At 36.0% G+C, this 136,383-nt stretch overlaps 2 protein-coding genes, 1 long non-coding RNA gene and 1 pseudogene across 17 annotated transcripts; all 4 read right to left on the reverse strand.

Moving 5' to 3' along the window:
* Nucleotides 1–45,107: 45,107 nt before the first annotated feature.
* Nucleotides 45,108–46,426, reverse strand: LOC148954361 (uncharacterized). The gene is made up of 3 exons (XR_016141575.1): nucleotides 46,343–46,426; nucleotides 45,517–45,602; nucleotides 45,108–45,222 (listed from the first exon to the last, which is right to left on the reverse strand). It is a non-coding gene; the product is annotated as an uncharacterized LOC148954361 (long non-coding RNA).
* A 7,153-nt stretch (nucleotides 46,427–53,579) lies between these two features.
* Nucleotides 53,580–74,653, reverse strand: LOC148954362 (uncharacterized). 10 transcript variants are annotated; one of them, XM_089087059.1, is made up of 4 exons: nucleotides 68,110–68,224; nucleotides 64,112–64,177; nucleotides 59,560–59,640; nucleotides 53,580–56,844 (listed from the first exon to the last, which is right to left on the reverse strand). In XM_089087059.1, exons 2-4 carry the CDS (start codon nucleotides 64,122–64,124, stop codon nucleotides 55,661–55,663), a joined length of 1,278 nt encoding a protein of 425 aa, XP_088943185.1. In that variant the 5' UTR covers nucleotides 64,125–64,177; nucleotides 68,110–68,224; the 3' UTR covers nucleotides 53,580–55,660. The 10 variants fall into 10 exon arrangements, with proteins under 10 accessions (XP_088943185.1, XP_088943189.1, XP_088943187.1 ...); XM_089087063.1 differs by lacking the exons at nucleotides 59,560–59,640; nucleotides 68,110–68,224 and adding an exon at nucleotides 74,627–74,648; XM_089087061.1 differs by lacking the exons at nucleotides 59,560–59,640; nucleotides 68,110–68,224 and adding an exon at nucleotides 74,578–74,646.
* A 9,488-nt stretch (nucleotides 74,654–84,141) lies between these two features.
* Nucleotides 84,142–110,827, reverse strand: LOC148954363 (uncharacterized). Of its 6 annotated transcripts, XM_089086319.1 has the most exons (4): nucleotides 110,698–110,827; nucleotides 91,585–91,721; nucleotides 88,115–88,331; nucleotides 84,142–86,435 (listed from the first exon to the last, which is right to left on the reverse strand). In XM_089086319.1, the coding sequence occupies exon 4, from the start codon at nucleotides 86,332–86,334 to the stop codon at nucleotides 85,228–85,230; it is 1,107 nt and encodes a 368-aa protein (XP_088942445.1). In that variant the 5' UTR covers nucleotides 86,335–86,435; nucleotides 88,115–88,331; nucleotides 91,585–91,721; nucleotides 110,698–110,827; the 3' UTR covers nucleotides 84,142–85,227. The 6 variants fall into 6 exon arrangements, with proteins under 6 accessions (XP_088942445.1, XP_088942443.1, XP_088942444.1 ...); XM_089086317.1 differs by lacking the exon at nucleotides 88,115–88,331; XM_089086318.1 differs by lacking the exons at nucleotides 88,115–88,331; nucleotides 110,698–110,827 and adding an exon at nucleotides 110,495–110,687.
* A 1,824-nt stretch (nucleotides 110,828–112,651) lies between these two features.
* Nucleotides 112,652–114,064, reverse strand: LOC148954364 (uncharacterized; annotated as a pseudogene).
* Nucleotides 114,065–136,383: the final 22,319 nt, after the last annotated feature.

Consider the following 136,383-nt stretch of genomic DNA (forward strand, 5'->3'; position numbering starts at 1 on the left):
GTTCTTTAATGTGGTCAATGTGGGCAACGAAGAACCGTTTGCTCCCTCTCCCCATCTTCACCATGATTTAGTGTAAATGAAATGTTTTCTTCAGTTCGACCGTGAAGGGGGATTTTAACCCCTCCCCCCCCTTCCTAAAGCATGTGTTATGTTCGGATGTTAATTACTCTTTTTGTTTTGTAAACCTAACAACTGGGGTCATTTAAAAGCGTTATGCGACGTGTTTACTCCGAACTAGATTCACATCCCTCAAACAATACAAGTTCTTATGGTTGGTTTAATTTTGCTCCTATGATTTTCTAAAATATTCAAATTCTTCAGAATACTTTATTGAACTCGCAGAAAAACTTGGAAATTAAAGATTTTGGTATCGGAATGATTTTTGCTGCATTTTGTATACCTAAAAATTCAGGTATACTGCCAACTGTTAAAGCAACTGGAATATATTTTTCGGACTTTTCTACTATCCTGTGAAATGTTCGTTGTGGAACATATTGTTTTTATAATTGCCACAGTCCATTTTTTGTTCTGTCACTTTTTCTAATAGTTGGGCTAATATTGCTAATTGCTTTGTTATTACTTGGTTACTATGATGTTTTTACTTGTGTTTGCCATGAAGTGTTCTATTGTTTCATTTTTGTCTATTGTTAATCCTCGCGCCTCTTTAAAAGCCTCAAAACTCTTTAAAGCCTCATTTACAATGATATTTAGCAATTCCTCAGATTATAGCCAACGTTCTCTCCATTTATAATAAGGTTAAGCTTATTTATTAAGCTGAATGTTGAAATCAGCTTAAATAAACCGATTTAGGCTCAATCCTAATAAACGTTTTCTTTACAGCTTAGGATTGAATTTCTCTAGGGCTCACTTTGGTTGTTGGGGCCGGGGGAACAGGTATGCAGTTAACATGCAGCTCTGGCTGGCTGCCCTTTGCTAAATTCCAAAGGAATGGTTGTAGCTAGCCCTGGAATTTCGCTAAATTTTATTATGAATGGATTTGGTAAAACAACGTATTCTGAGTCATATTTTTTAAGTAAATTATTTCTGAAGCTATTAATCAATTCTTATTTAAAATTTTACTTCAGTTCAATTTCGTCTCAATCGTAAAATCTGGTTATTGTTAAAATAAAAGAGTAAGCAAGAATTTGTAGTGTCGGAGATAAAAAAAAATTAAAAAAATGTGGTGCCATTTAGCACCTTTGCCGAAGAAAAATATGAGTGTATTAAAATCAAAAATTCTTCAACTCTTGAAAAAAACAATATGACATTAAAAACTGTAAAGTAGAAATAATATTCTATAAAAAAAAATATAAAAACTATTTTCTCAACATAAGACAAATAATGGGACATGAAAGTCAAACCAATTTTGTTTGAGGAAAATCTTCAACGGTCTTGTTGAATTTTTTTTTTTTTTTTTTTTTTTTTTTTTTTAATAGAACTGTCAGCGTTACCACTACTTAATTAGTGGTAATTAGTGTTATCACTAATTAGTTTCATTAGTGGTAAGAGGCACTGAAGCTAAATTCGTTTTACTATAACGAGACAGAATGATTCCCATCTTCTGTTTATCTACGGCTCATGTAACACAACAGACCTTTACTAAATCCTTATAAACTTATCTAAACATAAATAAACCAAAAATTTGACTTTTTCCGCCGGGTGATGTAAAATTGGCCACTGAAGCGAAATTTGACTACTGAAGGAATATTTACTTTGTTCAAAGCAGTAGAAGATGAATCACTATTATACTAGCAACTAGATCAAAATACAGAAAGTGGAAAGTAATTTCATAGCCGCCTGAGGATATTTTAGAAAGGCTATTTCTATTTTTTTTTTTTTTATTGAATAGATTTTTCGCATCTGATCTTGACAAAAACAGTTCTTCTGATCCTGGAAAAAACTGTTAATTCTAGTTTTTGGAAATAGTGGATTATTCTGCTCGTATCAGGATTTCTAATTATAACTGTGCCTTTGTTTAAGCCTTACTTTGCTTAATCATCCACAATTTTGCATAAAATGTATATAGACATATTAATTCAGTTTAGCAATAGTCTATGTTTGGGGTGGTGTGCTCTTTGTTGTAGATAGACTGGTCGATTAGCTTTAGTAGAGTGCCATCTTTTTTTTTCATTTTTTAAAACAGATTTCTGTTTTGTCATGCTATATTGAGATAAGAGGGATAAAAAACGAACCGAAATGAGCCCATTGCCAAAGTAAGCTCATGGATCTCTGGGTTTATCCCTCGCCATCCAGATTTACTCCCTTCCTGGGCATTCTCCCCTCCCCCTCCCCCAAAAAATACAAACTCCTTTCTTCATATAGTATGTAAGATATTTTCTCGATAGTTGAAGCCTCCTTTCGAATAGATGGATAACCCTCTCCCAAATAGTATACTAATATGGTTCCAAGTAAAGAAATTATCATATGTTTTTTTTAATTTAATAATCTTTCATGTAACTGATCTTATAATCTGAAAAAAAATGTTCAAAAATGAAATATGAATATAGATTTAATATTGTTGATAAATACGACAAATGAATGATTCAAACGAACGGAACTTAAAAAAAAATACTTGTCCTTTTGTGACTACATGAAAGCGATGCAAATGTTAGGATATATATATATGTATATATATATATATATATATATATATATATATATATATATATATATATATATATATATATATATATATATATATATATATATATATATATATATATATATATATATATATATATATATATATATATATATATATATATATATAATATATATGTGTTTAATAAATATATCAAGGATTTTTGTTTTTATAGGAACAAATTGCTGCTTATTGAGCTTTGATGCACAATATGCAAGTACATAACTACAATAGGTTTCAATTAGTGTTTTTGAACGCCACTCAAAATTGTAGTTGTCTATTAAACGTTAAAAATTTCTAAGTCAGATTTGTTTTTTGAAGATTTACATCCTGCGTTCAAAACCAACCTTACAATTCACCTGATTTTGCTACTTTTTCTTGGCGGTTTTAAAGAATTAGAAGTGGCATGTTGATCCCATTTTTGATTCAAAACCTTGGTTGTTGTTTTTTTTTTTTCGCTTGCGAGCCTATACCTTTTTTTTAATCTTGCGTTGATGAACTCTTAATGTCGACGCTCAATGTAACACAGTAACAACGCATCAACCCCACCTCCCCCCTTTGCATATGCGTCAACACTGTTGCCACGCATATAAAATTTGAGAGCAGTAAACTTATGCTGCTAGAATATATGTTACTTAATAACCCCAGATAGTTTTGGTGTCGCAAGGTAATCCACCAGCACGATACGAGCCAAGCTAAAAAAAAAAGTCCAGTTCCCAACATTTCTAACACTAAGGCAGCAATAATATTACCTTTTCAGATAGTCTGGGGACAAGAACTACGTAAAACGCTATTACTATAAAGTTTAATACCTATTAGGCGATACTCCCAAATTATATAATCCCTTTTTATATGCGAAGAAGTATAGACAAGATGCTATATTAACCAAAATAGCAAATGCTGGCACACGCACGACGTATTTACGGACAAATCAACATTGTTATTACTATAACAATCACAGGCAAATTTGAAGTACATGAAGTTACTCTCGTCAAGCTAAAGAAGATTAGTCCAAGATTTAGACTATAAAATAAATATTTTCTGAATTGGAGAAATTTGTTTAATGCAATCCGGTAGGTTCTTTTTTTTAGTCACCCCAAGCAACGCAGTTACGACACGTGTGTCGTAAGGAAAGGAACCAGAAGGTTCTCCTTTGGGGAAGTTTCTGGGAAGGTGTAAAGAGGGAGGCTTTAAATAGATTAGGATGGAGGAGGAGCGTGCGCAACTGTGTCGGCCTCAGGTGGCTCAGTGCTGCGATAAGTTGTTAGTCGTAGTAGTAATAAGTAATACAGCTTTAACGGACTCGTGCATAACGCCTCTCAACAAATTTTCTCCAATGTTGTTAGAACAAAAATTGATTAACGCGTGATTAGCGCATTGTTTGAGTTTACGGCTATTACGGCAATTTATTTAAAAAATATTATTTGGAAGGTAGGCTGCTCAGTGACCCAAAATTGAACGGAACGAAAGGTTTAAATTTATGGTCCATTCAAAAGCATGGGACAACTGATAAGAAAAACCGATCGGTACGAGGGAAAAGTGTTTGAAGGATAAGTACAAAATTTTTCCTAAAAAGCACAGATAACATGCCCTTGTACGCGGCAAGTCTCTAAGCCAAGTGTATTTCTTGCTAAGCATCTTCCTCTTTCGTGTTAGTTTTATACAGTGTTATTTGGGTTAAATAAAAACTGAAGGTTCTGGATAAGCACCACCGAATCTCGAATTTTCGAGTGCTTAATAGTTGACCTTAATAGTTGACATTTTTCATCTTTCAAAAATGATTGCTCATCTTTACTCGACGACATATGAAAAACCGATCGGTACCACAGGGAAACTACAAAAAAATTCTAGCCCCTAAGCCGATCGGTACTATGGGAAAAACCCATCGGATTTCCCATAGTACTGATCGGTTTTTGAGCGTTGCCCCATGCCTCTGGACGGTCTATTAATCTAAATTCTTTAGAAAGAAACGTTTATTCTCAGTCATTTTGCGTTAAAATCAGACTTTCATTGTTCGATAAAAAAAAGGTATCCACAAGTAACTTGGCTCATTGTTTGCCTCTCAGTGCTAGATAGGTATTTGTATTGTATCCATTAATGTCTCAGTGGTAGATTTTCTACCTCAAAAATAATTATTCTGACTACAAAATGAATAGAATGGCAAGTCACTTGACCCTTTGATTGATAAAATAAGTTTTAAATGCGCGGAACCACTTTATTTATCACCTTGCATACCAAGCCATCAATGGTGTAATTCACAAAAATTTAGGGTGGAAGGGGGGGTCAAATTTTTAAAATAAAAATACGAAAAAAGGAAATTTTTAATGAAAATATCCCCAAAGAAATATTTTCTTAAATTTAAGGGGGGGGGGGTCACAGATCCAGTGAAGGAACCTGACCCACTCAGCTGACATTACTGTCGGCCATAGAGCCTTGTGGGGGATATAAAATAGTGCATTGGGTTTTATTTTTTAAATTTATTGTTGGATTAGTCAGTCTATTAATTTATTCAATATTTGTAAGCTCCTTCGTAATGCTAAGTTGATCCTCCCATTTATAGGGTAAGAACCTCAAATTCACTAAATTATCTGGGTTTGGATAGTACAACCAACCTACCATTTTAAATGGATTAATAGTTTATCTGTTTTCGTAAAACAAATCAGAGTAAAAGCCATTGATTCATTCTATCGTTTTGTATTTTCAAAGTAATTTCACCTGAACATATGTGTAACTCGAAAAAATAAATAAATGCGCGTAAACTTTTTGTGGGAGGGGTTATTTGGACTATTATCCAGGTTGGTTCCTCCTCACCACCCCAGTTTTAATGTACCCTAATTTTACTCTCAGGCTTCTTTTTAACTTCTGTGGGATTTCTATCTTCTTTGGAAAGGTGAAGATACATAATAAATCAAGATGTCTGTGTTGTTGGCGGTTATTAAAGCAGTTATTTTATTTTGTTATTATCTGTATTCTATTTTTATATCTTTTGTCACAAAATTTATCTAACAAAAATATAAAACTGATATTTGTAATACCAGCAGTGTGCTTTTTGTTAAAAATATGTGTATTGAAATAAATTTTTTAAAATTGATTGAAGGCATAAGATTTTTGTAGTACTTTTTTCTAAAGCGTCATTTGTTTGTATGTTTAGGCACGTGGCTGCGCGCAACTTCTATGTTTAACCATGTGTCTGGCCAGACAGTTTCTCGGCAGCTCCCTTTTCAGAGTACTTCACTTACATTGAATTCACAACGGATGAAAATTAACAACCTGGACTAATAAAGTTATAGGTCCAATAACAAAAAAAACGAAGTTTTACAAAGGCTGTAATTCTAATTCAAGGTCATTTATTTAAATTTTTAAGGGGTTAATGAATGAAAATGAAGCACAGATAAATGTGATTAGAAAACTAGTGAAAGGGAGAATCGCAACAGCTAAAGAAAAATACATGAAACAAATGACAGCGAGAATTACATTGAATTTTAAACGAAATTTTGAACAGTGATCAGTGGTTGGAAACCGGAAAAGACGTATTTGTTATCTATAATGCCTTAAGAAATTAAATGTGATTATGTATGAATCTAAACTACTAAAGCAAAGGCGTGGAAAAAGCTTTCTGAGGTAAAGATGAACAAAAATGGACAATAAAATCTACGGTTGGAAAATAAGGAACAGCAATGACTGGCCACAAAAACGAAATAAATAGGTCAGGACTTTGAGAAAGAATTCATATTTTTCACAGGGTGGCTGTATCGAACCTGTGGTGACGTCATGACAAGGCTCAAATCGTCTGCGATTAAAAGACCAGCGACAATCAGAATCCATAAATAGAAGCCTGCCGCGTACCAGGGCCCTGCGGCGAAGCCACTTGGCTCTATATATATATATATATATATATATATATATATATATATATATATATATATATATTTCTCCTAATGTAACAAACACTGCGAAAAAATTTATGAAATTAGTATTATTAACTTTATTCATACTTCTGTTTGTACAAATTTAGCTGAAAGCTGTCGCCGATTTCCTTTCAAAGAGTCATATCAATGTGGTATATTTGAAAGCCCTGAAGAAGGGGAGATCCTTTTCCTAGCCCTTAAAGTAGAAGAGGACTGAAGATTGAGAGGACTGAAGTAGAAGAGGACTTGAAGATTCAAGAGTTTCATGTTTCTTTTACTAGCAACGCTTCATATATAGAATACATGGATCATTTTTATATCGATTTTAAACGCTGATATTTCATTTACTATGGCAAAGATGATCAAATAATTTTTACAGTTGGAAAGGGGAGAAAGTGACCGCCATTTATGCTCTACTGAATTGACTTCCCTTGGAAAAAATATTGTCCATGGCAAGAGAGCTACCTATGGAATAAATATAAAAGATCATCCGAAAGAGGACTTAAGAATTTAAATTGTAACAAGAGCAGAGGTGAGTATTGAAGAGCTTCTTGAATGTTATGAAAGGTAGGGAGATGTTGTGGATCAGCTTGAACTTAGACAGAATTTACTGATAGCACCAAAAGTGTGTTTGAACTACCTTGCCCATCTTCCACGTCAGGTCTAAAAGTCAGGGACGCAATAATTGTACTAAGCAAGCTGAGTCCAACAAATGGAAGTTAAAGTAAACAAAGAAAATCTTTGATGCCTCCCAGACATATTTCTCTTTGAAAGTTGGAGCCAATTTTTTCCAAATCAAGTGAAATTAGCAGTGAAAACTTAAAAATGATCCATATATTACATAGGCAAAGATATACAAAAAAAAAACCGACCTGTTTCCCTGAATACTTGAATTATGCAGGCTTATCTTAGTTTTCGCAAGATTTTTTGCTCAATCCGCTCACTCCGATCACTCCTTCCCTGTTTTCCAAAAAACAAATATAGCCACTTAATGTTTATCAAGTTATTTTTTTTTATCAGCCACGCCTACAGGCCACTGTTGGCAACGGATCCGGGTGAATGAGGATTCATTCGAAGCGGAATTCGACCTGTTAGGGCTGTTTGATATTTTCAGACCGAAAAAATTATCCCCCGAATGTGCATTTACGAAAAACCTCGTTTTTCAAGGAGGAAAGTGGGCCGGAAGTTTCGACCCTCCCACCACAGCCCCCCTTTAACGTTGTCCGATCGGGCTGAAAATTAGAGGATAAGCTTTCCTAGGGCCTGGGAGCTTATCATCAAAATTTCAGCTCAATCCGATTACTCCTTCCCTGTTTTCCAAAAACCAAAATAGCCACTTAAAGTTCATCGAGTTATTTTTTTTATCAGCCAAGCCTACAGGCCACAGTTGGCAACGGATCCGGGTGAATGAGGACTCATTCAAAGCGGACTTCGACCTGTTAGGGCCTTTTGATATTTTCAGACCGAAAAAATTATCCCCCGAATTTACATTTACGAAAAACCTCGTTTTTCAAGGAGGAAAGTGGGCCGGAAGTTTCGACCCTCCCACTACAGCCCTCTTTTAACGTTGTTTTAATGTTCATCAAGTTTTTTTTATCAGCCACGCCTACAGGCCACAGTTGGCAATGGATCCGGATGAATGAGGACTCATTAGAAGCGGAATTTGACCTGTTAGGGCCTTTTGATATTTTCGGACCGAAAAAATTATCCCCCGAATTTATATTTACGAAAAACCTCGTTTTCCCATAAGAGCCTATGTTAATATAAGAGCCAATAAAGATAACTAAATAAGTCTCTGATAGTACAGTGGTCACTATTCCTGTCTGTAATGAGGAAGACCCGGGTTCGATTCTCCGTCAGAGTAAATTTTTTATATATTGAATTTAAAGTATTATCTCTTAAATTTAAAGTTTAAAAAAGAAACTCAGTTTCTTTTTTAAATCCAATCTATTAAATCCTTCGGCTCAACAGGCATCTCCAGAAGAATATCACAGTCGGCCTTCAGCTTACAGGTAAGTCTCCACTGCTTTGATAACATGCCGCATACCCGCATGCTCGAAGAAAAGTTGAAAAGAGAAAATATTACTGTACATTTGATTTGAGTATTCAGGAATTAAAAGCCTTAACACAAGACTCTTCAAAAGCGGGGGGTTTGGAGGGCGGCAGCCCCCCAACTTTAACTCCTGGCACGATCAGCTAACAGTTAGTCAAGCAGTAATAAGTAATAAAATGTACAAAAACGTGCAGAAATTATTTGAAAAAAACTACGTTTTCTAAAGAGTTAAAGAGGCTGAGTCAAAAGTTCGAACCTTAAAATGTACAGGGATTAGGAGGTACAGTTGGGGGGCTGCCGGCCCACAAACCCCCCGCTTTCCCAGCCTCTTTTGTTAAGATTTTTTAAGTCCTGTAGCCTGCAATCAGTTGGTCGTACCAACACGAATGAAACTGTTTCAATGGCATTTTTTTTAAATCTTCAGAGAATTTGGCAATGACAACTCAGTCTGTTACAGTTATAACTACAAACTTGTCTCTCTGCCAAGTATAGTTATGTATTCAGTGTGATTATGTATGATGGAAAAATAGATGAACCTGAACCTACCTGAACCTAAACTGCTTGTTTATGCTGAGCCCTTCTTCTGTTCCCTGTTTTTTTCTGTTCAAAATTGTTAAGTTCATCACATTATAGCTTTTTATCGGTTAGGGAAAATCTCCTGTAAAAAATCCAGCAAACAGGCTCAGTGCTGTTTCTAATCAAAGAGATGCGATAGGATGTTCTTACGGTAAAAAAATTCAAGCAGACTTCGTTCGTGTTGCAAAGCATTTCTTTGCAAGGGAAAAAGCGGGGATTGAGGGGGGCGGCAGACCCCCAAAATAAAAATATTAACAAAAGAGGCTGCAAATGTGGGGGGTTTTGGGGGCGGCAGCCCCCCAACTGTGCCTCCCAATCCCTGCACGTTTTAAAGTTCGAAATTGTGACTCAGCCTCTTTAACTCTTTAGAAAACGTAGTTTTTTTTCAAATAATCTGGAATGGGATGAAGTATATGCAAGATATGTGTTATCTTTGAGTAAATTTAAAATAGAGGATCAGTTATGCTTCGCTGCAAAAGTTGATATAGCACATGTGAATAGACAGTACTTTAAATGCAATTGTGAAGCATATAGATGACAATAAGTTATATCGCTAATTGTACATGGGTAATATATATTATTGTTGTAATTATAAATTAAAATTGTTTTGAAATCGAAAAGGTCACCCCTTTCTTTATGTTAAACTAACGAATATTCATAAAGTAAAACGAATAATTGTTATTCTAGGGTTAGTAGTGAGAGTGCTGGGATTGGAAAATGGATAAATTTGAGAAAGAGAGAATTAGGTCGAATCTTGTGATTATGGACAAACAATTGATTCTGGATGACAATTTTCTCGAGTTATCCCTTCAACGGAAGATATTCTCACAGGGGACACTTGACAATATAATGAAAACTGATTCTCCCTCATTGGACTATTGTATGAAGCTTTTATGACGTGACTCAAATGCTTTTACTCAATTTATTGAAATATTAATTGAAACAAAGCAGAATAATATCGTGGATATACTTTTGAAAATATTGCCATAGATTCAATGTAGATGGCTCCCACTTCGAAAGCGGTAACGTCACAGGGTTACTCCTCTCCCATTCCCCTCTGAATTTATCGAACGAGAATCAGTTTCTTTTTAGCTGTGAGAGAGTTGGCATCGGAAACCAAAAATGTTCTATACATGTCCACTATGCATTTACACTCTTGGCGGTTGGTCATCATGTGAGAATTGCACAATTATTGATGACTATAATGAAAAGTGCAAATTATGCAATCTTGTAAATTACATAGAGGATATGCAGTAAAAATTAAAGGATGTAATTCATGTCTCGAAGAGATTTGTGACTCTCACCCTAGAAGACAGCTATGCTCCAATTGCCACTATGACAAATGTGATCAGTGGGAGAATACTTACCCAGGTATGATTGGAAAGAACCCCAAACGTGATTTTAGTTTATTTCTACGAGATTGGTATCTTCGTGGATTTAAATTTTTTTGGGAGGAAGAATCAGGTATACGATTCAACTGTTGGGGTAACAAGATATTTTGTTTTCTACGCCATCGTTGTGACAACACTGCCTGTTACGACTATAAACCTAGTGATTTTTATTTGGCAATTACCGAATGTGATTCATCATTTGAAAACACTGTATGTGATATTGCTTCAAATAGACAGATTGAAACACATGAATTTCACAATATGAATGCAAATAGTATCATTCACTATACAAAGAGATATGACAAGAGTGAAGTTACATTATACTGTAGAAAATGTGACCCTGACTTTGCAGCCAATCAAGATCAATATACAGTGAATTCGAATGATCTACCAGCATTAGTGGTTCTCGACAGTTGCCTATATACCCAAGAAGAAATCTAAAGTGAAGAATAAAGACATTGTTGTATACATTTTTTCTTTATTAATAAACAAATTCACATACATTTTTTAAGCACTTCACTCGTAGGGCACTAAAATCAATATTATACAGGACTGAGAGGATATTTTCCACCATAAAGTCGTTCAGACGTGGATTGTCTACATAAATGTTGATATACTGCTTGTAAGTATAACCGCGATATCTGAAAACGATATGTAGTAGCACAAAGAAACCACAGCTTTTAGTTTTCAGATCCTGCACTCTCTTACGATTTTGAATAATAGTTTTCCCACTGCTCATAATATAGTTGCTGATATGTGAAGTGTAGAATGTATAGGGTACGTCGAGAGGATCAAAAATTCAATCGTCTTCATTGTTTGAAAGATGCACAACCACTGGCCCGTATTCACAGTCAACGGACTGCTATTAACAATAATTAGGGTATTGTTGGCACTTTGAATTTTTTCAAGATAGTCCAAGGGCACACAATAGGATCTGTATTTGGACATGTAGGGGTCCATATTAAATACACTGATTATTTGACTGGTGTTGGTGGTGCGAGGTCTAGTAGAACACTGCCTTCGGGAGTGATTTCCAAATAGGTTTCAAATTGATTTAGCGAGATTAGTGCAATACTCTCAGCTAATGGGTCGAAAAATGTACACTCTAAACGCACACTCCCTGTTCGTACTATACTCATATGTGCCAGACAAATCCAATTCAATAATACCATGTGTTTTAGCAAACATTTCTTCGGTTATACCATTTTCAAATAGTTGTGAATCATGATTTAGGGTATGCATGGTCAACTCAAACAATGTCCTATAGGATTTATCAAAAGATAGATTGTAAAGTTGGATTCCATTTACTTTGCAGACGAGAGATGAAAGCCCAAACATTTCAAATTTATGTGGGCATCCAGTCCACGATCCTATTGCACTAGCGCTTTTTACGAATGCCAATGCTAATTTTGATGGACTTTCGCCATTGATAAAGGATGAGTCCGTGAAGGTGCGTGAGTCCGTGGCAATATGACGTTGATTGGTGATTGTATGAGGAACAAGTATTTAATATTATTTCCACTAGCTCTCAGTTTTTCCACTTCCAAAGCAACAGAACTCATAACCTGCTGTTTGCGTACATGTAGTGTTGCCGAGGTGAGGGAAAGAGTTACATCAGGATTGGCAGCAAGTTCTTTTCATAAAATGAAATTGGATAGAGCAAGCGTCAATTTTATATCCACTTTAATATTTGATGGTAGCCATTGAGGTATACTAAATATTTCATGATATATTTTTCCAACTAGATGTAATTCACTAGTTGTAGCATTTTTAAGTGCAACTATACTATCAGTATTAGTAATATATTCATATCCATTGTAGGTGCCTCTTAATTCCTTGTATGACTTGGGTGTCATCAGCATGAATTGCATATAGCTTGTATAATTTGAGAGATCGTTGCTTGTGCTCACCAAAGTGCCATTTATGTAGACACTGATTTGGTGAAATATATTATGTAATACACGATTTTTATGGAATATTCCATCGGCGTGAATTGGTAATACTTCATCAGATTATTAGACTCTCATTTATATATCCATAAATGTTGACGATCTGTTCGTAAAGTAGTCCGCAGTAGACTAAATTTGAAAGTAGATATTGTTTTAGAGAGGTTACTTTGAGTAAAATTATTCATTTTATCCATGTTTTACTCTCACATCAGCATTTTCTGCATTGAATGGATTTAAAGATGAGAAGATTGAAGGTTGAAAATCTTTATGCGGTAGATATTGCCATCTATGAAAAGAAATCCAGTTTCGATCTAACAGTTCTTTTCCTGGGGCTTTTTTTTCTACTGTTTAATGTGCGTGTCGTCTTTTTCCTTCTTTTCTTTGACAAAAGTGATGTGTTTCATTTCTGACCTGAGTAGAGACTGATGAGTGGTGCACTGTTTCTCGACCTTTTTAAACCTTTTCCATTTTGATGAGATTTCAATTGTTCGCCAAGGGTTCGCGCACTAGACCTAAGATTTTCCGAAGCACTTTTTTTAAAATCCTTACCGGAGCGCCAATCATATAGTGTAGAGAATGCAAAATCTGCCGCAGCCGGTACAATATATTTTCTAGCCAGAGGTAGTGCAGAGCGAAACAGCTTAGCAAACCAACTGCCAAGACCATAGCCAGACACTGACGAACGGTCTTTGTATAATAGTCCATTCCATTGCCCAGTTGTCTTGGGCCAAGAGTGTTAACATAGCAGTCAATCTCAGGACACATGAATACCACTTTTCTATTAGACATCTTGTTGTTGAAAGGGTCAAAAATGGCATGTAATCACAACCAAACCTTTTGTTATTGTTAGGGGATCACCTAATTCAGTTCTTAGTGTTAACTGACAGAGTTCCAAATAGGAAGTGTTTATGGGGGTATACTGAAGATGCTTTATATTGTAGTGGTGAATATGTTCTTGATTGGTTTTTTGTTCAAGAACTCGTAGGAGGGGGACATTGCTATTGCCCACTCTGGATGTTTCAACAGATGAAGCGTAGAAAAATATACAAGTGTCCGTGGAGAAGGCAGGCGGGTAGTCAGCAAAAATAAAATTAGTGTTTCCAGCGCTTTTACCATTGATTATATTGAGTTTGATGCCAAGAATATCTTTTAGATTATCATTGAGAACAAACTTTTCACCAGCAATGGGTGAACAAATTCAGGTCTTGCCCTCTTCGTTTGAATAATTGAAATGAAAGGCTTCTTTTTTATGAGCAGAAATTATTTTGTTGACAGAACGATATAAATCATTCATACAGGTTAGTTCTTTATAGGGTAATTCAATATATGGATAATTCATCCAATTGATCTTTTGAATTTGTTCTTGATCACCTGGGGGTGGTGGCCAATCATAGGGTCTAATTTTCATATCATATTTGCGATCTTTTCTCAGGATGTCATATGTATTTTGGAGAATACAGTCGACAAGAGCCACTTCATACGCGCCGTCGAATTTGATGGTTGGAGAGAGTTTCGTCCAAAAATCACTTGTTCTATTCAAATCATTGTAGTGAGGATCGGAATCATTGGACATGAATGTCCCATGGAAATCATTGGGCATTGTTCATGTCTTCAACGGCAACCCAAGAATCAAAATCAGAGTTGTATCCTAGCCAGCGAACAAGCAACTGTCTCTTACCCCTGCGAGTACGGCTCTTTAATATCTTTTGAATTTGATAAATTTCACTAGTGTTTCTAACTTTTTGTAGTTCGTATTCATAAAAACCGCAGATAATCTCATTATCTCTGGTGTCTCGCAATCGATAGATCGTGGACTCAGTGTCTAGGATTTTGAACATTTTAAAAAGCTCAGTGCTCCATTAATAATTCCCCTTTTGAAAAACCTTGGTGGTTCTATTAATTCGAACAGTATCGCCAACATTGAATTTCTTCTTCACAATTTTTTCTTTTTCACTGAATATTGCTTTAGAAAAGCATCAAATGTATTTTCACTGTAATGAACTTCCTGAGGAATAACATTCGACAGGGATCGATGTGGTCGTTGGTTATATATTTGCATGATTTTATCTAAATCATGAATAAAAGCAGCAGTATTTTTCAGCGTAAAATATCTTGAAATTAATATACAAATCGTTACTATCAATCGTTCAGTCAAGGCAGACGTTATCGGGCTGTGAGGATGGTAGAGCGTTGTATTATATTTCAATAGAACCTTTTGCACATGAGGATTAACAAATTCGCTACCGCGATCCGACTGAATTTTTCTATAGCAATCCTGTTCAAGAATACTTTCTAAAGCCTGAGCAACTTCAACACATCTTTGATAGCAATGGAATCGCATAGGCATAGCAACTAAAAACAATGATTGCCACTAGAATATGATTTTAGGGTGTATCGTGGCGCTGTAGAATCACGTCTGGAGTTAAAGGACCAGTTTGTATTATAGGCAGAGGGAAAAAGGCTTTAAGTTGCCGATATTGTTTGCCACAAAACCTGCGATTCCGATGCAATGTGTAACTTTGTTAATTTTCTAGATACTCTTTTGCATTTGCATTTTTTAATGTGCTGCCATTTATGTCAGAGGCAACTTTAGAAGGCGTTGTGGGGGAACTTAGACTTCCCACTTCACCAATATTTTCTTAGACATGTTTTAAAATTTCATGTTGAATTAAAATCTTCTTCTTCTTCTTTTTTAAATGGTGATGTTAGATGACTATATTCTCCTAATTTCTTTAGAATTTGCTTATTGCCAATTAGACTTTTGGGGAAGTTTGATGCATTTAGAAAGGTGCATAGATTATTGTCAAATGATACAAGTCCTTTACGATTCGTCACCATATCGCAAATTAAATCAACAAGATTATAACTTTATCCCTGAATTATAATTCTTTTTCCTGTGCTATCGACTTGAACTTGATAATCATCACCACCACTTTCCAACATGAGATATGTTAATACTCTTCTACTCTGTTCTCGATAGGTCACTGGCAATAGGTTACCAATTGATGTCACTATGGAATTCGATTCCTTTTCCTTTGATTGTGCAGAATCTTGAGGAGATGTTTCCTGTTTAGGGGGATCTGTGACGGCAACGGATCGCTCACGATAAGGCCTGTTTGTCCACACGTCAAAACGCATCTTGAAGTAAAACTAGCTTTTTATCATCGGCAATATTTTCGTCATTGATGAATTTGCTTAGATTGTCTTCAAAATATTCCACGGGTGAGAGGAAAAGTTCTATTGGAGTCAATTTATAGGGTTTAGCAATCTAGAGAAAACTGTTTACAAGTCCTGCAATTATTGGTAGAAAAGTGTAAAAAGATTCGCCTGCTTGAATGAGGTGTTTTATTTTAAAAACAATTCCTTTGTTTTTGAAAGCTAAGGCACGTACAGTGGAAAAATGTTGCTTTGTCTGTTGTTTAACACCTTCTGTCAAGTGTACATTGCCCTCGGTTAAATTTAAATAAGGTTCAGGCATTAAATCAATTAAATCATTGCCACTATCATGTTTGAGAATGACCTTTCTGAGTGGTGATTTGAAAGTGCCTAAAATGGAAAATAAATGTCTATTTTCGTGTAGTTTCTTCAATGTCATAATGGCAACTAATAGCCTTTGCTACTGTTCACAGTAAGGTATACAGTAATTTCTTTGTCAAAAATATTTGTGACAACACGTAGATACTTGGGTGTATTCTGATTAAGATCTAGCAAAATGTACCCATAAGGTTTATTTGTCGCCTGACTGTACGCTGACAGCAGATATTTTGGAGCGCCTGGATATATTTGCTTGTTGAGAGTTATTAGCGAGCTAGAATCACGAACAACTCGGTAGATAACATAGATGGTGCAATTGAAAGCAAGGGTTCTCACACATTTGCTCCGATGAAACAGATTGTGTAGAACTAGGGTTATGGAAATGTGGTTATGATGAGAGCGAACGGTAAACAGTTGTAGCATTTCCTGTGAAAACTGTTCAACTGATTCAGCCAGATCATCAATAATCAGCCATTACTTTGGTTCAATACTATTGAAAACATCAAATCCCCGTATGAATTGTATTGGCGTGGATGTGGCAGTGGCAATAGATTTTATTTGATCGTAGGACTCCTGCCAAACACTATAGCAATAGTAAATTTTCTTTGGTTTTTCCAAAAACATTTTATTAAAATTTTTCATTATTTTAGCTAAAAGTGTCGTTTTCCCTGACATTGATGGGCCAAACAGAAAAAACCTGAATGGCGTTATAAATTTATAGATACTGCTACTGTTGTCAACAGTCGGACTACAACTAACTGTAAACCATACTTGTCTAATGAATAAATAATAATTTTCCAATAGATCTATCTAGTACGTTAACAAGAACAACAAAAACATATTTTTTTTCCTTTATTAACATCAACAACTTAAAATACAGCAAAAATAGTACACACTATTTGTTCAACAAAAATAGCAACAACATTTTTCATTTATTAAGAACAACAATTTTTGTACAACAATAGCAACAACAACATCAACAACAATATTTTTCATTTATTGTCATAAAAACAACTTAAAATACAACACGAATAGCAGCACAGTTGAACAAATTTCTAGACTATTTACAACATTTAAAAGATGAGAATCCCTCCAAGGGCCCCCACCCCCCGGGGCTGACGGCCGGGCCAAGAGCCGAAGGCCGGCCGCGGGCGAGACCCCCTCATACCACGGGGACCGCGCGGAGGGCGGAAAGTGGGAAAAACAAACTCTGTATACGATAGCCGCTGCTGCTGCAGTTAATTGATGGCACTATTTGAATTTAAGTTAACTTATCTAGACCTAGTTGATTTCGATAGTCTTAACATTAAACTGGGTCTGAAATTTAATAGTGGCCGAGGGGGAGTACTCTTACACCATTCTTGAGTACATCCACCTTGTCGGATTTACACGACATGGCATTTTTCTCTACTCTAAGAGTATAGTTTCTATACTGCAGAGAGCGAATTGTTAGCACTTTTGCTCTTGGCACTAGACAACTATCTACACAGTTTGTGTAGACACTCATGTCGAAATTATTTTTTACAAAGTGTGTAGGCACCCCTTTGCACGCCTGCTTTACATCCTTGCCGTGTGTTTCTACACAATAAAATTTAGGACCGGGGAACACCCCTTTGGATATTAAATCACTCCCCGTCTCTGATTTTAACATTAATAGTTGATTGGGGGCTTGACGTTTCACCAACTCGGGGTAGATGCTCGCATTCCAGTTCGTGAAATCCATCGTGAGCTGATGTGCAACCCATTTTCCAAATCATTTAATAAATCCCCGGTTTTAACTTTTAACAGCAGAAAATCTGTGTCCCCATAATAAACTTGAACCTCCCCCTCCCTTGGCCATTGTACCTAGCACACATTGTAAAATAACGACAACATAAGTTTTTTTGAAATTTTAAGTACTTAACTGTCCCCCACTTAAGTCTTGTTCAGAACAATATTTCTCTTTTTTCTATGTAGACAAAACCATGTTCCGATCTTTGCACGTGAATGTTGTAAAATTGGAGACGGCAATAATTTGTGCACATTCTTGGGGGCATGTTACGACGTCACAACGTGATATGTTTCGTACGCTTTCACAAATTTTTCCGAAAGCTGAATTTAAAATAAGTTTGTATATTTCTATTTCGACTTTACTTTTTGCCATTGAGCGTTTACTGACAAAGGTGTCAATAAACGTCTTCAAGTAGGGTTTTTGATTGACTTGCAGGGCCCTGTGTATTTTTGTGACCTTGAAACCATTGTTCACCCTCCTTCGCAAAAGTATATACTTAACAACAATATTCTGTTTCGGGTCCAGATCTGCAATGAATTTCTGCTTGGAGGGGTTTCAGTGTATACCCATATCCTCAAATAAAGACCGATTTTGTGGGCTCAATAAGTTCTTGGTCACGGGCTTCTTGAAACACGGAAATACAAAATCGTATAATGCGTCGTGAAGTTTCAATGGTACGTCTCCGTCAGTTTAGAATAACCATTCTCGTTGACCATTGTCCTCAACAGTTTAACTGTTGGAGATTTCACAAGGATTTTCAAACCATTTGTAATTGCCACATGGTTAACAATAGTGAGACATAGCCGAGGGATACAATGAATTTATGTCACGAAAAACTGTATTAGACTTTACACTCGTGTCCTGTCCAATTGGATCCGTTTTTAGAACGCGATCCTCATTAAAAACATACCCCCACATCGATCTTTCTACAAAAAGGTGTTGATCCACATCAGTGATCAACCCTATTTCCTCCCTACTAATTTTTAGAATCAAGTCCATCACCAAGTTAGGAGTGGAGAAATAGTCACCAATATTTAGTCCAAACTCTTAATAGATTTTAAATGTGTTTTTACAGACAAAATCCAAAAGAGTGAACACGTCACTGGCCAAGTACATTCTACAATAATCCCACGCATTTTTAAAATTACCCTTATCCCATACCCTCTTAGCAAATTCATATTCTTCGGCAGTGAATTCACTATTGGTAATTGAATTATAGAATGCTTCAATTGGGGGTAGTTTCTCCTTGCTTAACCGTGCGCCAGAGCAGTAATAGTCATATGCATATATGCCTTTACAGGTCAGTAAGTCATACATTTCACTGTCTGGAAAGCGCTGTTTAAGCAGAGGAAAACTATCAAAATTGTCACTTTTCTGCACTTGAATCAGTTGACTCAAAGCCTTGGGGAAGAAACTATATGAATCTAAAAACAGGATTTTATTCCAGCACATATGCCCATTATTCACTACCTACCATTTCAACTCTAAAAGCACCAGCTTCTCAGCAGATCTGGGATAATAATGTAGGTAAATGAGTTGTTTACTCATGGAATATCTACTCCCCCTCCCTCCCTGTGCATACGTGCCAAAGCTGGTAAAATTGATTTTAAATCATTATTTTGAATTGTGAATGAAAACCGGTATAAAAAACTGTTGGCTTACATTCACATTGCACGATTGACGTGCCCCACCTCGAAAAATACTACCCCTGACGATATTTCTTGCCACAAGTGATTATGATCCCTGACTTTCCCCTTCCCCCTCTTTTCCCCCTTGTCCCTTTCCCCTTAGTCCCCTCTTCAAATTCCCCCTTATAAACCCAACATATTTTTTATTTTTAATCGCAAGACGATACTCCGCTGACAAGAACATCGGGTAGTGATTATTTCTCAAACGGGAAATAGCTCCATTTGCAGTGACAATTGCTCCATTTGCAGAGTCAATGCCTTGATCCTGAACTCATCCTCGTCCAATGTTTCGACTATTTCTAACAGCTACATAATGTTAGAATTGTATATTTGTGAGTTAGCATATGAAACCCATATGGCTTGATATTCCTTGATTCGATTCGGACGTCATGTTCAGCTCCCATTCACTAGCCTAGCTTCACAACACAAACTTATTTTATCGCTTTGCAGAAGAGTATTCAGAAAATTTTAAATCTCAAGATGGCCCTGTCACCCGAAACTGTTTCCACTGATTGTTAGCCATGACGCCTGCAATGCTTCCTGTGATTTTGTAGCTTTAAATCACTACGAAATTGGGACAGGCATTTGGACAGTAGTGTATCGTGAGTAACATGTGACATATTTAAAATACAAAGATTCTTTCCTTCTAAACATAAATCCGAATTCCCCTAATTAAGTTTAAATCCCGTTTCCAAGAGTCTAAATTCTTAATCAGCAAAAAGAAAAACTGCCTTTTAGTTTCAGCCAAACCTCGGCGCTAATCACGGGAGAGGGTTTTGAATTTCGCCGAGAAGATTGGTAATAAAAAAAAATCACTAAATACAATGTTTCTCAGGAAGCTAAAGTTATAACATTTAATCATCAGAAATATTAAAAAAAATCATTGGATAGATAGTTCGCATTATGTAGTGAGTTTGCGAACATAATTACAAAATAGCGGCCCCCTCCACAGACTTGGGCCAATCGTGAAAAAGCTGGTAAAGAGCAGAAGTTATATTTTGTTATATAGTGAAAAAAACTGTTTTTCGTTTGAGTTATGGTTTGTCCCTATTGCCACCATTAGTATTTTTGAGAGCCAATTTAATCCTTGCCTTTGTCGTTGTCAGTTAGAAGTGAAGCACTGATATACACCTAATGTAAGTCTCAAATAAAACTATTGCTTTTCTATTCGTGTTATTTTATTTATAAGTCTGTATCTAATCACACAGCAGGTAACCAGTTCTTATGTCTCCATTGGTAGCGCTCCCAGGACTCTAATTTCTACATAACATTAGAGGTAATTAACAAGAAGATAACTCGAAGAAGCGAGGTTACGCTCCCGGATTGATAGTTGGAGAATTTCTAACCTACTATAATTACGTATTTTATTTTCTCGCGTTCAGCGAGTGGCGCGGTCACCCATTTATCTATCCCCCCATTACAGCCGGTGCAGCCCTCAACGGCACGAGATAAGCTATAGCGGCTCAGATGATGCGATCGGAAAATTCCCCGGCGGAAACTTTTGCTTTTCTCATTATTTTTTTATAGCTTGCTTAGCCTATCACTTGACCTAAGAAAAATTCACCCGCCAGAACTGGCACTTCTCGTATTCACCCGGCGGCACTCAGCATTATTCACCCGGCGGAAATGGCGCGGTCATGAACTTGGAGGAAAACTTGTGAACTAGTTATGCTACAAAATTCGTAATTTAAATATATATCGTTGGAGAGATACAGACCTATAAGAAAAAGTAATTAGGCCTTTAATTGCTAAGCTATTACAGGAAACCCTTTAAAATATCTCATAGGAGATAATAGCCTCCCCCAAAATAGGTTAAGTGAAAAAAAATTATTTTGAGTTAATCCAAAACCAAAAAAGTCAGAAGAATTAAGCGAACTATTAATGGCACAAAAATTGGTCGCGAAAAATGTAGAAATAGCAAAATCTATTCCACAATACGATGGACAATCAGATATCGACGAATTTAATATCCGATTGGACCAGTTTGTAGAATTAACAAAAACAGAGCTAGAAACGTTAGTCGGCATGCTCCTATTAAGATTAAAAGGGCAAGCCTTAATCTTCCTGAAGCAAATTGAAAATACTATAGGTGATGATACCAGCTTGCCAATAAATACGGTGGACAAATTGTTAACGGCATTTAAAGATAGATTTATCGAAACCAGTTCCACAAATAAATTAGAACACGGAATGGTATGCTTTGACCATTCACAAAACGTAAGAGAATATCTTGATAATATACGGATTTCAGTAGAAATACGGAAAAGGTTCAGGAGAACTGTATGAAAAAGTCATACTAAATACCTTTTTGCAAGGGTTACCCCCAAAACTATATAGAATGGTAATATCCAAGAATATTCAGACGTTAGATCTTGCAGTTCAGGAGGTAGGGCGATTAATCAAAGTTGATACGATGGTGGCAAATCACAGTAAAGCAAAAATAAATAGCCTAGGCGAATGAAACGCAAACATGACCTTCAAGGGCGATCAAGTGTCTCCCAATTTCTTTTCAAAGGATAACTCCCCAGTGTCACAAAGAAATAACACGCGAAAACCCGCTAGGCAGAAAACAGTACGTTTTCAGCCCGTCAAACAATTTAGTTATGAAAATAACCCGATAATAATAAGATGCTATATTTGTAATCGACCTAGGCATATTGCGAGAGAGTGCCGTTATGTCCCCAATCACACGCCAAGAATTGCTGTTGGTAGTACGCAAAATTATGGCAACCATTTGTTCGGAAGAACACTTTTTAGCGCCAGTGGTGCACTAGGCTCTAGCCAGGGAAGATTGTGGCAATCAGTATCTCACAACGTGTAACAACCAAATATGTGCAATCCTCCCTCCAATAGACAAACCGATTACCTATTTGAATACTCAAATACTCGCCAAACACAATATAACGCGAGAATGGTATATAGAAATCCCGAAAATTTGCCGACGGGAAATGAAAATTTTTCAAGCCGACGGCAAATAGTTAATTGGCCGACGGGAAATGAAAATTTTTCAAGCCAACGGCATTTGCAGTCAGCGCCAGCACCCAGCACTGGCGCAAGAAATCTTAACTATCATAATAATACATGGCAAAATCGACAAACAAATGTAAATCAATTAGATATGCCTACGGAATCTCATATGTATGAATCTCTAATGCAGACACAGACGTATGAAATAAATCCACGGGGAAACGAATCAGGCCCCTCAGAAATATAAAGTGGACCCAGAAGGCGCCTAGAATGTTTTATAGGTCCAAACCGATAATAGTACCGTCTTGTAGTGATAGTAATAATAAGTTACCTATATTTAATGATTTTATTGTGGCAAATATTTAGTTTAGGGCTTTAATTGACTCTGGTGCTACCGCGAACATCATAAACTCATGCGTATTTAATATTTTACCTCCGTATATTAGGCAACAAAGAAATTTTAATAATCCCAATTTAACTAGCGTGACAGGGCATAAATTGGATGCAAAAGGTTCAATTCAGCTAGACGTAAAAAGGGATAATAGAATCTTTCCGACAAATTTTATAATATGCGATAAAAAGGCCATATGAAGCCATTATCGGCGCAAATTTTTTAAGGTCTAATAGGGTACTATTAGACGTAGCAAACGAAAGGCTTGTCTACCCAGCTAAGGTAGGAGAAGGAAGTTCTACCTTAAAAAATTGTAACAAAGGTTACGAAGACAACGTAATAGTAAATACAATGTCTGGCAGTATAATGTTGAAATCTTTTGAACCTCATGTCTCGCAAGGAGGACATGGCAGAATCAGAAATTTGTTCAATTATTCTGAGAGACATTGTAGAAATGAAGTAAATTTAAATAATAAGTGTATTGAATCCGTAAAAATAAAAATAGGAGATATGCGACAGTATAGGCCAAACGAAATCAAGAAAATAGCAGAATTATAGAAAAACATAGTAAAACCCAATGTGATGCCGCAAGATGCCGCAATGACGCAGCATAGCGCCAGTATGAATCTAATAGACAAAGAAAATAAAGAGAAATTGTACGGGTTCGCGATACGGAAAACAAAGATCCCTCCCAAAACAATGCAAAGAATTCAAATATCACAGATGGTTGAACCAGTAGATAGCAAATCTTAAATATGGTTTGCGATCCCGTCAAATGAAATTCCTGAAAATCTGTTATGCGAAGAACAGATTATATCTTACGAGAAAGGAGAAGGTTTGATTTGGATAACTAATAACCACGAAAATGACATAATTGCAATAAAAAAGGGGACGTGTTTAGTGCAAATCCAAGTTATCTCGGAAAATGATTAACATAGATGGGAAAATTCCAAAAGAAACCTAGTAAATGGCATTAAAACCTCAATTAACAAATACCCTCTAACTAAATCGCAATTCTTAAACAAATTTAATATGGATCATATTACGGACTTAGAACTTAAGAAAACATTATGCAAATTATTATGGAATTCTAAAGACGTATTTTCCGCATATTAAGTGGACATCGGACTGATACAAGACTTTGAGATCCCGATTTTAATAAATGGTATCGTTGCCCCGATACAACCATGTTACTTGCCGTATAAGCACGAGGAGCCGTTAAAAAATAAGATCTATAAGTAAGAAGAATTTGAAATTAAATACCTAAGTATAAGTCCGTATTCTGCACCAGTGGTCTTGGTACCAAAAAAGAATGGTGATCTTAGACTTTTTGTAGATTATAGAGCCCTTAACAAACAAGTAGTTAGTGATAAATATACTTTGCCAAGAATAGATGAAATTCTTGACTCTTTCTCGAGCAAAAACAAAATTTTTACTTCTTTGGACCTCACCCAACGCTACCACCAAGTGAAAATAGCCGAAAAAGATGTCTATAAAACTGCGTTTTGTACGACCGAATGTGGTTCATATGAATACTTAAAAATACCTTTTGGACTTAAAACAAGTTCAAGCGCGCTATGTAGACCCATATTGCATCTATTAAGAGGATTAAAGAATATCATTCATTTTGTTGATGATGTCATATGCGTGGGAGAAGACGCGGAACAACACTTAGCAACATTAGCTAAGGTGTTTGAGAAATTCAGAGAAGGCAATTTAAAATGCCGGCCTGAAAAAGTAAATTTATTTCAACCTAAAATTGAATTTTTAGGAGTAGTGGTGACGCAAGGAGAGATATCCCCAGACCCAGATAAAATAAAATGTGTTGAAAACCTCAAACCCCCTAGAACTATGAAAGAATTAAGAGGAATTTTAGGTCTTACTGGCTACTTTAGAAAATTCGAGCGCAATTACGCCCAAATTGCGAAACCCCTCACGGAATTAACTAAAGGGAACTCCCAAAATGTTACCTGGTCCCAGGAAACTCAAACTTACCTTGACCGTCTCAAAAAAGCACTCACTTCTGAACCGATATTATCGCTGCCTGATTTCGAAAACGGACAGTTTTTGGTCACAACCGATGCTAGTTCAAAGGGCATTGGCGCTATTCTTTCGCAAATAATCCCGGTAGAAAACCCTAATCATCTAGAGGGAACGCCTAAACAAAAAAATATAGAAAAAGTTATATTCTATTCTAGTAGAACCTTATCAAAAAGCGAAAGTAGTTATTCCGCCACAAACTTAGAATTATTATCTATAATCCACCACTTGGACATATTTAGACACTATTTAATCGGTAGAAAATTTATTCTACGATCAGACCATAAAAGCTTGCAGTACCTGCGCACATTTAAAAACCCCACGGGCATTCTAGCAAGATGGATTATGAAAATTCAAGACCTAGATTACGAATTTGAATATTTAAAAGGTAAACAAAATGCAGCTTGTGACTTTTTGAGTAGATACCCAGCAAATATAAAAGTTCTAATGTGGAATAATCGGAAACCAGTTCCGAAGAGTCAGACGGCGAATTAGACCATATGGTAGTTAAAGAAAAAGGGAAATCAAAACCTACTTCAGCGGCCGCGCACTCTAAAGAAACAAAATTAAAAGGGCAATAAATTTTGAAAAAACAATATAAGAAATTCGATCTTATATCCCTGGAAAAACCAAAAAAGAAAAACTGTACGAAACAGAAGAAAAATTAACGACACAGTCAGGCCGAACGGTTAAAAAACCTGACAGATGAAAATACCCTTAAAAATACAAAGACAAAGATTTTTATGGATAGGCGTCATAAAGGAATAATAATTTAAAAAACTTCTAGCTCACAAGTAAAAATCATACAATTATAGAAAATACTGTAGAAAAATTTTTTTCAACATATATCATGGCTTCGCATGAATCAAAACCATCTGATACCGTCTGTTCAACATATATAAGTTCCCGAAAACACATTCTAATTAAATACTAACATTGCATATAATTAATTTGAATATTTTCCTTTAATATAAAAAAGTGCACACGTACTATTACGGGACGAGGTATCCAATACAACTGGAAGAAGCCGTGATCAAAAGTAATAAATGAGAAACATTCATGAACCTAACAAATTATCTTAGGTTATTTTCTGTTTGAAGAGAAACTGTTGGAACTATGTCTTGTTATAATAATACTGAAAAAATAGACACAAGTTACAAAACAGAATTACTATTACAAAATGTGGGTACGATAACCATAAAACAAGGATGTCGACTCGTAACTAAAGAGTCAACTGTTCGAAAGCCGTTAATTACCACGAGCGCAAATATAATAAGTCCCAAAATAACCAATTTTAAGGCAATTAACCTGTCGTACACTATTCCCAATACAGAGAGTGAGGAAATGAAAACCTCGATATGGTCCAAAGTAGAAAAGAATAAAGGGACACTAAGGCTTACAAAAATAAGAGAAGCATTAGATTCCCAGATTCCCCTATTTACAAATGAAAACCAAAGATAAACGTATGTGGATAATAGATACGGATTATTCTCAACCAATTTTTGGTGGAACATACTACTGACCGTATGTTTCGTATTCACGATTTCCCTGACCATGAGAATCTTACTGACTTTTAATTATGGAAAAATCCTGAGATTAAAAAGGCAAAACCCAAAGGAAGAACACGGGGAAACGGCTGAAATGTAGAAGTTAAACCCGGATCCCCATGAGAACGTCTAAGCCAAAAAAAGAGAAGACATTAGAAAACGAGTGGGTATACAGGTCTCCACTCGTCCTGGCTATGTCTTGTTCCCTCATTGTAAGTGTCGTTTACGTAAAACCGTGTGGTTATGACGCTGCAAAATGCGTTTCTTAAACAGCACGGACGTGCGTGAACAATGCAGGCATGAAATATGTTGTAAAATTAGACCTCAAACTTAATAATGTAGCGTAACTTATGTTTAAAGGATTGTTTTAAATCTAAGGGAGAATTAAATAAGTGTTGAAGAATTAATTAAGCCCTGTATCGTCGTTTCATTTCTCAAAAAAAAATAGAAGAAATCACTGTTTTAGATTTCCCAATGGGAATTATATGTATCTGAAACCAACATGATAATAATGTCGTTTTATTAAAACCATTGTTTATTTAATAATATTAGTGTATCTTTTTATATTGTCTTGTAGTGTAATATTCACCCTAAAATGCACCTAATCCTATTGTTTATTACGTATTAAGACTACGTGATTTTAAAGAACGTGTGATTCTGCCTCGTTATTTTTATTACAGGAAGTGGATCGACATATTGGAAATCGATCATTACAATGCATAATCCAGTTCAGATACAACCTAGTAGCATCTATTTTCATCATACCTCAACCAACAAAGAGTACTCACCATAGACTCCAGGCAATTTTAATCCCAGCTTCGTTTACAAAAATTATAGTTACTTTTGATCGTTGTTTCCTCAACCACGAACCATATTGTGTATCAGGTAGCACTATATTTGAATCTCGATATCCAGTGCATTATCGAACTATATAATAACATAAATCCTAGGAGCTCCAATGACCAGTACAAGGTATAAATACATAAATATCCCCCTTGATAATCATTATGGAGCCATGTACCATACGACTGTATAGTTATGACATTTGATGACCCCAAAAATCATTTATGTGTCGCAGATTCACGCGTCGAATCCCTTTCGACCATTTCTCAGTATCCATCCTGTCACCTCTAGCAAATGCGAAAAGTCAATATCTCGGTTATCCCATAAATGTTAAGAGATAATTTCTAGCAAATGAACCTGGAAACCAAGCATTGAATTACAGAAACCAAAATTAACCCCAGTGATTAACCCCTCAGTGACAATATACCCATCCCACGAGTTAAAGACAATATGTTGAAGGAGTCACTAAAGTTTGATGTCGACCCATTCCAAATCCAAACGTCAATTCCCCTGTGATTAACCAAGGAATCACCGCAAAAGTTAATAGACGCAAGCCAGGCACGAACAATTTTATAAGAGAACTGTAATCTCTAAAAATGACGAATGAACAATTTTATGCGAGAATTACATTCTCTATGTGCTTTAAAATATCTCAAGAATTATATGCTGAGAAGAAAATGAACGCAGTCCCAGTGTTCAACCCCTTAATTATAAGGCACCCTATGAACTATCCAAAAACAGCAGGTGAGAATGAACTCTGATATCAAAATTCCACACACCTGTATCTGGGAGTATCATTTTTGACAATTAGAGAAGGCGTTACGTCCGAGATGAACTTAATCATGCTAGAACTGTTCTGTGAAGAAACTATGTCGTAAATGTTTTAAAAATTTTTCCAAGACAAAAGGAGTGAAGGACCATAATTTACAACAGAAGGATTGAGTACGCTAAGAGAAACGAAGGTGATGAAATAGGTGTGAATTTACAGATGTTACATTTTAATAACTTCGATAACTTATAAATTCCAATATCCTATCATTAATATTACATAGCAAACATTCCCAGTGAAAGTGTTCTAATATTTATCAGTGGACGTGACAAACATAATATTGTGTGTTTTAAATCGTCCTTATATGTAATATTAGATGTTCAGATAGAATTATGTGTAGCGTTGTCGTACTAGTCATTTAATATAGTGTAGATAAGAAGCAGTGTGCCCTATAGTTAGCAAAATAAAAATAAAAAACTTGTAAAAGGTGAATTCTCAAAAAAAAAATCTTATGTAAAGGTAGAATAGCCCCAACCTTGTTGGAAATGTAAAAGCCATCAGTGTTAGATGTAGAAAAAGAAAAAAAAATCTTTAGTATAGTAGCTAGGCTAGAACCATAAATCTTAGTCCGGTAGATGAATTTTGGATAAGGATGTATAATAAAATAAGAAAAGTAATAGAGAAAATTTTTAACGTTTCTGATTAAGCTTATGTAAAAGTATAAAATAATACAACGTCAATTAAAATTACGTAGGACCAATAATAAATAAATCGCGAATATTTCAAAAACCCAAGGGCAAGCAAGTCCTAATGACGGGACGTCATTAAATAATGGGAAGGGTAATATGTACCGTGAGTAACATGTGACATATTTAAATACAAAGATTCTTTCCTTCTAAAGATAATTCCGAATTCCCCTAATTAAGTTTAAATCCCGTTTCCAAGAGTCAAAATTCTTAATCACCAGAAAGACCTCGTAATCACCTTTAATAAAAATAATCACTAAATACAATGTTTCTCAGGAAGCTAAAGTTATAACGCTTAATCATCAGAAATATTTAAAACAAATCATTGGATAGATAGTTCGCATAATGTAGTGAGTTTGCGAACATAATTACAAAATAGCGGCCCCCTCCACAGGACTTAAGCCAATCGTGAAAAAGCTAGTAAACCGAAGAAGTTATATTTTTGTGATATAGTGAAAAAAAAACTGTTTTTCGTTTCAATTATTGATTGTCACTATTGCCATCATCATTATTTTTGAGAGCCAATTTAATCCTTGCCTCTGTCGTTGTCAGTTTGAAATGAAGCACTGTTATATACCTAAATCTAAGTCTCAATAAAACTATTGCTTTTCTATTTGTGTTATTTTATTTATAAGTCTGTATCTAATCGCACAGCAGGTAACCAGTTCGTATGTCTCCATTGGTAGCGCTCCCAGGAATCTGATTTCTACATAACATTAGAGGTAATTAACAAGAAGAAAACTCGAGGAAGCGAGGTTACGCTCCCGGATTGATAGTTGAAGAATTTCTAACCTACTATAATTACGTATTTTATTTTCTCGCGTTCAGCGAGTGGCGCGGTCACCCATTTATCTATCGCCCCCCCATTACAGCCGGTGCAGCCCTCAACGGCACGAGATAAGCTATAGCGGCTCAGAAGATGCGATCGTAAAATTCCCCGGCGGAACCTTTTACTTTTTTCATTATTTTTTTTTAGCTTGCTTAGCCTACCACTTGACCTAAGAAAAATTCACCCGGCGGAGTAGAAACGTACCCCTAGATCCTTACCGCTCCTAGAACTCTACTGACATCCGTAATAGGATTGAAATAGCCAATTGCATTGGGTTCACTAGGCCGTGTATATAACAACCAAACCCAGTGTTTCACCAATTCAATCGACGGACCCCTTACTGGGAATATCATCTCCTTTTTATTAGAACGAATGCCCTCTTGAAATTCTGTTTTATATTGCAGCACAGTAACACCGATATTTAAATGAGCGTTGGCCCATTCAAAAATATCAATTGACCTGAGCGTTACTGGAAATTTTCCCGTTAAACAAGAGAAATCTACAGGGGGAAAATCAGACCCCTATTTCCAATGCACAGCCCTTTAGTCCAAATTTTGCTTTGAAGCGTCATGTGCTAGAGGTTCAAAAGGCGATATGAAGAAAGCATCCATGAAACATTTTTTGGCCTGATTCGGAACCGATTCGTTGAACACCGTGTCTTTCTTGTAAACCAGGATTATATTTTTAAACTACAGACCTTGGCCCACCAGCCCCCCTCTTAAAATAAAATCTTATTTAAATTTGCATAAATTCACACTAGAATTTTCAATAAATAAATCCACAGACCCGCTCGCGTTCTCATTATAATTTTCGATTTGTGTGATAATAGTGTCGATACATTGCATAAGAACTGTCTCATAATTCTCCAAATGAGAGTGCAACACCAACATCTCGGTGTGTACATAATGGTCGTACATCTCACTTTTTCCTTCATTCAGATAAAATATTTTTAAAACAATTGAATCCTTAATAGAGTCCCTACCCCCCACACCTGAATCTGGTTTTCTAAAAGTGCACGAAATTTTTCTACATATTCATGAAAAATATAAATGGGTTCAGTTATAAAATTTCCCCCAGTAAGTGAATTAAACGGATCCCCAAAAGTTGCAGTATAAACGACTATTGTATTCAATATCGAATTTGTTTTTTGAAATTCTGGTAGTGTTGTGAATTGTATATCATTACCCTCCCCCCTTGTACATTATCATCCCCTCCCCCAATTTGTTCCAGAATATGGCTGGTCCGTGCATTAAAATCTCCCAGTTCAATTAGCATACCCTCGAGTGTATCTGGGCAGTGAGAATAAGCCCAATTCATTTCATTTTCAATAAAATTTGTTTGAACTGGGACTATATTTATTAAATCAGTGGGGGGAGAGGTTCTCATTTAACTCTCTGGTAAAATTATTTAAAATTTGTATTGTATTCGGGCTTAGCCATGGTAAGTCGCCCTCTGAACTAGCTGCAATGCTTTGCTCAACTGTACTATCGACTATATTGAAATAATTACTCAATGAATTGTCAATATCAGAAGGTATTTCGTCTAAGTTAACATTACCACTCCATTCTTTATCGTCGATAGCTGGTATTTCAGTGTCCTGATTGTCACGAAATTCCATTGCCCCTTCAATGAGTTCATATATTTCGTGACTTGTTTCTTCAGTTGATGGGGGGGACAGCGCATATGGAACCAATGCAATCTATAAAAGAAAATAGCTTATTTTCAAAGTGTCTAAATCACCCTATTTTTAAAATTGGATTTTTATTTTCATATGATTTAAAACATGTGCTTAAAAACACGCTTAGTAGTAGTCGTAATACTAACGGAAGCAATATGCATATAATACCGTTTGGTAGGTTCACTGTTCCTCGCTCTATATATCCTGAAATTTCCAATTTCCAACTTAATAATTATAACATATTTACAATCTAAACAAGACATAGTAGGTTTTGATTTTGTTGAAACAACTCCCCCAAAAAATTCATATTAATACTCTTGATCTGCTTTGGAAAAAAACGGTGTCTAATTCATTCATGTCATCTCCTAAAAATAGCCTATTTTCAATGTGTAGTCTGTTATTTTCAAGATTTGCCAGAGCAAATGATAAAATAAAGACCGTTAAGTCTCCTATCTCTTATCGAAGCCTTTATTACGCAAATTAGAATCTGGAATTATGTCTAACGGTACAATTCTCAGTCCTTCAAATTGACTTGGGGGAAAAATCATTAGTGAGAATTAAAATTTGAAAACTTACATTTAGATTTGCGGCTTGTATGTTCAGGGCTGTAGGGGCCACATTCTCACCTTGTATGGAGGGCGTTGGTCTTGAAGGCACACCATTCTTGCCATAAACGATGACTGTTGCTATTGAACGGGCGGCGACTTCACCGTCTTGCGTGTTGAACATAGATGGGCATGGAAGAACCAGCCAACTCCAACCGCTGCATGGCAGCTAGCATTAACCCTAGCCCTCTTTGATGGAGGGAATCATTGCTCATAATTGTCCTTAAAAAGAAGAGAAAATTTAGTTTAAAATGACGACTCCCCTTTTACAGAAGAAAAATTAGTGCCCCCTTTTAGAGAAAAATTAGTACCCCCTTCTAAAGAAGAAAAACAGAATTTATTGGAAGGTATAATTTTGTTTAGAAAGCATCTGCCATTGCCCAAAGAATCCCCCCCCCCTTTTCAGCAAAGCAAAAAGTAAAATTTGCGAGAAATATACCGCGACAGTCAGTAGCTCTATGGTAGAAATGCTCCTATTTTTACCATTTAGAAAAAAAAAATTAAATACATGCCTAGAGATACAACGCATTTACAGCAAAATGAGCTCTATTTTAAAACTTAAAAACTATCATTATTCCTCTAGGGCCAAAAGATGTATCAATTTAGATCGTTTAAATGGACCCGCGCTTCAATAAACCTTCACATGGGAGGTTTGTATCTATTTCTTAACCCCCTCCCCCCTATATAAACACTGACTACTCAAAATGGAAGCAATTACATTTAGTGTATGAAAATATTTATCATAACCAACACCTGACCCCTCTTGCAGTTCATAGGATTTACTCTAGACAATTTGACCGAAAAAAAACATCTTTTTTGTGGAACGTCTGTAATGCTTAAGCGCAAATTTATAAGATTTAGCAGGCCGGATGTGCATTTAAGGGTGCGCGATAATTAAATTTTTAACCTGTTTACTGGGCTGATTAAGCCACCCTGAAATATTAGCGGCTTAGCGTCATAGGAGAGCGATATACTTAAGCCAAAGAGTTGACGGATGTTAGTTGACCCTTTTAGCTAGAATATAAGAAACATAAAAATTGCACATATAATCAGCGAATGGGAATCATTTCCAATGAAAGAATTGTCAACAGTTGGGTTTTTTAAACAGTAAAAAGACCTTATTTACGCTTTCGACCTAATATAACCAACGCGTATTGGAGATTTTTTTTTGGGGGGGGGGGTGTAACCTGTAATTGAATTTGTTGGGGTGGGCGACTACAAAGAATGATTTTATTTGGAAAATCGAAAGAAAAATGCTACCCGGGTTACATCTAATATATTTTATGCTTTACCCAACCCCCTCATAATGTGCAAATATATCCTTACCTTATAGGCCTAAAATTTACACTGAGTAACATTTCACTGCGAACAAGTCCAAATAAATCAATACAATCAAAGAAAAATTGCTACCCAGCTTACATTTAATATATGTTATGCTTTACCCTCCCGCCCCCACAATGTGGGAATATATATACCCCTAATTTGTTTCTAAACTATTATTCATCCATTTTCATTTTATTAACTAAACTTGACTTTTTAAGAAGTCTCCGTATAATGCAACAGTACCGAAATATCTCAATTAATTATTTATAAAATAAACTTACAGCATATAATTTGTTAACAATATCGTCAAGATTTTCCATGTGGCTTATTGTTCAAGAGCTTAAAATGAACTGTTACAATATCACAGGTATACAATGCACTTATACTAATGTTTCCAGAGAAGCCATATTTAAAAATAGAAATGTCTAACTTGATTTTCATCATAACCTATTACATAAAACCAGGCTAGAATTTCTTAGAAACAATAGGTCGTACCGTTAGTGGATCAATACCATTGTCCCGGTAGTATTCAGGGCGCATGTGCATTTTCACATCAGTATTTCCAAGTTCCCTGATTGGTCTAGAAAGAACACTTTTACCTAGGAAATTAAATCTCTACCCGACTTTTTACCAAGGACATTAAATCTCTTCCCGACTTTTTACCAAGGACATTAAATCTCTTCCCGACTTTTTACCAAGGACATTAAATTTCTTCCCGGCTTTTACAAAGGACATTATATCTCTTCTCGACTTTTTACCAAGGACATTAAATCTCTTCCCGACTTTTTACCAAGGACATTAAATATCTTCCCGGCTTTTACCAATGACATTAAATCTCTTCCCGCGCTGGCACTGTCATCCCTGCTCACGAGAACCAGCAGGTGTTTGTACGTCATAGGGAATGTTTACCTTTGGTTGTTACGTAACTGGAGTTGAGGGTGACGCAATCTTGCGTGATATAGCTTCAGTATTATTTTTTCATCGGAAGGATAAACACCTACGTGTTATTTTAAGAAAATGAAGATGAAATATTCCAAGAAGACGTGCGTACATGATAAAGTTGTAGTAGCATTGAATGCTGAGAAAGAGAAATATTTGAATTATGAAACAAGTACTAATGGCAATCTTATTGGATATGTATAGGTGCGTTGTCCTGACAGTTAGGAGTTAAATTCCCTTGGACTACCAAGAAAATTTAAGTGTTATAGAGGTGGATATGCGAGAGTAGTATCTCCAGAGAAGTTAGTGTTGAAGGAGAACGCAAACCTAAAACTTTTTGTTGATGAAGAAGGTCAATTTCTTGCTGATGGTAAAACGCTACCCGTTGATAGATTTTATCACCATCCTCCTACTATAATTCAAGGAAAGGTAAAATGAAGACAAATGTACCCCCACAACCACATGCAACCTATCTTGCCTAGATGCCAAAACTGTTACCTATGTAAAAATAATGTAATACACAGAGAAATCGCAACTAAAATAAAAAGCCACTATCGGAGATTATCTGCAAGGAAATTAAAAGTGAATTGAAGAAAAACAACCCCCATACAAGCACCAATGATAGTTTACCTAGGGACACATTCATTGAACCATGAATCAATATATAAAAAGGGAGTAAGTTTGTTATTAGTGAGATCTATTGTTAGTCTATAATCGGTAATGAGAGTGTCAAGATTAAAAATGACTGGATTTGAGAAACAAGAAATCATACGAGATCCAGTAAAACTGGAAAATGCTTGATTCTAAATGATGATTTTCTAGAGATATCTCTTAAACGGAAAATATTTTTTTCGAAGAATCCTTAACGATATAATGAGAAACGAGTCCATCTTTGAACTATTGGATAAACTTTTACGTCGTGGCCGAGATGAATTACACAATTTATTGATATATTAATTGAAACAAAACAAAATAATATTGTGATTTTGGTTTTAACCACTACCTTGACTGCTATTTTGCAAGGAAACAAGAAATACCTCGAACATGTTTCGTGACGTCATTCCTCATCCTAGAAGATATTCATTTAATTGATCACAAGTCAGTGTCTTTTGGAAGTGAGATAGTCAACATTGAAAAATGTTTTACACACGTCCATTATGTTTGTCTACATTGGGCAGCTGGTCATCCGGTGAGAATTGTACTTTTGTTGACGACTGCAATGAAAAGTGTAGATTATGCAATCCAGGTAAATTGCACAGAGGATACGAAGTGCAAATTAAAGACTGTAATTCCTGTCTTGAAGAGATTTTTTATTCTTATAATAGAGGTTTCCTATGCTCCAATTGTCACTATGATAAATGTGGTCAATGGGAAAATACTTACCCTGGCATGATCGAAAAAAAAACCTAAACGTTTTTTTAGTTTATTTTTAAGAGACTGGTATCACCGTGGTTTTAAATTGTTTTGGGAAGAAGAGCCTGGTCTACGCTTCAATTGCTAGCTTAATAAAAGAGTCTAGTTTTTACGACATCGCTGTGAAGATGCATGCTACTATGATTATAAATCTACTGACTTTTATTTGGCTGTTACAGAAAGTGATACTTCATGAAAGTTTTGTGTGTTACATTGCTTCAAATAAGAAAATTGAAACACGTGAATTTTATAATATGAATCAAAATAGTATCATTGACTTTACGAAGAGATATAATAAACACGAAGTTACATTATATTGTAGAAAATGTGGTCCTGACTGCATGCCAAGATGAATACAAGTTGAATCTTGACGAGCTGCTGCCACTTAGCGTTCCTAATGATTAACTATACTTGTATGAAGAAATCTAAAGGACACAGTTTTTATACATACAAGTTTTATTAATAAACGAATTTACAAACATTTTTAAAGCATTTCACTCTTGGGTACCAAAATTTATATTATACAGGTATGAAAGAGTATTTTCAACTAGAAGGTCGTTCAATCGAGGATTGTCGCGATAAATGTTAAGAAATTCGCTTTAAGTATGTACACGACGTCGGAAAACAAAATATAATGATGCATGATAATCACAGCTTTTGGTTGATAAATTTTGTACTTGCTTTCGATTTTGAATAATTGCACTTTGCTCAAGAAAGTTTATAATGTGAGGCGTGTAGAACGTATACGGCAGGCCATGAGGATAAAAAAAATACAATATTCTTTGATGTTTGAAAAATGCACAGCCAATGCTTCGTCTTTACAGATGATGTGCTACTATTAACAATGATAAGGGTATAGTTAGCCCTTTGAATATGCTCGAGGAAATCCGAGGATATACAATAGGATTTGTATTTGGACATGTAAAGATCCAAATTGGTTACAGTGATTAATTGATTTGTGTTCATGGTGCCAAGTCTAATAGAACACTGCCATCAGGGATAATTTCCCAATAGGTTTCAAATTGATTTAGAAAAATTAGTGCAATACTCTTCTCCAATGGTTCGGCAAAGGTACACTCTAAGCGTACTGTTCCCGTTCGACCAATAGTCATATCTTGAGTACCGGAGAATCCAATACATGATACCATGAGTTTTCTCAAACATTTCTTCGGTTATACAATTTTCAAATAATTGTGAATCTCGATCTAGGGAATGTATTGTCGATTCATATAAGGTCCTGTAGGATTTATCAATGGATAAATTGCAGAGTGAGAGCGGGATTCCATTTACTTTATATACAAGAGAGTCCAAACGTTTCAAATTTATGTGGAGAATTTGTCCATGATCCAGACACTAGCACTTTTTACAAAAGCCAAAGCAAGTTTTGAAGGGATTTCACCATTGATAAATAATGAATCGGTGTAGGTTCGTGTACCCGTAGCAATATATCGCTGATTCGCGACTGTATGAGGAACGAGAAGTTTTATATTATTGCCACTATCTCTTAGTTTTTCAATTGCCAAAGGAACGGAACTCATAAATTGTTGTTTTCGTGCATGAAGTATTGCCGAGGTGAGAAAGACTGTTACATCGGGTGCAGTACCAACAACTTTTCACAAAATAAAATTGGACGGAGCAAGTTGGTACTTTATATCAATCTTTAAATTGGGAGGCAACCATTGAGGTATATTAAATTTCTCATGGTTTATTTTCCAAACCAAGTATAAATCTTTAGTTGCCACATCTCTAAGTATATTGCTAGTGTCAGTTTCCGTTTTATATTCATATTCAATAGCTAGACCTCTCAATAGCTTATAGGACATTGGAGTCATCAACATGAATTGTATATAACGTGCATTATTTGAAAGATTGTTGCTTGTGCTCACCACTGTTCCATTTATGTAGACACTGATTTGCCCAAATTTTGTAGTACACTCGGCTGCACTTCGTTTTTCATTGTTAGATTTTTGACAATGTCATGCAAATTTATAAATGTAGAAGTCAGATCCATCAAATAATCTTCACTGGAATAAATCCGATAATGTATGGTTTCAGAAAGCAGTTGTTGCGGATAAAATTGTTCATAGTAACCATGTTTTACTCTCAAATCAACATATTCTGCATTGAATAGATTTAAAGATGAGTTGACTGAAGGATAAGATTCTTTATGTGGTAGATATGCCATTTCTAGGAAAATAAATCCTTTTTCGATCTAAAAATTTTTACTTTCTTTTCGTCTTTGACAAGAGCGATGTTTTCCGCATCCGGGCTGAGTTGAGACTGATGAGTGATGAGGTGTCTCTTGCCTTTTTTAACTTTTTCCTATTTGTCGTGATTTCAATCGCTCGCAAAGGGATCGCGCATTGGACTTGAGAAGCACTTCCTTTGTAAAACACTTTCCTTAAAATCCTTCCCAGAGCCCCAATCATGTAGTGTAGAGGATGCAAAATCCGCGGCAACCGGTGCAATATATTTTTTAGCCAAGGGTAATGCAGAGCGAAACACCTTAGCAAACCAGTTACCGAGACTGTAACTGGACATGGATGAACGACCCCTGTGATAGTTCATTCCATAACCCAATTGTCGTTGTCCAAGAGTAGCAACATAACAATCAATATAAGGACAAACAAAAGTATTTTTTCTATTAGCCATTTCACTGAATGGTTCAAAAATGACATTTAATTACGGCAAACCTGTTTGTTATCTCTAAAGATTCGCTCAATTCAATTTTTAATGCTAACTGACACAGTTTCAAATACGAAGTGTTTACAGGAATGTATCGTTCAAGAATATGTAGAAGGGGGACATTGGTATTACCGACTCTCGATGTCTCGACAAAGGATGCGTAAAGAAATATACAATCGTCTGATGAGAAGCCGGGTGCATAGTCTGTATAGATAACATTATCCTTGTTACTGAAATTTTTATTTTAATGAATCGATCTTTAAAACTGAGAACCTCACGTATATCCTCATTGAGGAAAATTCTTTCATTCTCAGATGGATTGATAATGTAAGTTCTCCTCTGTTCTGTTGAATATGAAGCCACCCTTTTTTCGACTAACAATTTTTGTGTTGATAACTCGACACAGCTCATGCATATAGTTGTATTCCTCATAGAGCATAACAGCAAAGGGGTAATCATCAGAGTGAAAATTTGCCACTAAATCCTCGTCAGAGAAGTCAAAGGGTCTTACTTTGATCTCATATGTACGATCCGTTCTCAGGATATCACATGTATTTTTAAGGATACAATGACCAAGAGCAACTTCTTATTCCCCCCTCAAATTTGATGGCAGGGAAGAGTTTTGTCCAAGAATTACTTGTTTTATTTAAATCGTCATAGAGTGGGTCAGAGACAATGGACATGAATGTCACATAAAAATCATTATACATTGTGAATGTCTTCAGCGGCAATCCAAGAATCAAAATCAGAGTTGTATCCTAGCCAGCGAACAAGCAACTGTGTCTTACCCTTGCGAGTTCTGAGTCTTTAACACTTTTTCAATTTGATACACCCAAGTGGTTTTAACTTTTTGCAATTCACAATCGTAAGAACCACCATAATTTTAGTTATCTCTCATATCACGGAGACGATACATTACAGGTTTAGTGTCTAAGACCTTTGACACTTTAAGAAGTTGAGTGAACTACAAGTACTTTCCTTTTTCAAAAATATTACTTGTTCGACTGATTCGAACAGAATAACAAACATTAGATTTTGTCTTCACAAACCTTTTCACTGGAATATTGTTTAAGAAAAATGTTAAGTGTATTGTTATTGTGATGAACTTCAAGAGGGCTAATGTTGAACAGAGATCGATGAGGACGTAGATTATTAATTAACATGATTTTATGTAAATCTTGAATAAAAGCAGCCGTATTTTTCAATGCACAATATCTTGAGACTAAGATTCGAATGGTTCTAATCAATCGTTCAGCCAATGCTGCCTTTATCGGACTATGACTATGATAGAGTATTGTATTGTATTTCAATGAAACTCTTTTTACATGCGAATTGACAAATTCACTTTCACAATCCGTTTGAACTTTTCTATACTAATCTTGTTCAAAGATAGATTCAAGGGCTCTAGCAACTTCATCACCTCTCTTTGAACGCAATGGAACGGCATATGATTGCAATTACTCACTATGATTACAAGTAAAATATACTTGTATTGTTTATTGTGACGTCTTTGAATCTCATCTAGAGTTTTTTCGATAATGCTTTAGCTTTTCGATAATGACTACCGCGAACTCTATGATTTCGATGAAGAGCGTAGCTGGGTTCATTCTGTAAATACTCTCTCGCCAACTTCCTTACTTAAACTTCCCACTTCATCAATATTCCCATAAACTCGCTTCAAAACTTGATCTATTTTGAACGTAAACGTGGTGTGAAGCGTCCACTACCCTTTTGCATACTAAATGCGGTGAAAAGACACTTTCGTTTAATACTCTTTAAATCATCAAGCCCATATGGTGTGCTATCAGAAAACGATATATCTTCTGATATTTCTCCGAATTCCCTTAATCGTTATAAAACATGTTTATTCCCAATAAGACTTACTGGAAAATTTGATGACTTTGAAATTTTATACAAATGACTCAAAGGATTCAAGTCTTTTATAATTTGTAATCAAATCTGACGCCAAATCAATTAAATTGTAGGGTTTGCCCAGGATTATAACTTTATTCTTTTCCTCGTCAATTTTTACATGCTCATTTTCAGTTTAAGTTTTAACAACATTTGTTAAAACTTAAGATAACTATTCTCCTTGTTTTGGTGTTATCAAAGCTTCAGAACTTACAGCAGTTGGAGAATGATCAACGACATTTACTTTGAGCGATCTTTCACGATAAGGTTTATGCCTATCGACACATAGAAGGACATTTTGAAGTAAGATTAATTTTTCATCGTCGTCAATTGTTTCATTGTTAATGGATTTATCAAGATTATATTCAAAGTGCTCCTTTGGTGAAAGAGCGAGTTCAATTGGCGTCAATTTTTAAGGTTTCTAGAGAATAGTGTTTACAAGTCCTGCGATTATCGGCAATAACTATGAAAAGAAACTACCGCCCGCTTGAACAAGCTGTTTTCTTTTAAAATCTATTCCTTTGTTTTTGCAAGGAAGAGCACGTACACATGAACGATGATGCTTTGTCTGTTGCCTAACACCTTCTGACAGTTGAACATTACCTACAATTAAATTTAAACAAAGCTCAGATAGGAGATGAATGATTTCATTGTCAATATCGTGTTTGAGTACAGCTTTCCTAAGCCGTGATTTGGAATTACCTAGGACGGAAAATAAATGTCTGTTTTCATATAGCTTCTTTAATGTCGTGATGGCGACTAATGACTTTTTCTACTATTTACGGGTAGTAATTTCATTATAAAAGATATCCGTGACTACGTGTAACTCCTTGGGCGTGTTTTGATTGAGATCCAATAGAATGCATCCATAAGGTTTAATAGTAGCTTGATTGTATGCCAAGATTAAAAATTCCAGTTCGCCGGGATATATTTGCTTGTTTAAACTTATAAGAGAACTTGAATCGCAAACAACCCTGTAGATGATATAATAAGTACAATTCAAAGCAAGTGTTCTCATGCATTTACTCTGATAAAAAAGATTATGGTGAATAACAGTTACGGAAACTTTTTCATGATAAGACCGAACCGTGAATAACTGTAACATCTCCCGAGACCATTCTTTAATGAATTCAGCTAAATCATCAATAATCAACATCGAGTTTGGTTCAACAATATTAAACACGTCAAGTCCTCGTATGAATTTTATGTCTGGCGCAACAATCTTTATTTTATCATAGGACTTTTGCCACACACTATAACAATAATATATGTTTTTTGTATATTCTAAAAACATTTTATCACGATTTTGAATTATGCTCGTTAAAAGTGTCGTTTTACCACACATTGATGACCCGCAAAAAAATGATCTGAATGGAGGTTTACATTGATACATGTTACACCTCTCGTTTTCAACATACAACTAACCGAGCCTAACCTCAATCTGATGAATAAATACTAAAAAACAGAATGCATGGTTTCTTTAATATAAATAAATGCACTACAATTTAAAAAAACATAAAATAATCACTTGAACATATATTTACATAAAATGGACACTTGAATATAATTAAGTTAAAGGGCACTTAGAAATGGGTTCCACCCGGAGGGCCGGACGCGAACAGACTCCTCCGGAGGACGCAGCGGCTAGAACGGTGACCGCAAGACGCCACAGTGGTGGCGCAGTAGCATCATTGGTAAATTCATAGTATAATATAAAGCACTTTTTAAAACAATTCCGCTTTGCACAAAAAAAATAAATCAGAACATGTAAAAACACAACATACAAAAAACACTTGAAAACGACTAGAAAAAAAAGACTAGAAAAAAAACACGACTAGAACACACAGACTGCTGAGCTTGAGTCTGTCAGTGGTAGAAAGTGTAGGGATAGAAAAAACGGGCCTTCCTCCACCAGCTATTGAGCTTTCTCCAGACCAAGACGCCGTCTGTAATCTACACATGCGTCTCGATCTGAAATAAGGTAGTGACAGTGTGGTAGTGCCTTCACACCGCCAGCGCGTACAGACTTTATCCGATATGGCTGTCATGGCATTTTTCTCAACTCGAACTGTTTAGTTTCTAAATTTTAAGGAGCGAATGGCCATGACCTTCGCTCTTGGTACTAAATTATTTTCTACACAGTTCCTATAAACGCTCATATTGAAATTTTCCTTTACAAAGCGTGAAGGTACCCCTTTGCAAACTTATTTGAAATCCTCATTGTGCGTATGCGCACAATACAGCTTCGGACCTGCAAGTACACCTTTGAATATCCAGTCGCTCCCCGTCTCGGATTTTAAAAATAGCGACTTATTTGGGGCCTGGCGCTTCACTAGCTTTGTCCAGTCGGATCGGTTTCCAGGATACAATCCCCGTGAAAAACATACCCTCTCCACATAGATCTCTCTACAAACAGGTGCTGATCCATGTTGGTAATCAGACGTACTTGTTCATCGCTGATTTTAAGAATTAAACTATCACCAAATGAGGAGTTAAAAAAATAATACCCTAAACCTAACCCAAATTCTTCGTAAATTTTATCCAACTTTTTACATACAATATCCAACAAAGTCAATACATCACTTGCCAGGTACATTTTACAATAATCCTCCCCATTTTCACACCCTCCCTTAGCCAAAATCTTTTTTTAGTAAATTCATAATCGGTAATGGTGCATTGACGATCGCAAAGTGAATCATAAAACACTTCTACGGGCGGTAATGTTTCCTCACGTAGCCTCAAGATGGAGTTGTAGTACTCAGACGGGTATATGCCCTTACACGTTAATAAATCATACATTTCATCATCTGGAAAGTGTTGTTTGAGGAGGGGAAACTATTAAAATCGTCACTTTTCTTTACTTGAATGAGTTGACATTAAGATTTGGGGAAGAAACTATAGGAATCTAAAAAACGGATTTTATTCAAGTATGTATTATCGTTTTCAACTGTTGACCATTTTAATTCTAAGAGCAGCAACTTCTCAGATGATTTGGGTATGATGTTACAAGAAAAAGACCTATATACCCATGCGCCATCTAAAACTTTACCTTTTTGCAAACGTGCCAATGCTGATAATATGAATTTTGAATCGTAGTTGAAGTTGTGTATGTAAACCGGCGGAAAGTATTGCTGTCTAACATCTACATTACAAGATTTATTCGCAACCCTCCGAAAGTCACACCCTCCCGATATAATCCGCGACCCGATGGTCGCGGACTTTCATATCCTCACTACCCTCAACAAATTTTTTCTTACAGACCCAACACAAATCTTTTATTTTAATGGCCAACTCGTGTTCTGGTGATAGTCATTGGATAATTTGTATTGCGAAGCCGTGAAATTGACTTATTTGCTGTTTTAATAAGTAAAACCATAGCTGCGCCTACACAATCTTCCTTGCCCAACGTCTCAAATACCTCTACCAACCACATGGTATTACTCGAGCCTCTTTACCCGTGGGCAAAAACTGCAATGGCTTTATGTTCTTTAACACGATTGGAGTTTGATGGATCGCACACATCCATGAGTTTGGCCACAATGTCTAATGACACCTTGTCGCTATGCAGGAACGAACTTTGAAAATTTTTTAACCGCAAGATGGCATTGTAGCCTGAAACCGCCTCCAAGGACTGGTACCCATGAGCTTGCAGTGCCTCAAGTGGTTTTTCAATTTTAATTCTGTATCGAATCTAGATGAACACAATGGACAATAACAGCAGGTCCTCCCCTTAGTATATTTTGAACCCTCACTTTATACCCGACTAATATATGGAATAGGAAAGAAATTTCCAATTGACTCGTGGTCTTTGGCAGACTTGTAGAGAAGCCATGCCCAGTGTTTCACCGATTCAATGAATGGAGCCCTTACTGAATATATCACCCACCTCCCCTTTTATGTTTCAGTTCCCGCTCTACATTTTCTGTGTCGTATTGTAAAACTGTAATACTAATATTTAAATGTACGTTGGCCCTCTCAAAAAATGTCTATCCCCTTAAGCGTTGCAGGATATTGTCCCTTTAAACAATTGAAATCAACTTTAGAAAACTCGGCCCCCTCCCCACCTCCATTATTGTCAATTTGTCAAAATATGTCTTACTAGCATCATTTTTTCTGGTTTATGTCCTGCGACGAGGACTGAATACTTGAATTACTCGAAGCCCGTGTTAAAAGAGAAGTGTAGTACACCTTTGTACTCCCTTAAATCTGCATTATATTTTACACCTCTCTCCCCCTCCCACTTCTTAAAACAAATTATTTTTTTAATTTTGTTACATTTAAGTCTAAATTTTCTGTAAATAAAACAACTGACCCGCTCCTATTTTCATTATGGCTTTCTATCCTATTAACAATATTTCCCACCCAATCCAAAAAGGACCCTTCAAAATTTAGCAGGTCTGGGTGAAGTATCCACATTTCTGCTTCTAGGTAATGCGAGCCTACATTACCCGTCTTTTCGTGTAAAAAATATATTTTTAGTGCGATGGATGCTTTCACGCTGTCTCTACCCCCCCCCCTTCTCGCGAATGTGAATTCAAGAAGTGCCCAAATCTTGCTGATATACGAGTGTGCTATGTCCACGGTATCCGTATGGATACTACCACTTGTAAGGGAGTAGAAGAGATTTCCAAACTCAGCTCTAAAAACATAAACATTGCGCAAAGTGGTAGCTGCTAAATACAATTCAGGTAAAACAGGGGGTGAGCCGGCATCACTTTGTCCTGGTTCCCCCATATCACTTTGAGGGACGGGCACCTGTTCTTCCAGCACCCTCTCAACATCGCTTTTTGGTACTTGCACTAAGAGATTGTCCGAAAATTCATCATAGATGCCGAGGTCCCTCGCAAAACTATTGAAATCAATGTTGGAGGATGGTATACTAATAGGGCTCATCCTCAAACTATAATCTCCTTCAAGTTCACTTTCCACGGGCCCCGTACATAGATTATCGCGAAATTCCACTGACGGCGACAATACGTTCTCAATATAGGGTCCTGGTGTACTTGCCAATGCCAGTATGTGAACCTAGAAAATAATAAGAGATTATTAGATCATTGAAACACTTCATCCTGTGAAAATAGAATTGTTAAGAGTAAGCGTTCAGAGCTTGAAAGACCTCACTAGTACGTAATGACCATAGATGGACAATGCGACCCTTCGAATATATTGAGACCACACTGCCAGTTATAAATTTAATGACCATACATGGGCATCCAAAGGGACCCTTCGGATCTATAGAGACCATACTAACACGAACAAAAATTATCACATAAGATGTTCGTCTTTACGTTTCAGGTATTATATTGTAGAAAAACTTACTGAGGAGTGTTGATGTCCGTTGCTTGTTCTCCAAAGGCATCAGCCAGCAGATCCTTGATCCACGCTGGGAGATCATCATTGTCGGCCTGGAAAAAGAACAAAAAATTCTTATTCACTTTGAAGTATTTGTGATTTTAAGCCTTGAAAGAATATTAATCTAAGGACCATCAAAGCCTTCAGAACTAGCAGACCAAGGAGCCCATTATTATGCTGAAAAGGACAAAAAATCTAAGGACCCTCAAAGCCTTCAGAACAAACGGGCCAGCGGGCCCGTTATTACGCTGAAAATGAATATTAATCTAAAAACCCTCAAATCCCCTCTTCGAAAAATTTTCAACACTAGAACTACAAGATCTTAATTATTTCCTGAATGGAATGTCCTATTTCCCTGGGGATTTTCCTTCACAGTGAGGGGCCCTGATATTTCCCCCGTTATTAATCTTAGGATTAGGACCCCCTCAAATCCCCTTCTTAGAACGCTTTTCAACAGTAAAACGCTACTAATTTCCAGAAGAATGGATTAGTTTTAGCTATTTCTTTTCAGGTGCAAGCCCCCCAAGAGCAGCATCAAACCAAGAGACTGTGTTTAATAGTCTGTGACTTTAGGCTAGTCTTGGGGCTTCAATGTTCTAACAAATTTTCCGACAAATTTTTTGCATAAAAATTGAGTTTTCACCGTTAAAGTACATAATAAGCCCTCAAAACTATAGACAGAGTCCACTAATAGCAAAATAAAAAGAATAAACATTAGTTAGAAAAAACGGTAAGTTTTTTTATCGTTCCAATAAATAAGCTTTATGAAAGAATATCTACAATTTGCACTTACATTAAGATGGGCAGCTCCATCTTCGCTTTGCGCATGTGGCACTGCTCTCGAAGGCACCGCAGATTGACTGTCATAAGGTGTAAGTCTTGAAGCCCCGGCGAATTCACCTACTTGCATGCGGAAAACAGATGGGCCAGCATACATAATGGCCGAAGGTCTTGAGGGGGTCGCAGAAGAGGCCACATCTTCGCTTTGTAGAGCGGACGATGTTGCCTCAACACCGCACGCCTTTGCCCTTTTTCGTGGAGGTCATTGCTCAGAATTTTCCTCAAAAAGAAAGAAAATTTAGTTTCCCATGAAGTGAAAGAACATGGTTTCCCGTTAAATTTACTTCTAGTCTCCCATGTTCCCCAAGCGTGTCATCAAAATTCTGGTAATAAAAAAATAATTTTAGTTTTTCCAAATATCTTGAGTCTTGTTTCAACATATCCCCACTTAAATTTAATTCATTGCACCCACCCCTTCGATACTGACGTTAGAAACCAGTTTTCACGGGCCGCGAGGATAAAAAAAAATGAAAATTATGAAAAGAAGGTAAAAACTCAATTAAACCAAAAATAGAATCAATAATCTAGCTAGGTGAAGATCATTTATGTAATGAACACGAGAAAAATGGAATATTTTGACAGAAAACTTTGAATTAATGAGTACCCCTGATCGTATGTATTTTTATTCCCTGAATAAAGTTTGCTTTTATTCTCTCTATAATAAGCAATTGCAAAGGAAAACAAGCCCCCCTTTTTCACGATTAAAATCAATAATAGGGTACATTGACCGCTTAAAATGGATATAGTTAAAATTTAGATCACCCCCCTCAAAAATCAGGGATTTTGTGTGGAAAATAAGTCACCAGCTTGATCAGAACAACATTTATAAATTGCGATGCACTTGCAATACGACAGCATTCAAATTTGCTGGTTGGTAAGAATCCTTTTCATGCGAAGAGCACCCGTTGGGTAGAAAATTTTACGCCATTAAAGTTTAGCGGAAATATCTATTTATGTCTTTTTTGCCCATCTGTCAGAAATAAGCCACGAATCTTCAATGCGATTTAAAAGGAGGGCAGGTTTAGAGTAAGATGTATTCTGTCATGATAAAGCGATTTGAAATAACAGATGAGAAAATTAGGTCATTCTATCGAGGTGCATTCAATATAGAGAATTATAGTAGCTCAAATCAGTGGAGGGAGGGTATGGAAAGAGGGGCTCACCAGCATAATAGTACTTGTCCGATAGAAAATTTGGGTTTAACACACCTTCAGCCTTTTACCAGCTTGCTTGAAAACACTTTGAAATAACAGACGAGATAAATAGGTTATTCTAAACGCGATAAAACCTATCGGTGGAGGGAGGGTATAGATAAATACTTACCTGTTGATATCTTTGAAACATATCCGTTTTTTAAATCAAGTTGTACGTTCAAAATCCAAAACAAGACTGATGGGAATTCCGTTCTAGCGGTCACTTTTATAGTCCTCCGGGCATAAGGGAATTGATTGGTTTCCAGGTTAGAATAGAAGCAGATGTTTTCCAAGAAATAACGGGGATTCTTTGTCTCATAAAATCAATAGTCACGGTTCCCCACATACAAAATGGAGCAAAATTTGTTCGCATAAAATGGCGGAATATATTGGGATGATTTAGGGACCATGCCATTACTTAAGGAGGGGCCCTCTGAAGGTTTCTTCATGCACCTAAGGTTTTTCAAAGAATAATCATAGAAATCCTAGGGTAAACAAACCCTGGCCCTTCGTAGGTTTTTTAGAATGAAACTATTAGGTAAAACCCAAGAAAATCTTGATTTAGCGGCCCCCTGAAGGTTTTTAAAGGAAATCATGAGATAAAGAATCCCTTGAATGTTTTTAATGAGAAATCCTGGGGTAGAGGAACCCCCCTGAAGGTTTTTAAAGGGAAATCCTAGGGTAAAGAAGCCATGAAGGTTTCTTAAAGAAAAATCAAGAGGTAAAAGAATCCCTTGGAGGTTTGTAAAGAGTAATCTTGGGGTAAAGAAGCCCTCATAAGTTTTTTAAAGGGAAATCTTGATTTAGCGGCCCCCCTGAAGGTTTTTGAAAGGAAATCCTAGAGTAAAGGAGCCCCTGAAAGTTTAAAGGGAAATCCTGGAGTAAAGGAGCCCCTGAAGGTTTACCCTGCACTCTTAGGCTTTTAAAGCATAACAACCAAAGAAAAAATATTCCCTATGACGCAACAAACACATGATGGTTTTCGTGGAATGACGGGTCGGTTGTATTGCGGTGGTACTTTCCGGAGGTATTGCGGTGGTACTTTCCGGTGGTATTGCGGGTGGTGCTGACCGGTTAAAACCAGTGAGGGGTCCCTACTGTTATTATATATCAAATATATATTACAAATATATAAATATCAAATTTATATTACTTTTGTCTTAGGTTTTAGTATGGCTCTTGCAAACAACAAATCCCGGCGAATCAGGCCGTAGAGCTACTCAAATATGATATCATATCCTACTGAAGCAACTTTTCAAAAAATACGTGCTAGCGGTAGCAACAAACTAGTAAAGAACGAACCACAGTCCATAGTACCCAAAAATGAAAAAAATAAAACTGGCTAGTGAAAAAAATGCCATTTGTAGCTGATCAAGGATGGGCAACTATTATCTCAATTAATCTGAATAATAAAATGTTCTTTCAAAAATGAATTTATGAGAATTTCAAAAAATAGCCGGAAACCCCTAAAAATGGCTTCAGATCGAAACAAAAAGTAAACAATTGGAATCACCACGGCCAAAAACCCTATACAGGAGACATACACTCCCCTGTCTTAAACAACAAGGGAAATTACTTTTTTGCACGGGTAGGACTGATGTGTCTTCTTTTTATCCCCATTGCTAGCAGGGCAGTGGAACGTCACAGAGCTGTTTAAGGGCTCATTTGAAAATATATTTCGGTACTGGTGCATTATATTATACACACGAAAGAAGTCAAGTTTGGTTAATGCTAATGAAATGAAATAGGATGAATATATAATAGTTTAGAAAAAAATGGGGCTATATATTTGCACATTAATGGGGGGGGGGTAAAGCATAACATATATTAAATACGTAACCTAACCTATCCTAGGTACCTTTTTCCCTCCTAAACCCCAAAAAACAATCGTTTGAATATTGAAAAACCACACTTTGCCATCAATTTATCTATCAAATCACCCGTTGTCTGCTAATGAAATAGCCGTTTGACGGGTTTCGTGTCTGATACAGTCTGGTTTCCTTGATACAGTCTATAGCGGTGTGTACGTTATTGTGCACTCGTACCGAAATTTCTATATCTAGTGCCTTTTGTAATTAGCTAAAAATAATATTATAATAAAATACAATCACACAGTTCGTGGTAACGAACTGTAAGTAAGGAACGACCCGGCTCAATAGTAATCTAAACTCTAAAAATGGAATTTTGATACCAATAAATATATCAAATGAATTGGCTTTTTATGCTGATTTCAAATATACAAGTTTCATTAAGTTTACTCTTACCCGTCAAAGGTTACGAGCCTGAGAAAATTTGCCTGATTTATAAAAAAAGGGGGAAACATCCCTTAAAAGTCATAGAATCCTAATGAAAATCACACTATGAGATTCAACGTATCAGAGAACCCTACTGCGGAGGTTTCAAGCTCCTATCTGCAAAAATGTGGAATTTTGTATTTTTTGCCAGGAGAAAGATCACAGATGCGTGTTTATTTGTTTGTTTTTTTTCCCCAGGGGTAATCGTATCGATCCATTGGTCCTAGAATATTGGGATAGGGCTCATTTGGACGGAAATTGAAAGTTCTAGTGCCCTTTTTAAGTGAACAAAAAAATAGAAAGGCAACTAGGCCACCTCTCGCGCCCTTTTTTCTCAAAATCGTCCGATCAAAATTTTGAAAAAGCCATTTTGTTGAGCATAGTTAAAAGGCTGAATAACTATGCCTTTGGAGATATCATGTCCCCCCCCCCCATAGCCCCCGGGGAAAGGTCTTTAAGTTAAAAAAAATCTGCCTATTGTTTACATATGGTATTTGTTATTGGGAAGTATGCATATATTTTTCGGGTGGGGAAGGGGAGATTTTCTGCTGGTGGAATTTTCCACAGGAATAATTTTCCATGGGGAGGGAAGTTTCAAATTTTTCAGGCGAAATTTTACACACTGGGAATTTACCAGGATTCCTATACGAAATTCTTCTTGTGTCTTTCTTTCTCTTTGCCGACTCAATTTTACGCGTGGAGATGTTAAGGGTAATTGTCGGGGGTAAATTTTCACCAAGATTAAATTGTCTTGAGCAGTGATTCTCAAACTTATTTAGAAACTGTACCCCTTTTTACCCACAAAAGATTTTAAGTATTCCTTCTCAGTTACTGGTACTAAGTAAACTATAGCTAAAATATAAATAAAATTGCCAGTCCTAGAGTTAAAGGGTTGTTTTTTTGTTGTTGTTGTTGTCCGGCCGCGTAACCACTGAAAAATTTTGCATACCCCCAAGGGGTACGCGTACCACAGTTTGAGAACCACTAGTCTAAAGAATAAATCCGTGGGGACGAGGGATTTTTCCGTGGATGTGTAGTCATATTTCCTGGCATTATTTAAAAAACGATCAGAATTAAATAAAAAAAACAAGTTTTTTTCAACTTAAAGTAAGGAGCACCATTAAAACGAATAGAAATTATTGCGTATATGAGGTGGGTTGCTCCTCTTAAACATCTCGCTCTTTTGAATTTGTTCCTTAAAACACGACTCCTGAAAAACGATGTCTGTTTAATTAGAACAATGATAAGCTTTTTTTAAAAGTACTAAAAAACTAAAAAATTACGAAAAGAAAAAAAGGAAACAGCAGAGCAACTGATTTTACTTGTTGCTAAACAAGGGGGACTGTAATTCTACAGGTGAAATTTTCGGTTACGAAAATCCGAGTGGTGCAGTTTTTATTTTGACGTAACACCATTTTTTCAGGGAGGGGGACTTTTTTGAAATTCCCATAAATTTGTTTTCGTAATAAACTTGAATCCGTAAAAAGATGAATTCAAATGATAATTACCATTCTTGAATCAGCTTAAAATGGCGATTCTTCCTCACTCAGGATTTTTTTCGAAAAACGTTTTTAAATTTTTGGTTACTATGGACAAAGGTTTGTTCATTACTAGGATACCCCAAAGAGGGCAAAATTAGTGCTGCTGGGTTTTGACTGTTCACAAGACTGTTATGCGTCTACATAACAGTATACAACACATGCATAATAAGGATTTGTGTTATCAGGAGGGGAGATGACTCCACAATTTTTCTATCTGATCCACTAGAACATTCTGCACTATAAGCTCCTATGGAACTTATAATCTATATACATATAAGTAGCGAAGTATACTATGTTCTCGTGGGTTATCAAAATGGCATATCTGCAATATTTTGGGAACAGCTTAGTTTGTCAAATTAAAACTTTAAGGGAGTGTTGGCATGGGGGGGGGGCCAAGCGGACTTGAATTATAACTTGGAGGAGAAGGTAGAGGAAAATGAAAAGACACTGATCTGATTCTAAATTAACAATCAGCTCTATTAAGTCAAAAATATTTAGACTCAACCCGAAGAGAGACTTCGTCCTCCCTAAGATTCCGCTCCCTGTTGTAAATGAGGTGAAAATCCTGTTGTGAATGAGGTGTGATTTTCTCACATTATGGCTATTTACAACTCATATTAACAGTTTGACCCGTAAAGATAGCGCATCTTTAAAAGCGCTTTCAAAAATGCTTCACCACATGGGCGCGACACCCACAGTCTTTTTAGGGCAGAATAAGGGCCATGTCCTGTCTTGGACCATTCCACATTAAGAACCGTCTATTTGATGCATGAACTGGAGTCAGCCCTGACACAACCTTAAACTCCAAAGTCAAGAACTCCAGTTGGGTGACCTAACCCTGAGATTTTGCATAATGCTACTGTCTAACACTGCTCATCCTGACATTTTATCCTCGGAAGCCGAAAAAAAACAGTCTTACGAGCCAGATGCAAAAACTTGTACCTACAAGTACTCGAGCAAATCACCAGCATACAAGAACTCTTTCTTGTCCTTTTCTGCATCATTGCACAATAGTGCGTAATAACATGCTTTGCAGTAAAACATATAAACTCACCATTTAGTTGTATCTGTTTGTGCAAATATATTTTCTCTCTCTCTCTCATTCTTCCTCCCTTGGCAGTTTTTGCAAACACACTTTTTAATTCCCAGTTACCATGAGCGGTTCACTCTTTACTAGGTTACAGCCACAGTTACATAAAATTTTTCCAACAGTCTTTAAAAGGTGAAGGTAAAGCACGCGGGCATATTTTAAAGAAGTCCTACTAAACTATTTAGGGCTGTTTTTTAAACTGGGGGATTAACAGCTCCAGCATAGAGAATTAGACCATGAAGGAGCCGGTATTTTTACTAGAATCTGCGTTCCCTGGCAATTGCACGCTCTTTGGGAAAAACCGATGTTTTTTTGGCACAAAAAAGCAAAAAACGCCTCGTTTGCTGTGGTTTGTCAAGGCTGGGGCTTAAAACTCCCTGTTTATGGTCTTAAGCCGTGAACAATAAACTTGCTATCAGATAATTTTTATTCTCTGGCATTTTACCCTGTTTGGATAAAGATAGTATTTAGCAACATGAAATAGCAGAAAATGCCAGTTTACTGTAACAACATTTCATCTTTCTTTTTAAATATGCCTACTGAGACTCACTATGTAAAGATCGACCAGGCTTTTTTTTCATTTTTTTCTCAACCACTTCGTATCGTACGGATATTTTAAGAAATTTAAGAGGGGTTTATTTGATTTGAAACTAAAAGTTCTAGTGCCTTTTTAAGAGTCGAAAGTGACAAGATTGAAATAGAACATAATTTTTGGAAAAAAACTGCATTTTCTGGTACAACACTAGGGAATGGAAATTCTAAGACAGCCAATCGATTTTTATGGTCACTTGGAGGTTTACAGTCCTCACCTTTAAACAGTTTTCTTTTACAAGTAACTATATATCTAGAGCTGATCCTAGGGCTGTGGTTGCTTTAAGCTGCGTATTGCCTAATGCTAGGCCTAAAAATAGATAAAATTCGTAATTATAGGTCACTAATCAGCAAGCACAGAAAAATTAATTTGCATAATTCCTACTTAAATTGAGAAAAACTAAAAAATAGGAGAAGCAGAATAATTTGAGCAAGCTAATAAATATAATCGGGTAAAAGTCGTGGAAAAAATAGAAATAAATTGCTAAGGGTATAATCCGGCACTTCGCCTCATTTTCGGAAAACTTTGGCAAGAAAGAAACATTAATACGGCGGTGCTGATCTCCGTCTCAAGGCCCTTCAGCCAGGAAGTACAACAAGGGGGATGAGGGCCAGCCATCCTGTGCTGTCGCACACCTTTTTTATTGCTTAAAGTACAGCTGAACAAAGAACTGTCATCAAAAACAGAATACTACTAAGAAAATAAGAATGCCCTGAAACTGAAAGTCGTGGCCAGATTCAAAAACGATTTTAAAATCTCCAACTTGAATCAAAAGAAAGAATACGTGTACACGAATTTATTACATGTATTGCGAAAAAATACGTGCAAAGTATTAAAGAGACGCTGATTACCGGAAAAATTGCAGGAAAAGCTGTTCTGCTAGAGGTACTCAAAATAGGCTCCGAAACTCATATGAACTTGTTTTTGTAATAAACTTTACATTAAGAATAGCTGAAACGTCAGTTACCATTTATCAATCACCTTCAAATGATAATTCTTCCTCACTAGACAGCTTTTTTTCAAAATACCTTTTTAAACTTCTGGTTACAATAGGCCATGAATTGCTCTTCCCTAGGCAGCAGCCAAAGTTCCGACCATGCAGATGCACTATTTTGATAACATTGATAGATATGGTTTCAATTACAACCAATTTCAATTACCTTGCTACTTAACCCTGAAGTATGAATATTGAATAATTCTTATTTAACTTCTTTTTTTTTATTGGTACGATAATATCTTCTAGTTAAAAAAAAATACAGTCTTTCTTATTAAAATCAGTTTTCCTCGAATATACAAAATTTTAAAAATAGAGCTTTTAATTGGTGAAGTTTTAAATTTTGTTGTTGGAGATTTGATGTCTTTTGCTGTTGTTTCGTGAAAGAACATTTCACCAGAACATGACAACAAAATACACAAGTTTGAAAGTTTACACAAAGCTTTAAGGCTTAAATGTTAAACAACTTTTCTGTTATCAATTTTTAGCAAAATCAATTCTCTTATGTATAGTTAAACCCAACCTCTGGGCTAATTTTGGGACATATCTCACACTCAGTATTTCACCAGATTGAATCCACATATGATAATATGGTTGTTACAAGGAAAAGCTTTATTGAAGATATTGCATAATATTGCACCTATTCACTTTTACGAAATTACATTAGGCTTTACGCTCCCTGTGGCAACTCTCACCAAATGACAACATGGCCATTTCATTGAACTAATTAATTTCATATCTATCCATTCGTCAACCCAGAATTATGATATCACTGAGACTCTCCCTTAGAGAACGATCCAAACTTGATTAAAAGAGAAAATTTTCCTATTTTTGTAAGTTTCGGACGAATTTTCGAAGTGTTTTTAATTCAAACAATATAGGCTTCATCTAGCAAATTTTTTATATGTATTTTGTTGGATGAATCAAGATGAGTCTCAATTATCAAAGGGCAGAGTAAATATGTTGTCTTTCGTGGACGAGTCAAAACCTTAGGATGGCAGAAAAACCTTGCACAGGGAACATACTCTTAAGTTACAATGTCTATTTTAGGCCAAAACTAGGCGAAAATCACTGCTAAAATGTCTAACAATTACATTTTTGGCCTCTATCTTTGACATCATGGATCCTTCTACGCATGGGCTCGAAACCTCAAATTTATGGTCTTGGGCCAAGAATAATCAATAGGCTATCTAGGACTTACTATTCTCTGCCATTTTGATCCTGTTTGGACAAAAAATGATATTTGGTGGCACAAAATAGCAGAAAATACAATTTCGCTGTAGCAGCATCTCTTTTGCCTTTCAAAATGTGCCCAGTGAGATACTAAAGATGTTGTCTTACATGGAAGAATCAAAACCATAGGGTGCCAGAAACACCTTGCACAGGGAGTATAACCTTAAGCTACAATGTCTATTTTAGGCTAAACTTAGGCAAAAATCCCAGCTAAAATATCTAAACTATATTTTTTGTCTCGATTTTTGACACCATGGATCCTTCTACGCATAGGCTCGAAACCTCCAGTTTATGGCCTTAGCCCATAAATAGTAAATAGGCTATCTGAAAATTTCTATTCTTTTCCATTTTGACCCTGTTTGGACAAAGAATGGCCACTGTTTCTAACACCATGGATCTTTTTGTGCATGGTTAAGCCTGATCTTTGGGCAAATTTCTTTTCGCAAATTTCACACTCAAAAGGTTTTTCACCAGAATGAATTCTCATATGATTAGTTAAGTGGTCACTACGGTAAAAGCTTTTTATACAGACCTTACACTGATAGACCTGCTCCTTAGTATGAGTTACCATGTGCTTAGTTAGATCTGACATACCAACAAAACTCTTCATACACACTTGACATATAATTGATTTATCGCCTCTGTGTCTTCGCAAATGAATAGTCAATTGCGATTTTTGAGCAAAATCTTTCTTGCAAATTTCACACTCGTAAGATTTTTCCCCTGTGTGAGTTTTCAAATGATCAGACAGATGACCTTTACAACGAAATCTTTTTCCACATAAAGCACACTCGTACGCCCGTTCGTTGCTATGAATTCGCTTGTGTTTACTTAAATTTGACATTTGAGAAAAACTCCTCTTGCAAACATTGCATTCGTATGGTTTTTCGCCACTATGAAACCTCATGTGATTAGATAGTTGCGCATTTGTTATAAAGGCTTTTTGGCATAATTCACACTGGTATGCTTTGTCACCAGTATGTGTTTTCAAATGATTTGCCAGAAAGTTCTTGTTTTTAAGGATCTTTCCACATACCTCACAAAGACATGACTCTTCACTATCATGCTTTGTTAAGTGCTTAGCTAATGTCGAGCTTCGATAAAAACTTTTCTTACATTTGTGTCGCTTTTCACGACTGGACATATCCTTGTAAAGATGTAAATTTGACCTTGTTGTACAGCATTTTTTGGAGCGGTGTTTATCAGACGGATTTTTCAAGCACAGAAGGTGCTTTTTCCCAGTTACTCCAGGGGTGCTTGCCTCAAAAGTGGGTGCTTGTAAAATATTTTCTCGCAATTTTGGCACTTTTTCCGTTTCACTTGGTTCTTTCTCTTGAACAATGACCAGGGTTTCATTTGTCAGCATCTCCTTTTTAACTTCATCATAAGAATTTATTGTGCAAACCCCAAGTGGGTCCATTTCTTCTTTTAAATTAATATTCTCACAGTCAGTTGTACACCCCATTTTACTTTCTTTGGCAAATTTATTATTGTATAACAGCGACTCAATTCGTGTGCCTAGAACAAGATAGGAAAGTTAGACTTAGTCGTTCCATGGAACTATTCTGTTATTACTAAATTTTATTTATAATTCTCTCAAGTGAAGGTGTATTTTAGATTTGAAAACACTTTTGATTCTCTTAAATATGAGATTCTTCTTACAAGACTTTAACATATAAGGATAAAATAAAATTTACTTTACTGATTTAGGTCTCATCTAAATATTAGCTGCATGTTCCTCAGTTTATTAACAATTAATTTAGTTTGCTAAAATATTGCTAGAATACAACAAAGAAATAATTTAAAACAGCTTCTTTTTCCCTAAAAAGTACAAATTTGAAAATTTTCTTGTATTTTAAATGGAGCAGTTAAACAAGTATCTCAACACTGTTATAAAATTTTAATACTTCTAGTTTCACAAGAGACAGTTTTATACTTCTAGTTTCAAGCCTTGCCTATCCTTCTGAGATCCTTCATCCTTCACTTTTTAAAAATATTCTTTTAAAGCAAGGCCATCTATTAAATACTGGCTTACCTGTTGTGTGTTCCTGCCATCTTTTAAGAAAGGAGATTCAAGAAAAATTCCAACAGGCTAAATTCATCCATACAGAAAATTCCACCTTAGAAAAAAATATCCCCGCAGAAGATTCTCCCCTTCTTTGCAGAAGATTCCCCCTGTATATTAATAAAAACTGCATTTTTAAATTTAAAAATATTTGAGAAGTTTCAACTGAAAATACTCCTTCAGCCATTCTCCTCCTGACTCCCCCATGGAAAATTCTTCCCCGGAAAATACCCCCCCCCCAAAAGAAAAGAAATCTCATAGAAAGGGAATTTGCCAGAGTTCCTAAGCGAAAATCTTTTTATTTGTTTTACTTTCGCTTTACCGACTCAAGTTTACATGTGGATATATTAAGGGGAATTGTCTGGGGAAATATTAACCGGGTTGGAATTGTCTAGAGTATCTTCTCGTAGGTGGAGGGGATTTTCCACAAGAGAAATTCTCCGTGGGGGAGCTTTCCATAGGATAAATTCTCCACAGGGAATTTTCTGGGGGAGTGCCTTTCTACTAGGGGGCGGAGAGATATTTGTGGGAACAATTTTCCATTCCAGAATGATTTTTAAAACAATCAGAAATTAGTCTTTTCAAGCGGAAGTGGGCTAAGAAAAAATTTTCAGCCAGAATTGTCTGCAAGAAATTTCCCTGGGGTAATTTTTAGCTAATATGGAATTGTCTGGGGGAAATACCCCAGGTGGGGGGTATTTTATGTGGGAAGAACTTTACATGGAGATATTTTCCGTGAGGGGAAGGAATTTTTTATCAAGGGGAAGCTAGATTCCCAGGCATTATTTAATAACAATCCGAAATTAAAAAAGCAAGTTTCTTCAACTGAAGAGCAACATCAAAATTTGAAACGAAGAGAAATTATTACGTATGTGAGGGGGGTTTACCCCTCCATAATACCTTGCTCTTTATGCTACTTAGTGATATTGTTAACTAATCATTTTCTTTGATTTATGAAGTGGGAAAATAGCTCTAGAATTTACAATATCGACATTTCTTGAAACTATTTAATAGGCGTGCGATTATTTGAACAATTCATTTATTAATATCAACAATAACAGGATGTCATTATTTGTTTTGTTTATTACAGTTTTACAGCAAAGAAAAACAATTTCATGTATTTATGATTTCAGCTCTGAGAGACATTACTTTGCTTGCTTTTTTGTGTTACCAATGATGCTTTTTTGTGGCTCTTACTGATATCAAACAGTTTGTGGTAACCAACTGTAAGTAAGGAGTGACATGGCTCAATTGTAACCGAAACTCTACAAAAAAGGAATTTCGCTACCAATAGATATATCAAAAGAATTGGTCTATTACGCTGATTTCAAACATATATGAAGACAATACCATAAGATACAGCATATTAGAGAACACTACTCTATAGGTTTCAAGCTCCAACCTTCAAAAATGTGGAAGTTTGTGTTTTTTTCAGAAGAAAGATCATGGGTGCGTTTGCTTTTCAGGGGTGATTGTATCAACCCAGTAGTCCTAGAATATTGGGAGAGGACTCATTTGAATAGAGATTAAAAATTATATTGTCCTTTTTAAGTAACCAAATAATTGGAGGGCAAATAGGCCCCCTTCCACGCCCCTTTTTCACAAAAATCATCCGATCAAAACTTGAGAAAGCCATTTTGTTCAGCATAGTTGTAAGGCCCAATAAATATGTTTTTGGAGATAACATGACCCACCATAGTCCCTAGGGAAGGGTCTTTAAGTTGTAAAATTTGCCCATTGTAAACGTATAATATTTGTTTTGGGGAAGTATGCATACATTTTTCAGGTGGGAGGAGGACAAAATTCTGATGGGAAGATTTTCCATGGAGAGGGATGTTTCCAGGGGGCAAATTTTTCAGGTGAAATTTTAAATTGGGGGAATATACCAGAATTCCTATTTGAAATTCTTTTTATATGTCTTGCTTTCTCTTTGCCTAATCAATTTTACACGTGGAGTTATTAAGGGTAATTGTCCGGGGTAAATTTTCACCAGGATTTAATTGTCTAAAGGATGTTCCCGTGGGGAGGGGGATTTTTTCGTGGAATTCGAGCCAGATTTCTTGGCACTATTTAAAAAACGATCAGAAATTAAACAAAACAAACAAGTTTTTTTCAACAGAAAGTAAGGAGCAGCATTAGAACTTAAAACAAACAAAAAATTTACATACATGAAGGGGGTTGCCCTCTCCTCAACACCTCGCTCTTTATGCTAAAGCTTGAACTTTGTCCAAATTCTTTAAGAACGACTCCTGAAACACAAGAGTCGTTTAATTAGAACAATATGAAGTTTTTTTAATAATAATAAATTGCTTTAGCGTGAACAGCGTGGTGTTGAGGAGGGGACACCCCCTTCATATGCAGAATATTTTCTGTTTGTTGTAAGTTTTAATGATGCTCCTTATTTTTAGTTAAAAAAACCTTCTTTTTTTGTTTAATAATCAACTCAATAATAGAGTTGATTCTTGGCCGAGTAAAAAAAAAAAATCAACTGAAGGTAAGGAAGAACCTAAAAATTTAAAACAAACAGAAATTGTCACGTATATGAGGGGATTGCCCCCTCCTCAATACCTCACTCTTTACTCTGAAGTTTCACTTTTTGTTCCAATTATTTAAGAATGACTACTGAAACAAAAAGGTATTGTTGTAAAATTAATGCAATAAAATTGGTACAAAAAGGAAAAATTGAAATATAGGGAATATAGGAAATATAGAGTAAAATTGCTGTTTTAGAGTTGCCCTGTAGCTAGAAGACCAGTTGAGATTTTTTTTTTGTCTGTTATTTTTTCAGCCTTTAATAAACATCTTTAACGATTTTCCTAGGCTTAAAAGGGTAATACCCTTCCTCTATTTTGAAAACCAATAGGTAGAAATTTTCTTAACAAAAATAAATTCAAGTTTTATTGAAATACTATTTAATTTAGGGCACATGAATTGGATTAACACTCTTTTTATTTATTTATAATAAATAAGCTTTGATTTGCCAAGGTCAAAGACAGGGGCTAATTTGGGCCCAATTCCCTTACACTTCAAATTTTTAGACACTCCCTAATCAAATTATCTAGCTTTTTTTTAGAATCGTCCTCTCACTTCCCAGAAAAAAAAACACATTTATGACTATCAATTTTGTTTCTTTTATGATTTAACCTCTGCAAACACACTCATTCATCAGTAGTAAAAGAACGCCGAGTGGGTCCCCTTCCATTTTATTCCGCTTCGATCTCGGCGTGGGCGTTAAAATAAAAAATACTTTATTGTAGTGACAATAGACGGCTTCATTTCTGCCATTGACATTTGTTTTACCATGGATTTTTTTTTCTTACCACCTAATGTGTCCGTTGCAATACTATCCTATACACCTCTAAAAAAGCCAAGTAAAATAAATGATTTGTAGAAAACACCAACCGTGCCTTGGGGCTAAAAGGCAGTCTGACTCAACAAAGCGTATCAAAACATTAAAGTGTATTAAACTAGAAGTTGTTTAAAGTTTTAAATATTGGAATATTACCTAAAATAAAATTGCGTGCAGTTAGAGATAATCTACAGTCTTTAACCACACACATAATTTTATTTCAGTTAATATTCCGACATTTAGACATTTCATGCTGAAGAGAAGGAAATTTGAACCAAAAAAAGCTACATGTGTTCTAAGCTTAAGACTGGGTAACATTGCCTCAGACACACGGGCCAAATGATATTTCTCTCTGAAACCTTTTTTAGTAGAAAGACTACTTAGACTGTTAATTAAAAGAGAACAATTTTACCATGTTAACTACAAGACGCCATAAAATATATAAACTACTGGTAAAATAGGTAAACTACCGATTTTACAGGGGTCTGTAAAATTACGGTAAAATAACCAATTTTACCGTTTACAACACTACACAAGGGCCATATAATTAGAATAATATACTTTTTTTTTAATTCAAAAAAAACTTCAGCATAAAGAGCAAGGTATTGAGGAGGGGGCAACTCCCTCATATGTGTAACAGGTTCTGTTTGTTTTAAATTTTAATTTTCCTCCTTACATTTCTCTCATTTAATGTTCCTCTTAGTTGAAAAAACTGTTTTTTATTTAGTTTTTGATTGTTCTTAAATAATGCCAGAAAATCTGGCTCCCCTTTCATGCAAAATTCCCTTCTCCCATGGAAAGATCCTCCCACATAGCCCCCCCCCCAAAAAAAAAGTTCTGTATACTTTCCAATAGCCAATCCTATGTGTAATCTATGGGTAAAGTTCATACTTTGCAGCCCTTCCCCTGGAGACTGTGGGGGGGGGGGGGTTCAAATAATCCTCAAAGACATAGTTATTAGATCTTTCAACTAGACCCCGGCGCCGCGCTGGCGGATCGACCAAATGCCGCCAACGAGAGGCCCGGTTGACCGCCACCAAAGTGTCGCAACGCCACCGGCAAGCCGCCGCTGCAGAGGCGGCGGCATTTGGCTGACTTTGAATTAATTTTGCGGCAATTCTTTATTGCATCAACCGCAAAGTTGGAGCTTTTCTTTCTTGTGTGGTTTAGTATTGCGATTTTCCTGATTAGAAATCAAGCAGGGCTTGGACTAACCCTGAATTTTCGGGTATTGCCCCGAAAATTTATGCGTCATCTCGAAAAAAAATTTGGTTCCCCGAATCCCCGAAAATCATCCAATCATGGTGCCACCCCTAGCGATTTATCACCAGTGACTTTCCCTGCCAAATATTACTTTGCATACCATAATTCTTCATTACTCTCTTGTTCGTTAATTTTCGTCTCTTTTGTTACTTTGCATAAAACCCAGACAGATGGAATTGCAATATACACAGTTCTTCATATGTTGACAAAAAAAGTACTGTCTTTATGAAACGAGATTTAATCATTTCGAATGCAATTTCCGAATTGCTATTTCTTACATCATTTGTAGCCAAGAACTTTATGTTTAAGTTGAATAGAACGCATTCACTACTATACAGCTTCAGTTGGATTTTGAAATTGATAGTCAACAGATCGTTTCTACAGCTGAATCACAAATTTGCAGAATTTGGTTTTCTTTTGCTGTTTTTAGATAAGATTTTCTTAATTTTTAATACACAATTGTTGAACCCAAGATAGATTAAAGAAAATACAATCTTCTTTCTGAAAAACTTTCATCTCTCTCCCCCCCCCCAAAAAAAAACAACCCTTCTATTGAGACAAAATTTAGCTACAGACTAAGCTATGTACAAGGTTGGGAATTAAACACCGAAACGGAAGTTACCCCAAAAATATGATTCATAAAAATTGTAAATTATTGCCTATGGGGGGGATAGGGGGCTTTCATTTTTAAATGATAATACCTCATTTTCTTTATTGCAAGCAGGGATGCCAAAAAGACAATTGTTTTTTTTTTCATTTAAAGTGGAGACGGAAGAAAAATGATATCAAATTCCGTGGGAAACCACTGAAATATTTTGATAGACCCAGGGTCCTCCATTGGGACTTGTTCATTGTCTTGGGTATTTTGCAATTTCTCATAGGCTTCTGGCCTAATTTGGCTTTTGTGTGTGCTCCCTTTTAATTAGATTTTTTGGATCTTATTGAATGCCATGGCGAATCTATGACTCAGTTTTCCAATAATTTGAGGTATATCTGAATAATTTTGACATTTTTGTTGTTGTCATTGTACCGTTTTTCTCATACCCTCATTTTTTTTTTCAAGGAACACTAAGCTATTTAACGGTATTTCGCGTGTTTGTTTGAACCATATAGTGACCTAATTAATTATTAAGTAAATTATTTTTTCAAGGTAAAGCTGAGACGGTATCCTATCAAGGTGGTATCCAGAGGGGGGGGGGGGGGTAGGAAGGTATTACATTTAAATGATATCTCGAATTTTTTTTTTATTGAAAGCAGGGATGCCAAAAAGTTATTTTTTTTTAGTTTAAAGGAGAGACGGTATCCTATCATGGCTGGTATCCAGAAGGGGGAGGGGGCATAGGGAGTTATTATATTTAAGTGATAGTACCTTGAATTTTTTTATTGAAAGCAGGGATGCCAAAAAATATTTTTTTTTTATTCAAAGTAGAGAAGGTATTCTATCATGCTGGTATCCAGAGGGGGTGGGGGTAGGGAGGAATTATATTTAAATGATAATATCTCAATTTTATTTATTTTTTAAATCAATGATGCCAAAAATTTAATTATTTTTTTTAATTTAAAGCAGAGACGGTATCCTATCAAGGTGGTATCCAGAGGGGGGGTAGGGAAGTATTATATTAAATGATAATATCTTGAAATTTTTTTATTGCAAGCAGGGATGCCAAAAAATCAATTAAATTTTTTAATTTAAAGCAGAGACGGATCTCTGGCTGCTTTAAAAAATACAAAAGGGAGTGTGAAGGGAGGTGAGAGACTTTAACAAGAATATGACAGTTTGGTACTAGGCGGAGTATCCTATAAAAGTGTACTGTCAATGAGTAGAGAAAGTAAATTTGTAAATTTAAGCTGTGATTTGAGAAAGACTGATGAAAACATTAATGTTTGCAGTCAACATTGATTGCGCGAGCGGCACGCCGCCACTGCTGTTTTTGGCCCCGCCGGCACCGGTCTTCCCTCATCGGCGCGGCTCCGGTGTCTACTTTCAATTATGTTGAACAAAATGACTATCTCAAAATTTTGATCAGGCAACTTTGGCAAAAAAGAGGCATGGGAAGGGACTAGCTGCCCTCCACTATTGTTGGTCACTTAAAAAAGGGCATAATAACTTTTGATTTCCATCCAAATGAGCCATCTCCCAATCTTCTAAGATCACTGGTTTCATACAATCACCCCTGGAAAAAATAAATAAATAAACATGCATCTGTGATATTTCTTCTAGCAAAAAATACAAAATTCTACATTTTTGTATATAGCAGCTTCAAACTTCTACAATAGAGTGTCTGATATGTTGAACCTGCGGGTGTGATTTTCATTAAGATCACTTAATGTTTTGAGTGTTTCCCTTTTCTCAACATTGGACAATTTTTTTTCATGCTCATAACTTTTGATGGGTAACATTAAACTTGATGAATTATATATATTTTGAGCAAGCATCAAAATTTGATTCTTTTGATGTATCTATTGTTATCAAGACTCTGATTCTTCAAGTTTCAGTTAATACTGAGCTACATCACTCCTTAGTTATAGTTTGTTATCACAAACTGTTTGATAAACTTGTCCTTTGCCCTACATTTATATAAATTACCTAATCAATTTACTTTAATAATGAGCAGAGCTCCAGCATTTTTAACGGGGAGGGCAAGAGGAGGTCCACATTCAGGGAGTCGGGAGCATGGGATATTTTTCAGGGGAAAAGAGTTTTTTCAAGATGTCTGAACTTATGTAGGGACTTATGTAGGGAATTTATTTTATAATGGATGCTGAACACCCAATGGAAAAAAAATGTAAAGGTGGTATGTGCCTGCCCTATGTCTTCAATAACACATTTTACCTCCATTGGGGTTTGCCGTCCCCTCAGTGACACAGGCCTTTTTTCTTTTGGATTATGGCTGACCAGTAAAAGTTGGTCAGACCTTTATAATTCTAATAACCTTGATGACAAAATTTTGATTTTTCACAAAAAACTAATTGATTCCTACTCATTATGTTTCCCAGAAAAAAAATCAGAAAATACTCCAGTGATAAACCTTACATAAACAATCACATAAAAATGTTAATCCGCACGAAAATAAGCTTATTTAACAGGGGTAATTTAGCTGAAGCAAATAAGTTAAGAAAGGAATTAAAAAGTCAAATTAGAAAAGCTGCCCAAGCCTACTATAAAAATAAAATTAAATACTTGCAGCATGATAAACCAAAGAATTGGTACTCTGAAATCAAAAAACTTACCAACAAGAGTCAAGAAACATCTAAATTTTTATATAAATGAACCTCCAAAGACCACAACTTATGACCTCAATAAGTTTCTGGCTTCTATTGTCTAGAGTCTCTCATCACTATCTTACGCACTTCCAGATATTCCTGATCCTTTTTCACTCCAACATATTTCTCCACTTGATGTTGTAAAAAAAATTGAAAAATTAAAACGATCAAGCATTTGCCCTTTAGATATTCCTGTTCCTCTGATTAAAGCTTTCAGTGATTACCTCTCAAAACCCATCCACCCTGTTTAATGAAATTACCAAATATGGACAGTTCCCTCAATTTTGGAAACATGGCTTTATTACCCCAATCAAAAATAAAAATGGGAAGCCTGGCTTTGATGGCATTCATCCTATTACCCTCACCTCAATTTTTTTAAAATTGTATGAAAGTTTTCTCGCAGACTGGCTTAAGATGAAAGTCCTCCCCCTTATTGATCTTAGACAGTTTGGTAATGTCAAATCCGCGTCAACCTCTCATTACATCATCCATCTTGTTGATTCTATGGGTAAATTACTTAAAAACTTAACACTTCGCTTAATCTGATCTCAATTGATCATCAAAAAGCTGTCAATTTGATTAACCAAAATTTACTCATAGATAAACATATAAAGGAATTCCACATTGAAACTGTCCTTGTTAAGCTCGTTGCCTCTTTTCTCTCTAATAGATCTCAAGCAGTTAAATCTCTAAATTGTTTCTCAGATTATCTCCCCATATTTAATGGCATTCCTCAGGGGACTATTCTAGGCCCTCTCCTTTTTTCTCTTATGATTAACAGCCTTTCAACCCTTTATGACAATAGGTGGAAATTTTTCGATGACTTGACAGTTTTAGAGATATGTCATAAAAACATGTTTAGCAACCCAATGGGCATACTCCAAGATATTGGCTGTGAGGCGTCTTCCCTTGACATGACAGTTAACCCTTCTAAATCCGCAATACTCTCAGTAACTTTCCTTAAATTCCCTCCCTTTTTTCTTGCTCCTCTGTCACATCTCTTAAACTCCTTGGTGTTACAATTTCTTCCAATTTGAAATGGGATGCCCATATAAATAATATCCTATGACAAGAAAACTCCTCGCTTTCCCTCCTTAAACTTTTAAATAAATTTAGTTGCCCCCAATCACATTTACTACATGCATACATTTCTTTTGTGTGTCCCATATTAGAGTATGCTTGTCCTGTGTGGCACCCTGGCCTCTCAACTGAAGCAACACAAAAAATTGAAAATGTCCAAAAGAGAGCTCTAAGAATTAATTTTAAAGAGGGCAAGATACCGTATTTGCATTTGTTAAATATTTCAAAACTAGAGACCCTCGAGAGACGAAGAAATAATTTGTGCCTCCGTTTTGCAAAAAAAGCCATAACAAACCCTCGGACGGCAAGTATTTTCCCCAAACGTCACTCCCCATCCAGATTATGGCCACCTTGAGCTATTTCTGAGCCCATCCCTGTTTCGTCCCCAATTCGCTGCGTTACTTCGAGATACGAAAGAACTTTTGTCCCCTTTTTTACAGAAAAATGAATAAAATGGCCCAATAGTTTCTTTTTCCCCCTTTTTTTTTCCCACGCTTCTTCTTGACCAGTTTTTATTTTTAACTCTTTTATTGACTTACTGTAGTTGGATTATTGACACTTTCTTAGTGTCCCTTTTAATTTATGTCTCGCTCTCTTTTTGTGTATATTCGCTTATTCCCCCCCCCCCTTCCTTTTTTTATGTCCGTTCTAATTCTTTTTCCGATTCGTATTTGTGTAAGTTTAGTTTGACCAGTTTTTATCTTTTTAACTTTTCAATTGACTTTTTACAGTTTTAATTATTGACTGTTAAATGATTGTTCATAATGATTTTTCTATTCCGTTGTTGTTTTTTGCATTTTTGCCAGTTTTAGTGCAACCATTTATAATGTCGACTACGAAGTCCAAATTCGGCCCTTTGTGGGCTTGTGATAGTGATCTTTTTGAAATAAATATCTTACCTTATCTTAAAGACACTACTTGGATAATTTCAAAACCTTAAATAATACATAAGAAACAACAGACAGAGGTCAAACAAACATAAAATTAAGAACTGGTGCTCAGCTTTTACAAAAATTGTCAGCAATGAGTTGCTGCAAATGACAGTAGTGTAGTGTAAAGAAGCTTTTGGGTGGGCGATGGTGAATTTCATATGAGCTTGGCTTTCTGCCAGCTTCACTGTTAATATTAAACTGCCTATCCCCCTTCCAATTCCCTTGACTCTCACGTCCAGCAGACGAGAATAAATTTTTGCAGTTGAACTACACACTATTCCAACAGCCCTGTATTGCTTCATTGAGTTGCAGATGGTTTGCAAATGGCATTGTAGCTAACCAAAAACGACACCCTTTGAATCACCATTGATGAAACCTTATACAGGAAAAATTACAAACTCCCTTGTTGAATAAGAAGGAAAATTGCTTTTTTTGCATGGCCAGTGCTGATTTGTCCTCTCTTTGTTTTCTTTGTCCCTGTTGGGGTACTGGAACATCATAGAGGTTTGAGAGCTCATTTAAAAGTTAATTCTTATATTTTATCATTTTTATCAGTTTGACTTGATAAAGCTGTCAAAAAGCGCCATATGGTACTCTAACAGTGCAATTTGTGTGAAAGTTCTATTTGGCCCTCAAAAGTGGCCTTTTGTTTGTTGTTTTTTTATTTTTTAAAAATGAAAATAACAAAAAAAAGCATCTAGTCCAACTAAAAAAACTCAAAAGATAAATTTCCCCAGGAAAATAACCCCAACCCCTGCAGAAACTGGAAAATTACCTCCCCCTTTGAGTCCTTGTTAAAAAAAAAGAAAAACTAAATTTAGAAAGCTTACACAAAAGTTTTTCTTGCATGAGTCAGGCTATGGGGGTGGGGGGAGGTACACTGAATATTGTTTTTATGTCTTAAATTCTCTTTGCCAACCAAAGCATGGTCTGTGTCCCAATTATCTCAGAACAACTCCTGAAAAACAGGGGCCAATTTATTAGAATTAATTAAAAACACTTTTTTCACAAAATAAGTTTTTTGAAGAAAAGTAAAGAGCTCCATTAAAACAAAAATGAGCCTAAATAAAATCAAATAATCTACCAAGCGTGAAACTATCACAAATCAGCATTGATAAATAAGTGAAACCCAAAATGAACAGAAATTACAATAAATAGCTGAGTCAAACTCAAAACAAGCAGAAATTAACATGAGTTGGGCTCAAAACCTCTATGCCTTCCCAAGGCCAGAACATAATTTGCACTATACTGAAAAAAATATGAATGTTTTTACTTTTATAACTTTAATAAATCAAATAGTATTAACATTTTAATTACTAAATATTAGTATATGTATATTAAACTGACAATGTACATTCATTTGTATTTTTTTCAGTAAAGTGCAAATGATGTTCTGACCTAATTTCCTAATTGACCTAATTTCCAGAACTTTCTACTATGTTGAACAAACTGGCAATCTGAAAATTTTGATTGGATGTGTTTGGGGGAATGGTGGGCGTGAGCGGGGGGTTAGTTACCCTCTAATCACTTTTGACTATTAAAAACGGCACTAGCCTTCTCAATTTCTAATTGAATGAGCCCCTTTTGAAGCTTTTACAACAATGCTATCTATAAAAACCTTATATGCCGCCAGGAAATAACTTACAACCTTTGCCCTGGGGGATCTGGGGGTTTGTCATCCCCAAATACATAATTTCTAGAACTTTCAACTACTTTGAACAAAATGACTATCTCTAAACTTTGATTGAATATGTTTGGGGAAATGGTGGGCGTGAGAGGGAGGTTAATTACTCTCCACTCACTTTCAACTATTAAAAAGGGCACTAGCCCTTTCAATTCAGTCAAATGAGCCCTTTTTGAAATTTCTACAACAACTTTCTATATAGACCTTATATGCACCCAGGGCATAACTTACAACCCTTGCACTAAGGGCTCAGAGGGGGTTATCATTCTAAAAGACCTAATTTCAAGAACTTTCAACTACATTGAACAAAATATACATCTCAAAATTTTGATTGGAAGTGTTTGGGGAAATGGTGGGCATGAAAGGGGAGTTAGTTGCCCTTCAATCACTTTCAACTGTTAAAAAGGGCACTAGCCCTTTCAATTTCAAATTGAATGAGCCCTCTTTGAAGTTTCTACAACATTGCTTTCTACAAAAACCTTATATGCCCCCAGGGCATAACTTACAACCCTTGTCCTGAGAGCTGTGGGGGGGGGGTTGTCATCCTTAAAGACCTAATTTACAGAACTTTCAACTACGTTGAACAAAATGGCTATCTGAAAATTTTTATTGGATGGCTCTGAACGTATGGTGAATGGGAGAGGGCGGTTAGGTACCCTCAAGTCACATTTAACTATAGAAAAGACCTCTGGCCATTTCAATTCTCAATCCAAGGAGCAACGTTTGAAGTTTTTATTAAATCGATGTCTATCAAAACCTCGTATGCTCCCACGGTATAATTGAAAACCGTTGCGCTGAAGACTGTGGGGGGGGGGAGTGTCCTGCTCAAAGGTATAATTTCTGGAGCTTTCAACTGCGTGGGCTGTGGGGGAGTGTCCTCCTCAAAAACATAATTTCTATCTGGAAATTAACTATGCTGAACAAAATGGCTATCTCAAAATTTTGATTGGGTGTGTTTTGGGAAATGGTGGGCATGGAAGGGGTGTTAGTTTCCTTCCAATTACTTTTTGACTATTAAGAAGGGCACAAGCCACTCCAATTTCCAAATGAATGAGTAATTTTTGAAGTTTCTATGACAACTTCTTCAATACAAAGTGCACTGATCTAAAGAAAAAAAAATAATACATTGTGCCAACATTGGTCTTATATGCCCCCAGGGCATAACTTATAACCCTTGCCCCGAGGGTTGTGGGGGAGTGTCCTCCTCAAAACCTAATTTCTACTTGGAAATCAACTAGGCTGAACAAAATGGATATCTCAAAATTTTGATTGGATGTGTTTGGGGAAATGGTGGGTGTGGAAGGTGTGTTAGTTGCCTTCCAATCACTTTTGACTATTCAAAAGTGCACAAGCCACTCAAATTTCCAATCAAATGAGACCTTTTCGAAGTTTCTATAACCATTCCTTTGATACAAAGTCCACTGGCCTAAAGAAAAAAAAATAATACATTGTGCCAACATTGTTTGTTACTTAGGCAGCACGATTGCACTGCCTATGATAGGAAGTTTTTTTTAAAAGTGCTTGATGCTTTTTTTTGTGAAGAGTAAGATATTGAGGAGGGGACAAACCCTTCATACATTTCAGTTCATTTTTTGAATTTTAATGTTGTTCCTTATTTTCAGTTGAAAAAACTGAAAGTAATTCAGACCTGTCATGCATGTAATCTTTGGAGTGCTATAAAAAAGTAAAAGATAATGACAGTAGCTTGGCGAAATTTCCCAGGATATAATTTGGGCCCTGAATTCATTCCAAAGATGTATTTGCCTAAATCAGCTACTTTCCAAGCTAGGACAATGTCCATCAACTACAAATTTACCAGAAGACTTGCATAAATTCAAACATAAAAAAAAACAAGATTTTCTGCCTTGTAGTCAACCAATTGTAAAAGACCTAGTCCCAACTATCAGCACCAACTTGGAGTAACAATCCATCAGGGATTGCAAAAGTTCAGTGCTGTAATTGGTAAAATAAACAAAGGTATTGATGCACCATTCCTACTCTCCATAAAGAAACATTATAACATTCTGAAAACTAGGCCAGCTTCAAACATTCTAAAATACTTAAGAATATTATTCCTTCAGAAGTATCAATATACTTTACCCCCTCCCCCCTTAAAGGCCAAATATATAGGCCTATTTCAAATTATATGTAGGCCTATGTAGTGAGTTTTCTATAGATGACTCATTTCTTCAAACGTGTTTAACAGTAACAAACTAGTAAATTCAGCACATAGAGAATTGTTTTGTTATAGTCCATATATAGCACTAGCAAAACAAGGAATGGTAAAAACACAAAAGTTGCAATTGGGGCATATCACAATTTTGATATGACCTGGCCCAGCCCTTATAATAAAACCATACCATTAGATTCCTTATTTCATGCTCTTTATCAACATACTAGTCATTAGTCAGACAATACATCCCCCCCCCTTATGGACCCATATATAACCCTATAAATATAGCTGATTATTTCTATTATTTGTTCTATAGTAAACAAGTTATGTATGAATGTGTTGAATATCAGACAAAAAAAAAATTAGATCAGTATAAAATGTGAATAATAATGGAAGGGAACATGATTGCCTTAACTTAAATCAGACTTTCCAGTAGTAAGGACATGATCTAAAGATGACAGTCAATGATGATGAAGACTCTGCTTGTCAGCAACATCCTATATTATGAGCCAAACCTTCCCGCACTAATCCCTGTCAACTTCAGACTTGAAGGCTTCACCAGTAGAAGACATAACAACATTCTAGCTGAAAGATTTCCATAGGCTGGCTATGCAATGGGAGAAAGTTTTTCTTGCAGCCTGGTATTAATGCACTTTTGGTGGAGCTTCAGAGGGTTGCTTTTAGTCCAGTCTATCTGAAATAGGTTTGGGATGATATTCTGGTCCCAGAATAAACTGAACACCAATAGTACATCCCCTTGCCAATGTCTATTTGATATAGATGGTAGTCTATTTTGATGCTTTGGAGTTGGGTAGAATATGAGAGAAGTTGAAAAACATTTACAAATTTAGTTGATGGGGTAAATTTTAAAATAGCAGTTCAAGATTTCCTATTTTTTTGTTTCAGCAGGAATCCTTTTGGAGAGCCACTTCTCTAATTAATTGCCAAATGGAATCCAGTGGAGTTTCTACCTTGTCCCTATGGTTGTTAAGGAATTTTGTATAGGCTATATTCACTGTTTATTGGCACTCCTTAAACAATGATGTTAGAGTTGTCTATGATTTAACAAAAATTAGTTAACTGACAAGTCTAGTTATTTTGCTTTTAGCATTGTATTTGCCAGAGAGTGAACTGAGAAAGTTCACCAGGCTTTTGCAATTATAATAGAAAGTTTGGCAGGACATTCAAAGCTACTATAACATGAGCTTTACAAGAAATTGGGAACAGATCACTCAGGGAAATGAGGCCTGAAACAGTCAAAACAATGAAGTAGGGTGAAATCATTAAGACTAATGCCAGAATCACATACATAGGATTTCCTCTCAAAAAAGGAAAAGACCAAGATTTGTTCTTCTAAAAAGGTTTTATAGGTAAATATTGAGCAGTTAACATAAATGACCAAAAAATAAAGTGAACTTACCACTTGATGCCTTTTTTAATTATCTATAATATCTAATTACACCTTTTTTAATTAATATAATAGTTTTTTTGTCATAATCAACTCTATCCTAACTTTACCCAAATATATACCCCATATCAAATATTTTCTATACATTTATTGATTCTTGATCTTCTCATGTCAATTCAATTTACAGGGGAAATTAAAGTAAGAGAAAAGGTATCACCTTTGAGCATCTATAAAGAGCTTAAAATTGATTTTGCAACAGAAACAATGATTATAGGCCTATTCAGAGAAAGCATAAAAAAGGCATCAACTATTTTCACTTTATTTGTAGCTCATTTGTGTGAACTGCTTAATATTTACTGTTTTATATTCAGCTGTTAAATATCACCTGTAAAAAATGACAGCAAAACACTCATTAATTGTACATGATGCAAAATTTGCCAGACTGTTAAAGTTGAGAAGATCTTGAAGACAATCCATGTTGAAGTAGCTTTTCAATTTATGCTCTTAATAAAAATGATAGGTCTCTAGATTGTTAAGTATTTCAGAACCTAATATAGAGGCTTAAGGCCCAAAACTAGCTTAAGATAGCCTATAGTCTAGAGTATGTATAAAATGCATAGCATTAAATATAGGCCATTAAAAAAAGTGAATATAAACACAATCTATGAGCAAATAATATAGCCCCAGGCAAGGCTGTACCCAGTATTTTTTTTTCAGAGGGGGTTTTACTCAAAGATTTTTTTTGGAGGGGGGGGGTACACACAAAAAACATCAAAAAACACATACAAAATTTGTTTATATCCATTTCTGTTATGTTTTTACTGTATAAATTTAGAATGATGGTCCCTGGTAAGGAGGCATGTTAAGAAAACAATTCTTACTTTTAAATATTTATAATGGTCCTAGTTCTCATATTATCCAAGGGGAGAACCTTCATCATCAAGTCTTTTCTCTTTTTCCCTTCTGTTTCCAACTTAAAAGAAAAAAAATACAATTTTAGCCAAGCTATATTTGCAATGTGTAAATCTTTTGAAATTGCTGCTATAAAAATTGTTTATTATAGATAGCATTCATCCCAGTGGATGAATAATCCACTGGTGGATGAATAATCCACCAGGATTCCAAAAAAATACAAACCTAACCTAACTGAACCAAACCTAACCTAACAATATTTTGTTGATATTTATAGCAATATTTTGTATTTTCACCACTGCTTTATCTGCATCCCAGTGGATTATTCATCCAAAGATGGAGTATTTGCCCATTGAGATGAATGCTATGTATAAGTACAATTTATAGGAGCAATTTTAAGATTTAGGCATTGCATTGAGAGCCTGGAAAAAATTGTAATTTTTTTCTTTTGAGTTGGAAAAAGAAGGGAAAAAGAGAAAAGACCTGATGATAAAGGTTCTCCCCTTGGATAATAAGCAAGCTAGGGTTATTATACATATTTTAAAGTAAGAATTGTTTTCTTAACATGTCTCCTTATCAGAGGCCACAATTCTAAATTTATAGTGTTTTTACAAGTCAAAAAAAAATTTCGGTGGGGTTAAAACCTCCTGCCTCTGGGTACAGCCTTGACCTCAGGATATGTACAAAGAGTTGGTCATTTGGTTGTAGCATATGTATAGGCTATTATAAGGCCTGTTTTTAAGCACTAAGATCTTACATCTTTCTGCAAAGATTATCGTTTTTTAACTCATCTTTGTTCTAAGATCTTACAGTTCACTGATGTTGGCAAAAAGTGTGAAGACCACCACTGTTTTGCCATATAGAACAATGATGAGAGAACTTTGATGATCTACTCATCATTGTTGTCAGACCGCTGATCAGAGCAGAATGATGAAAGACGTTTGCACAAAAACGACCAAAGATTTAAGATCTTTGTTCAAAGATTTCAATTTTAAGCGTTTGCTTACAAAAGATTTAAGATATTAGCACATTGATGAGTGAAAAAACGCCCCTATAATGTTTTCAAGTAAAACATAGTAGTAATTCCTTCCACTATGTGGGAATGCAAAAACAGGACGTACACAAAAGCAAACTTAGGTAAGATAAGAAAAATATTGATATAGGATATACTGCCAATTTCCCATCCAGCAAGGTGGAATTTCAAAATTCATCGCACGTAGGCATGGTTGCCAGGTTTTAGCATAACGATAGTCCAAACAGGTGCAAATACTAGCCCAAAGTAATCCAAAAATAGCGGACACTATTATAACTCTATTTGGCAGATTCTGCAAATCTGCCATCTTGCAGATATTGCAACGTCGAAGGTTGCAGTATCTGCAAACTGACAATACAGAGCCAGAAAAGAAGTATCCATTGAAATAAAATTTGTAGATTGGTGGTGCAGATTTGCAGAATCTGCTAAATGGAGACTGTCTTTTAAGCCCTATTATAGCGCTGTTATGGTTAAAACCAAAAAGAAATACAATCGGCATATCAGATAACCTACACATTAGTATAGGTCAAAAGCAAAAAAGAACTCTGTGAACGAATAAAATTAACAAACCCTCCACGTATGCCGTCGTAAAATTGACAAGTGCTTCATTGAAAACAAAAAATATATAAAACCGAAAAGGCGAATTGTTCTTTACACACTCGGTTTATTGCATACATACCATGATCTTATTAAAAAAGAGTGTAAGGTAAGCTAAAAAGAATACCTAGTAACAAACAGAAAATTCACGTCTGTACCGTTTTGTTCCAAGCTTTTAGCATATCACTAACGAGTTTACCGGATAAATATGCTCCAGAGGCTCAGGGACGATAATTGATAATAGGTACTGCCGACTAAGTGGCTTTTTTCTAGCAGTGAGAGAACAACGCTAGTAAAGCGCTAATCAATTTATGACGGCCCAAGTAGAGGGGTGATAACTTTGTTCGTTTTAAAGTTTCAACTTCGTTCTATCAGCCCATTTTATCCATGGAGCGTACATAATTAATTATTATGCATTAATAGGCATTCAATCTTTATTCATTATTTTTAAAACCTAGAATAAAAGAAAATCAGACTGAAACCACAATCAGAGGAAGTTTTATTGTTAATCAGGGTTAAAACTTAGGAAGTACCTCATCCAATACCTCAAAACCCCACTTCTTTGATGTCACCTGATTCACTGTTTTCCTCAAGCTTGTACAATGAATGATTGAACCTCTGCAACATCAATTGAGACGGAACAAAGGTTTGACAGCATATTCCGTCCCCAGAAAAACATCCTCTAATCACTAAGATGGACGAGAGCAACTGTAAACCTCTTTTGTTTCTAGCTTTTGTTTTTATACAGTTCATAGCACTGAACACACGCTCCACGAAAGCGTTTGAAACTGGGAGAGCAGTGAGGTCAAGAACAGCAGAGGCAATCTCTCTAAATGAAAACTCATCGGCTGCGTTTTTGTAGTGGTATGCAGCGACTCAGAGTTGTTCAGTTGACATGGAAGTGTCTTTATCTGAAACCGTAAACCAATTTACTGACAAAAGCCTTCGCCATTGATCTTCAATTGTTTCCATTTTTCTTAAATTCCATTCAGGTCACAGACCAAAAGTAAGATATGTAGGTGGTCGAAGTTACATCTACTTTGGCTAAGACAGTTTTCTGGGGGGAGCAGATACATCGATGAAAGCAAAGTAAAATGGGAGGGAACCCTTTTTTAACCTCCTCACAAAGTTTCTTAACAAAATCATAGCACCGTCTTCTAAGTTCTTCCTTCTGTTCTTTACCAACTTGGGAGTTGTTAAGAATTCGACGAAAATTTGTCCCAAGATCGTTATCCAAGATCAGTCATTCAGTCTCCAATTGAATGAGCCCCCCTTAAGTTTATATTACGACTCCTTCCATATAAAGTGCCTCTGAGGAGAAAATTTGAATACAAAAATAAATAATAAAACATTGGAGCCGTATGGTCTTTACTATTAGTAACGCTATAGCGTTGCCTCTGATATCATCGAGTATTCTTTGAGAGAACGTTTTCCTTTGAATCGATAACTCTTGAAAATCATCATTTAGATTCAGTCATTTTTCCAAAATCATAAGGTTCCGCATGATTTTTGTTTCATAAATCCATCCATTTTTAATCCTAACACTCTCACAGCTGACTGCAGACTAACTAGCAAATCCAAAGATTCTTTCTGCTTCGAGGATCCCAAAGAGAGAGGGCCGGTAACCTACTAAAAATATCTTACAACGGAAAAAAAATTCTCGATTTAGAAACATTTTTATTTCATATTGACAATAACATATCACCCTTTTCCACATACTGATTCAAGTTATTATCCTCAATATATTTCACTATTGCATTTAAAACAGCTTGAATTCTATGTATATGCATTATATTAACTTTTGCTGCAAAACATTTGCTGCTCCTCCAATTTGAATTTATACAATGATATCACATATCTCGCAAACACCTCATCCGATTCAATGCTTAGTCGACATCCCCTTGTAATTTCTATAGCTAAGTTCGGTACTCTTGTCTTTGAATCACTGCTACTGCTGCCAACTCCTACAATCAACTTTCAAAATGCAAATGTTGTATCTGTTGTCCTTGTTACAGCCACACTACTGAGATTTTTGTAAAATAGCCTGAAACCCCCTAAAAAATAGCATTGAATCGAAACAAAAATACACTAGTTGAATCGCCGTGGGCAAAAACCCTATACAAGAAGTCCCCTAGCTTGAACAACAAGGACAATTACTTTTTTGTATGGGTAGTATGTATCTGTTCTCTTTTTTTCACTGCTAGCAGGGCACTAGAACATCATAAAGGTCTAATTTTAAATCTGAAAACATTTTTGATTCCCCTAAACAATCTTCTTACTAGACTTTAACATACAAGGATAGGACCAAATTTATTTTACTGATTTAGGTCTCATCTATATGATAGTTGCATGTTCCTCAGTTCATTTCAAATTAATTTAGTTTGCAAACATCTCACTAGAATTCTTTCAACAAACAAATAATTCATCACAGCTCCTTTTTCCTTGAAAAGTAAAAATTTGAAATTTTTCTTGTATCCCAAATGAACCAGTTACGCAAGCAATCTCAACAACGGTTAATGTATTCTAATACTTCTAGTTTCACAAAAGACAAAGGTAAATTTTCGTAACGATTCCTTGTCTCGAGAGGTCCAAAGTGGTGCAAATTTTACACTTTTCACGTTACTAACGCTTTTCTGGGTAAAAAAATTCTTTTAAGCGCTACCCCTCCTTCTGAGAAAACCATTGGGGACTTGGCACCTTTTAAAGAGATTCTTTTGCAGCAAAGATATTTTTTAAATACTGCCTTGCCTGTTGTGTGTTTCTGCAATCTTATAAGAAAAGAAATTCAAGAAAAATTCAAGAGAAATTCTAAATTTACCCTTGCAGAAAACTCCCCTTCAGAGAAAAGTACCCCACGGAAGATTTCTCCCTTCCTCACAGAAGATTTTCCCTCTGTATTAATAACGACTGTAAGCTGTTTTCCAGAGAAATTGCCAACGGTTTGTCCTGGGCACGCGGCTTACTGAGCGTATTTGAAACAGTAGGCTGTACGAAAAGTGTGGTTCAATCCCGTTTTCTAGCGCTACGAGAGAAAGGGCGAGAGGGCTAGGGCACGTTCTGCGGATGAAAGATGACAGATTGCCAAACGTTATCCTTTTTGTCCAACAGTTTAAGGCTAAACGGAAAGCAGGTCGGGGTGGGAGGATGTCATAAAGGAAGATTTAAAGGGAATGGAAACTTCCTGGGAGGATGTAAAGAAGGAGACTTTGAATAGATTGGGATGGAGGGGTAGAGTGCGTAGCAGTGTTGGCCTCATGCGGTTTGGTGCTGCGGTGAGTTGTTAGTAGTGTGGAAGTGTGTTAGATGACCAAATTCATAACTACTAATGTGTTAATTGATTATCCAGAAAGTGGATATTCAGAATATCCAGAAATATTACCAAAAATAACTATCAATGATTTTTGTTGAAGGGTTTCTAATTTGATCAAAGCGAAAAATACTGAGAGGGCCCTACGGGTTTACGGGGTAAGCAATGGAGATTAAGTTATTTCAGTTGAACGTTTGTATTACATATATTTTGTCTGTGTCTCAGTGTCCAGGGAGCAGTGATGTGATACCAATCTTTGCATGCTTATAACAGTTCACAGCACTATCACCATTTAACCTTCTTGTCTCAAGGGTCCAACATACGGTCAAACAACGTAGCTTTTTTCGGGCACCAATTTCAGCCGCTTAGTGGGCAAGCAATAGTGGTAGAAAAACAATTCCTGTTGCGTGACATTTTCAGAAACAAACATCATGGACACAAATAGTCAACTGCGTCCTGAAGTGGTTCGTCCTGAAATTAATAAAAAAAAACCTATGCTTTCTAAAAGCTAGAATATCATTCATATTTACTGGAAAAAATTCAAATGAATTTACTGAAACAAATGCGCATAGACAGTTTAATATGGATGAAATTTCTGCTTCTAGTGTCATATTGATAGAGATTTCGATGTATCGAACATTGTGATCGCAGTCAAAAGTGTTGTTGGTGCAAAGCGTTTTGGACAGTCATCAGTTGTGCAACTAAGCTTTCGCTCACAAGAGAAATTGGAAGCGGCACTTAAATATGGTATTAAGATTGAGTATTGCCTTTATCGAGTTTCCAAGCCCTTAGAAAGATAAAAACAATGCTTTAAGTGCCAAGGTTTCGACCATATAGCCCGTAACTGCACTAATAAATTGAAGTGCAGTAAATGTGCCAGTGAACATAGTAACAGCCGTGGGAATCCTTGCCCTGAGCTAAGTATCAAGTGCGCAAACTGCGGTGGTAGCCATATGAGCTTCAGCTTCCAGTGCAAAGAGTTGAAAAAACGAGCATCGGGGGTTATAGTGCTATGCCATTACAGGCGAGTCGTTAATAACCGAAGCTTCTATGTGGGCTAACGTTTTTTGCCTGAATGTTAACGGAGCAAGAAAAAAGAGAATTCTACAGTTAGTTTTTGGTGTATTTGACATAGTTTGTACTAGTGAGCATCTTCTTAATATTAGTAATTCATAGCTTGAAACTTGTGACCGATCATGAGTTATTTATTCGCCCGGCTAGATCTACCCTAGGTCAGCTCTTTGGCGGAATTTTGGTAGCAGTTCATAAAAAGTATCATTGTAAGCTTCTTGATATTAGTGATTTTTTACTGCAGTTAATTTTAGTAACATGGTGCTTACATGTGTTATATGCCGACACATTACCGGGATGAGAATTTGTCCCAGAAATATGCCATGGCTTGTGCATTGCTGTCGAAGCTTACTCACCGAATATGGTCGTCTGGTAAAAAGCTGACGATTTTAACACTGATCTTTCAAAAGCTCCGTTCCACTTTTCACAGATGTTAATTAGTTGTTTGCCACCGTATATGTGTGTTGTTGCGAATGATAATGATTTTGCTTCTATTCATAATTCTGGGTCTACTTCTAATTTAGATATTGTGGTCACGGACTCTCGTCAAGTAGCGAGTCGATCAGTTCATGTTTCCGGTGATTTTTTGCTTCGTGATCATTCTCACCTTGAATTTTCTTTACCAATTTCGGTGACAAGAAGTAAACTTTCAACAAATAATAAAAAATATGAAGAAGTGCTGGAATAATGTAAATATTGAGCTATACCATTATGTTTTTGATTCGCACCTTTCTGAGTTTAAGTTCCCTTTTCATATGCTATCCTCTATGTCTAAAGGTAATTCTATTGATCTAGATTGCTATCTTGCTGAGGTAGTACATTTTTTTAAAAATTGCCGAGTCTTTTGCAGTACCTTCAGTCTCTGTTAGAAAAAACACTCAGAAAAAAGGTTGGTAGGACTTTCCTCTGCTTAAAGAGGCAAAGCTCCGACATCTTTTCTGGTAACCTATATGGTTGAGGTGCGATAGGCTTAGTTTTGGAGTAGTATTTGAAATTATGAAATTTACGAGACGTGCATTCCGCAAGGTTGTTCGAAAATAGAAAAAACAACAAGTATATGATATATCTTATTCTGTCCGAAATAATCCTCAACTTCTATGGAAACAAGTTTCTAAACTTACTCGTTCGTACTCCCTTGAATCTGAACAGATTAGTATTTCTGAGTGGCATGCTTATTTTTCATCAATTTTTTCAGCAGACCTGCCACCTCTAAAGTCTCACCTTGAATTTTCTTTACCAACTTCGGTGACAAGAAGTAAACTTTCAACAAATAATATTTTTTTTTTTATGAAGAAGAGCTGGAATAATGAAAATATTGAGCTATACCATTATGTTCTTAATTTGCACCTTTCAAAGATTAAGGTCCCGTTTCATTTGCTATCTTCTTTTAAAGATATTCTTTGTAGTTACTTATTAAATATTGAACATAGTGAAAACTTTGTTAATATTCCACCTTCATCTGTAGCTACACAAATGCAATTGATGCAAACGGGAAAAGCCCCCAGTCTGGATGGACTACAGACCGAGCATCTGAAGTACGGCACGCCGTACCTTTTTGACCACCTTTCCTTGTTGTTCCAGGCGATTGTGTCTCAGCAATATGTGCCCAAGGCCCTTGGTGAAGGTGTTATAACATGCATTAGAAAAAATAATAAAGATCCTTCAGTTTGTGGTTTGTGTAGGCCAATTACTGTTTGTTCGATAATTAGCAAACTTCTTGAAAAAGTCCTCTTCCCGTTTTTTAATGCGCGTTGCAATTTTGGTGACAATCAGTTTGGGTTCAGAAGTGGCATTGGAGTCCAAAATGCACATGCTGTTTTCCTTGATATTATTGATCGGCACTGTTTGACCAAGAAAAGTCTGTATGTGTGTGCTTTGGACATCTCTAAGGCCTTTGACTCTGTCCTTCAAGCTCATGCTATCCTTGCTCTCCTTCGTAATGGTGTCAACCCTTTTATTTGTTCTTGCTTATGGCACTGGTAGTAAAATTTTCATGTTAAGGTGCGTTCTAGTATTCATCTTACCGATCGTATTCCAGTAAAGAGATGGGTCAAACAAGGTTCGGTCATTAGTCCAGCTTTATTTGATAACGCTATCCGTGCAGCTACTAGAAATATTCCCCCTTTCCTGATTGATCGGTTCATTGATATTAGCCATCTATCTTATGCTGATGATATTGTTTTGCTAACTAAAGATTTCACTTCAATCTGCCGTTAATGCAGTCCAATCTAGTCTTTCATGCATAGCTCTTTCCTTGGAGGCTTCATTATGGTATTTCATCCAAATTCAGGGGTAGGTGAGTTTCTTTTAGTCGGGTCATCCTCAATTGCATGTTTGGATACGTTAAATTATCTGGGACTACCTTTAGCTGCGTCTATGAGGAATACGCGGACTCTCATTATTCAAGCTATTAAGGAAAAACTTTGAAAGACTTTTGGTATGCTTGCCAAAACAAAAGGGCAGTTTGACAAGATTTGCCTAAGAAGGCTCTATAATGCATTGTATGCGCCCCACATGTTATTTATCATGGCAGTTTGAAATTTTTTCAATAAGACTGAACGCCTTATAATCCGAAGACAGTTTTTTAGATAGTTTGTTCTTGGCCTTCCCTTATGGATCAGGAATCCTTACATAGTTCAGAAATGCAAAGTTTTTGATAGCACGTTGAAAATGGAAGAACTTAGGTTAAAGTTTGGAAAGTGTAGAGAATGTATCGTTAATTTTTCTCTTAATTGCATCTGATAGTATTGTTATTGTTATAGTTTTGTTATTCATTAGAGGTGTTTTCATTGTATCTTTTTATATCCTATTTAGTATTTTCTTAGTGTGTGTGTGTGTGTATTTTTTCCTTTTCCCTTTATTTACTCCTCTATCAGCATTTTATGTTTGTAAAGAGGGTACAAATAAATTATTATTATTATTATTATATGCTGATATTTATTTCTTAATTTTTAATTAACTTTTAATTTCTTAAAATTATAAAAGCAAAAACATTTAAAAGAATTTTTTTCAGTAAAGTACAATTTACATTTTAGCTTTTAGAAAGCATAGGGGTTTTGAACACTATTAATTTCTGCTCGTTTTGAGTTTGACTCTCTTAGTGCACAATAATATGCTTTGCAGCATTCCCCGGCAATTGGACGCTCTTTGACAAAAATAATTGTTTTGTGGCCTAAAATAGCAACAAATGCCTGCTTTGCTGTGGCTTGTCAAGGCAGGGACTCAAAACCTCCTGTTTATGGTCTTAGACCATGAATAGTCAACTGGCTATCTGACAATTTCTACTATCAGCCATTTTGACCCTTGGAAAAAAATTGGTGATCTGATGGACAAAATAGCATGAAACACCACTTCATTATGGCACTATCTATTTCTTTCGAAATTGATTTTTCATGATTGAAAACCCTCACCAGGAGGTTCAAATAGCCCCATCATGAAATTGTTCTTTCCTTCACAAATAATTATATATCTACAGCTAGTCCTAGGGCTGTGGCTGCTCTGGACATAAAAATGGAGAGAAGCCGTAATCATAGATCATTCATAATTGACCACAGAAAAATTAACTTTCATTATCCTCTTTTAAATTGCAAAATCCCAAAATTAAGAGAAGTAGAATAATTTGAGCAAGCTCACAAACATAAACAGTTAAAAATCATAGTTAAAAAAAAACTTGGAAAAATTTCTGTTGGCACAATTTAAAAAGTTGCCTCATTTTAGAAAAACTTTGGTAAACACAAATAACTTAATGATAAAATTAAGATTTATAGCAGATCTGAACAAAGAACTGTCGTCAAAAACAGAACATTACGAAGAAATTAGGAATGCCCTGAAACTGAAAGTCGTAGCTAGATTCAAAAAGATTTTAAACTTTTTAACTTGAATCAAAAGAAAGGATACGTGGAAACGAATCATTACATGCATTGCGAAAAAATCCGTGCAAAGTATTAGAGAAACGCTGATTACAGAAAAATTACAGCAAAAGCTGTTCTGCTAGAATTACTTAAAAAGGCCACTACACATGGTTATGCCATTTCAAATAAACCCTCTCAAGATTCTACAACTAGTTTTGTTATGATTACCTTTGGGAAAAAAGACGAGAGATATATTGCTTCCAAAAGCGATTTTTCTTGTTGTTTAAGATGGGGGATTGCAATTCTCCTAAACGAGGTGCTAAACCATGGTGCTTACAATGGTGTAGCTTTTGATTTAATAAGACATCGTTTTTGAGGGGTTTCTCACTCTTTCTGGAAACTCCCAGGGTTGATTTCGTAATAATCTTTTGCCATTACTGCTATCCAAAATGTCAATTACCATTTCAAATGATAATCCTTCAACGGAAAATTGTTCCTCGCTTAACAACTTTTTTTTCAAAATACCTTTTTAAACTTCCGGTTACAATGTGCCATGAATTGCTCTTCACTAGGCAGCAGCCACGGTTCCGACCATGGCGCAGATCAACTATTTTGATAACATTGATACATATGGTTTCAATTACCACCAGGGATAGATTGTAGCCCAAAAGGAGCACAGAAACAGATTTAAGATCGAATCTTTCTAACTCCAATTTCATCTTCATCCCAATAAACTGCCCTGAGAATTTTTCAGTCTTGCAGCTTCAATGACCTGGGAACGTGTAGTGTCTTTTGATTTACCTTGCTGCTTAACCCTGAAGTGTGAATACTGAATAATTCTTATTTAATTTTTTTAATTGGTGTGACGATATCATCTAATGAAAAAAACACAATCTTTCTTATTAAACTCAGCTTTCCTTGAACTCACAGAATTTTAACGATATCACTTTTAATTGGTGCAGTTTGAAATTCTTCTGTTGAAGCTTAGATGAGCAGAACATTTCTTCTTCACTTCTTTGATTTAGCATTAAGCTTTATGTTTGCTGTGGCAACTTTTACCAAATGACAAGATGGTCATTTGATTGAATTTATTAGTTTCTTACCTATCCATTCATCAGCCAAGAATTATGACATCATTTAGACTATTCCTTAGAGACTAATTCAAACTTTATTAAAACAGAAATTTTACCAATTTTCTGTAAATTTTGGACGTATTTTCGAAGTATTTTAAATCTAAACACTAAACATCTAGCAAATTTTTAAAGGTAATTCGTTAAGCGGATCATGTTGAATTTCAATTATCAAAGGGGGAGTAAAGATTTTGTCCCATATGAAAGAATCAAAACCTCAGGGTGGCAGAAACACCTTGCCCTTAAGCTACAATGTCTACTTTAGGCTAAAATTAGGCGAAAATCACTGCTAAAACGTCTAACAATTTGTTTTTGGCCTCTATTTTTGACACAATGGATCCTTCTACGCAAGGGCTCAAAACCTCCAGTTTACGGTCTTAGGCCATGAATAATAAACAGGTTATCTAGGAATTCCTATTCTCTACCATTCCGACCCTGTTTGGACAAAAATGGTATTTGGTGGCGCAAAATAGCACAAAATAACACTTCGCTACGGCAGCATCTCTTTTTTTCTTTCAGAATGTGCCTACTGAAACATTAAATATAGTGTCTTAAATGAAATAATGAAACCCTTAGGGTGGCAGAAACACCTTGTACAGGGAATATAACCTTAAGCTACAATGTCTATTTAAGGCTAAAATTAGGGGGAAATCTCAACTAAAATGTCTAACAATTTAATTTTGGCCTCTATTCTTGACACAACAGATCTTTATATACATGGGCTCGGAACCTCCTGTTTATGGTCTTAGGTCAGGAATAATCAATTGCCTATCTAAAAATTTCTATTCTCTGCCATTTTGACCCTGTTTGGACAAAAAAAAGCCATTGGTTCTGACACCATGGATCCTTCTGTGCATGGTTAAGCCTGATCTTTGGGTGAATTTCTTTTCGCAAATTTCACACTCAAAAGGTTTCTCACCAGAATGAAGTCTCATGTGATTAGTTAAGTGGTCGCTACGATAGAAGTCTTTTATACAGACCTTGCACTGATAGACCTGCTCCTTAGTATGAGTTACCATGTGCTGTTTTAGACCTGAGATTCTAACAAAACCCTTCATACATACTTGACATATATTTGATTTCTCACCTCTGTGTCTTCGCAAATGAGTAGTCAATTGCGATTTTTGAGCAAAATCTTTCTTGCAAATTTCACACTCGTACGATTTTTCCCCTGTGTGAGTTTTCAAATGACCAGTCAGATGAACTTTACGACGAAATCTTTTTTCACATATAGCACACTCATGGGCCCGTTCATTGCTATGAATTTGCTTGTGTTTGTTTAAATTTGACATTGCATGAAAACTCCTCTTACAAACATTGCATTTGTATGGTTTTTCACCACTATGCAATCTCATATGATTAGAAAGTTGCGCATTTGTTCTAAAGGCCTTTTGGCACAATTCACACCGGTAGGCTTTGTCACCAGTGTGTATTTTCAAATGATTTGACAGAAGATATTTTTTTCGAAAGATCTTTCTGCATACTTCACAAAGAAATGATTGTTCACTAATATGTATTTTTAACTGCTTAGCTAATTCCGAGCTCTGATGCTTTTTATGACTGGACATTTCCTTGTTAAGATGTAAGTTTGATCTTGTTGCAAGGCAGTTTTTGGGGCGCTGTTTATCAAGAGGATTTTTCAAGTGCAGAGGGTGCTTGTACCCAGTTGTTCCAGGGTTGCTTGCATCCAAATTGGGTGCTTGTAATAGATTTTCTTGCGATTTTGGCACTTTTTCCGTTTCACTTGGTTCTTTCTCTTGAACAATGACGAGAGTTTCATTTTTCAGCATCTTTTTTTTAACTTCTTCATAATAATTTATTGTGCAAACACCAAGTGTGTCAATATCTTCTTTTAAATTAACACTCTCACAGTCAGGTGTACAGCCCATTTCAGTTTCTTTGGAAAATTTGCTATTGTATAACAGTGACTCTAACCGTGTGCCTCAAACAGGGGAGAATAATTTGGAATTACTGTCAAATCCTGGTTTATCTAAAAGAAAAGAAATAAAATAGTTTTAAGTGAAGTTTGTATATGTTAAAAAAAAAGGAAAACTGAGGATAGTAATTCATAAAGAGTAAGCACAAAACACAGAAATCCAAATATAATGCAAAATCAATTGAATGCACAAAGTTTGTAAAAAAAAGGGCAAAGAGCATGGTACATCCAACTAAATAAATAGCTGAAAGACAGACAATAAGAAATATTTTGGTACTTTTCCGTTTCTGCCTAAACTTTTTTATTGATTTGAATTACATATAAAATTTTGTTTAAGACCTGGTCCTTCTATGGACCTAATTTGTTAATGCTGCATTTTATTTATGATTCTCTCGAATCTAAAATTATCACTGAAGGTGTATTTTAAATCTGAAAACACTTTTGATTCCTCTAAACACTCTTCTTGCTAGACTTTAACATACAAGAATAGGACCAAATTTATTTTACCGATTTAGGTCTCATCTATATGATAGTTGCATGTTCCTCAGTTCATTTCAAATTAATTTAGTTTGCAAACATCTCACTAGAATTCTTTCAACAAACAAATAATTCATCACAGCTCCTTTTTCCTTGAAAAGTAAAAATTTGAATTTTTTCTTGCATCCCAAATGAACCACTCATGCAAGTATCTCAACACTGTTAATGCATTCTAATACTTCTAGTTTCACAAAAGACAAAGGTAAATTTTCGTAACGATTCCTCATCTCGAGAGGTCCAAAGTGGTGCAATATTTTACACTTTTCACGTTACTAACACTTTTCTGGCTAAAACAAAAAAAAATTCTTTTAAGCGCTGCCCCAACTTCTGAGAAAACCATTGGGGACTTTGCACCTTTTAAAGAGATTCTTTTGCAGCAAAGCCATTTTTTAAATACTGCCTTGCCTTTTGTGCGTTGCTGCAATCTTATAAGAAAAGAAATTCAAAAGTAATTCTAAACCCTTGCAGAAAACTCCCCTTCATAGAAAAGTACCCAACGGAAGATTTCTCCCTTCCACACAGAAGATTTTCCCTCTGTATTAATAACGACTGTAAGCTGTTTTCCAGAGAAATTGTCAACGGTTTGTCCTGGGCACCGCTTACTAATCGTATTTGAAACAGTAGGCTGTACGAAAAGTGTGGTTCAATCCCGTTTTCTAGCGCTACGAGAGAAAGAGTGAGAGGGCTAGGGCACGTTCTGCGGATGAAAGATTGCCAAACGTTATCCTTTTTGACCAACAGTCTATGGCTAAACGGAAAGCAGGTCGGGGATGGGAGGATGTCATAAAGAAAGATTTAAAGGAAATGGAAACTTCCTGGGAGGATGTAAAGAGGGAGACTTTGAATAGATTGGGATAGACGAGGAGAGTGCGTAGCAGTGTTGGCCTCATGCGGTTTGGTGCTGCGGTGAGTTGTTAGTAGTGTGGAAGTGTGTTAGATGACCAAATTCATAACTACTAATGTGTTAATTGATTATCCAGAAAGTGGATATTCAGAATATCCAGAAATATTACCAAAAATAACTATCAATGATTTTTGTTGAAGGGTTTCTAATTTGATCAAAGCGAAAAATATTGAGAGGCCCTACGGGTTTACAGGTTAAGCAATGGAGATTAAGTTATTTCAGTTGAACGTTTGTATTACATATATTTTGTCTGTGTCTCTGTGTCCAGGGAGCAGTGATAAGTGATACAAACCTTTGCATGCTTATAACAGCTCACAGCACTATAACCATCTAACCTTCTTGTCTTAAGTGTCCAACATACGGTCAAACAACGTAGCCTTTTTCGGGCACCAATTTCAGCCGCTCAGTGGGCAAGCAATAGTGGTAGAAAAACAATTCCTATTACGTGACATTTTCAGAAACAAACATCATGGACACCATTAGTCAACTGCATCCTGAAGTGGTTCGTCCTGAAATTAATTTTTTAAAACCTATGCTTTCTAAAAGCTAGAATATAATTCATATTTACTGGAAAAAATTCAAATGAATTTACTGAAACAAATGCGCATTGCCAGTTCAATACGGATGAAATTTCTGCTTCTAGTGTCATATTGATAGAGATTTCGATGTATCGAACATTGTGATCGCAGTCAAAAGTGTTGTTGGTGCAAAGCGTTTTGGACAGTCATCAGTTGTGCAACTAAGCTTTCGCTCACAAGAGAAATTGGAAGCAGCACTTAAATATGGTATTGAGGTTGAGTATTGCCTTTATCAAGTTTCCAAGCCCTTAGAAAGAACAAAACAAAGCTTCAAGTGCCAAGGTTTTTACCATATAGCTCATAACTGCACTAAACAATTGAAATGCAGTAAATGTGCCGGTGAACATAGTAAAAGCCGTGGGAATCTTTTCCCTGAGCTAAGTATCAACTGCGCAAATTGTGGTATTAGCCATATGAGCTCCAGCTTCCAGTGCAATGAGTTGAAAAAACGAGCATCGGGGGGCTATAGTGATATGCCATTACAGGTGTGTTGTTAATAATCAAAGTTTCCATGTGGCCTATCGTTTTTTGCCTGAATGTTTACGGAGCATGAAAAAAGTGAGATATTCTACAGTTAGGTTTTATTGTATCTGACATAGTTTGTACTAGTGAATATCTTCTTAATTTCAGTAAAGTGAGAAGGTTTAAACTTTAGATCGATCATAAGTTATTTATTTGCCCAGCTATATCTACCCTTGGTCAGCTCTTTGGCGGAATTTTGGTAGCAGTTCATAAAAAGTATCATTGTAAGCTTCTTGATATTAGTGATTTTTTACTGCAGTTGATTTTAGTAACATGGTGCATACATGTGTTTATATGCCGACACATTACCGGGGTGAGAAGTCGTCCCAGAAATATGCTATGGCTTGTGCATCGCTGTCGTTCGAGAAGCTTGGAACTTGTGACCCATCATGAGTTTTTTATTCGCCCGGCTAGATCTACCCTAGGTCGGCCCTCTGGCGGAATTTTGGTAGCAGTTCATAAAAAGTATCATTGTAAGCTTCTTGATATTAGTGATTTTTTGCTGCAGTTGATTTTAGTAACATGGTGCTTACATGTGTTTATATGCCGACACATTACCGGGATGAGAATTTGTCCCAGAAATGTGCCATGGCTTGTGCATTGCTGTCGAAGCTTACTCACCGAATATGGTCGTCTGGTAAAAAGCTGACGATTTTATTCAATTTATTTATTCAATTCAATTTATTAAATACTACAATAAATACATAAATACACCTAAGCGCTAGAGGTCCCAAGAAGCATAGCTTGTAGAGGACCTCGTATCAATCACAAAATCCACACAAAACAAATCAGGGAAGGAAAAAAAATAAAACAATATCTAAAAAATATAAACACAATGCGAGAAAAAAAAAAAAAAAAAAAAACTACTACACAATAACCTTTGAATTAATTTTATCCAAACTGAAAATGTCCTGTAATTTATTAAAATTCAAACCATTAATAATATTATTAATCAACGGGGTTCGAATCTCATTCAACATAATAAGAGAGGAGAAAAGAAAAAAAACTATATAAAGTAAAGCGGAAAAAATATATAAAGCAAAATGAATGAAGAAATAAAGAAAAAAACGACATCACTTCAAGCCTTAGAGAATATTTTTCTGCAAAGGGAAGAAGAGGTTTTGATAAGAGAAAGTTCATTGGCAATAGAGTTCCAAAGAGCAATTGCTCTATAAATTGGTGACCTCTGAGCTGCTGAGGATACTCTTTGAGGCAGCCGAAATTGGTGAACAGAGCTCCGAAGCACAGTCTGTCACTTACGTGTTGATGCTAGATCAAAGTAGATATTTGGAGGAAGCGAGAAATTAAAGGCTCGCTGAGTTAGTTTTAGGTTCTGCTTCTTGATAACCACATCTAAGGCATCTAGGCCTGTATCACTGAAAAGATCAGCTGTAGGATAGAGTCGGGGAAGGCGAAAAGTTGCCTTCGCCGCTCTATTCTGTGCTGTTCGGAGTTGCCGAAGGGAAGAATAGTTAGTATTGCCCCATACAGTGCAGCAATAAGAAAGATAAGGAAGGACAAATGCATAGTAAAGAGAAAGCAGTACTTCGGGAGGAAGAAATTGATTGGCACGATGAAGCATAGACACTTGACGAGAAATTATAGAATGTGTATAGGAAATATGGGTTTTGAAAGAAAGAAAACAATCAACGTGCACACCAAGAAGTTTAACACAAGAGCACTGGGGAATTATATCAGTGCAATAAAAATCAAAGATTGTTGGAGATGGTTCAGACACGTGGTATGGGGTTCTAAAATGAATAATGTTACTCTTAGAGCTATTCAACAGCATCCCGTTCTGCTCACACCAATCACGCACATGGTTGAGCAGAAGCTGAGCCTTAGCAACAGCAGAGGGCAGATCATTAGAAACCAAAAAAAAATACTATCGTTTGCAAACAAAACAGTGTGGGTATCAAGATTAGGAGATGGAGGAAGGTCAATAATATAAATAAGAAAGAGGAGTGGTCCCAAACCTGAGCCTTGAGGTACCCCTTTGGAAACCGAAGCTGGATCAGAATATTTCCCATCGTAACACACAAACTGAGATCTATTAAACAGGTAAGATTTGAACCATTCAAAGGCAATTCCCCGAACTCCAAATAGAGACAGTTTTCCCAGTAGGACAAAATGATCTACCTTGTCGAAAGCTTTATAAAAATCAAGAAATAGTCCTAGAACACAACGACCCTTGTCTATGTTAACACGCACGAATTCTGTAACGTCAGCTAGAGCACATGCAGTAGAGAGTTTAGGTCGGAAGCCATACTGGGTATCAGACAGAACAGAACCGCTTCCAATTGAAGCACCAGTAGACAGGAATGAAAAAAGCCTCTTATGCACAACTTTTTCAAGTACTTTCGAGAAAATTGGGAGAATTGATATAGGTCTATTATTTGACACTAAGCTGGGGCCACCTTCTTAAAAAGAGGGTGTACTTTTGCAATTTTAAACGAATCAGGGTATACACCTTTTGAAATAGATAGATTAAAAATATGGGTAAGAGGTTCAACAACATAAGAAGAAACAGACTTAAGCAAATGGTTTGTTAGTCCAAGTGCATCAGCTGTGTTACTGCTACTTAAAGATGAAATAAAATCACAGATCTCTATGCTTGTACAAGGAGTTAGAAAAATACTTCTCTCAGCTGGTGAAGATTCACCTAGTTTAGGAAAGGAGGGGGTCTTAACAGTTGGTAGGGTGGTAAAGTAAGAGTTGAAGGCACTATGTACAGCTGCTTTTTCAATAGTTGAACTATCTGCATTCTTGAATGCAGTAGGCTGTTTCTTTGATTGTTTCCTACGAGATAAAGCTTCATTAACTACATTCCAAACTTTCTGTAAATTACCTTTGCATTCCTAAATTTTCAACAAAAAATAATTCTTTTTAGCTAGTCTAATTGTTGATGTTAATACATTCTTATAATGCTCATACTTTGATAAGTCATCAGGATCAAGACTTTTGCAAGCCAGCTTAAAAAGCTCTGACTTCTGCATTGTTGATCTCACAAGACTAGGAGACATCCAAGGCATCTTGGGTTTATATTTACTAGAAGATTTTACTAGGGGAAAATTTTTTTCAATTAGTGTTGTCAGCCGACTCATTAATGAGGCTGAAGCCCTATTAACATCCTCAGAATTCATTACTGAACACCAATCACTAGCACTAAGATCAGACATAAGGTTATGAACATTGCTCTGACTATAAATTCTTGAATTAGACTCACCTCTGGTATCCTCTTGGCTCAGCATTTTTAATTTGGGAACAGAACAATAAATTGGAAAATGGTCAGAAAGATCAGAGAAAATAATACCAGAGGAAAATTTAATATCATTTTTAGAAGACAGAAAAATGTTGTCAATCAGAGTTGCAGAAGATCTGACTGGATTAACACGAGTAGGAAAGAAAATGCAAGGAAGAAGGTCAGAGGAAGTAATAGATTAAAAAAAACAGCCAGACTCATTATCCCACCCTATTTTCAACAAATTGCTGTTGAAATCTCCTAGCCTGAGAACATTCATTGAAGTAAACTTATGAATCGAGTATAGTTCATAAAATAATTTAGAAAATTCCACTACTGAGAAAGGCGGTGGCTTATAAAATAAACAAATGGTTTCATAACTTACTTAATTACATGAAAGATCAACAATCAAAGCATAACACTTCTATTATTTACAACTGGATCAAAAATTTTCTCAAGATCTGAACGTCTCCCAACATTAAGATTACTTCTGACAAAAAGGGATATACCATCAGAGCACTTAGTTAGAGATCTAGTTGAGTGGTATGCAGTAAACCCTAGTATGTCATACACAGACATATCATCACTTGAAGACAGCCAGGTCTCTGTGAGACCTACTACATCATAAGGGCAATCCATACCATCAATACATTGCGAACGATATCCCATTTGTACCTAAAACCTTGCACATTCAAGTAAACGAATTAACGTTTTTAACAGAAGACATTGAGGGCAGCACTTTTTCAAAATAATGTTGATAAGAATGGTAACAACAATCAGACTGATGAAGAGGTTTTAACAGAGGATCATTTTCACTATCATCACTAGAAACAAAAGGTGAATCAAAACACACTGAATCTAGAAGAGAAAGTTTAGTTAGGAAACAAAAAGTATCATCCATTTTCATTATCCAATATTAGGAAAAGTGGTGAAACAGATAAAGCTAAATTAGTGTGGACAGGAAGAATACAGCATGGAAAATAATTTAAAAAAACAAACTGTATGTAAAAACACTGATCTTTCAAAAGCTACGTCCCACTTTTCACAGATGTTTATTAGTTCTTTGCCACCGTATATGTGTGTTGTTGCGAATGATAATGATTTTGCTTCTATTCATAATTCTGGGTCTACTTCTAATTTAGATTTTGTGGTCACGGACTCTCGTCAAGTTGCGAGACGGTCAGTACATGTTTCGGATGATTTGTCGCTCAGTGACCATTCCCACCTTGAATTTTCTTTACCGATTTCGGTAACAAGAAGTAAACTTTCAACAAATAATATTTTTTTTATGAAGAAGTGCTGGAATAATGTAAATATTGAGCTATACAGCAACAGCAACACTTTAAGAAATTTTAAAAATAAGTTTCTTGTGAATTATTGTCTCGATTAATCAGTAGCTGTACTGAACCCCTTGTGCTCAAAATCCTCCTCAGGGCCATACTGTGGTGTTTTCTTTTGTGGAAGTTTTCCCCACTGTAGAGTTCAGACGGTCTGGTATCATACTATTATCCTTTCCTGTTTAGCTTAAAGCTTATTAAAAAAGGCAATGCAAAGAACTCCCCCTAAAAAAAGGTCCCTCCGGATTCCACCCCAAATAGGCCTACTAATGAAATTGATCCATTTTGCCCCATCCTGGCTGGTCAAGCTCCCTATCACAAAGCTTACATGAAAGCTCAAATTCTGAGAATAGAACAATGATCAGTGTTGGAGCAAATGTCACTCTAGATGATAATGGCTTTCAAGAGGTCCTTTTTAGGAGCTCCAAAAAAGGAAAAAAAAACATCCCCAATCAAAAGTATTTCTCCTCCTCCTTTCCAAGATTAACCTTCCCAAAACTTAGGAATTTACCTCGAAATTTCTCCAAATAGCCCCTTTGAAATAACAAAGATTACTACAATAAGGGTTGCAATTTTCAAAATGTTAAAATCAATGTTTTCTCTTAATATTCACGGTGATGGATCTTTGCTAATAGCTGTCCAAGATCAGAAATCAGCTGATATAATACTTAATCTAAAATCTCTTCTAAATACCCCAATTAACTCATCTAAATGAACCCCAAAACAATCCCCAACAAAAATAGTAGTATATAATGTTCCCCTAGAAACACCAATTCAGGAGTTAAAAGAAGGGCTCTCAGATAGGCCTGGCAACACAGTCCCTGTAGAAGATGTCACTCAACTGGGTAAATCCAACTCTAATGGATTAAAAACAAGTAGATCTTTCCTATTTACACTGAAGGAAAAAATTAATATCCCAGAAAAGTTATTCCTATTTGGGCAAATCGAACCACACAAGGAATACAAGCCAAAGCCTACCCAGTGTCAGAAGTTTTTGAAACTGGAACACACAACAAATAAATGCACTGAAACTCTCTATGCTTGTAGTAATTGTAAAGGCTCCCATTCACAGGAGTTGACAACTTACAACAACACTCAGTCTACATGGGCCAATCTTGAAGACCCACATGAATCCACCAATAAATCGCAATCCCCTGCATATAAGAAAAGAGCCCTAGCACTCCAAATAGCAACAGAGAAAGCCATATCATACTTTTTTGCAGCTATTGAAGTAAACACTGCCCAATCACACCAAATAAAACTTATATTGAAATCAAATAAAACTCCCAAGTCAAACACTGCCAATGCATCAAGTACTCCATGCAAAACACCATCCTTTAAGCCCCCCAGCTCACATCTCTATCAGAAAGAATCACCAAGCCAACAAGCCTCCTTGCCTAGTGAGATGAGTTCGGCCTGGCACCCCCTCCCAACAAGAAACAAACCAGAAACACTACCAGGAATTAATCCCTTAACTGACAAACTTGATGCACAACCAAACCTGCAAACCCCAAATATATGCTTATTCATTCGAAGCTACCATGCAGGTCAGGCCTTGAATACACAACAGAAACAGCAAACAAAAATCATTTCTGAATTGACAAAAATCTACATCCCTAATCATATGCTCCTTCAAGCAAAAAAAGATCTTGCTTTACTATTAACAAAGCTGGACATTGATACACAGTCATATGACAAATAAAACAACAACACGACACATATCAATACTCCAGTGGAACGTAAGATCACTTACAGAAAATAAGTTATATGAACTAATATCTTTTATGAATAATAATTTCATCAATATTGCTTGCCTCCAGGAAACTCATTTTACCCAAAATCAACAAATTAAGTCTCTGGGATACACTATCCTGAGAAAGGATAGATCATCAGAGAGAAAAGGAGGTGGAGTAGATTTAATAGTTAATAATAATATAAAACTCTGTGGCATCAACTTTCCAGATTTTGTAAAGGATGTTGATACAATTGGTATCAGTGTTTGGCTGAATAATACATAAACTTACATAATAAGCTTTTATAACCCTAATGGCCAAACTACAGATGCCATGGATTTCTTCAGCTATATAAATAATTCTAATATGTTGAAAAAAATTATTATTTGTGGAGACTTTAATGCCCACAGCCTTTTGTGGGGGAATAAACCAGCAAATAAAGATGGTAAGTTCATTGAGCATACGACTTCAAATAATAAGGAATTAGCTGTTGCTACCACTCCAAACCTGAATACATATTTCAACCCAAAAGTGACAGTTCTTCTACAATTTACCTACAAATTGTGTGTTTAAATATTCTGAATAGCATTTATATAAATAAAATTGATAGTCTATGTACTAACCACTTTGCCATAGTTTACTCCCTAAATGAACCTGCTGAAACCCTATCACATACCTCCAAATATATCAACACTAAAGCAAATTGGCCTATGTTCCAAAATAAGCTAAATGATGAAGTTACAAGTTTCACCCAAAATTCAGGCATTTCAAACACAACAGTTGACACACATGCTGAAGTTTTGTCATCTTTACTAATAAATACAGGTAATCATGCTATCCCCAGGACAACACCCAGGAAAACCTTCCCTAAACATATTCCTAAAGCATGGTGGACAAATGAGTGCCAACATAAATTGAGACCAAAAAAGACAGCTTGGAAAACATTATTAAATAAAACATCACCTACAACATATTTAAAAAAATTACAAGTAGAATCTAATCCAAAAATGACCATAATAAATGCTAAATATAACTACTGGAACAATTTTGCAAATAATCTCTCCAGAGGAACACATGAGCCAATTATACATAAAGTCATAAGCCACATCTGTGGGAAAAAGACTTCCCCCAACCCACTCCTGTATGAGCTTATACATAATAATACCCATTATGACAATGATAATGAAAAAGCTAAGCTATTTGCCACTCTTTTTGTTAATAATCTAACATCAAACAATTGTAGCAAAATGCCCCCAATTCCTATGAACCCAATTTACCAACCTCGCCCAGGATCCGAGTATATAACCAGCCCATTTTCAATCCAGGAAATGAACAATGCAATACATCATATTAGGACCAACACTAGCGTCAGCTATGAAAATATACACCCTACTTGGATAAAGAATCTCACCCCTTCATACAAACAGGAACTTCTAAATTGTTATAATCATTCTTGGGCTTCAGCTCTGTTCCCCAATCTCTGGAAATGTTCGTCCCTCCAACCAATCCTAAAGAAATATGAACCCCAAAAAAAACCTGAGTCCTTTAGGCCTATAATTATTATTTCTGTGATGGGAAAATAATGGAGAAAATTATACATTACCTACTCTTCTGATTTGTTGAAAAAAATTCTCTGATACCTCAATCTCAAACTGGCTTCAGGAAACACCTTTCTTCAAAAGATGATTCCATGCAGTTAAAAAATACAATCAACGAATCATTTTCAAAAACAACGTCCTAGTGCCAACTTTCCTAGATTTTGAAGGGGCATTTGGCAATGTGAGCCACCAAATCCTTTTAATTAAACTTGCAAACCTTGGACTACCCCCCAAGCTAATATATTTTATAAAATCTTTAATAGAATTGCAAAGTTTCATTGTTTGTGTAGGTACAGCCTCTTCACCCAAAAAGACAATAACCAAAGGCCTTCCTCAGGGAGCAGTCCTCAGCTGCCTCCTTTTTGCCCTATATCTCTGGGACATGAATCTCCCCCACACGAACCTACAATATGCTGATGATCTGGTACTATGGTAATCTGGCAGCACCTTTGAGATTGCACAGTCAAAGCTGCAAAAGTCACTTTTCCAATTTGAAAAATTCTCTCAACATTCAGATTTACCCATTGCACCTACCAATTCGAAAATAATCCAATTTCACTGAAAGCGAAATCATGTTAATGCAAGACTAACTCTAAATGGAACAACTATTCCAGAAGATAATCATATTAATTACCTAGGTCTCATGCTTGACCAAAAACTTAATTTCCACATCCACATTTCAAACACAATAAAAAAAATGCTATAGAAAAACAATTATACTAAAAAGACTTCTTTCTACACTCTGGGAATGTAAGGAGAAAACCTTACTCCAGTTTTATAAATCACATATAAGACCCCATGGGCTCATCGTCTATGGTGTATGTGCAAAGACCCAGATGCAAAAAATTGAAACAATACAAAACGATATAATACGTCTCATATTTGGTCTTAGGAAACCCACAAGCACCAAGTTTCTGCTTACGGAGGGTGGATTAACAACAATAAGGGAGAGACGTATTTTTCCCTTGACAATATATCTTACAAAAATTGAATCAAATAGCTCAAACACCCTAAAAAATTGTCTAAGAAATCCAGCAATACATTGAGGCATTGCAGATGAGTATGCCAATATTCAGATGAAGTTCCTTATACCCGCAATGTCTATTGCACCTACTTTCCCCCATTCCCCTCCATGGAATTGGTCAATTCCCATAATAAATACTGATTTCTCAAAGTAGACTAAAGATTTAATCCCCGTTGCTTTTGTCCAGAAAAAATTTGCTGAACTTAGTACAATTACTAATAAAAACTATTTGCAAATCTTTGTTGATGGGTCCAAAATGAATGAGAAGGTAGCAAGTGGTGCCTTCCTTCCTCACCTGAAAATTGCAATGGGTGAGAGATTGTATAGTAATGTATCTATAATGTCTGCAGAGTTAAATGCCATAATCATGGCATTAGAACACCTTATGGAAAATAAACCCTTGATTGCTAATTCAAATAATATTGTAGTTTATTCTGACTCTCTATCAAGCCTTGAGTTGTTGTCTTCAGCTCCTCAGTATAAGCTGGATATTGACACTTCCTAGCCACTCTGGTATAAGTGGTAATCATCAGGTTGATGAAATAGCAAAAAATGCTATAAATATTGATCAGCAAAGTGGGAGACCAATCTCCATTAGAGATATTTACCGATGGAGACTATCAGATATTATGTTTAATAAGAAAAATCCTACTCTTTCCCCCTTTCCCAATAAGTACTTTTCTAAAAATTTATCACAGAATTCGTTCTGGAACAAATGGACTAAACTTTCTTGCATTCTCGTATCAGTTTCCTAATTCGAGTGTTTCAGTTCCTTTGTCCCCTCTTTGCAGGTCTTGTGATATGAATAATGAAACAATTGATCACTGCCTATTTGAATGTAATAAGCTAACGTCTTCACGGTATAGTTTGCATTTTAAACTGTTAAAATGCTTCAAACACCACAAAATCTCAGTATCAGCCAAGAGCCTAACCGACTATTCCTGCACACAGAGCACAGAAATCGATATCTATCATCTTATATTTGAACTTCTTGAGTCGAAAGATCTACTGAAAGATATTTGAGAATATCTCATAAATAAGAGACAACCAAGCCAGTAGCTCTGCAGCCCAAAGAATGAAGCAAAAGGAAAAGGGCTAAATAGTATCAACTGAAAAGCCCGCCTGCTGTGAAAGAGAAGAAGAAGAAGAATACCATTATGTCTTTGATTTGCACCTTTCAGAGATTAAGGTCCTGTTTCATTTTCTATCTTCTATGTCTAAAGGTAATTCTATTGATCTAGATTGCTATCTTGCTGAGATAATACATTGTTTAAAAATTTACGAGTCTTTTGCAATACCTTCAGTCTCTGTTTGAAAAAACACTCAGAAAAAAGGTTGGTAGGACTTTCCTCTGCTTAAAGAGGCGAAGCTCCAACATCTCTTCTGGTATCCTATATGGTTTAGGTGCGATAGGCTTAGTTTTGGACACAGTTCATATAATTATCCAGTATGATCATTCCCTATCTCACCCATTATAAAAACCCGGACCGGGGTGCGAGTGCTCCAGAGAACCTAGAAACATAAGCGGCATCAGATCTTTTAACGGGTAGACAAGTCAGACGCGAAACAATCGGAAACAAGTGGAAACCCACTATTACGAATAATGCACTTTACGCGAAACAATCGGAAACAAGTGGAAACCCGCTATTAATAGCTGCACGAAGAAGTGGGAGGAGCTTTTTGTTCGCACCGAGAACGAAGACCAGAAATGATCTGCGATAAGCTTACTGGATAATTATATGAACTGTGGTTTTGGAGCAGTATTTGAACTTATGAAATTTACGAAACGTGCATTCCGCAGGTTGTTCGAAAATGGAAAAAACAACAAGTATATGATATATCTTATTCTGTCCAAAATAATCCTCAACTTCTATGGAAACAAGTTTCTAAACTTACTCGTTCGTACTCCCTTGAATCTGAACAGATTAGTATTTCTGAGTGGCATGCTTATTTTTCGTCAATTTTTTCAGCAGACCCGCCACCTCTAAAGTCTTCTTTTAGAGATATTCTTTGTAGTTACATATTAAATATTGAACATAGTAAAAACTTTGTCGATATTCCACCTTCATCTTTAGCTACAAAATTTCAATTGATGCAAACAGGAAAAGCCCCCGATCTGGATGGACTACAGACCAAGCATCTCACGTACGGCACGCCGTACCTTTTTGACCACCTTTCCTTGTTGTTCCAGGCGATTTTGTCTCAGCAGTATGTGCCCAAGGCCCTTGGTGAAGGTGTTTTTGTGGTTTATATAGGCCAATTACTGTTTGTTCAATAATTAGCAAACTTCTTGAAAGACCTTTTCCCGTTTATTAATGTACATTACAATTTTGGTGACAATCAGTTTGAGTTCAGAAGTAGCATTGCAGTTCAAAATGCACATGCTGTTTTTCTTGATATTCTTGATCAGCACTGTTTGGCTAAGAAAAGTCTGCATATGTGTGCTTTGGACATCTCTAAGGCCTTTGACTCTGTCCTTCAAGCTCATGATATCCTTGTTCTCCTTCGTAATGGTGTCAACCCTTTCATTTGTTCTTGCTTATGGCACTGGTATAAAAATTCTCATGTTAAGGTGCGTTCTGGTATTCATCTTACTAATCATATTCTAGTAAAGAGATGGGTCAAACAAGGTTCGGTCATTAGTCCAGCTTTATTTGATAACGCTATCCGTACAGCTACTAGAAATATTCCCCCTTTCCTGATTGATCGGTTCATTGATATTATCCATCTATCTAATGATGATGATATTGTTTTGCTAGCTAAAAAATTCATTTCAATCTGCCGTTAATGCAGTTCACTCTACTCTTTCATATATAGCTCTTTCCTTGGAGGGTTCTAAAACGGGATTTATGGTATTTCATCCAAATTCAGGGGTAGGTGAGTTTCTTTTAGTCGGGTCATCCTCAATTGCATGTTTGGATACGTTAAATTATCTGGGACTACCTTTAGCTGCGTCTATGAGGAATACGCGGACTCTCATTATTCAAGCTATTAAGGAAAAACTTTGAAAGACTTTTGGTATGCTTGCCAAAACAAAAGGGCAGTTTAACAAGATTTGACTAGGAAGGCTCTATAATGCATTGTTTGCGCCCTTCCCTTATTTGTTTTATTGTTTGTTCTTGGCCTTCCCTTATGGATCAGAAATCCTTACATAGTTCAGAAATGCAAAGTTTTTGATATAACGTTGAAAATGGAAGAACTTAGGTTAAGGTTTGAAAATCGTAGAGATTGTATTGTTGATTTTTCTCTTAATTGCATCTGATAGTATTGTTATTGTTATAGTGTTGTTATTCATCAGAGGTGTTTTCACTGTATTTTTTTATATCCTATTTAGTATTTTCTTAGTGTGTGTGTGTGTATTTTTTCCTTTTCCCTTTATTTACTCCTCTATCAGCATTTTATGTTTGTAAAGAGGGTACAAATAAATTATTATTATTATTATTATATGCTGATATTTATTTCTTAAGTCTTAATTAATTTTTAATTTCTTAAAATTATAAAAGCGAAAACATTTAAAAGAATTTTTTTCAGTAAGTACAATTTACATTTTAGCTTTTAGAAAGCATAGGGGTTTTGAACACTATTAATTTCTGCTCGTTTTGAGTTTGACTCTCTTATTTATTTTAATTTCTGTTTGTTTTGGGTTTCATTTATTTATTGATAATGATTTTTGGTAGTTGTATGTTTGGTAGATTGTTTGATTCGGTTTTTGTTTATTTTTGGTTTAATGGAGTTCTTTACTTTTTTTGAAAAACTTATTTTGTGGAAAAAGTTTTTTCTAATTAATTTATGTTCTTCTATATTGACATAGTCTTTTTCTGGGAAAAAGAAAATAATAGTTTGAATCTTTCCGGTTTTCCTTCAAGAATTTATCGTTTGTCCTGCTATTCACGTGTTTGAAAAACTTTTTCAGCAATATTTAGCAACGTAAACTGTTTTGAAAATCATGACACAAGTAGTGGTGTTTAATTTAGTCATATACATCCTCTAGTGGACCTGATATATAAAAGTTGATACCATTCCCAAAAAAATGATATTTATACTCTTTCACAGCCTGGATACACTTACACTCTTTTGATTTAGTACAATTTTAAGAGCAGAAGTAGTAATAGAAGTAGCCCTGAAAAATTGAACATAATACCCTCAGTTGTTCTTGATATATTGCTGAGATGTCTTATTGGCAACCAGCATACACACAGTGCGTTTTGATTTAATTTTAAAGCAATATTTAGTTTTTAAGCATAATGGGCTAATTACATAACTTTGGGGAGTGTCTGGAAAATTATGAGCTAAAGAGGAGGGCGGATTGCCCTCCAATCACTTTTGACTCTTAAGAAGGCACTAGAACTTTTAATTTTCAATCAAATAAGCTCCTTTAAAATATCAATGATACTACTAACTATGATAGAACATTGCTGCCTATGTCCTTGTGTGCCCTATAGTTCTTATATGCCCTTTTAATACCTACATGCATATAGGTTTTTCGTTTAACTGAAACTCCTCCCAAACGTTCCCCAAAAGTTTCAACTTAATGCCATTAGTGTCGTTAGTTACAGTAATCGAAGAAGTAGCATTAAATGAATACACAGAGTGTCTTCTGGCTTGCTCAAAATCTTCTGGCTTGCACAACCTATGAAGGTATGAAGATGAAAATTTCAAAGAATGGGGGTATAGACATTATTATATGTTCTTTGGACTATTTTGAAAAAAAATCGCTATCTCATAATTTTAATCAGATGAAATTCATTAGAACCTTTCCTAAGTACCTTAAATGCCCCGGGGAATACCTTATAACCCTCGCCCTCAGGCTCTAGTGGTTTGTATCAACCTCAAAAGCCTTGTTATATAATATTTGGAATATTTCAAATAAAAGGCATGTCTCAAAATATCTATTGGATACATTTCAGGAAAACACGACCAGTTTGTGTGTGTGTGCGTGTTCAGAGCTGGGCTCTGACCACTTTGCCTCTTAAACCTGTGTCATCCCTAGAAACATTATTTTATATTCTTTGGATTATTTTATAAAAAAAATCACTATCTCATAATTTTAATCAGATGAGCTTGGTGAAGGGTGGCGTTTTAGGGGAGGGGGGTTAAATGCCCTCTGTCACTTTTGACGCTTAAAAAGGAACTACAACTTCCAATTTTCAACCAAATGAGCCTCTTCTAAAGTTAAACAACCATTCCTTAAATAAAAACCTTAAATACCCCCTAGGCATAACTTACAACCCTTGCCCCTAATCTCTGGGGTTTGTTTCAACCCCAAAAGCCTTCTTATATGATACTTAGACTATTTTGAATAGAACGACAATCTCAAAATTTATATTCGATACATTTTGAGACAATATGACGTGGATGTGCGTAGGAGGGAGGGGGGATAGATGCCTTCCAATCACTTTGACTCTTAAAAAGAGCACTAGAGCGCCTGATTACCAATCCAATGAAGCCCCTTCAAAGTTTATAAGACCACGTTTTCTATAAAAAAAAACCTTATATGTCCCCAGGGCATAACTTACAACCCTTGCCCCCTTGCCCTGAAGGCTGGGGGATTTGTTATCCTCAAAGACATAATTTCCGGAGCTTTCAAATATTTTGAACAAAATGGATAACTCAAAATTTTGATTGGAAGTGTTTAAGGAAATAATGCGCATGGGAGCAGGGGTCATTTGCCCTCTGATCACTTTCAACTAATGAAAAAGGCACTAGTCCTCTCAATTCCCAGTCTAATGAGCCCTTTTTGAAGCTTCTGCGACAACACTTTCTATAAGAAACCTTATATGCCCCAAGGGCATATCTTACAACCCTTGTCCTGAGGGCTATGGGGGGGGGTTGTCATCCTCAAAGACAGAAGTTCCAGACCTTTCAACTACTTTGAACAAAATGGCTATGTCAGAATATTGATAGGAAGTGTTTGGAGAAATAATGGGCATGGGGGGGGGGGAGGGTGAGTCTCCCTCCGATTACTTTCGATTATTAAATGGCAATAACCCTTACGATTTACAATCGAATGTGCTCTTTTTGAAGTTTTTGTGACAACGCTTTATATAAAAACCTTATATACCCCCAGGGTATAACTTACAACCTTAGCCCTGAGGGCTATGAGGGTTGTCATACTCAAAGACATAATTTCCAGACCCTTCAACTACGTTCAATGAAATGGCTAGCATATATCAATTTCTTAATCGGAAGTGTTTGGGGAAATGATGGGTGTGAGGGGGTAGGGAGTTTGCCCTCCAATTGCTTTTGATTATTAATATGGACACTAGCCCTCCCAATTCCCAATTGAATGAACCCTTTTTGAAGTTTCTACAACAACACTTCCTATAAAAATCTTATATGCCCCCAGGGCATAACTTACAACCTTTGCTCTGGGGGCTAAGGGGGATTTGTCATCCTCAAAGACATAATTTCCAGACCTATCAACTACATTGAAGAAAATTGCTCTCTCAAAATTTTGATTGGATGTGTTTGGGGAAATGGTGGTCGTCAGAGGGGGGTTACTTGCCCTCCAATCACTTTCGACTATTAAAAAAGGCAACAGCTATTTCAATTTCCATTCAAATGAGCCCTTTTGAAGTTTCTACGACATCTCCTTTGATACAAAGCGCCCTGGTCTAAAAAAAAAATAAATAAATAATACATTGTCCCAACCTTGTTCTTGACTTAGGCAGCGCTATTGTGCTGCCTATGATTGTGCATCCTGACTGGATTTAACATTAGCTTGGTAAAATGGGACCCAGAGATCAAACCTTGCTTAGCAACACACTGCAGGGACATTTAGTAGTCAAGCAGCATTGTTAATCCAATTACAATAGTCAACTGCTGGTTATCAATAGTTGCATTATTGATCTCAACGTATTATTTAATTCTTTAATTATTATTGTTATCTTGGTCAACATACCTGAGACTCAAGGCAGGCATGCCTTTCCAAAAACTGACAAACAAGTATGTGTCCAATAAGAGTCATGCATACTCCCCCCATTTACCCATGCCCCAGCCATTTAAACATTTGCCTCTCAATTACTTGGACTATCTGTCTTGGCTATGCAACCTACTGCAAAATACTTGATAACTTCAATTCAAAATCAATTGTATATGTCAAAAACAAACAAGTATGTGTCTGATTTGAGAGTCAAATTTGTCAGCTTTTGTTTTGTCAGTTGTTCATTTCTTAGTTTTTTGACCCATTGGCTTGGGTTGCAGTCCTTGTTTGAACTGTTTGGGTGGTGCCATCTTCTGATATTATCTCCTGAATCATTGTTCATTGATATTAAATTTGGAGGCAAGGATTTGATTGCTGGTAATATCTACTAATCTCCTGGTGGCTCTATCCCTCTATTTCTGTGTATTCTGAATGAACTCCTCAATCGTGATTTTCAATCTGGTTTTCATTTGAATCATTCAATCAAGAACAAGTACAATTCTGTTGAACAATCTTCATTCTCCACCAGGCTTCAAGTTGATTCCCACTACTTTTTGCTTGGATATTTGTAAAATCTTTGACTCATTGTCTCTAAATTTGGTGTAAAAGGTAGTACATTTATCTAGCTAGGTATCACCTCTATCTTATAGCTACCTGTCCAAATATTGGCGCATAAACCTGATACTTTGGTATTCCTTGTCTCTAAAAATACTACAGTCAAGCCTGGAGATTATACACCCAGACTAAACCAAATGCTTCTGAAAAATCTCCCAGCCTAACTGAGGTTAAGGAAAACAAGCCTTGTATAATCAAAAATAAGTCACAAGCCACAAGTTGGTATAAGACCCAACAAAATCTGCAAAAATCAACACAAAGAAAATTAGACTTCTTGTTGAGTATGCAACCAACAAGAGAAGAGCAAAATTAATGGGGCTTTTATCGAAAATTCCATCACCTTCAATAGCATGCTCTAAAATAGTGAAATTACCTTTACCAAAATAAATTGGAATGGCATGATTCACTGTAATGAAAAGTCATACAGGGAAAACAATATAATGTTACTTGACATTGTCAGACTAAATTCTGTAAATACATATTCTTGTGGAATAATAAAATCAAGACACACTATGTGCATGCTGGTTGTCAAAAGGGCAGATGAGCAATAAATAAGGACTGGCTGTGGGTATTAAGTTGAAACTTTCATTGCATGTTGAAGAGTGAACAGAGGGCAAACAGCCCCTGTTGACTTTTCAATAAACTTGGTCAAAGTGATGAAAGACTTGAGAGCCTAATTATATTAAAGCCAAGACAGATAGTCTTTGTGAGGGCTGGCAACATCTTTTCAGAGTTGTATAAAAATGATATGATTATTTTCACTTCTTGATGATAGTCTATCATCCTAAGGCAGAACTAAGACAGATAGGCATACAGTAAGGGCAATTCAGACAAGTATGCAAGATTTAATGAAGACAGTTAGGTTTGATTTTTAACCCATTTGTGATATTTAGGACCAATTTAACCTAATCTAACCTGACCTAAACCAACACAATCTAACCTAACTTTAACTTTTACCATTATAGCTTTCATAAGACTGAAAAGGCTGACTTGCAAGGCTAATTGAATCCAAGCAGAGAAAAAGGAATTTTCAACATTCACCAGTGAATGTCAACATTAACCAGATTTCAGACATTCATGGTAACATGTACACAATGAACATGCTAGTCATTTACACCATTGCATCAAAAATGATATCACATCAGAACTGATATCATTTTTGAAAGGTTTCTAGTTTTTTTTTAACACCTTCTGCAAATTTGTTATCAAAATAACCTTTCCAAACAGTATACAGTAACAAACTGTAAGTAAGGAGCAACTTGGCCCAACAGTGTGGTAATCAAAACTCTAAAAGACATAATTTTGATAACAATAAATATGTCAAAAGAACTGGCTTTTGTGCTGGATCCAAATATATAAAATTCATTAAGTTTATTGTTATCCATTGAAAGCTACAAGCCTGAGATTATTTGCTTGATTTTCTAAAAAGGGGAAACATCCCCCAAAGGTCAAAGAATCTTATTGAAAATTGCACCATCAGATTCAGCATATCACAGCTACTGTAGAGTTTTGAAGCTCCAATCTTTAAAAATGTGGAATTTTATATTTTTTGTCAACACAAAGATCATGGATGCATGTTTATTTGTTTGTTTCTTTGTGCTTCCCAGGGATGATTGTATTAAACCAATAGTCCTGGAAGATTGAGAGAGGGCTCATATGAACCGAAATTAAAAGTTTGAGTGCCCTTTTTAAGCAACCAAAAAAATTTGAGGGTAACTAGCCTCCTTCTGCGCCCTTTTTCCCAAAAGATGTTGGATCAAAATTGTCAGATAGCCAATTTTGTTCAGTATAGTTGAAACGCCAAATAACTATGTCTTTAGGGATGACAAGAACCCTCACAACCCCCAGAGGAAGGACCACAAGTTATGAAACCTTGCCCATGGTTTGCATAAGGTATACAAAAAAATTCAGGTGAGGGGTGATGGTGTCAGGGAATTTTCTACTGGGAGAATTTTTAATTGAGATGGAAGTTTCTGGGAGTGAACTGTCTAGGGAAAAATTGCTAAAGTTCATATACTGAATTTGTTTTCATGTATAGAATTCATATAAAAAAATTTGTTTTACTTGTCTTACTTTCTTGTTGGCAATCCATTTTAAATGTGGAGATAGGCCTACTCTGAGAGATTTTCCCAGGAAAGATTTTCAGCAGAATCGGATTCTCTGAGGATTTATATATTTGGAGTGGATTTCCCAAAGGAAAAATTCTCAATGGGGGAATTATCACGCCAACAAAGTCTCTATTGGGAAATTTTCTATGGGAGAAACTTTCCATGGGGGGGGGGGGATTTCTGAGAAATATTTTGGCACAAGGGAAGATTCCACCATGAAATAGAAAAAAATCAGAAATTAAAGACAAAACACTTTTTTTAGTGAAAGTATACTAAGGAGTATTTCTCAGGTGAAGTTGTAAGCATAAAATTTTCTGAGGGTAAAATTCTACTTTAGCTACTTTTGGCTATCTTGGAAAGGGGTTAGGTTAGGAAAATGAAACTTTCAGGGATGGGTCTACAAGCTAAAGTATGTCCCGGGAAGGTGTGTTGAAGTACCTACCTCCACTTCTTCTCCCTTTAGAGGATCCTAAAATTTGCCTACATGACATGACCTATTGAAATTTTGACAAAAAAACATTTTACCTTAATTGGTAAAATTCTACCTTAGTTACTTTTGGCTATCTTGGAAAGCGGTTGGGTTAGGAAAATGAAACTTTCAGGGATGGATCTACATGCTAAGGTATGTCCCTGGAAGGTACTTTGAAGTACCTACCTCCACTCCTCTCCCCTCTATATAATGGTAAATTACTGCACATTACTAGTTGTTTTAGCTCACATTTCATCCTATATTACTATCATAATTATAAATCACTGCTTACCTTACACAACTTCAGCTTTTAACCTTGTTCATTAAACTATATTCCAAAATCCTGTTTTCACTTAACAGTCATTGCTTTAACTTATTTCTTATCTAGCTGACATTGCTTATGGAACCCGTTTGTGATGTCACAACTTTGCTTATCATAACCCCTTTAACAGTAGCATGTAGGTGCCATGGAGTGTTCTATCTATTAGTGCTTTAGAAACAGTTAAAAAGCTTCTTAAGAAGAATTTTAGACATTTTTGAGTTTTGGGGAGGGGGGATTTCAAAAACATCTTCCCATGACATAACTTGTCTTCTAAAGTCAATTCTGATGTTTGTAGCCCTCTATCAATTAGTGTTTCAGAAATATTTAAAAAGCCTCTAAAGTAGAATTTTAGAAAATTTTGAGTTTGGGGGGAAGGGGGATTTTAAAAACCTCTTCCCGTGATATAACGTGTCCTCTGAAGTTGATTCTGATGCTTTTAGCACTCTATCTATTAGTGGTTTAGAAATATTTTAAAAGCTTCTAAAGTAGAACTTTTGAAAATTTTGAGTTTGGGGGGAAGGGGGATTTCAAAAACATCTTCCCATGACATAACTTGTCCTCTAAAGCCAATTCTGATGTTTGTAGTGCTCTATGTCTTAGCGCTTTAGAAATATTTAAAAAAGCTTCCAAAGTAGAATTTTGGAAAATTTTGAGTTTGGGGCAACGGGGGATTTTAACAAAATTTTGAGTTTGGGGGGAAGGGGGAAGTATTGTAGAATTAATTTGGCCTCTAAAGTCAATTCTGATGTTTTTAGTGTGCTATCTGTTAGTGCTTTGGAAATATTTATAAAGCTTCTTGAGTAGAAAAAGTTGATTCTGATGTTTGTAGCACTCTATGTCTTAGTGCTTTAGAAATATTTAAAAAAGTTTCTAAAGTAAAATTTTGGAAAATTTTGAGTTTGGGGGGAAGGGGGATTTCAAAAACATCTTCCCATAACATAATTTGTCCTCTAAAGTTGATTCTGATGTTTGTAGTGCTCTATGTCTTAGTACTTTAAAAATATTTAAAAAAGCTTCTAAAGTATAATTTTGGAAAATTTTGAGTTTGGGGGGAAGGGGGATTTCAAAAACATCTTCCCATAACATAATTTGTCCTCTGAAGTCAATTCTGATAAAGTGCTGTATCTATTGGTGCTTTAGAAATATTTAAAAAGCTTCTTAAGTAGAATTTTTGAAATTTTTGAGTTTTGGGGAGGGATGATTTCAAAAACATCTTCCCATGACATAACTTGTCTTCTAAAGTCAATTCTGATGTTTGTAGCACTCTATGAATTAGTGCTTCAGAAACATTTAAAAAGCTTCATGAGCACATGGACCTATAAAAATAAAAACATCTTTTCATAACATAATTTGTCCTCTAAACACAATTTGGATTTTTTTACTGGTCTATCTCTTGTCCAATCCTTTCCCCAATTAATAAAGTTTAAATAGCTTATCAACATAGAGTTGTCTTCTACCCCATGGGACATGCATGCTACTGTTAAAGGGGTTATGATAAGCAAAGTTGTGACATCATAAACAGGCTCTGTAAGCAATGTCAGCTAGATAGTAAATAAGTTAAAGCAATGACTGTTAAATGAAAATAGGATTTTGGAATATATTTTAATGAACAAGGTTAAAAGCTGAAGTTGTGTAAGGTAAGCAGTGATTTATAATTATGATAGTAATATAGGATGAAATGTGAGCTAAAACAACTGGTAGGGTAAGACACCCAGTAGTCGTACACTTTAATCACTTTGAAAACTTTTTGACATTTAAACTACTCTAATTACTGTATTATACCACCTAGAAACTTAATTTTTGTATCAAAAAATTTCTGAATAATTTTTGAACAAGTAGGTTACTAATTCAAATAGTTTCACTTGTACAGCGCCTCCTATTTTTGAATTTACTAACAAGTGACAATTCTGCCTAAACTCGGACATACAAACGGCTCATTGTAAATAGTGATTAAAATAGTATAAAAGATTATGTCCAAGAATAGGCAGGTGGCCGACTACTGGGTGTCTTACCCTAATGTGCAGTAATTTACCATTATATAGAGGGGGGAGGAGTGGAGTTAGGTACTTCAAAGTACCTGCCTGGGACATACCTTAGCATGTAGATCCATCCCTGAAATTTTCATTTTCCTAACCCAACCCCTTTCCAAGATAGCCAAAAGTAACTAAAGTAGAATTTTACCTCAGTTTTTTCAACTGTTTACCTTTTATCAACTGCTTTTCCAACCATCTGATTTTTCAGCCATATCTAATGTAAATTTGAAGGTCTAGGGGGAGGGAGCTGCCCCTCCCCCTCCCTATGCCCATGTCTGGAGGTCATTTCCTGGGGGGAAAGATTTTATATAGGAAAAGCTTTCTATGGAGGAATGTGCAGGAGGGTTCAACTTATGGGTGCCAATGCTGCTACCTCTTCAATACCCTTCTGTTTATGGTAAATCCAATTGTTATTCCTGAATCAGCTATAAATTCCAGTTTTTTTAAAAACATCTTTTCAAACTTCTTGTTACTTTATGTAGCCTACCAACCCAGGAATTTCAAAAATGATGGCACATATCCATAGCTGTCAGGTTTTTGGCGAACGAAATAAGGGTCCAGCAAAACGGCCTAACTCTACATAATGGGACACTGAAATTAAAATCTATGCAGATGTTTCAAGGGATCAGGTTAAAGACACTGGACAGATACGTCAGTATGTACAGTGAAAAAGTCTAGATAATTAACTACGAGCTACAAAAAAAAGGTGCAAAACTACAAATAATGACATTTATGACACGTAATACTTTAATCAGCTAACATTTTGATTTTGACTTTTGAGAACTGTGACTTTAGGAGAAACTCAAATCAAGATGAACATTACAAAAACTTTCCTGTAGAGTAATTAAACACGAAGCACGGGTTTCTATAAAAAAAATCATGGATGAACACTAAATTGAAAATCAAGTATTTTGTAGTAGGCAGGCATCAAGACATGGCTAATTGTAGAAAAAGCCAAAACAGATAGTCCACATAATTGAGAGGCAAATGTTTAAATGGCTGCACGGGTAAATGGCGGGAGTAAGTATGACTCTCTTATTGGACAAATACTTTGTTGTTAGTTTTTGGAAAGGCACGCCTGCTGCCTAGAGTCTCAGGCAGGTTGACCAAGAATTTAAAATTGACATAGATTGCCGTTAAATTGCCTGGAATGAGAGACAAACAAGGCACGCCTTGGCACGAGTACTATATACTATCAGCGCAATAGACTAGTACTTTTCTTATGGAAAACTTAAAGGGAGAAGGCAGAAACAAAATAGACCACTATGTCCCTGCCAGGGATGCAGCAGTAGCTGCAACCTGGTAAAGAGCGAATCTTGGCCCATATTAGCCAAAAACTAGAAAATATGGTTCTAGAAAAAATTGTGTAGTTCAAAATTCTTATTTGATACTGATTCTAGAATTACAACTATTACCTAGGTACACTTCAAAGTAAAGGAGCATGAACAAAAATTTATATTTTTTCAGACAAATAGCCTAAAAACCCTAAAAACGGCGTCAAATCAAAATAAAAAGTATACCATTGAAGTTGAAATGGCTAAAAACCCTTAATAACCGTTTCACAGTCCTTCATCTCAAAGTAGAAGCAAGATGTAAACAATATCTTCCTCACTGTGGGACTTGGTCCCATTGAGAGTTTATCTGCACTTATCACTGTAAAGGTCCCTAATCGTAACCTTTACCTTAAATTTTATATAAGGACCAAAATAAAGAGTTAAAGGACAGGCCAGTAGTTCTTACGAAGTCTTTAGAAAGTGTCAGATTGAGAACAGATTTATTGAAGTTATTGTGACCTAACACCAAAAAACGTAAATGAGCAGGCAGATTTAAAAAATAGGATTTTTTTCAAAAAATTCAAGCCCCAAGTTTTTAGTAACTTGTCCCGCCAAACTGAAAATTTAATAGCCAAATTGATGGAAAACAGCCCAATATTGTAACCCAGCAAATCAACAGAATTGCAACATCATACAGTTCCAGTTCTAGTTCCAAAAACTTGTAGCAGGGTATATGAACTACCAATGAGTCCTTTCACCCCTTTGATTCCTCAAAAAGTGTCATCAGATATTTAGAAATTCATTGTCCTCAACTGTAACCAAGTCTTCTTATCAGGTAAAACAAACCAATCATCTCAATTAAACTTCTTAATTCTATTGATGGGTTGTGGGAAGTACGGGTACTTGAGTCACCCTTCCCCAGCAATTTAAGACCTACAGGCCAGCCAGTACCAATACAGCTCTTCATGCTCATTCCTGCTCTCTTCTGCACTCTCCAGAACAAATGATGAATAGCATCCTTCTTTTTAATGACTTCATTATGCATAAAAAACACTAATGAAATAGACTCTTCTTTAAAATGGCAATAGATGCCTTAAAAATCTTTCTATCCACGTGCCAAGGCAGGTTCGAATTCAGAATTGCAGTGTAGGTATTAGGAATATTAGCCATAAAGCATAGGCGTTGAAGGGAAATAGTCTCCAAACTCAGTGGCTGACAATCAAATAGGACATGCTGGATTGTTTCATCAGTTGCAAAGCAGACCCGGCATAGAGGGTAGTGATGTAGCTTTCAATTAAATAACATACTATTGTGAAGGGCACCTGATTTCAGACAGTAATATAGCACTGTGTGTAATCTAGAATGAAAAGGAGCTAAAAACAATTTGCTGTGATTAATATTAGATCTTTGCCTAATAATATTACATGAATTGAGGTCATAGAGAGGGCTTGGGTTTAACAAAGAAGCCTTGGCTGCCAGTAAATCAGCAGTATCATTATATTTGATGCCTTTATGGCTTGGAACATGTTGGAAATAAATCTGGCTGCCTTTAGCCTGGAAGTTAAGAAGCTGTCTTCTAATGTTGAATAGGTCTTTATCACTGGCAATTCTATTAATTTTTTTGAGCAACAGTATTGCCGATTTGAAGTCAGAAAGGCAAAGAATATTTTCCTCTACAATGCTGTATTTTAGGAGAACATCTAGGGCCAAGTGAATGGCATATAATTCAGCTGACAAAATAGATGATCCCAAAGGTAGGGGTGAAAAAATTTTAAAGTTCAGTGATGGGATACATACTCCTGCTCCAATTCTCACACCCTGAACAGATCCATCTGAATAAATTTTCTTGTGATGAGGGTACAACTTTGAAATCTGTTTAGCCAGAATAGTCTGAATCTCATGATTGGGAATTTGGTTTTAATTTATTAGAATAAGTTCTGCTTGACAAATAGGTGTTCCTATTTCCCACGGCGGAGCGTCAGTAAAGGGGTACGCATAGCGGGGAATATTTACTCCAATTTGGGACTTCCAGTTGAAACTGAATCCCATGATGAATGACCACTGGTGCAAGTTGCCTTCAAAGCAAAGGTGGGATTATACATAGCATGCTTACTTCCATACTCTTGAATTCACAAGAAGTATTTCTTCCTTTGACTGGATGCTCTTTCAATTAGGGAGACCAAACCAGGCAGTTGTTTTAATTTAGACAGAGGAGTATGCCAGTGCAAACCCAGAGCAATTCGAATAGCTGAATTTTGTAAAGATTCCAGGGTTTTAAATGCAGATGATGAACAAATTGAGAAGAATTGGATACCATATTCTAGATTAGATCTAATATATAATTGATAAAAATCAAGAATAACTTTAGGGTGGCATCCCTATTTACTTTCAGAAAGTCTCTTTAAAACACGAAGTCTCCAAATGATCATGAATTTCAAAAAAATTAATATGTTCACGCCATAACATTGTAGAATCTATCCATAGGCCAAGTAGCTTCACTGAGTTACAATATGGGATTTCACTAGAGAAAAGTTGAAAAGGATCGGGAGGATCTCTTGAACAATTAGCAAATATAATGGCTTTAGTTTCACTAATTGAAATTGGAAAACCAAAAGCTGAAGAAAATCTCTGAACTAATCTTACATCCTGTTGAATAAGTCTTTGAAGAACTACAATATCCTTTCCGGACTTCCAAATGATCAGATCATCTGCGTAAAGGCCAAACAATGAGTGAGATAATTGGAATTCTGAAACATACAAATTTGATAGAAGGGGACTCAAAATCGCTCCTTGAGGAAGACGTCTAGTAACGGGGTTCAGCTCTCCCCTATACTCATTAACTGGAACATAAAAACTTCTATAACTTAAAAAGGACTTCAGGAAACTTATGAAAGATTACGGAAAATCAAGGTTAATTAAAAGATCCATCAATTTATCATAGACTACATTTCCATAGGCATCTGACCAGTCAAATAGGACTGCCATTGTAGCCTGTCTGGTTTTAAGAGAATTACAAACATCAATTTCAATGTGAGTGATGTTATCTTCAGAGATAAGTCCTTTTATGAAGCCTGTTTGTTCACTTGGAAAAAGATTATGAATTTCAACAAACCACTCAATTCTTGATAGAATAAGCCTTTCAAGGACTTTACTGAAAGCTGGTAAAACAGATATGGGACGATAAGACTGGGGTCACTAGATGGGTAAGAAGATTTTTAAGCAGGAAAGACCTGGGCAATTTTTCAAGCATCTGGGAACTGTTGACTTGACCAAACAAGATTATACAGACTTAAGAGGGCATTATGGAAAACCTCTGGGGACTAAAAAATCCATTTAATATAAATACCATCATGTCCTGGGGAAGACTTGATATTAAGAGAATTAAGTGCTGCATTAAATTCATATAGGGAAAATGGTTCCATCAAGGACTTTTATGTAAAGCAGTATGAGGAGGGGGTACAAAATGGAGGTCAAGGGTAAAGAGAATCAGAACGATCATTTTTATAAATATCAGAAAAAATTTTTGCTTTCATTTTATCTGGGGAAACTGGAGATCCATCCTGCATGATATAATATTTAGGGTCATCATTAGACTGCTTACCACTATTGAGTTGGCTAGTGAAGTTGTGCATCTTTGAAATTGGGGTTCTGAAGCTAATACCTGCACTAAAATTGGACCATGTAGACTGTTTAGCTTTCTTACTTACCAATTTTACTTTAGCACATCCTTGCTTATAGGAAATTGCTGTAGATGGATAAGGATTATTTTGAAACAATTTACGAGCCTTCCTTTTTACGTGTACTGCAACCATGCACTCCTCATTCCACCAATTCTTGGGTCTCTTGGAGTCCTTATCAGAAATTGGCTTAGTCATGGGTATGGAAGATTTAGCTGACTGTAACAGAATGGATTTCATATTGGCCTCAATAATATTAATATCAGAACTAGTTGATAAAAACCAAAAATCTGCTTCCTTCAAAATTTACCGAAACAGGGGCCAAATCCCTTTGGAGTTGTTTAAAGTTGCTATGTGGGGTTTGGGAGAATAGCATACATTTTGAATTAATGTTAGAATTGCAGAATGATGAGATTGCAGAGAGGGAACCTTTACCATCTGAAATTGATCATAATATAAAGATGGAGCAAGTAGCAAATAAGGCCCGTTCTTGTGCACTGAAGGGCTCGGCACACGTAGCTGATTTCGGGAACCGATTTCAGCAAGGGTGTATTCCACGTCGAGTGATTCTAATTAATGATGGTAAGAGACGGGGCTTAGTGACGTTTTTCCGCAATTAATCCTCATTAATTACGTTCTAGACAAGGAATGTACTAGGGCTTTAGGGCTTTAGAGCTGTCTAACCCCCCTCTCACGTCCACCTTTTCCCAAACCCATCCAATCAAAATTTTGAGATAGCCAGTTTATTAAACGTAGTTTTAAGTTCTGGAAATTAGGTCTTTGAGGATGACAATCCCCTACAGCCCTCAGGGCAAGGGTTGTAAGTTATGACCTAGGGGCATAGAAGGTTTTTATAGAACGCGTTGTCGTAGAAATTTCAAAACGGGCTCATTTAATTGGAAATTGAAATGGCTAGTGCCCTTTTTATTAGTCGAAAGTGATTGGAAGGCAACTAACACCCTTCCATGCCCACCATTTCCCCAAACACAACCAATAAAATTTTGAGATAGTCATTTTGTTCCACGCAGTTACAAGTTCAGAAAATTATACCTTCGAGCAGGACACTCCCCCCACAGTCTTCAGGGCAAGGGTTATAAATTTTGCCCTGGGAGCATAAAAGGTTTTTTATTGAAATCTTTTTGTCGTAGAAACATGAAAAGGGGCTCATTTGGTTGGAAATTCAAAGGGCTAGTGCCCTTTTAATAGTCGAAAGTGATTTGAAGGCGACTAATCCCCTATCATGCCCACCCTTTCCCCAAACACATACAATCAAATTTTTTAGATAGCCATTTTATTCAACGTATTTGAAAATTTTGGAAATTAGGTCTTTAAGGATGACAACCCCTCCCCCCACAAACCCCTCAGGGTAAGGGTTGTAAGTTGTGCCTTGGGGACATATAAAGTTTTTTATTGAAAATATTGTCGTAGAAACTTCAAAACGGCTCATTCAACTGGAAATTGAAAGGGTTAGTGCCTTTTTTAATAGTTGAAAGTGATTGGAGAATGACTAACAACCCTCTCACGCCCACCATTTTCCCAAACACATCCAATCAAAATTTTGAACGCCCCTCTCATGCCCACCATTTTCCCAAACACATCCAATCAAAATTTTGAAGGTATCCATTCTGTTCAACGTAGTTGAAAGTTCTGGAAATTAGGTCTTTTAGGATGATAATGCCCTCAGAGCCCTCAGTGCACGAGTTGTAAGTTATGCCCTGGGGGCATATAAGGTTTATATAGAAAGTTGTTGTGGAAATTTCAAAAAGGGCTCATTTGATTGGAAATTGAAATTGTCCTTTTTAATAGTCAAAAGTGAGTGGAGAGTAATTAACCCCCTCTCACGCCCACCATTTCCCCAAACACATTCAATCAAAGTTTAGAGATATCCATTATGTTCAACGTAGTTGAAAGTTCTGGAAATTATGTATTTAAGGATGACAAACCCCCAGAGCCCCAAGGGCAAAGGTGGTAAGTTATGCCCTGGGGGTATATAAAGTGTTTATAGATAGAGTTGTCGCAAAACTTCAAAATGAGCTCATTCAATTGGAAATTGAGAGGGCTAGTGCCCTTTTTAATTGTCGAAGGTGATTGGAGGGTAACTAACCCCCCTCTCAGGCCCACCATTCCTCCAAACACATCCAATCAAAATTTTCAGATAGCTATTTTCTTCTACGTGGTAGAAAGTTCTGGAAATTAGGTCTTTGAGAATAACATTAGGTCTTTGAGAATATCAAAATTTTGAGATAGCCATTTTGTTTAACGTAGTTGAAAGTTCTGCAAATTAGGTCTTAGAGCATGAAAACCACCATAAAAGCCCTTGTGGTAAGTATTGTAATTTATGCCCTGGGGGCATATAAGGTGCTTATGGAAAGGGTTGTCGTTTCAAAAAGGACTCATTCAATTGGAAATCGAAAGGCCTAGTCCCCTTTTTAATAGTTGAAAGTGATTGGAAGGCTTGACATTTTTATAGTAAAGATCGATATGGGTATAATATACTATTTTTGTTTTTGTTGTTTAAACCAGGGCACTTCGCATCAAAGGAGCTGTCGTGGGAACTGCGAAAAGAGCTCATTCAATTGAAAATAGAAAGGGCTGATGCCCTTTTTAATAGTCGAAAGTGATTGGAGGGCAACTAATCCCCCTCCCATGCCCACGCTCCCATTTACCCATCATGTTTAAAAACTAAATATTGCCTTAAGATTAAATCAAAATGCAATGTGTTAATGCTAATTCCCAATAAGGCATCACATCAGTATCCCAAGAACGACTGAGGGTATTATGTTCAAACTTTCGGGGCTACTCTGCTCTTAAAATTTTACCAAATCAAAAGAGTGTAAGTGTATCCAAGCTATCAAAGAAAGTGAACAGATTTTTTTGCGAATGGTATCAAGTTTTCCATTTCAGGTCAACTAGAGAAGGTATGAAACTAAATTAAACACTTCTATTTGTTCCAGATTTTTAAAAGGGTGTATGTTGTTAAAAATTGATGAAAATTTTTTTCCAGAATACAAATAGTAGGCCAGACTATAAAGTCTTAAAAGATGAAAAGATTTAAAGTATTATTTTCTTTTTCCCTGAAAAGACTATGTAAATACAACACGAACAGAAATTAATTTAAAAAACTTTTTCCGCAAAATAAGTTTTTCAAAGAAAAGTAATGAGCTCCATTTCACCAAAAATCAAATCAAATAATATACCAAACGTGAAATTACCACAAATCAGTATCGATAAATAAATGAAACTCAAAACGAACAGAAATTACAATAAATAAATGAGTCAAGCTCAAAACGAGCAGAAATTAACATAAGTTGGGCTCAAAACCCCTCTGCCTTCCCAAGGCCAGAACAAAATTTGCACTTTACTGAAAAAAAAACAAATGAATTTGCATTGTCAGTTTAACATACATACACTGATATTTACTAATAAAAACGTTAATATTATTTATTTTATTAAAGCTATAAAAGTAAAAAAAATTGTATTTGTTCGGGGTAATTTTTTGGTTTGAAAAACAAAATAGGTTGTCTAACATGTAGGCTATACTTAAACTCAGTGTTGAGACCCATTGAAATCTTTCTCTGAACTCTGGTTAATCAAGTATTGAGTAAACTCTAGTTGAATAAAAAATCATGCTTTAAGGTATCAATGTTCTCTAACACAAAACTATGTTTGGTGATTTTGCAGTTTAGAACACAATTCAGCTAGGATGAAGGAGAATATGTCACTTTGACTTTCCATGTTAAACCTAAATTGAATATTCGAAGCAAGCTTAAAATGAAGAACAATCACTTAAACAAGAATTTGGCTACTTGACCCTTCCCGAACCGTAAAAGCCTAATGCCTACTGAGTCATTTGCGCTTTTTTGAAAACTGCATGTGTCTTGAACAATCCTTGGAAAGAACTAATAAAATTAAACAGAATATTTGATGAACAACGGTATTGAGTTCTGAAAACTCAGCAGTTCAAGATTTCATTGTAATTTCCATTCTATTTTCAATTTTGTAGTTACAAAAGAAAATAATTTGTAATATAATTAGTTTTTAGTAAAGCGTAATTGACGCAGAAGGCCTTAAGCTTTTACAGTTAGGGAAGGGGGCAATAGTTAACCTCTTATTTTTAGTGCTTTTTGTTAGTTCTAAGTTTGATTTGAATCTTCAAATTAAGTTTTATTCGTATTAAGATTTATTTATTCATTTATATTATTACTAGATTTATATTTGTTTAATATGACTGTTTATTTGATTTCTAATCCTTTTGGGTTTCATTTATTCTTTAATAGTTAGTTCTGGTCGTTTTGAGTTTGAATTATTATAGGAATTTCAGCCGGTCTTAAGTTTGATATGGTTCTTTACATTACCTTGTAAAACGTCTTTTTCGGTAATTTTTTTTTAGTTAACCTCTGCTGGTTTTTCATTGCGAAAGTTTCAATTTTTCAACATTCCCTTTTTCAACATCAAGTCATAGTAGAAGTGGCCTTGAGAAGTTCTTTCTATTTTTTGGCTGTTTTTTCATTGATTTAGTTGACTTTCCATATTAAAATTAAATTGAATATTCGAAGCAAGCTTAAAATGAACAATAATCACTTAAAGAAGAGTTTGGCTACTTCACACTTCCCTAACCGTAAAAGTCTAATGCCTACAGAGTCATTTGTGTTTTCTTGAAAACTGCATGTGTCTTGAACAGTCTGTGGAAAGAACTAACAAAATTAAACAGAATATTTGATATAGAATGGTATTGAGTTCTGGAATCCCAGCAGTCCGAGATTTCATTTCATTGTATAATTTCAATTTTATTTTCAATTTTGTATTTACAAAAGAACATATTTGTAATATGATTAGTTTTTATAAAACACAATTAACGCATAAGGCCTTAGACTTTTACAGTTAGGTATGGGGGCAATTGTCAACCTCTTGTTTTTAGTACTTTTTATTAGTTTTAAGTTTGATTTGAATCTTCAGTTTAAGTTTTATTTGTATCAAGATTTATTTATTCATTTATGTTAGCACCAGTTTTATGTTTGTTTAATATGATTGCTTATTTAATTTCTAATCCTTTTGGATTTAATTTATTCTTTAATAGTTAGTTCTGGTTGTTTTGAGTTTGAATTATTAAAGGAACCTATTTCTGCTGGTCTTAAGTTTAAAATGGCTCTTTACATTTCCTTGTAAAACTTGTTTTTTGATAATTTTTTTAGTTAATTTCTATTTGTTTTTGATTGCCAAAGTTTCAAGTTTTCAACATTCCCTCTTTCAACCTCAAACTATTTTCAACATTGAAGATTTAAAGTTCATTAACTCTCTAAACGTTCCCTGAAAGTAGTCACCAATGGATGTAGTAGCAATTGTAAACAGCCATAGTTTTTTGAGTTGTTGCAGTTGGAAGTAGTTACTTTGCAGTCACAACCAGTCTCATTTGCAGCCTCAGTAGTAGAAGTGGTATTGAAAAATTCCAAGTTAACACACTTGCATGTACATAAATTACTGCAAAGGCCCTTTTTTGACAAAATGGATACAAATATTTTCTTCTGATTTGGTTTGACATATCTCCCCACATTTTCCGAGATTTTCCCTAATCTCCCCCTTCCCTAATGATATATCCTACGCGTTAAAAATGGACAAAACGCACAATTTAGGATCTGTGGGGGCATGGCTTCTCCAGATTCTTAGCTGTTAGACGCTGGGACTATTTCGAATTAAATCAATTTTTTGATATCGATCCCAGTGTTTAAGAGAAAATCTAAAAGGGCAGGAGTGGGAGGGTTGACTGCCCTTCGTTCATTTTTCAACATGTCTTTAAATTTTCAACTGGACACCCTTAGTTGTTCCTTAGGTATTGCTGTTGTGTCCTTTTCAAAACCCTAGTGTATATAGTGTGCTTTAATTTTGTTTGAAATTCACCTGAACATTTTCTAAAACTGTTATCTTGATATTCGTAGCATTTTGGAGACTCAGAATCAAGCAAGCATTCCACCTATCCCCTATAGCTAATATTGTTTAAAATTAATGGACTGCCTGTATAACTTAAACATAATCTCTTTTTCAAATTTTTTATCAGTGATAAGGGAAGGGAGCATCCTAAAAAGGGCAAGGGGGTGGATTATTCTCTGATAACTTTTCATCATCCCCTTGAATTTTCAATTTAATACTCTCAGCTGTCCCTTTGATATTCATTATACGTCTTTCTGACAACCAGAATGCACAAAGTGTATTTAATTATGTTCAGCCTCCCTCTCCAAAGCTGAGGGGGCAATGTCATTGGCATAGTTATTTGAGCTTTCGACCATTTTGAAGATGATGTCTATCCCGAAGACTTTATCAAATATTTTTGGAGGGATTATAATTAAAACACATGGAAGGGGGATGGCAGCCCTTGAACCACTTTTCAACATCCCCTTCAGCATGTCCTGAAGGTGCCATCTGAATACCTTCAGGTGTTCTTAAAAAACTGGAGATCCTGCTTTTTGATAAACTGAATGCACTAATTGCCTTTTGATTTAGTTTAACATACCCTCAGCATTCTCTAAGGTTTGACCTTAATGCCCATAGCGGTTCTGGATACACCTAGAATAAGTTATTTCCTCTTTTCTTAATGATAACACTGTATATAAACAATATGCAAATTATATAATTTAGAATCGTCACCCTGGGGCTATTTTGCATGGCATTCCTGGAAGTATAGCTGTTAGACCTTTTGACTAGTTTGAACCAAATGACAATTCCAAGATTTCTGTCATTGTTTAGTAGAGGGGGAATTAAATAGAGCACGGGGGGGGGTTAACCTAAAATCCCTCTTCAACATCTCCTTAACATACCGTGAAATATTCAATTTAACACCCTCAGTCGCTCTTTAAACATTGCTGAAATTCCCTTTCCACAACCAGTAAGCGCATGTTTTTTATAACGTTCGACACCCCTCTCAATATTTCCTTAAAATTTCGTTTTAATACCTTAAGCCGTTTTAGAGACCCAGGATCAAACATACACTTTCTCCACAAAAAATTCTTATGTGTTAACAATGGGCAAATGGCATAACTTATTTCCCCTCCCCCGGAGGTATGCCTACCCTAGAGGTATGTTAACCCTACCCTGGGGGAGATATGTCTACCCTAGAGGCATAATTATTTGAACTTTGAACAAAATGGTTGTCTCAAAAGTTTGATTTGATGAATTTTTGGGGAAAAGGTGGTTTGAGGGGCTACTTGCCCTTTGATCACTTTTGACTCTTAACAAGGGTTATAAAACTTTCTATTTCTAATTGCCGTTTATACAACCTCCCCTTCCATTAAACCTCATTTGTTAACAATAAGCAACTAGCCCAACCTAAAGACCTTACCTTGGATGCTTGGGGGTAGTGTTTCAACCCCGGAAATCTAGTTATTTGGTCTTTGGACTATTTTGAGCAAAATGGCAATCTCAAACTTTTGATTGGCTGCATTTGGAGAAAAAAAAGGTCGTGGGGAGGGCTGGTTAAGAGCGGAATTACAGAATATACGGAATACCTACAGAAAATTCGGAATCTTCATATTCACTTTTTCTTTATTATATTTTAACAAATTGCCATAGAATTCTGTTATAAGTTTAAATTTTTGATTTGTCTCCTGGGGTCGTCATACACAAAATTTGCTATAATCGTGTCTGCGGGTTTTACGTCTGTGGTATATGGCATTAGTAATTTTTGGTATAAGGTTCTTTTTGCTGGCCAGCAAAAAATGAAAGAAGTTTCAAATCTGGGGAAATTCCAACTTTGTAACTGTGAACGTTTAGGACGGAAAAAGCTGCCGCGTTTTGGTGATCACGGCCTAGGACCATGAGGATTTTGTGTTAACTTGTGGGCTACGAAAAATTTGAATAAGTCCAAAATGTTTTCAACAGTTCTTCTGCGGAAAACTTCCGAAATTTGTGTTCAGTATCAACTTATTACGTTCACTAGTATTTTGTCTATTCCTGCTACAGACAGGACCAGTGGGTCCTAGGAATTACGCCTGTAAGAGAATTGACATTTATTACTGATTTAATGTACCTAATCTATCAATGTTTCAAAATTTTATCTGAATTCATAGTTAAACCCACCATTAGCAGGATGTTGCAAATGACCTGATTATAAACTTGTTGAGGACGTTCCCAGAAATATTTCATAGTCTGAAAATACATTTTTATGAATTTCTGCAAATCCCCTATAACTTGATAAACGTCCCCTGTTTGGGAAGGGACAGATTGCACCTATACTCATTAACACATAAATATTTTGGACTTCCTTTGGATTTTATACATGTGCGTAATCAGTATTTTTTACAGGGATTTTTTCTAAACTCCAACCCCAAATTTCGTGTCTTAAACCCTAAAATTTTGTTTTGGTCCACACTCTCCCTCCTGGTTTGGAGCGTTTAGCCTAATGATTTTAACAGTCTTCAAATACCATCAGAGGCAACGCTATAGCGTTGCCTATAGTAAAAGCCATACGGCTCCAATTTTTTTCCCAGAGGCACTTTAAATGGAAGGGGTCGTCGTAAAAACTTCAAAGGGGGCTCATTCGATTGGAAATTGAGGGTTCTAGTGCCCTTTTTAAGGGTCAAAAGTGATTGGAAGGCAACGAACATCCTTTCAACACCCACCATTTCCCCAAACACATACAATCAAAATTTTGAGATAGCCATTTTGTTCTACATAGTAGAAATTAAGTTTTTGAGGAGGAAATTCCCCCCCGATCTTCGGGGCGAGGGTTGTAAAGTATTACTTGGGGGCATATAAGCTTATCATAGAAAACTTTGTTGTAGAAACTTGAGCGCGAACTCATTTGATTAGACATTTAAGGTGCGGGCGGCCTTTTTAATAGTCGACAGTGACTGGAGGGCAACTAACCCCCCTCTCACGCCCACCTATTCCCCAAACACATCCAATCAAAATTTTGAGATAGCAATTTGGTTCAATGTGGTTGAAAGTTTTGGAAATTAGGTCTTTAAGGATGAACTCCCCCAGCCCTCAGGGAAAGGGTTGTAAGTTATGCCCTGGGGGCATATAAGGTTTTTATAGAAAGTGTTGTCGTAAAAACTTCAAACAGGGCTCATTCGATTGGAAATTTAAATAGCTAGTGCCTTCTTTTAATAGTCGAAAGTGACTGGAAGGCAGCTGACACCTCTGCCACGCCCACCATTTCCCCAAACACGTCCAATCAAAATTTTGAGATAGCCATTTTTTCGACGTAGTTAAAAGTTCTGGAAATTTTTTTTTGAGCATTACATTCCCCCCCCCCTTTCCCAAGGTCTTGTGGGCAAGGTTTATAAGTTATGCCCTGCGGGCATATATGGTTCTTATGGAAGGAATGCTCGTAAAAACTTCAGAGAGGGATCATTTAATTGGAAATTGAAGGTTGTAGTTTACTTTTTAAGCGAGCGTCAAAAGATATCGGAGGGTAACCAGCCCCAACCCCAACTCCCTTTTTCCCGAATGCATCTGATAAAAATTCTGAGATAGCTATTTTGTTAAAAATAGTTCAAAGATGATATAACAAAACTCCGGTGTCGACACAACCCCCCAGGGCCCGAGGGCAGACGCTGCTAGTTATTCCCTGGGGGCAATTCTTATATTATTAGCCCCCCCTACAAGCCCTTTCTTTCTCAAACCCATCTGATAAGAACTTTGAGAAGGCCATTTTTTTTAAATAGTTCAAAGACCATATAACGAAAACTCCGGGGACGACACAGCCCCCCAGGGCCCGAAGGCAGGTGTTTTAAATTATGCCCTGGGGGAATATATGGCTCATACGGAAGGGATGCTCCTAAAACTTCAGAGACGGCTAATTTGATAGGAAAATTAAAGTTCTAGTTCAGTTTTGGAGAGTCAAAAGAGATTGGAGGGCAACTACCCCCCCAGCCCCTTTTTCCCCTAATGAATACGATAACAATTTTGAGGTAGCCATTAAGTTAAAAATTGTTGAAAAGTCAGATAACAAAAACTCAGGTGTCGACAAAACCCCCCATGGCCCGGGGCAGGCGTTGTAAGTTATGCCCTGGGGTATATATAGTTCTTATGAAAAGGATACTCGTATAAACGTCAGAGAGTGCTCATTTGATTGGAAATTTAAAGATCCAGCTAACTTTTTAATAGTCAAAAGAGATACAAGGGCACCTAGCCCCCCCCCCACGCCTTATTTTTCCAAACCCATCTGATGCAAATTTTGAGATAGACATTGAAAAAAAAAATAGTTCAAAGGTCAGATAAAAAAAAACTGCGGTGTCAATACAACCCCTCAGGGCCCAGGAGAAGGCGTTCTAAGTTATGCCCTAAGGGTATGTATGGTTCTTATGAAAGGGATGCTCGTATAAACTTAATAGAGGGTTCATTTGATTTGACATTGAAAGTTCTAGTTCACATTTTAAGAGTGAAGAGATTTAAAGGCAACTAGCCCCCCCCCCAAGCCCATTTTTCCGTAAGCCCATTTTTCCCCAAACCCATCCACTACAAATTTTGAGATAACCAGTTTTTTTTTTAAATTTGTTCAAAATTTAGATAAAAAAAACTCCGGTGTCAACACAACCCCTCAAGGCCCAAGGGGCAAGCGTTGTAAGTGTTGTCCTGGGGGTGTGTATGGTTCTTATGAAAGGGTTGCTCGTATAAACTTCAGAGAGTGCTCATTTGATTGGAAATTGAAAGTTCTGGTTCACTCTTTAAGAGTCAAAGATATCCTAGGGCAACTAGCCGCCCCCTCCCACACACCCTTTTTCCCCAAGCCTATCCGATAAAATTTTTAAAATATTCATTTCATTAAAAATAATTCAAAGGTAAGATAATAAAAAACTCCTGTGTAGACGCAACCACCCATGGCCCGGATACAGGCGTTGTAAGTAGTGCTCTGGGGCATATATTTTTTTTATGGAAGGGATGCCCGTATAAGCTTCGGAGAGGGTTCATATGATTAGAGATTTGAAAGTTCTCGTTCACTTTTTAAGAGTCAAAAGATATTGGAGTGCAACTAACCCCCCCCCCCCCTCCCCTCAATACCCTAAATGTATTAGATAAAAATTTTGATAAAGACATTTTGTTAAAAATAGTTCAAAGTTCAGGTAACAAAAACTCCAGTGTTGACACAGCCCCACAGGGACCAAGGGTAGGTGTTGTAAGTTGTACCCTGGGGGCATTAAAACGAACAGAAATTAAATAAACAATCAATGCAAACAAACATACAATAGATATTAATGTGAATGAAAAAATAAACCTTAAAACGAGTGAAACTTATATTGAATATGCGAATCAAGCTTGAAACGAACAAAAATCACTACAAACGAGAGTTTGGGTATCGTCTCCTTCTCTCACTGTAAAAGCCTAAAGCCTACTGCGCCATTGGCGCTTTACTGAAAGCCAATTTTATTACAAATATTTTCTTTTGTACTTAATATTGAAAATAAACACTAAAATTATAGTAAAGTTTTGAACTAATGAGCTTTCAGCAATTAATATCATTATACATCAAATATTCAGTTTAATTTATTAGTTCTTTCTAAAGTTGTTCAAGACGAATATAGTTTCACTACAAACAAGAGTTTGGATACTGCCCCGTTCCATAACTGTAAATAAAAACCAAAAGCCTCCTGCGTCATTGGCGCTTCACGAAAACGAATTATGTTACAAATATTTTCTTTTACATTTCTTACAGCATTAAAAATAAAGATAAAATTAGTGTAAAATAAATTCTTGAACTGATGGATCTTTCAACGACTCATATCATTGTATATCAAATATTCAATTTGATGTTGCTTATATTTTCCAAGAATATTCAAGAGGCATATAGTTTTTAGTAAAGCGCAAAGACGCAGTAGGTTTTAGACTTTTACAATGAGAGAAGGAGGCGATACCCAAACTCTTGTTTGTAGTGATTTTTGTTCGTTTCAGGCTTGATTTGCATATTCAATTTAAATTTCACTCGTTTTAAGATTCATTTATTCGATTACATTAATATCTATTGCATGTTTGTTTGCATTGATTGTTTATTCAATTTCTGTTCGTTTTAAGTTTCATTTATATTTCAATTGCAAAAATATTATATTTTCGTTTTAAGCTTGATTTTCATATTCAAACTAAGCATTACTCGCTTTACGATCTATTTATTTATTTATATTATTACTTGTTGTATGTTTTTTCCTATTATTGTTTATTTAATTTCTGTTCGTTTTGGGTTTCATTTATTCTTTAATAGTAATTTCTGGTCGTTTTGAGTTTGAATTTTAACAGGTATTTATATCTGCTGAGCTTAAGTTTAAAATGGCCTTTACTTTTCGTTGAAAAACTTATTTTTCGGAAATTCTTTTTCTTTTAATTTTGGTTTGTTTTTGATTGCAAAAAGTTTAAAGTTTTTAAAAATCCTTATTTCAAAATTAAACTTTAACAAAAATCAAATCTTCATCAAAGTATCGAAACCAGTATCAAAGTAACAATATCAAAGTAAGAATAAGTGAAAAAAAGTTTGCCCCCTTTGAAATGAGCCCCCTTTGAAATTTATACGACGACCCCTTCAATATGAAGTGCGTCTGGGAAAAAAAAATGGAATGTGGAGGGAGGCTAGCTGCCCCCCGATCACTTTTTGCTCTTAAAAACTGAATTACAACTTTCAATTTCCAATCAAATGAGCTCTCTATGAAGTTTATACGGGTATCCCTTCCACAGCAGCCCTATATGCCCCCAGGGTATAACTTACAACACCTACCCTTGGGCCCTGGGGGGCTGTGTCGACACTGGAGTTTTTGCAACCTGAACTTTGAACTATTTTTAACAAAATGTCTATCTCAAAATGTTTATCTGATGCACTTAGGGTGTGGAGGGGAGGGGGGGTTGGTTGCCCTCCAATCTCTTTTGGGTGTGTGGGGGGGGGGGCTAGTTGCCCTCGGATATCTTTTGACTCTTAAAGAGTGAACCAGAACTTTCAATTTTCAATCAAATGAGCCCTCTCTGAAGTTTATACGAGCATCCCTTTCATAAGAACCATACACGACCCCAGGACAACACTTACAACGCTTGCCCCCTGGGCCCTGGGGGGTTTTGTTGACACTGGAGTTTTTTTATCTAATTTTTGAACAAATTAAAAAAACGGGCTATCTCAAAATTTGTAGCGGATGGGTATGGGGAAAATGGGCTTGGGGGGGGGGGGGCTAGCTGCCTTTAGATCTCTTGACTCTTAAAAAGTGAAGTAGAACTTACAATTTCAAAGCAAATGAACCCTCTATGAAGTTTATACGAGCATCCCTTTCATAAGAACCATACATGCCCTTAGGGCATAAATTAGAACGCCTTCTCCTGGGCCATGGGGGGTTGTATTGACACCGCAGTTTTTTTTATCTGACCTTTGAACTATTTTTTTTAATGTCTATCTCAAAATTTTCATCAGATGGGTTTGGAAAAATAAAGCGTCGGGGGTGGGGGCTACATGCCCTCAGATCTCTTTTGACTATTGAAAAGTGAACTCGAACTTTCAATTTCCAATCAAATAAACTCTCTGTGAAGTTTATACGAGCATCCCTTTCATAAGAGCCTTGTATACCCTTCAGCCAAATGTGTAAAACCTGCCCCGGGCCCTGGGGGCTTTTGTTGACACCTGAGTTTTTGTTATCTGACTTTTCGACAATTTTGAATTTAATGGCTATCTAAGAATTGTTATCATATTCATTAGGGGAAAAAGGGGCTGGGGGGGGGGGGGGTAGTTGCCCTCCAATCTATTTTGACTCTCAAAAACTGAACTAGAACTTTCGATTCCCAATCAAATTAGCCCTCTCTAAAGCCCTCTAAAATTAGCCCTCTCTGAAGCTTTTACGAGCATCCCTTCCATAAGAACCGTATATTCCCCCAGGGCATAGGTTACAACGCCTGCCTTCGAACCAGTGGGGGCTGTGTCGTCCCCGGAGTTTTCGTTATATGGTCTTTGAACTATTTTAAAAAATGGCTTTCTCAAAGTTCTTATCAGATGGGTTTGAGAAAGAAAGGGCTTGTAGGGAGGGGGACTAATAATACAAGAACCATAATTACCCCCAGGGCATAACTTACAGCGCCTGCCCTCGGGCCCTGGGGGTTGTGTCGACACTGGAGTTTTTGTTATATGATCTTTGAACTATTTTTAACAAAATATCCATCTCAACATTTTTATCGGATGCATTCGGAAAAAGGGCGTGGGGGGGGGCTGGTTATCCTCCGATATCTTTTGAGGCTCGCTTAAAAAGTGAACTAGAACCTTCAATTTCCAATCAAATGATCCCTCTCTGAAGTTTTTACGAGCATTCCTTCCATAAGAACCATATATGTCCCCAAGGCATAATTTATAAACCTTTCCCAGAAGACCTTGGGAAGGGTGGGGGGAGTGTCATGCTCAAAAATAAAATTTCCAGAACTTTCAACTACGTTGAAATTATGGCTATCTCAAAATTTTGATTGGACGTGTTTGGGGAAATAGTGGGCGTGGCAGAGGTGTCAGCTGCCTTCCAGTCACTTTCGACTATTAAAAAAGGCACTAGCCATTTAAATTTCCAATCGAATGAGCTCTTTTTGAAGTTTCTACGACAACACTTTCTATAGAACCTTATATGCCCCCAGGGCATAACTTACAACCCTTGCCCTGAGGGCTGAGGGGCGGGGGGTTCATCCTCAAAGACCTAATTTCCAGAATTTTCAACTCCGTTGAACAAAATGGCTATCTCAAAATTTTGATTGGATGTGTTTGGGGAAAAGGTGGGCGTGAGAGGGGGGTTAATTGTCCTCCAATCACTTTTGACTATTAAAATGGGCACTATCCCTTTGAATTTCCAATCAAATGAGTCCTTTTTGAAGTTTCTATGAAAAAGCTTTCTATAAAAGGCTTATATGCCCAGGGCATAACCTACAGCCATTGTCCTGAGGGCTGTGGGGAAGTGTCCTCCTCAAAAACTTAATTTCTACTACGTAGAACAAAATGGCTGTGTCAAAATTTTGATTGTATGTGTTTGGGGAAATGGTGGGTGTTGAACGGGTGTTCGTTGCCTTCCAATCACTCTTGACCCTTAAAAAGGGCACTAGAACCCTCAATTTCCAATCGAATGAGCCCCCTTTGAAGTTTTTACGACGACCCCTTCCATTTAAAGTGCCTCTGGGAAAAAAATTGGAGCCATATGGCCTTTACTATAGGCAACGCTATAGTGTTGCATCTGATGGTATTTGAAAACTGTTAAAATCATTAGGCTAGATGCTCCAAACCAGGAGGGAGAGTGTGGACCAAAACAAAATTTTAGGGTTTAAGACACGAAATTTGGGGTTGGAGTTTAGCTATAATCGTGTCTACGGGTCGTGCGTCTGTGGTATATGGCATTGGTAATTTTTGGTATAAGGTTCTTTTTGCTAGCCAGCAAAAAATAAAGAAGTTTCAAATCTGGGGAAATTCCAACTTTGTAACTGTGAACGTTTAGGACGGAAAAAGCTGCTGCGTTTTGGTGATCATGTCCTAGGACCATGAGGCTTTTGTGTTAACTTGTGGGCTACGAAAAATTTGAATAAGTCCAAAACGTTGTCAATAGATTTTCTGCGGAAAACTTCCGACATTTGTGTTCAGTATCAACTTATTACGTTCACTAGTATTTTGTCTATTCCTGCTACAAACAGGATCAGTGGGTCCTAGGAATTACGCCTGTAAGAGAATTGACATTTATTACTGATTTAATGTACCTAATCTATCAATATTTCAAAATTTTATCTGAATTCATAGTTAAACCCACCATTAGCAGGATGTTGCAAATGACCTGATTATAAACTTGTTAAGGACGTTCCCAGAAATATTTCATAGTCTGAAAATACATTTGTATGAATTTCTGCTAATCCCCTATAAGTTGATCCACGCCCCCTGTTTGGGAAGGGACAGATTGCACCTATACTCATTACTACTACTACTACTACTAATAACAACTCACCGCAGCGCCAAGCCGCCTGAGGCCAACACAGTTACGCACGCTCCTCCTCCATCCCAATCTATTCAAAGACTCCCTTTTTTCACCCGCCCACGAAGTTCCCATTTCCTTTAAATCTTTCTTTATGACGTCCTCCCACCCCAGACGGGGACGACCTGCTTTCCGTTTAGCCCTAGATGGTTGGCCGAAAAGAACAATCTTCGGCAATCTGTCATCCTTCATCCGCACAACGTGCCCTAGCCACCTCAACCTTTCTTTCATTATAGCCCTAGAGAGCGGTATTGAACCACATTTTTCATATAGCCTATTGTTTGAAATACGGTCAGTCAGCCGGGTACCCAGAACAATCCGTAGGCAATTTCTCTGGAAAACATCTAGCAAATCTTCGTCCGCTTTTCGGAGCGCCCATGCTTCAGAGCCATGTTTGACCTCTGTCATCACTGTAGCTTTTAATATTCTAATCTTGGTTTGCAGACTTATCTTCCTATTCTTCCAGACTTTTTTTAAATGAAAAAAAAACACCCTGAGCCTTGGCTATTCTATATTTAACATCTTCACTGCTCCCAGAATCTTTACTAATAGTACTACCAAGGTAAGTGAAGCTGCCCACCTGATCATTATTTTCATTACAAAACCTCACCTTTTCATCTTCACTTATTCCCAGCCTTAGTGACTTAGTCTTCCTAACATTATTTTCAAACCAATTCTAGCACCCTGGACTCATTCACCTATACTCATTAACACATAAATATTTTGGACTTCCTTTGGATTTTATACATGTGCGTAATCAGTATTTTTTACAGGCATTTTTTCTAAACTCCAACCCCAAATTTCGTGTCTTAAACCCTAAAATTTTGTTTTGGTCCACACTCTCCCTCCTGGTTTGGAGCATCTAGCTTAATGATTGTAACAGTCTTCAAATACCATCAGAGGCAACGCTAGAGCGTCGCCTATAGTAAAAGCCATACGGCTCCAATTTTTTTCCCAGAGGCACTTTAAATGGAAGGGGTCGTCGTAAAAACTTCAAAGGGGGCTCATTCGATTGGAAATTGAGGGTTCTAGTGCCCTTTTTAAGGGTCAAAAGTGATTGGAAGGCAACGAACACCCTTTCAACACCCACCATTTCCCCAAACACATACAATCAAAATTTTAAGATAGCCAGTTTGTTCTACGTAGTAGAAATTAAGCTTTTAAGGAGGACACACCCCAACAGCCCTCAGGGCAATGGTTGTAAGTTATGCCCTGGGGGCATATAAGCTTTATATAGAAATCTTTGTCGTAAAAACTTCAAAAAGGACTCATTCGATTGGAAATTCAAAGGGCTAGTGCCCTTTTTAATAGTCGAGAGTGATTGAAGGACAACTAACCCCCCTCATACGCCCACCTTTTCCCCAAAACACATCCAATCAAAATTTTGAGATAGCCATTTTGTTCAACGTGGTTGGAAATTCTGGAAATTAGGTCTTTGAGGATGATCCCCCCCCCCCCTCAGCCCTCACGGCAAGGGTTGTAATTTATGCCCTGGGGGCATATAAAGTGTTTATAGATAGAGTTGTCGCAAAACTTCAAAATGAGCTCATTCAACTGGAAATTGAGAGGGCTAGTGCCCTTTTTAATTGTCGAAGGTGATTGGAGGGTAACTAACCCCCCTCTCAGGCCCACCATTCCTCCAAACACATCCAATCAAAATTTTCAGATAGCTATTTTCTTCTACGTGGTAGAAAGTTCTGGAAATTAGGTCTTTGAGAATAACATTAGGTCTTTGAGAATATCAAAATTTTGAAATAGCCATTTTGTTTAACGTGGTTGAAAATTCTGGAAATAAGGTCTTTGAGTATGACCCCCCCCCCTCAACCCTCAGGGCATGGGTTCTAAGTTCTGCCCTGGGGGCATATAAGGTTTTTATAGAAAGCGTTGTCGTAGAAACTTCAAAAAGGGCTCATTCGATTGGAAATTTAATTGGCTAGTGCCTTTTTTTTAATAGTCGGAAGTGACTGGAAGGCAGCTGACACCTCTGCCACGCCTACCATTTCCCCAAACCCGTACAATCAAATTTTGAGATAGCCATTTTTTCAACGTTGTTGAAAGTTCTGGAAATTTTATTTTTGAGCATGACGCTCTCCCTCCCCCTGCCCAAGGTCTTGTGGGCAAGGTTTATAAGTCATGCCCTGGAGGCATATATGGTTCTTATGGAAGGAATGCTCGTAAGAACTTCAGAGAGGGATCATTTGATTGGAAATTTAAGGTACTAGTTCACTTTTTAAGTGAGCGTCAAAAGATATCGAAGGGCAAGCAGCCCCCCCCCACGCCCTTTTTCCCGAATGCATCCGATAAAAATTTTGAGATGGCTATTTTGTTAAAAATAGTGCAAAGATCATATAGCAAAACTCCGGTGTCCACACAACCCCCCAGGGCCCAAGAGTAGTAACCGTACAATGCATTGAAAGGGGACAAGGAAACTTACGCCTAAGGCATAGATATGTATGTCCCTTTTCAATGCATTGGACGGTTACCAGGGTCATTTGCGTACAAACAGGTCTATAGGTCTTTACACTCTAGGAACGACGCAATTTCAAAGTTCAATGTCTTTTTTTAGTTCAAAAAACCGGTGTCTCTTCTTTTTACTCGCCTATTATTTTTTGTATATATTCAGGTTCCATATTTGATTCTCCATCAGTTTCGAATCGTTTATATTCGATAAATCCATTTTTGTAATTACAAATAAAAAAAGTAAAATTCAAAAAAATTTCTTGTTTGTAAAAAATATTATCCATATTAAAAAGAAAATGTCATTAAGTTAAGGAAGAAATTCTTTCCCTACACTAGAACTAGGGGATACTTATACACTTAGAAGCCTGTTGTTTTTAGGAGCTGAAAAAACCTCTAATTCTCTTATAGGTTGAAATTTACGGTGTGATTTTTTATCAAGATCAGTGGTCTGTTATATGTTTTTTTTAAAAAAAGTGCTTAGCTTTTCGATCGGTAATTTGGGATTAGAATAAAATGTTGATTTTTTAATGTATTAATTGTTACAAAAGTTTCATTTTTTATCAAGATCAGTGGTTTTTTTTTTTTATGAATTTTTTTGTAAATAAATCAACGACAGTCTGCAATTACTGTGTTATTTTTTTTTTTTTATATTTATAATTGTTTCTTTTTGATGTTTTTTTTTGAATAAAAAAATTGATTAGATTTTAGTTAGGTAATTTGGGGATTATAATAAATTTTTTTTTTTTTAATGTATTAATTGTTAAAAAATCTTCCTTTTTTTTCAATTTCAGTGGCTTTTTTTTTATAAAGTTCAGTGTTTTTTTTTTTTTTAGGGATGTTTTTGAAAATAATTACCGGCCAGTAGGAATTTACGGTTTTATTTTTTTAATTATAATTTAGAATTTTTATGTTTTTTTTTGAAAAAAAAAAAGTGATTGGAAATATTTAAAAAAAAAAAATTTTTTAAATAATTTAAATTCATAAAATAATATTATTTATTTTAAAAAAACAAAAATTCATTTTTTTTTCAATGAATTTGACACATTCAATACCCCCCCTTATTAAAAGATTTCCATATATATCTAATGCATACTAATTATAGATAAAAGAAAGTAATTTATAAAATTCTCTACTAGAACTAAACAAGACCAGCCCATGCCTGAGAATATGTTAATGAAAGTGACCTCTGACCCAATTGTTATCTACATCTAAGCCGTACTGATATTGAATAGTGAGTTGACTTCCTTATATAATGCCTCAGCTCAACCTACTGTAGATTGTGACCTTTACCCCCCTCAAGTATTACAAAGTAGTTCAGATATAGAAGTCAAGTTTTAATTTGTATGCATATACATTTTTTTGTTTCTATACCTATTTTCAAAAAATAAGACAAAATTTTCTCAGGGGCATAGCTTTTTAAAAACTTAAAATTTGTTTTTAAGCTATTTAATTTTCTTTCATTAACCAAATTAGCTGGTGTATATAAAGTAATGCTTTTCATGCATTTCTATAACAAAAAAAAAACAAAACATGTTAATTTATAAATAATTTGCTTTATATTGAAATATTCATTTTATAAAAAAAAAACTAAATTTTTGAAAAAAAACGAAAGTGAAAAAAATTGCTCATAGAAAGTTAAAGCGCAGTTCTAGAATGATATTTTATTCCCTAATTAATTTTAATACATCAGCTATTCTTATCAGATCTATCATCGCCTTTAAATCAGATCTGAATTCTAAGTAGTGTCGCATGCAAATTGGACTCTGAATAGCCAGATGTTTATCTTCAATAAGCAATGTACACAGTGACAATGGTTTTTTTATAATTTCCAAATATGTCATCGCAACAATGTTAAGAAACTGTATTTGGGTGACGGATGGTTTGATCATTTCATTGAAACACTTAGGTGTTTACGAAACATTCTGTGATGTGTGACTATGTTCCCTTTTTGTTTCCGTACGCGCACCCATCCCCCGCAATAGCTATTGGATCTCGACGCCTACATCGAAAGTTCGCCAACCTGTCACAAGGGTCATCCACGATCGAGGGGGATGGGAATGGGGATGTCTAAAAAAGTAGCCCCAAACATTTTAATTGCACTTCAATTGTTGATATGGATGGAGAAAAAAGTTCTTCTCTCTCTTACCAGAATTTATTCATCCCAGGTCAACTTCATACAAATCCATTGATACAAGAAACAGGACAAGACGTATTATTTAGACGGTAGCATAATCAAACACAGACCTATGGAGTTTATACTTTTAAAAAATACAAAGTTCAATATTCGAAACTAGCTCCAGCAGGAGCTTAGGATAGTAGTGGTGACAATTTAGATATAAGGGGCAATTGCCCCCCTATTTTTGAAAAAATACCGAAATTTTTATGTTAAATGAGTAGTTTTTGTATCTTTTAAAAGAACTTGACGGGGATGGAGAGCCTTATACGCCTAATTCAGTGTGATTTTTCTTAAATTGGTGGTCAATAAAAAATATATAAGTGATTGACATAAGGTGATTGTTTAACTATTAAAATTGCATGATGGGGATTGATAGTCTCTGGTGCCTAATTACTAGGTAATTTTCTTGCCTTTATGGTCATTTAAACCAACGTTTTGTTGGAAATAATTAGTGATAGAAACTTTTACAGGAGAGTTAAGGGTAGCGTGAGTGCCAGTTGCCTGATTCCGTGTGGTTTTTCTTTACTTGATGGT

This window comes from Artemia sp. Qi Xiang Cuo, chromosome 3, assembly GCF_049724085.1.
Source record: "Artemia sp. Qi Xiang Cuo chromosome 3, ASM4972408v1, whole genome shotgun sequence".
NCBI classification, from domain to species: domain Eukaryota; kingdom Metazoa; phylum Arthropoda; class Branchiopoda; order Anostraca; family Artemiidae; genus Artemia; species Artemia sp. Qi Xiang Cuo.

Coding starts and splice junctions, on each gene's coding strand:
- LOC148954362 (XM_089087059.1), bottom strand. Junction 56,845..59,559: donor GAGAGGGCAACCCCCTTCAT/GTATGTAAATTT, acceptor ATCTTGTTCTAG/GCACACGAATTGAGTCGCTG.
- LOC148954363 (XM_089086317.1), bottom strand. CDS start 86,334: ATGGGCTGTACACCTGACTGTGAGAGTGTTAATTTAAAAGAAGATATT.